The sequence below is a fragment of the Strongylocentrotus purpuratus genome, unplaced genomic scaffold (assembly GCF_000002235.5).
Source record: "Strongylocentrotus purpuratus isolate Spur 01 unplaced genomic scaffold, Spur_5.0 spur5_scaffold_2, whole genome shotgun sequence".
NCBI lineage: Eukaryota > Metazoa > Echinodermata > Echinoidea > Camarodonta > Strongylocentrotidae > Strongylocentrotus > Strongylocentrotus purpuratus.
Genome location: NW_022145605.1, coordinates 31,450,192 through 31,552,773, shown reverse-complemented (window position 1 = coordinate 31,552,773; position 102,582 = coordinate 31,450,192). Strand labels below are relative to the sequence as shown.

The 102,582-nt window shown below is 37.4% G+C and overlaps 9 protein-coding genes and 1 long non-coding RNA gene across 11 annotated transcripts in view; 4 read left to right on the top strand and 6 right to left on the bottom strand.

Moving 5' to 3' along the window:
* LOC115926811 overlaps positions 1-3,576 on the top strand; it is a 4,532-nt gene extending 956 nt beyond the window's left edge. The window contains exons 2-5 of one of the 2 annotated variants that reach the window (XR_004065277.1): positions 626-716; positions 1,263-1,384; positions 2,032-2,146; positions 3,279-3,576. This is a non-coding gene — a long non-coding RNA (uncharacterized LOC115926811). Of the gene's footprint in view, positions 1-622; positions 717-1,262; positions 1,385-2,031; positions 2,147-3,278 lie in introns of both variants that reach the window. The other variant, XR_004065276.1, reaches the window with a different exon arrangement.
* A 12,840-nt stretch (positions 3,577-16,416) lies between these two features.
* Positions 16,417-17,856, top strand: LOC115926478 (muscarinic acetylcholine receptor M4-like). The gene has a single exon (XM_030991226.1). The coding sequence runs from the start codon at positions 16,417-16,419 to the stop codon at positions 17,854-17,856; it is 1,440 nt and encodes a 479-aa protein (XP_030847086.1).
* A 2,375-nt stretch (positions 17,857-20,231) lies between these two features.
* LOC105441531 (solute carrier family 43 member 3-like) lies at positions 20,232-29,177 on the bottom strand. Its single transcript, XM_030992204.1, has 9 exons — positions 28,702-29,177; positions 27,591-27,714; positions 26,562-26,654; positions 24,896-25,403; positions 24,119-24,421; positions 22,711-22,827; positions 22,002-22,191; positions 21,353-21,476; positions 20,232-20,559 (listed from the first exon to the last, which is right to left on the bottom strand). Exons 1-9 carry the CDS (start codon positions 29,076-29,078, stop codon positions 20,416-20,418), a joined length of 1,980 nt encoding a protein of 659 aa, XP_030848064.1. The 5' UTR covers positions 29,079-29,177; the 3' UTR covers positions 20,232-20,415.
* A 13,543-nt stretch (positions 29,178-42,720) lies between these two features.
* On the top strand, positions 42,721-57,168 carry LOC754307 (solute carrier family 43 member 3). Its single transcript, XM_030992203.1, has 10 exons — positions 42,721-42,911; positions 43,968-44,157; positions 47,641-47,764; positions 48,924-49,016; positions 49,454-49,766; positions 50,286-50,606; positions 51,253-51,372; positions 52,738-52,927; positions 53,372-53,495; positions 55,252-57,168. Exons 1-10 carry the CDS (start codon positions 42,731-42,733, stop codon positions 55,348-55,350), a joined length of 1,755 nt encoding a protein of 584 aa, XP_030848063.1. The 5' UTR covers positions 42,721-42,730; the 3' UTR covers positions 55,351-57,168.
* Positions 57,169-64,932: 7,764 nt separating this feature from the next.
* On the bottom strand, positions 64,933-67,304 carry LOC105441533. The gene is made up of 4 exons (XM_011672686.1): positions 67,246-67,304; positions 66,658-66,751; positions 65,421-65,708; positions 64,933-65,021 (listed from the first exon to the last, which is right to left on the bottom strand). The coding sequence occupies exons 1-4, from the start codon at positions 67,255-67,257 to the stop codon at positions 64,933-64,935; spliced, it is 483 nt and encodes a 160-aa protein (XP_011670988.1). The 5' UTR covers positions 67,258-67,304.
* A 1,429-nt stretch (positions 67,305-68,733) lies between these two features.
* On the top strand, positions 68,734-71,896 carry LOC105441530. The gene is made up of 4 exons (XM_011672681.1): positions 68,734-68,797; positions 69,727-69,826; positions 70,431-70,712; positions 71,246-71,896. Exons 1-4 carry the CDS (start codon positions 68,786-68,788, stop codon positions 71,317-71,319), a joined length of 468 nt encoding a protein of 155 aa, XP_011670983.1. The 5' UTR covers positions 68,734-68,785; the 3' UTR covers positions 71,320-71,896.
* A 2,134-nt stretch (positions 71,897-74,030) lies between these two features.
* Positions 74,031-76,505, bottom strand: LOC105441532. The gene is made up of 4 exons (XM_011672684.1): positions 76,494-76,505; positions 75,464-75,569; positions 74,636-74,929; positions 74,031-74,128 (listed from the first exon to the last, which is right to left on the bottom strand). Exons 1-4 carry the CDS (start codon positions 76,503-76,505, stop codon positions 74,031-74,033), a joined length of 510 nt encoding a protein of 169 aa, XP_011670986.1.
* Positions 76,506-78,892: 2,387 nt separating this feature from the next.
* On the bottom strand, positions 78,893-81,280 carry LOC115926553. Its single transcript, XM_030991345.1, has 4 exons — positions 81,232-81,280; positions 80,525-80,591; positions 79,412-79,705; positions 78,893-79,008 (listed from the first exon to the last, which is right to left on the bottom strand). Exons 1-4 carry the CDS (start codon positions 81,241-81,243, stop codon positions 78,920-78,922), a joined length of 462 nt encoding a protein of 153 aa, XP_030847205.1. The 5' UTR covers positions 81,244-81,280; the 3' UTR covers positions 78,893-78,919.
* A 10,377-nt stretch (positions 81,281-91,657) lies between these two features.
* On the bottom strand, positions 91,658-93,544 carry LOC115926477. The gene is made up of 4 exons (XM_030991225.1): positions 93,533-93,544; positions 93,138-93,201; positions 92,404-92,694; positions 91,658-91,889 (listed from the first exon to the last, which is right to left on the bottom strand). Exons 1-4 carry the CDS (start codon positions 93,542-93,544, stop codon positions 91,762-91,764), a joined length of 495 nt encoding a protein of 164 aa, XP_030847085.1. The 3' UTR covers positions 91,658-91,761.
* A 4,960-nt stretch (positions 93,545-98,504) lies between these two features.
* Positions 98,505-101,308, bottom strand: LOC115918162. Its single transcript, XM_030991344.1, has 4 exons — positions 101,241-101,308; positions 100,788-100,851; positions 99,806-100,105; positions 98,505-98,797 (listed from the first exon to the last, which is right to left on the bottom strand). Exons 1-4 carry the CDS (start codon positions 101,250-101,252, stop codon positions 98,700-98,702), a joined length of 474 nt encoding a protein of 157 aa, XP_030847204.1. The 5' UTR covers positions 101,253-101,308; the 3' UTR covers positions 98,505-98,699.
* Positions 101,309-102,582: the final 1,274 nt, after the last annotated feature.

The following is a 102,582-nucleotide window of genomic DNA, read 5'->3' as shown; positions in this document are numbered from 1 at the left end:
ACCGAACGTTCAGCTAGAGAGCAATCAAGTTAAACTGTGGTAGGCCTAGTGCATGCCTATATGTAGGCTTTACCTCCAGCGCACTTTTACTAGTATTACGGCGAAACTGGCCAGACTAGCGTGTAAAAAAAATATTCGCGGCCAGGGCAGGGGAGATATCATTAATAATAATTTTACATTAACTATGTTAACTGATTAAGCAGTACCAGCCCAAGCCTCCAAGGCAAGGCCCAATTAGCCAAGGGCACATTTTGGTTAAAATTCAATGTCAATGTTGATATGACAATGCCAAATCCTAAAATGGCAATTGCGACGTAGGAGTTGAGTCTAGGCTCGAGCGCGAGCCTAGAGTCTAGATCTACTACGTTAGTACTTACGTACTCCTAGTACTAGATTTAAATGTTACATGACCCCCTCGTAAGCTCTTTCCATGTTCATGTTATAAATACGAGACTGAGACTTGAATAGTAAAGCCAGGTATGCTTGAATGAATAAACAATTTTGTGCTTGCTAATAATTTAAAGGGAAATCCAACCATGAGAATTGAGATGAAGTGGCTTAATTTCAGCAAATGCAGAAAAATGAAGCAAATACATTTCATGTTTGTTCCCGGTTTTACCAGTAGAATAGCCGGCTGAGAGGACCATCACTAGCACTCCCAGTGGCTGATGTCTAAGTAGGAGTTTGACGTGGAGAGCTTTAAGCATGTTGTTGAGGTACTAATGGATGGGGGGGGGGGGGGTCAACCTAGCATAGGCTGGAGCGGCTTCTTATACACTCGGCTTTATGCTCATAAACGCATGCCTGCTCTTAATTAATTTGCTTTAAAGACAAAGATAAAGCTGATGGTATGGGAAGCGTCCACTACAAATTCCTCCCTCTTTATTGTGCATGATAATTTCATTTTGCCACCAAAGTTGTGGTTGAGCTACTTAAGGTGTACCTTTTGCCTTGGACTTAGAGGATGACAGGCTTTTTGTTTTGTTGGGGGGGGGGGGGTTGCTTATAATGATAGTACTACCGTAGTTGCTTCTGGTATAGCGCACATGTCCGTCACGTTGTGAGGGGGGGGGGGAGTTAGCACTAATTTGGGTTGTTTCATCCCATGTTTGCAAGACTGAGACTTAATTATGCAAGGTCTTCTTAATTGCTTTAGATAATGATGTGCTAATAAGTTAAAGGGATATTCAACCGTGAGATGAAGTGGCTTGTTTGAACAAATGCAGAAAAATTAAACAAATGCTTTTCATATTTTTTCATAGTTTACCAGTAGAATAGACAGCTGGGATACGCAAGAGATGAGGGACCACTAGCACCCCCAGTGGTTGATGTCCATGTAGGAGTTTGTGCAGCTGATGTGGAGAGCTTTTAGCAAATTGACAAGGTATGTGTGGTAAGGAAATTAGCTCCAAAAGAAAAGTTATAGATTGGGAGTTGGGCTGGCGAGGGGGAGGGGTCAATCTTTAGCAAACAAATGAACTATTTTCATTTACATAACAATGATCCATGGACAAAACTATGCTGGGAAGTAATTTTCTAATGTGCGCAAAGTGGTGGGGGTGCTAGGAGGGCCCTCCAAAGATGACGGGTTCCCAAACACTCAATTTTTTTTCATAAACGCATGACTGATCTTGCTTTGAAAGGTTTTAGGCAGTTGATGGTATTGTAAGGCATCAAACACAAGTTCCTCGCTCTTTAATGTGCGTGACAGACATTCATTTTGCCAACATGTCATGTTTGAGCTACTTATGGTGTATCAACTTACAAGATGACAGGCTTCATCTTATATTTTGTATTTTTCTTATTGTCTTTTTTTCATAGGGGGAAGGGGGTGAAGAAGGAGAGTTACACTAATTTGTGTTGTTTCATCACAGAACAAATAAAATAATATGCATTAACCTGATGCCTGTAATTTTTTGAAGAGATGCGATTTTAAAATCATATCATCCCAGTATAGCTTCCTGTACGAGCTGTGTTGGGGGTTTTCTGCATCCATCATGAGTTATCACATATATTCTCCTTTTAACCCAGCATCTTCACCCTCTGCCCTTGAACTGATTGCTTTTCCAATACCACGGTTTGGAGGTCAGACCAAACGACTGACAGACCGACCGACTGAATAGCTAAGTCCCCTCAGTCATCAAAGGTAAGTTTTAACCTAATTTGTTACATTTTATATTGTTTATATATGAAATATTTTTATAATTTTGACTGGCTTTAATGGGAATATGAAATTATATTGCCCAAATATAATCATATTGGCCGGGTCAAAGACGAGGGCAATATGGTTATGTTGAGGGCAATATTGTCTCATATCAACCAAAATGTGAGCCAGTCAATGTTATTATCAATTATCCTCTTCTTATATTTCAAGTATCACATGTATCATGTACAAGTACCCAGATGTGAAACGTATGGTAATATGCTCTTATATAACCCGCTGCTACATCACGCGTGTCTTTATGCGATAATTGCACCATAAATAATAATGAATGATATTATACGCTTGACTAACTTTGAATATTGATCCTTATTGAGTGGTCTTTCTGAAAGTTGATATAATAAAGTTTCTTTCAATCTAGCAGACAAGTACATGCAAGTGCATTCATTGTTACTTACTGGGTTTATAACATTCATCACAAATTTGCTGATAACCTGCAGATTTTATATCTTCTTTAGATATGAACATATCAATTCAATGATTGACAACAAACCCAGTAATACATATGGAACCCTATCATATCATCTTCAGTGGTTGATAAATACTGTATAGATGTCCGCTACATTTTTTATTGAAATGGAATACAATAGTACCATACAGACCATGGAGTATGCTGTCACAATTTTTTTAACAATATACCAATCCTCCCAACCTAAAAGTGTTGAACACAGGAAAGCCATTCATATTTTTAAATAGGAGTTATACCACTCTGATTTCCTACAGGAATTTAGTGCCACAATGTCACGAATTGCATTCTAAGTGAATAAATGGTGCAACAGTATTTATAAAACAATTGCAAATCTGCTTTTCTACTCGGTGCATGCTTCGCTTTTTTTCTGTTAAAAGTAGACCTTAAATTCATATTCTGATTTTCATGTATAGTTACTGTATATTTCAAAATATCAATTTAGGACAGAGTAAAACCACTTTTATTTAATACCCGTTTCTAGGTTTCATTCCTGTTTTATGAAATAAAATTACTATGTCCTCTCTACTTATTATTGAACAGAGTTATTGATAACTTGATTGTAACAATCTTTTGTCAATTACCTCTTAGGATGGACAAAAATACAGAAGTTATTGTAAGGTGGGATCGTGATGGAGAGATCAATTGTGGCAAGAAACGAGATCTTCGATATAACGGAAGGCTTAGGGTGGGTTCAAGAGTCACTATGAGCTAGATGGATGTGGACTGGACGGGGACTGCAACGCTGACAGGAGACTCTGACTCCGAATGTGCCTCCATTTAGAGGTTTTGTGGTCTAGTGGATAAGTCGTTGGACTGTGGATCACAGGATCCATGGTTCAAGTCCCGCCACAGCAGTAATGTCTTTTGGCAAGATATTAATCTACATTTGCCACTCTGCTGTGAGCACCGAAAGCGGCTGCCTAGCAGAGCCAGGGTAATAGTTGGAGCGCCTTGAGCATATTGTTATTATTATTTTGACAGTGACAACCTCCCTCCTTCCTCACTAAGAACAGCACAGACTAAGGTTATCCATCATATGAAAGTTGCATGTAAGAAGTTTTAATCCCATAAACTTACAGTGTTGTATGTTTTTAGAAGGATTTGGCATGTAGGACTAATATTAATTGCTAATAGTTTATATTTCAAAGGGCAATTCAACCTTTGTAACAAGTTGATTTATGTTAAAGCAGAACAAAATGAGTGTAATAGACTGGTGAAAGTTTGAAAGAAATCAGACATAGAATAAGAAATAATGTTTGAAAAGTTAGATTACAACATCTATGTAAATCTCAGATCTGCAATTTTATGAGGCAACAGGAACGTATGCAGCTGACAAATTTGTATGTCATACACAAAAAATATAAATAATTAATGATTTTCTTTTAAGCTCCTCTTCCATTGTGGCAGTAATCAAACGATATTGTAACCCTCCCTCCCCTAATCAGTGGCCTTGTGAATTTGCATTTCAGAATTTTCCAAGATCACCGGTACCCCCTTCTTTATAGAGCTACCATGTTGTATTTTTTGCCATGAGTGTGGGCTACAGTTAAATAAGTTGCAATTTTGATATTCAAACATGATTCATTACACCGGAGTGTTGGCTCAGTCAGTAGAGCGTCCGCCTCACAACTGGGAGGTCGTGGGTTCGAATCCCGGCCGCGTCATACCAAAAGACGTTAAAAGATGGGAGTTGTTGCTACCTTGTTTGGCGTTCAACAATACGGGATAAAGCAATGTCGATCTGGCGCTGCTCAGTGGCTGCCGGGCTCACGATCAATTGGGCAAAAAGAATTTCCGTTTCGGTTTAATAAAATTTTGAGTGAACTATTAGGCTATTATTATTATTATTATTATTATTATTATTATGATTTATCAATTTTTAAGGATTGTACATGTAATTGTGAAATGAACTGTACAAAAACGATTCCAGTTACTGTATATTGCAAAGAAATAAATGTAGTCATAATCAAGACGAAAGTATTAATCTTAAGATTTGATTGCTTTGTGCTATTCAACGTTTATTCTTATTTAGTTAGATTTGTTTATAGGAGAAATGTGTCTGAGAGATTAATGTACTAAAATGATAATGACTTATGTGACAACAAAGAGGGGTAATAAACGACAAAAAGAGAGATAAAGAGAGAGAAAGAAAGAGAAGGAGGGGATGTTCTTGTTTGCATGAGAGAGCTAGAGAGGAGAGAGAGAGAGAGAGAGAGAGAGAAAGAAAGAATTGAGAAGAAGTTGTACATAGTGCTTGGTGTGCCCCCCCCCCCAAACAAAAAGTATACAAATATGCTATTGATCATTGACAAAATATTCAATTAAACTTAAATCACACATGAAGCAGGACAGTATATACAATTTCCATAACAGGCATTCAGAGTCACTAACAAATTATTGCATTTCCTGCATTATGTGAAGGATTCAAGATGAATTTCTGGATAGGGCAGAGTGATGCGAGTCTAACATTGAATATAGTGCTGTGATTTCGAGGAAACAGAATCAGCTAGGTATGACAAATATATTTTTATGGGTGGGGGGGGGGGGGGGGGGGGGGGGGGGGGGGGTACGCAAATGGGCATTGCTTTGCACAGCGCGCACGTCAACTGGGACGGTTCGTAAAAACGAAATTTCACATAACCAACAGGGGAAACGGGGCCGCGTAAGCTGCGGGGCCACTACGTGAAGACGAGCCTAAGCGTGGATGTCAAGTTTTTCGTTTTCACGAACCGTCCTCTGACTGTCCTCTGTGATTGAGGTCTAATTATTGTTTAAATAAACATTATTTCCACGTAAAACTTATATCATTTCATTCTGTAGATAGTGTACTATCAAGATATCCAAAAAAATGAATACCATCACATACTTTTTCCCCGTGAAAACAGCGATTGTAAAAAAGTGAAACTTTAAACGCGTTTATCTCAAAATTTGTTTCTGTACGCTAAAACGCTCTTGGGACACTTCGTGAAAACGGTGACGATATATGCTATGTATTAAAAGAGCTCGCGAGCACGGACATTTATCTTGAACGAACGCTCATTCCGTTATTTATGTTCATAAAGAGATGAACATGGTTTCATATTGTTCGGGAAAAAAATGGGAAATATCATGAAAGGAAAAAATGGCGATTCTATGTTCGCGAAATGCTTAAAAATGAATTTGAGACGATTTGGAGCATTTTTAAATTTTGTGCGCGTTTATCGACCTGAAATTGACCGGACGGATATTGACATTGATAAATATGAATGAGAAATGACTTTCCGCTATGAACATACGATCATGAGTTGATTTTAAGAAAAATGGCGCCTGTATGACGTCATGAAACCTGACGACTCTGAAAATGTTGCGGACACATCTAATGACATGTATCCGGACACCTACCCACTGGACATTCATCCCCGGATAACCACCCCCTGTCAACTACCCCCTAGGATAACTACCCCCAAGACAACTACCCCTAGGACATCTACCCCAGGACAGATATCCCCGGAAAACTACCCCCGGACAACTTCCCCCCTAAGATAGTTGTCCGGGGGTAGTTGTCCTAGAGGATGGTTTTCGTAGGGGGTAGTTGTCTGGAGGGGGGGGGGGGGGGGTAGTTGTCCGGGTGGTAGTTTGTTAAAAAGTTGTTGCAATTATCACAAAATGCACAATCGAGTCATCATGCCGCCTCTCTCTCTCTCTCTCTTCCTTCCACATTCCTCTCTTGTGGAGATAAGTTCGATTACCAAAAAAATTCGTATAACTTTTATGATTAATAGATAAAATGGGTATATACGCAGCAAAAGTGCATTAAAAGTAATTTTAAGAGCATAACAATTAAAAATACTGCGATATATTATTTTGCACTTATGAAATACATAATGATTATGTAATAATCAAGATGATTCTTGGTAACCAACCTGAATATGAGGCGGGTGATGAGGGTCCCTCCTCTCGTGAAGAGGATCCCCGATAAGAGCATACCCGATAAGAACATACTCGATGAAATGGTGTAAATAAGCAACAGTCTCGCATCCTGAGCATCGCATTCGACCGCGGCTTCCTCCACCGAATCATCACCTTCAGTCGTGATCGATGCGGGGGACGCTGTCACCAAGGGCGATGTCGAAACGGTGGTCGTGGCGTTGTCGTTGGGTGGCGGGCATAAATCGCTGTAATAACCGAGGTCCTTGAGCACGTAGACGAGAGACGGCCATCCGAAGATGATCGCGGAGTGGAAGAAGTTTTCGATGGCGGCGAAAACGAGCGCCACCGCCTCTGCCTTACAACACCCCATGATTCGTAGACGATCAAGGGGGAAAGAAGTAATTGAAATGTGCAGTCACAGAATTCGATGAGGCCTGCCAAATAAAAACAAGGGATTTCCATAATTATAATGGGGGACGTAATTAAGGCAGTATATAGGGCCAGTTTGGTGCAGATTGTTCTAAATTTAAAAAAAGGTTACAAAAAAGGCACCTCCCGATTAAGATTTATGGAAATAAACATTCTTTGGATAAAATTCAATATTTCGAAGAAAAAAAATCACAAAAATCAAGTTTAATACTTAAATTTTTGATGTTGATTAATCCCAATTCTGTTCAAATTGGTATCGAAATGTAGATAATTTAAATTTCTTTCATATGACACCAAATTCATGGTGGTTCAAGGTTTCCTTTAATATTATTCACAAAATACTATTTTTCGTCAAAAGGGTCTCTTTTTGGACGCCCCCTCCGATGTAGGGTGTTCGCTACAAATACAAAAAAACATCTCTGAAATATTGTGTATTATAATAAAGTCTTCCGAATGAAAAAGTTGTGCTTTGTGTGGTAGTGGCAGGCAAACCCCTCTTTGTTTATTTTGGCCCTCCGCCTGAATGAAGCGTTTTTACACAGATTCTGGCGCTAAAAGTGTGTAGTTTTCTTTAACGGAACTGATTTTTACGAATCCGCAAATTGCCGAGCTCGGAAGCTTTGCCAACATGCTTAATGATGCTTCCGTGTTTTTACTTCTCGCATTTGCTATTTTTTGCACTTTTTTTTTTACTGAATTAGTTCGCTAAATCGCGCGTTTATGTAGTTAAATGTCTTGCCTTTTGCAATTGACCTTGTCCTTAGTTGGTTTCTCTCTATTTCTCTTTAACACACTTTTTCAAAAAAGAAGGGGGCTCGAGCTGAAGCTGAATGAGTCCTGACATACTTTTGAACGTTGTAACTTGTACCCCCTATATAGTGTAGAGTGATCATCGGCATTTTGTTTTAATCATATAGGCCTAAAACACGAATTAGGGCTAGTTCTGAAATGAAAACGACCCAAATATCAGAGCGTGGGCCTATATGCGGATAAGTGAGTGCCCTGGGTCCACTTCTAACTCGCGTTTTTAACCCTTCTTTTTCCCCTTTTATTTCCTTTCCTTTCCCTTTTTTTTGTTAGAGGGGGGGGGGGGGGGCGCGGGCCCATCGGACCCCCCGTGTATCCGCCCCTGTTTTTACAGAAATGGTAACAATAAAATGGTGAGGTACAGTGCATAACAATTTATGAATCCCTGTGTAATCTACTCGCAAACATGAATTATTTGTATATGACTTTATGACAAGCGCTTTATATTTGCACTCAATATTTGTGTAGATCGTTATTTATATACGTATCCGCTCAATTTAGCGATTTGTTCATGCAAATACAAGTTAAAGGAAACCTCATCCAAAGAATTAATTTTAATTTTTCTAAGTGATTTATTGTATTCTTACCCTTTAGTCTACAAGATTCCCCACCGAATTGTATGAGAGAGGTAAAAAGCAAGAATAATGTACTGTTTCTCAGCAATACATGTTCATCGCCATTTTCAAGATAGCGTGACGTACTATGCGAAGCCGTTTATCAACTAAAATGTATTCAAATTTATGGATGCTTCCTTCCCAGGTGTGAGTGGGGAAGATTTATTTAATTCTCCTGCTATTATCATTTGTACTTCAATAGGCCATTTTTGGTAATGTAATCAAATTTAATGCAAATATCTTTGTAAAGCCATTGAATGTTTGTCCTACCTAGCAACAATTAATATACGTAATTCGCATTCTTACTATTGAAATACAATTATTCGTAACAGAAATTTGTAAAACTCGTAAAAAAAAAACAATAACAAATCACACAAACAAGCATACACGACTAATACAAACAGAAAAGAACGAATTAATTAATTGATTTCCCTCAAATGAAATTGAACGCCCCGAAAGGCTCCTCAGGCCTACCGTCGGTGTTAATTTGAATGCACGAACATCGAAATTTAATGCACACAATTTGAAATCGTACGTACGTTCACGACTTTGTATACACGTAAAAGAGTTGTGTGGCCTCGAAAATAAGTCGAACGTGGATAACAACATTTGGAATTCCCTTAACTGAAATGATTTTGGCGCTCAGTTAATTTGAATGGTCATCTATTGGTTGATCCAAAAGAATTTTAATGCCCAGATTTTAAATCTGAGAGATCGTTATCGATCGAAAGACGACATGCGTGAAATTTAGTTAGTTAGTTTTTTTTTTTTACCTGACTGCTAAGAAAGCATAAATGCTTGTAAGTAAGCAACCAGACGGCCGACGGCTTTAAGTCCTTTCCGAAGGACCTGGTAATGAGGATTATGCCTTACCAAAGGGCACTAGCGCATCAACTTGGTTTCGAACCCGGGTCACCAGATTACGAGACCACTGCTCTACCGACTGAGCTATCGGGTCTCCTTTGAATGCACCGTTACAATACAATTATTCGTAACAGAAATTTGTAAAACTCGTAAAAAACAAACAACAACAAATCACACAAACAAGCATACACGACTAATACAAACAGAAAAGAACGAATTAATTAATTGATTTCCCTCAAATGAAATTGAACGCCCCGAAAGGCTCCTCAGGCCTACCGTCGGTGTTAATTTGAATGCACGAACATCGAAATTTAATGCACACAATTTGAAATCGTACGTACGTTCACGACTTTGTATACACGTAAAAGAGTTGTGTGGCCTCGAAAATAAATCGAACGTGGATAACAACATTTGGAATTCCCTTAACTGAAATGATTTTGGCGCTCAGTTAATTTGAATGGTCATCTATTGGTTGATCCAAAAGAATTTTAATGCCCAGATTTTAAATCTGAGAGATCGTTATCGATCGAAAGACGACATGCGTGAAATTTAGTTAGTTAGTTTTTTTTTTTTACCTGACTGCTAAGAAAGCATAAATGCTTGTAAGTAAGCAACCAGACGGCCGACGGCTTTAGGTCCTTTCCGAAGGACCTGGTAATGAGGATTATGCCTTACCAAAGGGCACTAGCGCATCAACTTGGTTTCGAACCCGGGTCACCAGATTACGAGACCACTGCTCTACCGACTGAGCTATCGGGTCTCCTTTGAATGCACCTTCATCAATTTGAGTGACAACAGTATGAAATCCTATATATCCGTGGTATATTCACCTCTACAACATTGCCCCAGTTCCTCTGTCTCTGCTTGCCTTCTTCAATTTGGTGCTAAAGATCACTTAAGAACTCCTTGTTAATGTACCAGGAGATGAACAATTTGAAATAATTTAATTTCTGTCATCATCTACGCTATAATTCAGGGTTGAAAATGCCCCCTTCCTCTAATCTCCCTTTCTTTCAGGCGCTGAAATAATTACCATACCGACGTAACACATGGGCGAACAGTAGACTGGATATTTTTTTTTGTCTACGATGAGGTCACCCTTTGCTTAAGATGATGATGTTTGCAGTTCTTAAAACGCTTAAAAAAGCGCTCGCCATAACATTGAGATGGGGAGACTTAATGAACAATCAAAGTCCGTATGCTGTACAAACATGGACTATACAGTGCGTCCCAGAAAAAACGAATCCGAGAAGTATCGATGTTTTATCATAACTTAAACACAACCATAATTAATGAATGATACATATTTGGAAAGCTTAGAGTCTCCTCTTTCATGTGATGCTATTCAGATGATGCATTTTTTACGCATGAGGGATTAAAAGCAATTTGAAGGAAGGAAACCAAAAAGACATTTGGCGGGCGGTATCTGAATTTCGAAGAAAAGTTCACATTTCTAGAAAGTTGAGTTTCTGCCCTTTCATATGACACCTCAATCAGGAAAAATGAGCGAGGAATAACAAAGTTCTGTTTGTCTAAAGTAGCCCTTACATTTTCATAATTTTAACAAACGAATTCGTTTTCACTGGGTGCCTGCCGTAGCAAAAAGCAGATTTGACAAAAGACTTAAAGATAAACTCCAGTACTGGTAAAAAAAAAAAAAAAATTCTCACAGAATCAAACGAAACTTACACTGAATGTTCAAGATTACAAATAAATGACATGTGGCAAACAATTTTGGAAGAAAATGTATACTGGCTGAGTAATGAGCATAGAAAGACAAGGAAATCAATGTAGTACTAGCCCCGACACCATGTGTGTTGTCCCATATATAGCTTTCTATGTGAGTGCTTGTTACTTTACCAAGACTCGGTCAAATTTATTATGATTTTGATGACTCCAGAACCTTGCAGTGCACACCAATACTTACATGCTACGTGATCAACTGTTTCTTATCCTTTCCACACCTTTTCTTTCACAATGCAATCGCATTACCAGTACTAAAGTTTATCTTTAACTCCGTTTCGCTGACAATCAGCCATGCATGAAGACTCTCGTCTAAAATAAATAAATAAATAATATGGTTATTTATATAGCGCCGGTATCCGTCAGGTTCTGACGCTCATGGCGCTACGGCTGATTGTCAACGAAACGGAGTTAAGTCTTTTGTTAATTTCGTTTATTGATACGGCAGGCAGCCAGTGAAAACGAATTCGTTTAATAAAATTATGGAAATGCAAGCACTACTTTAAACAAACAGAACTTTGTCATTCCTCGCTCATTTTTTCTGATTGAGGTGCCATATGAAAGGTCAGAAACTCAACTTTCTAGAAATGTGAACTTTTCTTCGAAATTCAGATACCGCCCGCCAAATGTCTTTTTGGTTTCCTTCCTTCAAATTGATTTTAATCACTCATGCGTAAAGTATGCATCATCTGAGTAGCATCACATGAAAGAGGAGACTCTAAGCTTTCCAAATATGTATCATTCATTAATTATAGTTGTGATTAAGTTATGATAGAACATCGATACTTCTCGGTTTCGTTTTTTCTGGGACGCACTGTACAGTCCAACAAATGTAAATAGTCGCTCGAACATTAAATTGAAGGTGGTGGGGGAGGGGAGGTACTCATCGATTAAATCCGCCTACAGTAGTAAATGGGGTATTGGAATTGCTTCATATCTTGGACATCTTTGTAATCGTGTTTAGATAACAATTAAAACACAGTCATGTGATGAAAATAAATATCAACGGAACATTTTATTGGCACGTGTATCATAAAAGATCAATTCAGTCTGTTTTCAGCTGCTGATTTTTTTATTGAACTCCTCCGTTATCAATATGACCGCAGTTAAAACGAAGACATTTCCGCTGTCAATAAAGGAAACAGCAAAGTTATTTAGAACGAGAGGCATTTCGACCCTGTTTACACAAAACTGACGCTCGATAACGGTTCTAGGACAATTACCCCCTGGGCAATCACCCCCCCCGGAAAATGACCCCCCGGAAAACTACCCCCAAAGGACAATTACCCCCTGGAATATTACCCCCCGGAGAATCACCCCCGAGGACAACTACCCCCCAAGGACAATTACCCCCGGAAAATTACCCCCCGGAGAATTACCCCCGGAGGACAATTACCCCCCGAGGACAACTACCCCCCGAGGACAATCACCCCCTAGGACAATTACCCCCCGAGGACAATTACCCCCTAGGACAATTACCCCCGGAAAATTACCCCCGGAGAATTACCCCCCGAGGACAATTACCCCCCGAGGACAACTACCCCCCGAGGACAATCACCCCCTAGGACAATTACCCCCCGAGGACATTTACCCTCTAGGACAATTACCCCCGAGGACAATAACCCCCGAGGACAATTACCCCCCGAGGACAACTACCCCCCGATGAGAATTACCCCCGAGGACAATTCCTCCAATGATAATTATCCCCCGAGGACAACTATCCCCGTGGACAATCAGGATTCAATAGCAAAAGACGATCTGAGACATTGAGAGATGGCTACGAGCCCATAAGATCCCCTGCATGAACCCATATTCTTTCAAACACTATATCACGTTGTCTTCCTCATTACCACACATTTCCCTTTTATTATAATTTATGCAACGCCAGTGCGGTTGCTAATTTCCACGAAGGATGTAAGTTTTAGGTCCAGCGCTTTTCAAAATGCATAGAAATACATTTCTCTGGAGCAGCGTTATTTTAACTTTTTGTTAGTCACGGTACCCTCTTAAGAAATGAAAAGTTTCTCACATATCCCAAAGTCTTTACAGATTATTGATTTGGCATGACTCTGGCTCTCGTCAAGTGCTATGCACATTTAAGAATAAAAAGGAGAAGACATTTTCAAACTGGTAAAAAATTAGTTTGTAATCCACACACTAGAAACTATTTAAAGTACTGTATGCGGGCACCTAGCCGCCAAATGTACATAAGTAAAAAGTGATATATTCGGTCATGATTTTGATACACGAATTTGAGGATATTCGGGCCTCTAGTTGCCCTTATTTACCTTGCTGTCAAAATATTGTCAGCGAGCGAGGAAGGAAGACACTTTAGTATCTTCAACAATTTTATATTCTCATGTAATTACATATTTTAACCGGTTCTGGTATTTGATGTTTTTTACAAAATCAATGTTTTCCAAATCATTCTCTTGCGGCACCCCTGTTGAAAAACGCTATGCTGGCGTTACAAAATCAAACGAGATGAATTACCAGAGAGCGGATATTTATTTTCTTTTGACATGGCACCGTACATATAACTTGAAGGCAATTTCTATTTCAAAATAATTTAACGTACACGAAAACATATTACACTTCAGCATGACAACATAAATAATAGATAACGTGAAGAAAACCTCAATTATGGATCATGGCATGGATGAGGGCCCATTATACATACAAAGACAAATACACGATTAGCTGATTAAAAAAGTTACAGAGGATGCATAAAGAAAATCTTACATCCTAATTTCTTTGTTGTGCCATTGATGGTGAGAGAAGCTGTAACACGTACTCATCTGCGCGCAATGTATTTTTCAATTTCTAAGAAATGTAATTTCTGTTCTTTACTCGGTAGCAAAACTACAAGGGGAATTGGGCAACCTCCACCCCTCCATATCGAATTGAATAATTTGAAAAGACTGAAATGAACTTCATAAATAACAAAGAAAATGAAGGTTTATGCAATTTTCTGTAAATAGCAATTTGGAGAGTTATAAACCGTTATACGTCACAGTGTTATAAATTCCTCGGGGGTGTTTGTCATTGGGGGTAGTTGTCCTCCGGGGGTTGTTGTCCTCGGAGGGGGGGGGGGGGGGGGGGGAGTTGTCCTCGAAGGGGGGAGGGGTAGTTGTCCTCGGGGGTAATTGTCCTCGGGGGTAGTTTTCCTGGGGGGTAGTTGTCCTCGAGGGTAATAATAATAATAATAATAATAACGTTTTATTTACCCAAGGTAGCCACTTCAGTTATGAAACTGCTCTTCCAGCGGGCCCTGCATTACAAAATATGTTATTACTACCCTTCTCGAATCTAATATGCTGAGCGCCTAGCTATATAGAAGGCAGAAGGTCCCGTTTTTATAAGTCTTTTGTATGACTCGGCAGGGGTTAGAACTCACGACCTCCCGGTCATGAGGCGGGCGCTCTAACCACTGAGCCATCATGCCCAGAAGTGTCCATGGGGGGTAATTGTCCTCGGGGGTAGTTGTCCTCGGGGGGTAATTGTCCGCGGGGGGTAGTTGTCCTCGGGGGGTAATTTTCCGGGGGGTAATTGTCCTTGGGGGGTAATTGTCCTCGGGGGGGGGGGGGTAATTGTCCTCGGGGGGTAGTTGTCCTCGGGGGTAATTCTCCGGGGGGTAATTTTCCTTGGGGTTATTCCTTGGGGGGTAATTGTCCTCGGGGGGTAATTCTCCGGGGGGTAATTTTCCGGGGGGTAATCGTCCTGCGGGGGTAGTTTTCTGGGGGGTAATTGCCCGGGGGGTGATTGCCCAGGGGGTAATTGTCCTGATACGACCTTAAACATAGATTGTCATTCACTGATTGGTCAAGACTATATCACATGACAAGGAGCATTTCGATCTATCATTGCGTCGTTCTATCAAACCCTGTGATAGTAGTCCAAAACCCTGTGATAGAACTCCTAAACCCTGCGCGACTTTTGCACACAGCGTACAAGATTCCCCCCATCGCGCAACTCACGCGTTGTCACGGCGCTCTAGCTCAAAATGGTTTCAACGCAGCTAAAAACCAAAGTTGCTGTATTTTCTCGTGGTAAAGTTCGACAAATTCATATAGACGGTATAGAACTATTTAAATTTGATGATGATATTGTAGAGGTTGTTGATGAATACGTCTATCTTAGAACGGATGAGGTATGTAAAACAAATATGGACTGCTCTGTAATCGGATGGTGGTGGGAATTATCACTTCCTCGGTGGTGTTCATACCGGCCATTCTATCACCCCCTCGGCTTCGCCTCGAGGGTGATAGAAGGGCCGGTATGAACACCACCTTGGGAGTGATAGTTCCCACCATCATCCTCATGAGCAGTCAATATTTGTATACTAATTACAACACAACGTGCTTAATTAGCAAAAGGGGAAGTAAACAACTCTGCCATGTTGCCTATGTTATCATAGTTATATTAGAATAGATATTTCCAGTCAGCGGCGAACACCAACAGTCGAGTTTTATAAGTTAAAGCGATACCTTACTGTGTTGGCTATTTGGATAATCGTGACTTTAGAAATTAAAGGGATAGTTGATTTTTGTTGCAGAGGGCGCTACACAAAATAGTTTTTCGGTGAGATAATGAAAAGCTGAGTGTCAAATTTGAAACAACAAAATTTAAATGACAACGTCATCTTTGTTTGATCAAAATCGGCTCAGAGACGGCTGAAATATCCATTAATATAACGATTTCTAATATTTGTGGGGCCCCACAAATATTTGATAATTTGAACCAGCCGTTGAAAAAACGAAATAGCGTCTTTATACGTTTCATTTCAGCCAATTTTATGCCGGTGTTTGGCTTTTTGTTTGCTTTTGCGTGTTGGGTATATGATACACTCAACTAGCCGGCCCGTGTATTGTTATTATTTTTGGAAATGGAGCTGAATTAATATGATCGTAGTGGCTAAATTTCACACATTTTGGGGTCTAAAATTACCTTCATAGCAATTTTAGGTCCTACAAGGGGGAATAATATAGAAATGTCATGAATACGAATATGAGCAATAACCATGCACTTTGAAGGCATTTGTGGACTGAAACAAAACTCAACTATCCCTTTAACCTTTAATCGTTTTTTTTTTTTTTTTTTTGCTAGGGGTCGATTATTCGTGCGTTGTATCGGACTTCCGCTTTCAGTACAAGAGCAACTCAACGTTCATATCTTTGCAGACTGGAGATTATTGATAAATCGTTTCTCTTTGGAAGCAGGTTCATTAATTTCTGCTTCACTGACACTCATAATGAGTTACATCAATAGCGGGTATCTCAAGTAGCAATTAAGAGGCTAAGCTTTCGTCAAGTATTTTCATGTGTTACTAGTACGTAGTACTGAATATTTAACTTGAAAATATGGACGACTTTTCATCCTTCACCACTAGTAGTACCAATGATGACTTCGTGTTTGAAAGCTACCCCCAGCGAATCGTCATCGCCTCCATCCTCTGTCTCGTCACCGTCGTCGGCATCGTTGGGAATAGCCACGTCGTGCTCGCCGTGCTCCTCTGCCAAAAGTTGAGATCTTCCACCAACTGGCTGGTGGTCAACCTCGGTATGGCCGACCTCATCACCTGTCTCTTTCTTCCCTTCAACGTCGTGGCGATGCTGAGCAAGAATGGATGGCCCATCGCCGAATGGATCTGCGCAATGACCGGAGGCGTCACGCTAACCTGCCTGGGAACCAGCATCATCAGCCTTGCTCTAATCGCTCACAATAGGTGGGTCCTCCTCACCAGGCCTCGATACACATTCTACAGTATCTATTCCAGGCGCAACATTGTTGCCATGGTGATATTATCATGGATGTACCCATTATTGCTTGTCATAGTCCCACCGATGGCAGGACTCGGGAAGTTGGGATATTCAGAAAACTACAAGACGTGTCAGCAGGACACCTCCTTGTCGAACTCGGACTACTACAGCCTCATAGCAGCGGTAGGCGTCATCGTCCCGGCATCTATCATCATCGTTGTCATGTACGTGCTCATCTACCGATCCGTTTCGCGTCATAACAAAGCTATGGGGAAAAGATTGGCCGAGTCGAGGGAAGCCGGGACTTCTAGTTTTGACCGAACCAGTCTTGATATGAGCACGAGCTGGACAGAATCCCGGGATCGGCAGAGGAGTGTAGTCACGGATGGTTCGAGAGCAACTTCTGGAGTTGGTATGCGACCTACACTTCCAAACAGCCGGAACATGGATGGTGCACCTACCTTGACAGGTCCAGTCAACCTTGCACCATCGAATGACGAGGGTGATGAAAGTCAACATAACGTTTCGCATGTTCCAGAAACAACTAGGCCATGCAGTGAAGTCTTTGAACCTGGAGTACTTGCCCTGGGTGAAATAGAGCTGTCTAATGTGAATTCCCAAGCTGAGAATACAGTATCAATAAACGACCATCGCATTAGCCAGGAGAACCTAGAAAACTCGTCGACATCATCCAATCACAGAAGGGCTCCCCAGGCATCCACTCATGGCGCCAAGGGCTCGACTAAAAGCGCGCCAAAGATTTCGCGCCACCATATCAACGTCACCAAACGTCTGTCCTTGGTGGTGCTTTCTTTCTTCATCTGTTTCCTCCCATTCGGGATCTGCGTGATGGTGCCTACCAGTGACCCAGCTGTTCCTTGGGCAAACCTTCTGATCATGTTCAACACTTGTATCAACCCCATCCTCTATGCGGGAACTATGCCGATGTTCCGGGAGGTGATGGGATGTATAGCACGGTGCAGGTTCCAGAGCATCCCGGAGCCCGTCGATCTTGTACGGTTCTGCCGTGGACCTACATAGCGAGCCTGGATGCTAATATCTTTGAAGATTACGTGAAAATTGTAGGCTTTAGAAATTATGTTAATGTAATTTTTGACAAACAAATCGAAAATTAACCAAACCTAGAGATTTCAATAATTTTCGTTTTCTACTAATAACATTATGATTAAATATTTTTTAAAAAAATTATTACTTAAAGAATAATTCAATCGAACATGACATCAGTTTGAAGTTATTTCATTATATGTGTGCCTTTTCCTGTTCTTTGATTATAGAATGTGGGTAAAATATTTTCGTTTTATTATTTTGAATGAGACTTGAATATAAGACAGGTTCAGTTTTTCATACTATGTAGTCAATGAATTCCATCCGTCCATTGTAATTCCAAGTTATTACGTTTCGGGCATAATTTGTTTTCATAATGGACTGTTCCTGTAAAGTTAGTTTAACGAAAGCGATTTATATTTGTTTGTATTCATATTTACTCTCTTTTGATTGATTTACCCCTCCGATCTTAGTTATATATCTCACATTCTACTCCGTCTTTCTGTAAACCTTCCCATCTCCCTCTCTCTTGCCCTCTCTTGCTCTACATCCCTCTCTCTCTCTCTCTCTCTCTCTCTCTCCCTTCACATTCTCGTTATTTGTTACCTCAATTTCTATCTCTACTCACCTTTCCCTCTTTCTTCGTTCTTTCAGATCATTTAAGTCATAAATGTCAAAAATAGGAGTAAATTCAAAGTAGGCCTAATAAAATTCATTATTTTATTCATAGAAAATATAGTGAATTAATTTGGTAAAGCTATTTAGAAAAGGTAATGATGTCATGCACATTTTCCACGTATATTTCAATTGGATCAGGTCGGAATAAGGGAACTATTGCTTACATTTGAAAATACGAATATTAAATCTGAAAAGTTTGAATGACTATATTATTCAAATTCTCCTAAAAAAAGTTTATACCATCTGATGATTCTATGAAGAAAAAAAAAATCACATTTTATTTCTGCACGTAACAGATAGCCTGTATGCACGACCTTATGGCATAGTATACTTAATTCATCTACGAAAAACAACCTTTAGTCCTAGAATGAATTTTACGACAATCATTTTTCTTTGTGATTTGATCACGCACCTAAATCAAGTGAAATGTACTTAATTTCTGGAACATTATTGTGTAACATTAACATCAACATAGTATGTAAACATATAGAACATAATTTAGCAGCATTGCGTCTACATTCTCTTTTTAACACAAAGTTAATCAACCTCTTCAAAACACCATATCTGAATATCGAAAATATTTATATAAATAAGGCAAACTTTTGAGCTCATCACAAAAAAGGTTATTCATTAAATGGCATTTGAAATGTCAATGATGCACACATTAAGAAGAAGAATCAATTTGTTTACTACAGTCAACTTTGATAAACAACACACTCAAAATAAATATTTAATAATTTGGCATGATGTTAGAACCGGCATTGTTGTAAGCCCTTAGCTAAACAATAACGACAGTCTCTTTTTTAATATCAGGTTTAGTTTCCATATTCCTCTTTCCCTTTATTCGCACTTATCCGTTTTGTTTAACCATTAATGGCACAATCTTCTCTTTCAATCTTATCATTCTTCTGCGAGGGGTTTACTTCCCCTTCCATTTTCAGCCTCGTGATACCTTTTCTATTTTTTCTTTCCGATTTCCTTTTCCCTGTTTCCATTTTTAAATTTTTGCTTTACATATCACATCTCTACAAACTTTTCACCTCCTCTTATATAGCTTTCATGAACTAACTTATAAATAAATGCAGACACCGCCAGTCGGTGACGCAGACCTGTGTCGGGCAAATAGGGGGACTTTTTGATTTGCACTTTTAGTGGACTGCTACGTCTGACGTCCTTTTAAAGACCGATCGTTCCGTAGGGGGGGGGGGGGGGTAAGGTCACCTTTTTTTGGTCACCCATTACCACAATTTTTTTTTTTGAGGGTTGAGGGTGGGTTTACCTCCAAAACACACCAAACAATTTTTTTTTTTGGGGGGGGGGGGTGGGGGGTCGACCCATAACCCCCCTGGCAGCAAATTACACTTTAGCAGCAGATTATAATCTAGCAGCAGTTTACACTCCAACAGCAGTTTACACTTCAGCAGCAGATCACACTTTAGCAGCAGTTTACAATTTAACCAGTAGCGGATCTAACAAGTAGTATCTCTTATAAAATGACATCCTCTTTCACATAATTACACAATTTAAGGAACAAATATTGAATGATACCTATTGAGAAGCTGTCTTAATTAGAGAGGAGTCAGTTTCGTTACCAGACGTTCAGACTATACATAATCGTAATTACTGATCGTATAGCCGTACGATGAATTTAGGTAGTCTGAACGGGAGGATAGACAAGGGCGATCAAGTAAACCTTGCCACAGGGTGTTCGTTCCTTGCGGGGAGTCGAACCCTAGACCCTCGAATTGAGGGTCAAGTAAATAAACCACTAGTCTACGAGACCTTTCGTAGGTTGTCAGTGTGGTGACGGTCTCGTTGGTGCAACCGGGGTCTTAGTCGAATAAAACGGGGAGAGGGTTAAGCAGCAGTGCCGTTTGTAGTTGGGTCTTCTTCTGGTCTTCTCGATTCCAAGTATCGCTTCTCGCGGTTATTTCCGTAGACATAGATGTATATAGGGTACACCAGACCAACCACGTTGAGAAGCATCATCCCAAAGATCACCTGGAAGGAAAGTAATATTTTGATAACAAAATGACAGATGATATCAAATCTATAGAGCGCATTGATTGTGCAAATAATATTCTACTACACTGCAAGATCCTCTGATGTGCATTACTTACTTTATGGACAACGGACAACGGACAGTGAAAAGAGAAAAGATTTACCTTCATATAGAGATCTAGAAGTTTAATAAGTCGTTTAAAATGTTGCAAGCGGATATGTCGGTTGCAAAACAATATATACGGATAAATAAATTGTGTCAATAATACAAGTAAATGTAGTAGGACGTACATAGAACAAGTAAAAGAAGAATGTAAGCTGTTGAAATGCAGAGCTTGAACCATATTGACCTTCTATAATGAGTAATCTGATTACAACTAATTTTTTTCAAATAAAAAACATTATATTATCTATTTTTTATCAAATTAAGAAACAATAAAGAAAATCTAAGTGAATGGATGATTGGAAATTTCTTCGAAGGATTTTTTTTTTCAGTACAGGGAAAATGGGAGGAGACCTCGCAAGATACGTCACAGAGTTGCCAATTTGTGTTTGATTGATCGTATCTTCAAACAAAATTGCTCTAACGTTCACTTACCTGTTACTCTCATGTTTCTGCTTCTATTAAAAACAACTTAATATCAGCAGGCAACAATCTCCTTTTGACTATCCTCGGGCACTAGTCGGTGGTATTTCTTACTTCCCTTGTCTCTGTATTTTATTTTTTGTTTAACTGCCTGGAAATGAAATCACTAAATAAAATAATAAATATTATAGATATATTTCATCTTACCCATCGGGGATCACCGCCTAATGATTCCTGGATGACAATGAAGAGAGGATACTGTGTAAGGGAGACTAGACCAGCGATGAAGTTTGTAGCTCCGAACACAGTCGGATAAAATCGCATGGGAAAACTATTCAGAAACATAAAATAAATAAAAGACAATAGTAAAATTGATGTCGAAGTCCAAGGTCAAATTCATAGATTTTCAAATAAGTAGACATATAGATTTAATGATGCTTATGAAAACAACTTTAGGTGCACAAAAGCCAGGTTATATTATCCCAAAGTCCAATCGTTCCTTAAAATAATATTGATAAAATGATAATAAACAGGAATAATCGAGGCATCTAGTAATGAGGATAGGACTGGGGGGGGGGGGGGGGGTATTCTATCTTTCGAAAGCACCCCTTTGTCCCTCTCAATTTCTTTATTTCTTCCTTCTCTCTTTCTCTCTCTCTATCGCTCCTTCGATCCCCCTCTCTTTTTGTTCATTTTGCCATTCGATGGGCCGGAGAGGGGAGGGTGCGTCCGCCAGCCCCCCCCCCCCCACCACCACCACCACCTCCTTAGCACTTGTTACATCTCTCATAATTACCATCAAAGATCGATAACAAGTGGAAATCTATGGTATGATCTTCTACCTATAAAGACTTACCTTATTGGTACTATGGCTGCAGATGCAGAATAAAACATGGCTCTGACAGCCGTCAGTGCGACGAAGGTACCGAACTGTACGGGGAGGTTAGGGATCATCAGTAACAAAGACATAACTATGGCTGTACCCGAAGCCACGGCCAGTGGTAGCCAGCTATCTCGCAAGTCCGCATATGGTCCTTTTGTGTCATCTGCTTTTAAAAAAAAAGGAGAGATAAGCACGGTGTGACATGTTAAAGGAGTGAATTATTATGGAAAAAACACTTAAAGAGAAGGTTGACTTCTGGGAGTAGATGAAAAATAATTTGTGAGCGTTATCATTGTATTAGGCAAGGGCGGAAGAACATCAGATACAAAAAAAAATGTTCCCTGAAAAGCATGGCTCTTCAAATGTCTTAATATTCTAAATATAGCATGAACCATCATAAAACTTGGGAATACATTTTCATGTCAAATGTTCGTGTAGTCCCATATAAATTTTACAGTGCTTGCAAAGCTACCATGACTGGGCCAAATTTCTTATCATTTTAATGATTCCAGAACCTTGCAGTACACACCAATACTTATATGCTAGATGATCAACCTTTTCTGATCGATTCCACAACATGAATCCATTTGTCTAACCCAATGTTATATATCTTTGAGAAAAAATATGTCGGGTCACCCCTGAGATATATAAATTGCATGAACTAGTTTGTCAACAATTTTACCTTTCTTCGGAGACTTTTCAGAACGTTGTTTTCGTCGGTCGAAGACATAACCCATAATAGGCGACCCGAACAAACTTCCTATAGTTGCCACAGCTAAGATGTTGGTATAAAAACTTACTATGTAGAAACAAGTAAAAAGAAAGAAAGAACAGCATATTTTAACTTATTCATTACTCTCTCGAAAATACTGAAACTTATGATTAGATATTAATAGGATTTCCGAATGTTTAGAGTGAGCGGTTAATACTAAGTACACGGGCAGATTCAACACCGGTAAGGGGGGGGGGGGGGTCATTTTCTACATGTATAAAAGGGGGTCGGGGCACGTTGCAAGCAACCCATCTACCAGTCAGACACTTCCAGTGCCCTCATCAGGAAGAACAGATTTGATTTGATTTGATTTAGCTTTGAAGCTGATGAGGCCTCCCTGGGTAAACAATATTATTATCATTATTATTAATATTATTATTATTAAACCAGTTACAATCATTAATACACAACTTCGAAAAACCGAGTACATGCAAATGGCTGAAAAACGGGGAAATAACGCACAGTGAATATAGAGCACTTAACGTGCAATATATACAAGACTTTTTATTGATTATGGAGATCCCCTTGGCTATTTATCACCACACTTTCCCGTTTCAATTCAGTCTAAGAATTGGTGACCGGAAATTAGCTTCTGCGACAATTGTTCCAGGGGGGGGGGGGGGGTGGCTCACAAAGACAAAGATCCGAAGTCGAACTCAACTCTAAGTTGGACTTAAATATTATGGAGAGCCATTTGTAGCCTTGAAATAAAATATATTCAAAAGCGAAAATTCAAGTATGTAAGACTTTTTATAAATTCCACATCAAGAACATGAAACCTTCCTGATATAATAGAAAACACGAATGATATGAATCAACATCTTATGCCTTTTAAAAATAAATTTTACAACATATTTTCATAGATGCTAACGGCTTTCCATATTTTTAGAGTCCATCTTAAAGATAACTCTTTAACTTAGGATCTTTGTGAAATAGCCCCTGGCTTTATTTCGTCAGAGGTATAAAGTTGGGGTTGAATTGGGTTTTAGGTTATGTTAAGGGTTATGTTTAGGGTTAGGGCTAGGCATGGTGTCGGGTCTAGGGTTGAATGTATGAATTCGGTCGGTTAGGGTAAGAAAAATGGGCGCGGAACAATAATTGTCGCAAAAAGCAAGCGTCGTACAACCAAAGAACGGGAACCCGTTTCACAAAGTCTTTTTTCAATGACAAGTTACAAAAATCACTGAAAAAAAATCTGCTGATAACCAATCAGAAGCAAGGATTTCAGTTGCTTATAACATAAACTTTCATTTTGTCACTGATGACAAGTTTTGTGTAACGCCTCCCCCAGTACACATGTATATAGTACGTCACCGACCTGTTTCAGTATCGCCATCGGCTAGAAACGTCAACCACGGGTTCATGATCCCGATCACGAAGAAGATCTCCCCTTGAACCGCGATCGTCCAGAACGTCATCAGGAGAAACATGGGCGACCTCAGGACCGACCACGTGGTCGGGAAATCTTCGACTCGCTGGTCTTCGGTCAGCTTATCCCTGGTCGCCCGACGAGCCGCCTTGGAAAGCTCGACGTCGACGCGGACGTCGGCCTCGTTATCGAGCTTCTGACCAGCAATTTTGAGATCGGTTTCGAGAATAGCGTCAAAGTTCCCATCTTGTGCTTAACGCGAAATGAGAAATGGTTTGCGTGAAAATGAATATTCTAAAGTGAATCCTCTAGTAGTTTTGTCAGTGTTAATATTGCACATTACATCACTTTTTTTTGCTCGCATAAATCGTTCTGAATGTATAGTAATGACATGTATCTTCGTCTTCTATCTATTCCTTTATTTATTCATTTTTTATTTTTATTATCATTATTATTATCTTTATTAAAATCATTATTATTATCTTTATTAATATCATTACTATTGATATTGATATTATTACCATTATTGTCATTATCATTATTGTTATTTTCATTATAATTATTATTATTATTATCATCACCACCATCATTATCAAAATGTATATGAATTTCTGCACATAAGTTTATTAATGATCATTGGTTAGTTCAACAAAGTGAATTAACTTTATATGTTACTGCACGTAGCCTATTACTTTACTACCATATAAAGTAAAATCTTAAATGTACCTTGCTCATGATCGTGTTCATATCCTGCGTTATCATGGCACACAACCCTGCCATTCTCCTTCTCATTATCTTTAACATCCTTCGCTAAAATCGATCCCTCCTTCTCTCCAGTCTCCGGTTCTGCAACCGGGGATGCCGCCCTCTTTTCAATAGACACGTCATCCGAGCAAATGTGATTATTCATTATACCATTCTCATTTAAATTTGAATAAAATCCTGACGACATTACACCATCAAATGCGTCATTAACAGTCACGTATTTATTGTTGTTATCCTTCGTCTCTATTGTCGATCCATTTATCGGATTGTCTGGAATTTGGAGGGGCGGCTCCGGGGGTTCATCTTTGTTCTTTGAGCATATTCCATCATCTCGAAGTCGATAGCCTTCAGGTAGGGGCCATGGTATATGGTCGCGAGGAAGGAGGACGGTGTTTATTGTGAAGAAGAGGGTCGAGACGGCCAGGGCGTAGAAAGACGCGCTCATCGATATGCCAGCATCGTACAAGACCTGCAAAAGAGTATTTATAGTAGTAGCAGTAAAAGTAATAATGATACTAATAATGATTTGGTCTTATTTACTCAGCTAGATAACCACGTCAGTAGAAATACTCCTCTTCCTGTGGACCCTGCAATTACCATTACCCCCAGCAATTTCCAAGTAGCCATTTACACCTGGGTGGAGGGTGTCAAAAGCGGATTAATATCTTGCCAAAGGACGCTAAGTGCCGGGCTGGGATTCGAACCCTCAACCCTTAGATTGAGAGTTTAGTTTAGTGAATGAACCAGTACCCCACGACACATCCATACATTTGCTAACATTAACAACCCAACATTAAATGTACAAGTTAGCAGACCCTGAGTACTAATATCTCAATGGCAGAGCTGTGGTCTCATAACAGAAGGTCCCGGGTTCAAAACCAAGTCGATACGCTACTGCCTTTTCTGTAAATCCACATTACCAAGTCACTCGGAGAGGAATTAGGTCCTCTGGTTGCTTACCCACATAGCAGTCTGGTGAAATTAGTAATTATAATTGATCAATCATCAATCAATTAATGTAAAATTGTGTAATTGTAAATACAGAAAAAGAAAGAAATATAAAACTTTAATTCTGATATTAATTAAGTCACCTTAAATTAGTGGGTTGCAAAACTGGTCTACAAAGATGGTTTCAGCAAGTAATAAGTTTCTTGAAAAAGAACACCCAATTAAACTAGCGTAAAATAGCTAGGATTAAAAAAAAAAAAAAAAACAGTCGTAGTTTTGTCGACCTAGAAGAGTTAAAATGCATATTTCAATTTGTATATCTGTATGAGATTGTCTCAACGATAAATGTATCATGAAAATCTGGGGGTGTTTCACAAGGATCCTAAGTTGAACTTATCTCTAAGTTGGATTTAATATTTATGGAAAGCCGTTATCATCTTTAAATATCTTTTGTTAAAGTTATTTTAAAGGCATAAAATGTTGATTCAAATCATTCATATTTTCTACTATCAAGAAGATTTCATGTTCTCGATGTGGAATTTATGAAAAGTTTAAAATATTTTTCGCTTTTGAACATATTTTATTTTAAGGCTACAAATAGTTCTCCATAACTTTTAAGTCCAACTTAGAGTTAAGTTCGACTTAGGATCTTTGTGAAACACCCCTGGTCATATTTTACCTTGATTAACAGTAAAACGCATGCGCTGGAATCGCAGGCCCCGACGATGAGTCCTAGCGATGTTGACTTATACTTCGGAAATAAATTGGATACCTTAAAAGTGAAACAAAAGAAAACAGAAACGTATAATGATAGTGGTATATATGCTTAATACATAATATTTATATGGTGATTCCAATTTTAAAAGAAAATAAGAGATGAGAGAAAGACAATGTTGTATCATATTTCGATATTTGCACCTGTTTTCATGCTTGTATCTGATAATTTCTTCTTCTAAATTTATGCAATGAAGCTTGTGGTAGATTAGCCTTCTGACAATAAAACGAGTAATAAAATGAACTTTTTCTACTACTTCTACTACCACTACTACTAATATTACTGGCAATACCACAAGTACTATACTACTACTACTACTACTACTACTACTACTACTACTACTACTACTACTACTGCCACTACTACTACTACCAATACTTCTAGTACTACCACTACTACTACTACTACTACTACTACTACTACTACTTCTACTACTAATACTGGTAATACCACATCAAATTACTAAAACAGTAACACCTACAACCACTACCATTAATACTTCTTCTGCTTCACTACTACTTTTTCGTCTTCTACTTGTATACAACTAGTACTGCCACTAACACTTCTACTACTAATACTACTACTTCTACTGGCAATACCATATTAATTACTAATAAAACTACTACTACTACTACTACTACTACTACTACTACTACAACTACTACTACTACTACTACTACTACTACTACAACTACTACTACTACTATACTGCTACCCGTGGCGGGTCTAGGATTCACTGGCAGGGGGGGGGGGGGGGGGGTAAAACTTCGAATATTTTGTGACAAGGGAAAACAAATCAGCCTGTGAAAAAAATATTTTCTTCCTCCTCCCCCCTGATTTTTTTCGCCGGGGGAATGGGGGGGGGGGGGGGGGGCTGGACGTGCCCAAGATGTCCCTATAGATCCACCACTGCCTACTTCTAAATCAACATACCTCAAATCCACAAATGCAGATGAAGATCCCTGTAACCGCCATAATAATTGTTCCCGGGAAGAGGAGATCGGGAACAGACGGGGAGCTGAGCGCCATACACAGGTAAGCTATGAATAGGGATACACTACAAAGAAAACGAGAAATTTAATTCGTCACTAAGGACGAATTAGGTGATCTGTCGTGAATTTGATGGAGGTGAATGACCTTTTGACATTAAACAAAAGTGGACACTCTAGGAATCGAACCTACAACCTTTAGCACTGCAGACAAGTGGGTTATCCAATAGATTTTAATATCCCATTGACTACATGCAAATCTGAGAACGGCATAACACGCAAATGAAGAAAAATTCTGACATGTATTGTCGCCTTTAATCGCAATTTTAAACTATAATGACGTCATAAAAATGAAAAATTGTGATCCTAAACTTGTAGAGAATTTTCTCAGCTACAACATATCAACATCTGGAAGGAAATCGATCAATATATACAGAGATACAATAAATTTTCCATAAATTTTTTTTGACGTCGTAATATGCTAATTTCGTATTTTTTTTATATAATTATATTTAATGGCCAAATGAGACATGAAATCATTATCTCCGACTCATACTCTATCTCAAATATGAAAACAAATTGGGGATCCCCAAGCATCCCAAAGAGCTATTATGGAATTTTTATAGGCATGTTTTACCCATATATGCTATTTATTAAAAGACCTCGCGCGCACGGACATTTATCTTGAACGAACACTCATTCGTAATGTTCATAAAGAGATGAACATGGTATCATATTGTTCGGAACAAAAGGGAAATATCAGGATAGAAAACAATGGTGATTTTATGTTGCGTACGGCCATGACAAACGAAAACGCGCGCGAGCACGCGAAATTGCGAAATGCTTAAATATATATATATATATATAATATCTATATATATATTTTTTTTTTTTGGGGGGGGGGGAGATAAAATGGAAATCTATGAAAAATTCATTTAAAGAGCAGAACCATTAAAGATACTGCGATACATTATTTTGCACGTATGAAATGCAATTATGATAATTATATGATCATAATGATGATGTAATAATCAAGATGATTCTGGGTAACCAACCTGAATATGAGACGGGTGATGAGGGTACCTCCTCTTGTAAAGAGAATCCCCGATAAGAGCATACTGCATGGTAACATACTCGATGAAATGGTGTAAATAAGCAACAGTCTGGCATCCTGAGCATCGCATTCGACCACGGCTTCCTCCAACGAATCATCACCTTCAGTCGTCATCGATGCGGGAGACGCTGTCACCAAGGGCGATGTCGACGCGGTGGTCGTGGCGTTGTCGTCGGGTGGTGGGCATAAATCGCTGTAATAACCGAGGTCCTTGAGCACGTAGACGAGAGACGGCCATCCGAAGATGATCGCGGAGTGGAAGAAGTTTTCGACGGCGGCGAAAACGAGCGCCACCGTCTCTGCCTTACAACACCCCATGATCCTTAGACGATCAAGCGAGTAGAAGTAATTGAAACGTGCAGTCACGGAATTCGATGAAGCCTGCCAAATAAAAACAAGTGTTTTCCATAATTATAATGGGGGTGTTATTGGGCAGAATAGGGCCAGTTTGGTGCAGATTGTTCTCCCCCTTTTCCTTTCCTTTCCTTTCCCTTTTTTGAGGGGGGGGGGGGGGGCGCGGCTCCTGTCGCCCCATGTACCCGCGCCTGACTTTTACGGAAATGGTAACAATAAAATGGTGAGGTACAGTATATAACAATTCATGAATCACTGTGTAATCTATTCGCAAACGTGAATTATTTGTATAAGAGTTGCTTTCTTTGTGGGTGACAAGCGCCTCATATTTGCACTCAATATTTTGTAGATCGTTATTTATATATTTATCTTTATATTAGCTCAATTTGGCGATTTGGTCATGCAACTAAATGTTAAAGGAAACCTCACCCCAAGAAATAATGTTTATTCTGAGAGATTTATTGTATTCTTACCCTTTAATCTACAAGAATCCCCACCAAATTGTATAAGAGAGAGAAACAAGCAAGATTAATGTACAGTTTCTCAGCAATAAAAATGGGCATCGCCATTTCCTAAATAGCGTGACTTACTATGCGGGGTCGTTTATTAACTTAACTGTATTTAAATATATGGATGCCTTCTTCTCAGGTGTGTATGGGAAAGATGCATTTAATATACCCTTTGTACTAACAATAGGCCATTGTTGTGATGTAATCAAATTTAATGCACGAATCTTTGTAAGCCATTACATGTTTGTCATACCTAGCAACAATTAATGTAACCAATTCGCATTCTTACTCTTGAAATACAAATATTCGTAACAGAAATTCGTAAAAGTCGTAAAAAACCAACAATATAAAATCACACAAACAAGCACACGCGACTAATACAAACAGGAAAGAACGAATCAATTCATTGATTTCCCTCAAATGAAATTGAACGCCCCGAAAGGCTCCTCAGGCCTACCGTCGGTGTTAATTTGAATGCACGAACATCGAAATTCAATGCACAAAATTTGGAATCGTACGTAAGTTCACGACTTTGTATGCACGTTACATAGTTGTGTGGCCCTGAAAATAAATCGATTGCGGATAACAAAATTTAGAATGCCCTTAACTGAAATCATTTTGACGCTCAGTCAATTTGAATGGTCATCAATTGATTAATCCAAAATAATTTTAATGCCCAGATTTTAGATCTAAAAGACCGATATCGATCGAAAGACGACAGTGCGTGACATTTGAAAGCACCTTCATCGATTTGAGTGATAAAAATATGAAATCCTATATATCCATGGTATATATACCTTTACACCATTGCCTCAGTTCCTCTGTCTCTGCTTGCCTTCTACAACTTGGTGCTAAAGATCACGTAAGCACTCCTTGTAAATGTACCAGGAGATGAACAATTTGAAATAATTTAATTTCTGTCATCATCTACGCTATAATTCAGAGTTCAAAATGCCCCCTTCCTCTAATCTCCCTTTCTTCAGGCGTTGAAATAATTACCATACCGACGTAACACATGGGCGAACAGTAGACTGGATATGTTTGTTTTTTCTACGATGAGGTCACCCCCCTTTGCTTTAAGATAATGATGTTTGCAGTTCTTAAAACGCTTAAAAAAGCGCTCGCCATATCATTGAAAATGGGGAGACTTAATGAACGATCAAAGTCCGTATGCTGTACAAATAGGGACTAAACAGTCTTGACAAATATGAACAGTCGCTTTAACATTGAATTGAAGGGGGCCGGGAGGTTCTCATCGATTAAATCCGCCTACAGTAATAATTGGGGTGTTGGAATTGCTTCATACCCTGAACATCTTTGTAATCGTGTTTAGATAACAATTAAAAGAGAGTCATGTGATGAAAATAAATATCAACGCCCCAAAGGAACATTTTATTGGCACGTGTATCATTAAAGATTAATTCAGTCTGTTTTCAGCCGCTGATTTTTTTTATTGAACTCCCGCTCCGTTATCAATATGACCGCAGTTAAAACGAAGACAGTTCCGCTGTTAAAGGAAACAGCAATTTGGATTGTCATTCAGAACAAGAAGAATTGCGACCCTGTTTACACAAAACTGACGCTTGATAACATGTCCTAAACTTGATCCCAATCACAATGACACTGTTACGACGACTGATCATGGTCACTCGTTGGAGGTTTGAGAAGGTTCAGATTTGGTTATTGGTACGGGGGAAATATATTTTGTGATGTTTTTGTTATTGTTATTGTTATTTTTTTAAATAACAATTTGGAAAAACACATCTGGATCCTGAAAAGGATCGCTATTTAAATCCCCCATATTCGACGAGAAGTAACTGAAAAATTTGGACTAAATCTCTATTCCATTTTATTGTGCGTGGTCCCACATAGCTGTTTCTGTGTTCATCTAGACGAGCATCCAACAGTTTTATCGTTTTGTGAAAACGGCTCCTAACAAGGAAATACTGGGGCGAGAGAAGAGTAGGGCAAGAAACGGTGATTGACATATTTAATTCTTATCGGATCAATTATTGGTTGGTTATTGTTTCCTGCCCATTACCTCTCTCAAACTGGACAATGGTAAAAGATAATTTTCCACAGATGAGTTTACGTTGATAACCAATGTTATATTCTATCGATTTTTAATGAGATGTTCACTGTAAATGCTGAAATTCATTCTTACGAAACAAGAAGTTCAAACAAGTTTCGATTGCCCTCTTTTAAAATAACCTTTCTCTAAAGGAACATTTATTTTAATGGACCATCACTATGGAATCTCCTTCCTAAAGACAGTGCCAGTTGTTTTATTTGATAGATGACATACTTCGAATTAGATGTGTGAGGGGTCGTACGACTTTTTTCACGTTCCTTTTCCCCTATCCATTTTGTTCTCTAGTCTCTTTCTTATTTTTTATATTTGCCCTTTTTTCGCAAAATGAGGAAGAGAGAGAGAGATAGAGAGAGAAGGGGGGCACATGTCCCATGTATTCGGATACTACGTTATCGATCACATGAAAGAGAGAGAGAGAGAGAGAGAGGGAGAGGGAGGGAGAGAGAGAGAGATAGAGAGAGAAGGGGGGGGGCACATGTCCCATGTATTCGTATACTACGTTATCGATCACATGAAAGAGAGAGAGAGAGAGAGAGAGAGAGAGGGAGGGAGGGAGGGAGAGAGAGAGAGAGAAGGGGAGGAGGGGGGGGGGGGGGGCACGTGTCCCATGCATTCGGATGCTACGTTATTAATCATTCGTGATTCCAAATTTGTGACAGCAAGACGATCGCAAAGATTCAAGAAGTAGTACTTCATGGCGATTTCAAGTCTCGGTCGGATGATGCAATATCACGCTCGCATATATTTCAATGTGTGAAATGACCTCAGGTTGATTGTACTTCGGAAGTTTAGAAAATACTCGCAGACAGTGGGGGGGGGGGGGAGGGGGCCTTGCTTGTGGTACGGGAGGGGGGCGAAGATGAGTCATACATTGATGTTTTTTATAAATGGATGAAGACGGGAGATGCCCCTTCTCTCTCCTTTTCCTTCTCTCTCTCTCTCTCTCTCTCTCTCTCTCTTTCTTCTACAACCCACGGTAACAACTCAATACCAATCCTTACACACAAACTGATTATGAATACAACATTTCTTTAAACAAAAAATATAATGGGCAGATATCTGTATATATAATCAGTTACCTGATATTCTTCCATAAATACACGAACGAGTTTCTAAGGCAACAGATAAAAACAATCTCACAAAATCATTCGATTGTTTGGAGCCCTAATGGTGTTGACTCATGATCATGCTAAACAAAGAATAAAGCCCTCGTGGCTCCAAACATACCTCAGTAGTGTAGGATTTCAGATTTCAGGGTCCAGTTTAATACCAACAAAAATTGTGATTAATCGCAATTGATTTCCGATTTATATAAATCGCAATTTAATATATCCATAAGAGATAGGAGACTGCTAATTCATACTCGCGGTTGATATTGAGGACTTGGGATTGTTTTAATAGCAACTATTCATAAGACGGGGCCCTAAACATCTGACGTAGGTTTTAAAGCTACAGTTCTTTATTCCAGTTCCAAATTATTTTGATGGTAGTTGCATAGATTGAAAACCTAGACTATGTTGCAAGTTGCCTTAATTTATTCAAGTTCCAAATTGTTAATGAATTACTTGCGGACTGATTATGGTCTAGGTTGGCAAGCTTTATTACTTTTTTCAATTTCGATTATATTTTTAATTCAGTTTCATGGAATGTTTAAAATGTTGATGGTACATAAGAAATGAACATAATTAATATGCTCGAATATAATTATGTTCAGTCTGTACCTTAATTTATTCAAGTTCCAAATCATGGTGATGTTACTTGCGTACTGATTATGGTCTAGGTTCACAAGCTACATTTTTTTAAAAATTTTAAATATTTTTTTTCAACTACATTTTAAATTCAGTTTTATAAAATTCTTATTATTTCGATGGTACTAAGGACCGAACATAAATAATATGCTCGAATATAATTATGTTCAGTCCGTATGTATCATCAACATTGTAGGAATTTCGTGAAACTGATTTCAAAATACAATTGAAATTTTAACGAAAAAAATTATGGTGTAGGTTTACAAATTATATTATTTTTTTTCGACTCAACACTTTAAATAGGTATATCAAGCTATTACATTTCTTTATTCAAGTAATAAATCATTTCATATTCAATGTCTGCTTTTATAATCTGTCATCGCAACCTAATCAAGGACCGAATAATAGGTCGATGGTCTGATGTATTACTTTGATGATATTACAAACACTACCACAGAAACATGAATGTCATTTAAAGCCCGTCTACACTAGTCTATCCAGGAGGGATTAGACCTCTCTGTAATTTCACTGACATGTGTTTATCTCATCAAATCAGCTATTAACATAAGAAAAAAGGGGATCATGTGAGCAAACGGTCACCGATTATACATGTTTGCTTTATAGAGGGCGCAAGTACACTGTAGCTATTAGTAGTGCAGTGGGGTTTTAACTATTTAGTCCTATGTGCCACACACAAAATAATTTCCCTGTGCCACATTGCGTTTCTCATTACATATTTGTACCCTGAGTATCGAAATTATTCCATTGTTTCCAGTAAATAATGAATTTTACATATTTGTTAAAAGGGCTGACTAGTAGCTAATCGAGATTGGAAGAGGATAATTAAAATCTTTCGTGTTGCTTAAAGTAATCATACTGTTAATTGATGCCAGTTGTTTGGTGGCGATTGGCAACTCCCCCTGCTACTGTATAAATATTTATTCGAAGAAATATAGTTGACCCTATTAGGAGATTCACGATCTGATGTAATGCCTTGAAAATATTTCATTTATTACCACGAAAATATGAATTCTATTTCATTCATGTGACGCTGCTACTATTTAAATATTTGTACATTCTGATCACAATGTCGTTAAACCTGTTTGCACGCAGGTTCGTAAATTGTAATTATGCATACTAAAAAAAAGTTTTTCTTGACGACTCTTTTCCTCCTCACTTTTCATCTTTTTCTTCTTCTTCTTCTTCCTCTTCTTCTTCTTCTCCTTGATCTTCTTCTCCTTCTTCTTCTTCTTCTTCTTCTTCTTCTTCTTCTTCTTCTTCTTCTTCTTCTTCTCCTTCTTCTTCTTCTTCTTCTTATTTCTTTTCTTTACGTGTCCCAAAACGGGAAATTTAAGAGTCACTTTCATTATAATATGTAACAAATTTACAAGAAGAAGAGAAGAGAAGAAGAAGAAGAAGAAGAAGAAGAAGAAGAAGAAGAAGAAGAAGAGGAAGTAGTAGTAGTAGTATTAGTATTAGTAGTAGTAGTCATAAAAGAAGAAGAAGAAGAAGAAGAAGAGGGGGAGAAATTGGAGGTAAAACAAGAGAACCTATAATAAGGACATGTACAACATGGAAAGTGTAGAGTTTGACGACCTTATGATCCAGCGTGACATGACCTAGGTCAAAACACTGGAATTGGGACTTCTGCCTCTATCTCTCTCTCATGTATTCAAACGCTTCAGATAGGTGTCAGTTCTGAACCCGAGCCAGGTATAAACCCTCCCTAGAGTGAATATGTCAATAAATATCTTTTTAATAATTGACAGCCATTTATTTAGATAAATATTAATCTACATCAACCTCAGCACGGGAGGAATGCCCCTTTGGGCTCGTCTGTCCTTCCGTGAAGAAAAGAAAGAAAGAGAAATTTAATACATATAGAACAAATTTTTGTGATGATTTTATGATCATCACATATATACAGACTAGGGGCATTCGGTAGAAGAGAGAGAGAGAGAGAGAAAGAGAGAGAGAGAAAATAAAATATACATGCCAGCATAAAAAATGCGCTCATAAAAAAATGGAATGTAAACTTGATCGTAGGTGTGACACCTCGAATCACCTTCTATTGTTACAAAAGGTCAGTTTGTTGGCTTTATTCCGGTTATCGTTCTTATAGGGCAATGTCGGGCGATGATAAGGTTTAATTGCTTCTCGAGAGAGCTTTGTAATACTCTGAATATATGTCATCAACTAGACTGTGAAGGTCAAAACATATCAGTGAGAATGACAACGCTTGTTTAGGAAAGTCACAGACCCAGTTTTGAGCGTGTGCGGATCTTAGTTCAGGTAAGGATATGTTTTTATGTTTATCTGTTGCAAAACAAAAACAAAATAATTGTAGGAATTTACATCGTGACGGGCACGGTTCTCCCTCGCGGCTAATAAACGTACGGATATCTATCGGGATGACCCGTGTCTGTGTCCATCTCGCTGTCCGTCTGGCCAAAGTGTCCAATTATAATTGCTGATGGTTAGAACTATACTTGGCTTTGATCTCTAGCTCTATAAGCACCTACCGTCAGCTTCTGCTCACTACCAGGACTGTACTGCAAACTTCAGCCGCCGACGGCAACTGAGTGCCCTCCTTCTCGATCCCGTCACAGCAGCAGACATTTGTCATCTGTCCAACAATCAACTACCTCGGTATGTTATCAGTCACCAGTTATCACAATATCTCATTAGCCGTAATAATCATTTTCACTATTGTACATTTCATTTATTTCCCCAATAACAGCAAATAAATTTTACAAAACCTTTCATTCGATAAATTCATTCCAATTAAAATATTAACAAACGAGAAATATACATAATTGTGATATGGTAATCAGAAGATTGTCTCGTTGGGTAATTGTGGAATCTCTCATAAAAAAAATATAAAAAATGATTGCATGAGGCAACTCGTCCAGATTCAGTTGATACATAATGCAACTCAAGACGAAGATTTATAAATCATATATTTTTACAATATTATTGGAATAGAACAAATTGATCAGAATGCGCTTATCTGTTTGTATGACAAATGATTCTCATTGCCCTTTTTTGTAGCAACAATAATTTATCCAGTTGACTTTTGGAGGAGTTGCCCCTTGCTAATTAATCCGAAGTGCTTAGTTAGGTCATTGACCCCTAATGCTGCACACAGTACAGTAATATTGTACATGTCTTATGAATCATCGGCATAGATAATTCAAAGCACAGTTTGCAGAGTTCTTTTCTGATATACAGTGCGTCCCGAAAAAAAACCCCGAGAATTATCGATGTTTTATCAAAATTTAATCACAATTATAATTAAAAGAACTCCATGATGTGATGCTTTAATTGTCTCTGATTGAACCATGGTTTTCGTAGTAGTCGGATCCAACAGGCCAAGCCGGACGGGCGACTTTAATAGTGTGGAAGATATAAGACATCCTGAAGAGCACTGGTGATTTATGAACTATGCTGACTGAACTTGATCCTTAAACCTCCAAAGAACAGTGCAGTATTAAACATCTGTACTGTTTTTTTTCCCCTTCACTTTCTATCTTAAAGAACAAACTTGTAGGTTTATGCTTTTAGATCCAGTTGTTTGTGTCATGTTCTGTCCTATTTCTTCATTCTTACGTCTTGTTGGTTAGATGTAGGCCTTGGTTGGCTTATTTCCCTTATAAGAAATGTATCATTCACATTATGCATACATATGCAAATATACAAATTAGTTATCAAACATACGTCGGTTGGATTTCTTTATTCGAACATAATGGTTCTGTTTGCTCAACACATTTATTTTGTTACAAATCTTAGAAATGCTTTGTTACATTTTGTAGTTTTAGAGATTTTGAGCAGCAGTGAATCTACTTGATCATTGTCCTAGCCTGTTTGGGACTTTCCTTTACAAGGATTGCAGGAAAACCTCGATGTGGCCATACTTGTTCGCAATAGTCCGATATAAGTATGCAAATAAATCCCATATTATTTTGGGTGTATTTTGTGCTTTTATAGGGTGTATCAATAGTATGTAATCAATTTCTTCTAGGACCCGACCCTTAACGTCACGATCCGAAATATATAAATTTGTTAGTAGGTAGTACAAAAGCCATAATGTCTGTCCGACCTACACGTCATGTTAATATGTAATTTTACTCTAATTATTGAAATACATTAACACCCGAATAAAGTCATTCGTAAGGAGGCACTTAACAAAGACGTGTTCATTAAATTTGATGAAATTACGACACTGACACACTGACACCTCCAACAATTCTCTTTTTTGCGACTGGCCCTTTGAACATTTTATCGTCTAGAAACAGCTCGGTTAGCGATTTTCTTCGAAAATACGTGGTTTATTGTCCATATATGAAATGACATGAAAATGAAACCCAACAATTTAAGAGTTGGCGAAATCTTTCAGCGGGAACCATCCTTATCGACAGGGGCAAGTCCACGTATTTATTTGTAATCGATAATTGTGTTAAGAAATTTGCCCTACTAACCGAGTATGAAGTTAAATTGCATTGCTGATGTCACTGCATGTTCATAACTCCATAATAGAACACTAAATTACGAAATACCTCAGGCATTTTCCCTTTTTGTAATGGGTACAATTATACTTTCATATAGTTTATGCCAAATAAAATTGATTCCTCGTTTCACGTCCAACAACAAATGACCACAGTCGCTTTAATAACCTAATCTGTACAGGTACTTGTGGTGGGTACTTTAAAAACACCAACACAATAAAAAGCCCGTCAAACATTTATACCGTTATTTAGTTGTTGTCATCTTTTCACGGCAAATGGCTAATGTGTTTTTATATCCAGGTGTTTCCCTTCATATTCGGTTCGGAAGCGATTTAATCGGGTCATGTAGATAAATTTAAACCATTAGAAATTCTCATTGTTTTATTTGCAAGAAATAAAAATCTGACTCATTCATTCACTCTCCATAACGTCATTTTGAATGGACCTGGTAACATTGTTCAGATGAGAGAAAATGGTGCTAAGGAAACTACTTCAATGCTAGATGTACAATTAAAGATAATCTGAAAGTTTGCCGTGAAAACAGACAAAAAACTGATCTAATCGATTTTGATTCCTCCCAACGATATTATCATAATTTAATTAAATTTTAGGTGAATGTTAATCGTCACAAAGCAATAATTGGCTCTATTTACCATTTCAAACATTTAAGTGTTGACACATTTTTAAAGGTTGGTTTATGTCTTATTTTTCGTGAAAAAACGGTTGGAAATTTTTTTTTAAAAATTGGTCGGGGGAATTTACTGTAGGAGGGTGTCGCACAGTGACGCCTTCAAAGAAAATTATAAATATCTTTGTGGTTTGAAAACATTTTCAGGATTTTTTGCATTGTTAGAGGGTTAGTATAAAGGTAAAACGAATATAATTAATAACATTTCAAACACAAATTACGCAGTTTTCTTTTTAATCAACCGTCAACAATGTTACTGGTCCACTTTCAGTTGCATGTCGCAATACGTTTTCAAAGCATGGATGAACGAATCTTCTCAGCTAGCCACATTAATTTAATGATTAACCCTGCACGCTATATTCTTATCATTGTTGTTTTGCCTGTTTGCGCAGCCAATTCCTGTACACCTGCGAACAACCATAGAATGGTTTTATTTCTTGAGAATTAACCTTGTGATGTAGGACGAAGGTCAAGGTACAAGAAGAATGCAAATCAAATCCTCAGCCAGTAGGCTTATATTTATTTCAAAGTTCCTCTCCTTTATTTAAAGTCAATGGTACGGTGGTAATAAAGTCCCACATTGTCCGTTAATAATAAGGGAGTTTACAGATACAATCTGCGCATGGGCAGATAAAGGTCATTTGTACCAAAAAGGTAAAACCCACAGAGATGAATACTGGATATGCGCTCATGAAAGTTATGTAACATTATTCATTCATGCATCAACGGTACATTCTATGATAGGCAGGTGGAAGTATTCTTTTCAAGAGGGCAAACAAAAGGTATTCATGAAGCACATCTAGGACTTTGGCAGTTATTATTCTAATATGCTCAAAGTGGAACTTCTCCATGTGTAAAAGATCTGTGGATATTTGGGGTCATTTGTACCATGTGCTATCTGTAAACTCCCTTATTGACCACTGTCGCTCTAATAACCTAATCTGTACAGGTACTTGTGGTGGGTACTTTAAAAACACCAACACAATAAAAAGCCCGCCAAACATTTATACCGTTATTTAGTTGTTGTCATCTTTTCACGGCAAATGGCTAATGTGTTTTTATATCCAGGTGTTTCCCTTCATATTCGGTTCGGAAGCGATTTAATCGGGTCATGTAGATAAATTTAAACCATTAGAAATTCTCATTGTTTTATTTGCAAGAAATAAAAATCTGACTCATTCATTCACTCTCCATAACGTCATTTTAAATGGACCCGGTAACATTGTTCAGATGAGAGAAAATGGTGCTAAGGAAATTACTTCAATGCTAAATGTACAATTAAAGATAATCTGAAAGTTTGCCGTGAAAACAGACAAAAAACTGATCTAAATGATTTTTGATTCCTCCCAACGATGTTATCATAATTTAATTAAATTTTAGGTGAATGTTAATCGTCACAAAGCAATAATTGGCTCTATTTACCATTTCAAACATTTAAGTGTTGACACATTTTTAAAGGTTGGTTTATGTCTTATTTTTCGTGGAAAAACGGTTGGAAATTTTTTTTTAAAAATTGGTCGGGGGAATTTACTGTAGGAGGGTGTCGCACAGTGACGCCTTCAAAGAAAATTATAAATATCTTTGTGGTTTGAAAACATTTTCAGGATTTTTTGCATTGTTAGAGGGTTAGTATAAAGGTAGAACGAATATAATTAGTAACATTTCAAACACAAATTACGGAGTTTTTTTTTAATCAACCGTCAACAATGTTACTGGTCCACTTTCAGTTGCATGTCGCAATACGTTTTCAAAGCGTGGATGCATAGATCTTCTCAGCTAGCCACATTAATTTGATGATTAACCCTGCACGCAGCCAATTCCTGTACACCTGCCAACAACCATAGAATATTTTTATTTCTTGAGAATTAACCTTGTGATGTAGGATGAAGGTCAAGGTACAAGAAGGATGCAAATCAAATCCTCAGCCAGTAGGCTTATTTCAAAGTTCATCTCCCTTTAATATTTAAAGTCCAAGGTACGGTGGTAATAGAGTCCCACATTGACCGTTAATTGATACACACATTTCTCACTCAAGTGTGGCGATTAGATTCTCCTCAATACGGAGAAACCCAAATCAAAGCCTGCATGTTATTTCATTGTTAAAGATTATGTTTCTGACTTTTCTGAGCAATATCAATAGACAGAAGCTTAAAACAGTGGTGGATCCAAACTTCCTTTGTGGGGTCAAGTCAAGGCCCCAAGGGAGGGGTTAAAAGCCTGTAAGGTCGTCCAAGCAAAAACAAGTCGGACAATAATAATACAAATAGTCATATGATATTAATAATAGTTATAATAATTATAATGATACTGATGATGACGATGATGTCGATGATAATAATAATAGGGAAAAAATATAAGTAATAATAATAATAATAATAATAATATTTAAGTAGAAGAAGAAGACGATAAGGAAGAAGAAAGAAAGAAAGAAAGAAAAAGAGAAAGAAAGAAAGGGAGGAGAAGAAGAAGATAACCGATTTTTAGTTAACAATTTTTAAAAGTTGCGTACAACTTGAAATTGCAAAAGGATTTTTTCTTAAATCAAGTACAACAACTAGAAACGACAGAATTTGGGGCTTTTTAATCTGGGAATTTGGATCCCAAAATATATTGTCATCCCGTCAAGCCTGTAATAGTTGAATCACCGGGGAATAGTGTGACTGTTTAAATCATTGGCAAGGGTTATCAATTCAACTGTTTAACCCCCAGTGCCCTCAAACGAACGACCCCTCCAGGTTACACCCATTTACCCCATCTCACCCATGAATAAATAATAATAATTAACAACATTTGTATAGCGCTTATCACAAAATATGTCTCTAAGCGCTCAAGAAAAATAGAAAGAGAAGGAATTACAGCCAAATATTAAGTTATACATAATAGATAGTGGACAATCGAGGAGGCTGCATATGCAAATGAAAAAGGCTATTTAACAAAAAAGTAGGTTTTTAACATGGATTTGAATTTGTCTGTTGAATCTGCTTGTTTTATACATTGAGGTAAATTGTTCCAGAGTTGAGGGGATGCTGCATAAAAAGTTCGGGAACCATAAGACTGGGTATTGGTGGCAGGAACTATTAAGAGTGATTTCTTGTTTGCGGGAGGGTAAGTATTCTGATATCAGCCTTTGAAGGTAGACTGGAGCTGTTTTTGTCAAACATTGGAAAGTCAGCAAGAGGATCTTAAAATCAATTCGTTCCCGGACTCTTAGCATGTGAAGCTCCCTAAACAGTGGAGTGATGGACTCACGTGAACGACGCTTTGCAATAAGTCTAGCAGCTGAATTTTGTACTCTCTGCAATTTGTTAATTTGTGTAAACTTGTCCAATAGGAAGTAAGCCTACTGTATAGGAAGTAGTGTATATATCAAAAACATTGACTAATAACACAAATTGCAGTTCTCGTGTGAAACATTTCATTTTATGACAATATGTGAATCACACGATTACCTTTTAAAATATTTTTAATGAGAGTTAGGCAGCATTAAATCATTTTTCTTTTGGTCTTTTTGGTGACCATTCCTAAATTTGGGGCCAATGAAGAGGTCCCTCCCTCTCCCCTAGTTGTGCCCTTTGAATCACCGACCCTGCATTTAAAAGTACATATATAAGCTCTCTATAAATATCGCTCTTTAAATACAAAACTGAATATCTGCTAATGTATAGCTACGGTTTACATACCTACAAAAAGTTGTAGTAAATACGAGGGGCGTAATGATCGACCTAAAAGTGTTTTTTTTTTAATTGTAAAACTTTGAATTCAAGAGCATTTCAGGCTTAAACATCATGAACAGTTAATATTGTGTAGCTTTGACTCATGTGATATTCCCCGTTTCATCTGCCCCTTTCTCATACTTTTTTGGGGAAGGGGGGGGGGGGTTGTCGATCTCCCTTGAGCCCCGACCACGGGATCACCGCCTTGCCAGGCATATAAGCACGTGACTGTGATCACTGTGGCGGTGGGTTTTTTTCAATACGGTATTGGTTGGGCTTGGTTGCCAATAAATAAGACACTCATAATCAATCATTTCAATTGATTTTAGAACCATTGGGACTGTCATCACTGTGATCGACAATGGGATCCCTGAGCATCGTCGTGGTCATCTTCGGGGCCTTAGAAAACCTCATCCATGCCGGCGTCATCTTCGGCTGGCCCTCGCTCGTCTTCGTCCTCAAGGACATTGGTTACTATAGCGACAAGTGCCCCGAAGACCCGACCCCAACAGGTGCAAGCAGGAAGAACGCTACTACCGATGGTAATGATTGTTTGTTTCTCTTTCGATTATTTCAAACAATTTTTGTTTATATGACGTATTCTTTCCTCACGTAGAGCTTGATAAACCATGAATCATAATATTAAAGGAAACTGGGCGAGGTGCGTTGGCTCAGTGGTAGATCAGTGGTCTCCGATAACCTTGAAGTCTCGGGTTCGAAACCAATTCGATGCGATAGTGACCTTTTAATTGGTAAGGCATTATTCCCCGTTACCAATCCCCTCGGAGAGGACTTAAAGCCGTCGGTACCCTGGTTGCTCACTTACAAACATACCCATGCTTTCTTAGCAGTCTTTGTCTAATTTCCTTTTTTCATACATGAGCTGAACGTTCTTATTGCATTACTAGTGGTATGATATAAATATATCACGTTATATCATCTTTAGTTTTACTGTGCTATTGTATACAATGATATGAATTAAAAGAGCTGAATCCATCCAAATAAGAGACTCATTGGGACAAAGGAAAATTCCTCTACTATGATATGATAATTTAATTTCTAACCTTACCACTCGCTACTAGTGCACCTTGGATGATAACCACATCCTACCATTTTCACGACTTCCCCGGAAAGTGAGAAAGCTCACTATAATTTGTCAAACTTTATCAGAACTCAACATTAATGGCATCTTTTAACAATGTTAAATATGAGATGCATGGCCCCACGTGTTATGATTTTTATCAGTGTCTATGATATGGTGTAATATTGAAGCCCTAAAATAATTGCGCTTCAAAATGATCAAGAAGTGCCTCAAAAAAGTAAAAAATCTGTGAGTGACCGGTTTTACCATACTCATTTTCCCCTATAGACTGTAGTGTTATGAAAACCGTTAGGAAAAAGCAAAAATTTGATTTCGATTTCCAATCTTAAGTATATTGATAATCAGACAGGCGATCGGCTTGTAAAAGTCATGGGGTTCCTGACTGACCTAAAGGTTTATAATTACCATTGCAGCGTGAGCTAAATCCAGGATTATTTCAGAATCTGAGACAAAGATACCGAATCCCTAATAACGGTTAAGCCCTTTGATCCTTCAGGTGTTTACAATACTTCGGTGACGATGACCATCTCGACGACGACGACGTCGGACGAAGTATTTTGCGAGGAGCAGGATGCCGCTCTGGTCTTGGTATACACGGTAGCTACGGTCATCCTCCCCCTCAGCTTGCTACCAGCTGGATACCTCCTTCTCATCACTGGTGGCAGAAACTCAAGAATTGTTTTCAGGTATTCCCTTCTTTTTTTTTTAATTGATCTTCATTTCATACATCATAAAAACATCATTAAAAAACATATAAAATGCAAAACATAGCGTACAAGTTAAAGAGAAACATTTACAATACAATACAACAACAACAATAAAAATGTCATATGAATGTGGAGACAGCTAGGAAAGCCAGGCTGTATTGTTGCTGCTACCGAGAGACCACTTGTTATGGTTGATGACAGGCAGGGGTGATATGTTTCACCCTTCCCCGAACTTTGTACACAGATACCCCCTTTTGATAATTTATACATCATAATGTTGACCAGGGGTTCTCGAACATTTTCCTTGACGGTCCGGCTGTGATTTTTAATGAAAGATGAAAGGACCGAAACAATTGGCATGTTTAGTTGACTGAATCAGTTATTTCCATACATATAAGTTTGCTATATTATACATATACGTGTCTTTACAGTTTACATGTATCTTAATTTCAAGAGTTAAGACAGTCAAACTTTTTTTTTCCGGCAACATGGCGTGGAAACACGCAAGTCTTTTTAGATTATGACTATGTTCTATCCTTGTTTTATGTATTCCCCGGACCTGTGAAGTAAGTGGGAAGAACACCTCTCTCGGTTGATAATACACATCATTAACGTTCTTATTTTCTTACATTTTGTTGCTTTTCTGAATATTTTAATGAGTTATATTTGGCATGGATATTCATACATTTGCACGTACACTTCAACCGAACACCATGACGAAACTACAACGGGGGAGAAAAGTCTCATAACTCCAGCACAATATATATAGTAAACAGAGATAATTGAAGATATATAGCTCATCGTTTGACTATGACATTTATTGTTCATTGTCAGTACCGCTTCGCACGAAACAAGGATTCAGGGCGTTAACTTCGTTATTTCGGAGACATTTTGCTTGGAATGTACAGAAATTGCAGTAGAAAACAACGAAAACATGAAGTTCTTATACATTATAGTCGATCAGTTCTTGAATCGGAACACATACCCCCCCCCCACACACACACAAGCACACACCCTAAGGTGGAATAGGGGGGGGGGGGGGTAGCGCACAACTGGTCCGTTCCCCCTGCTGAAACCAAACTGACATACCTCCATTACACCGAAATATAATTTTGTAATTTACTTCTGCTCACTAAAAAGAGCCTGAAAAACCCTAATGAATGTTGTGCCCCCTCTTTAAAGAAGAACCGCGCACCCACCCTACAGTGCGTCCCAGAAAAAACGAAACCGAGAGTTATCAATGTTTTATCATAACTTAATCACAATTATAATTAATAAATGACACATATTTGGAAAGCTTAGACCCTCCTCTTTTATTTGATGCAACTCATATAATGCATATTTCACGCCTGAGTGATTTAAATGAATTTGGAGAGAGGAAACAAAAAAAAATCATTTGGCGGACGGTATTTGAATTTCAAAGAGAAAATCACATTTCTAGAAAGTTGAGTTTCTGCCCTTTCATATGACACCTCAATCAGGAAAAATGAGCTAGGAATAACAAAGTTCTGTTTGTTTAAAGTAGTGCTTGCATTTCCATAATTTTATTAAACGAATTCGTTTTCACTGGCTTCCTGCCGTAGCAACAACGAAATTAACAAAAGACTTAACTCCGTTTCGTTAACAATCAGCTGTAGACGAAAGACTTCATGCATGGAAGATTGTCTACGAAACGGAGTTAAGTCCTTTGTCAATTCTGCTTTTTTCACTCATGCGCGAAATATGCATCATGTGAGTTACATCAAATGAAAGAGGAAGATCTAAGCTTTCCAAATAAGTGTCATTTATTAATTATAAATGTGACTAAGGTATGATAAAACATCGATAGTTCTCGGTTTCGTTTTTTTCTGGGATGCACTGTATACACATTGGCAACGCCCTATGTAGGATAAGAATCTCATGAGAATTGAATTCAAAAGTATGTTTGTTTTTATCATTTTTATTTTCAAACCAAGCACGTCATTCATTTTCCGCAGCGTTGTAGATTTACTTTGTTTCCCGTATTGTCATGATGCATGAGTCTTCCAAACAAGTAAAATAAAAAAAGAAATCTGTTTGTATAGTATGTGCAGACGTAATTTGCTTTTTACTTTTACAAAACCTTATCATGCATGTTTTCCTCAATGCATACGATTCTGGTCTTTGAATCACACTTAATTAAAATTGTTAGACTGCCTGGTACCTCCTCACCGATAACGGTCATTCATATATTCATAATAACAAATAATGAAAAGAGGAAAGCGATTGAATCATCCATATTGGAAAGATTTTGCCCAAGATATCTCTTCTGCTTTATAGAGAAAAGAAGAATGTCGCGGTTTTCGTACTAATCACTGAAAACTGAATTGACAAGAATTGTTATGGCTGCCATCAGGAAGCCTTTAAGGTTGGCGTTTCATTTTGAAAATGTCTATTTCTTCATGTTTTAACTCAGTTGTGGTTTTCATTGATTGATTGATTAACTTATTGATTGAAAGATGAGAAGGGGAAGGATTAAGGATTAGATATAAAAGATGGTAGAGAACAAGAATAAGAAGATGGAGGGGGAGAAGAAGAAGGGGGAAAATAGTATCAAACCATTCTACTACTACTACTCCTAATAGGAGAAGAAGGAAAGGAGGTGAAGAAATGGAAGAAGTTAAAAAAAGGAGGAAGTAGCCGGGGAATGATAACATTTGATCACATCATGTGCTCATTCAGTTGTTTATATTTAAAATATGAATATTCCTCACTTAACAATGATTACAGAAAAAAAATAACGCCGAATCTATTTTATTTGTTTCATCAATTTGTTTGCAAGTAGGGAATATGTAATTAGTTATGATCTACCCGACTGTGTATTATGTGTACTTGTCCATATCTAAGTTTGTTGAAATGATTTTTAATACATGTAAAACTTGCAATGTAATTTAGCTTTCGGGCTACCATTTTGAAGTTGTCTAATAAAAAACCATTCTACTACTACCACTACTAATAGGAGAAGAAGGAAAGGAGGTGAAGAAATGGAAGAAGTTAAAAAAAGGAGGAAGTAGGGAATGATAACATTTGATCACATCATGTGCTCATTCAGTTGTTTTATTGACCTTTAAAGTATACAAATATTGTCTGGATTAATCTTCTTCTTCTTCCATTTGATTACATCCCTCTTTGCAGAGTATTGTCGTACTATACTGGGGTGCGCATATTGACCACTACACTGGGGTTTCCCCCTACTCTTATTATAATAATAATAATAATAATAATAATAATATTTAATTTTTATATAGCGCTTAATACAAATGTCTCTAAGCGCTTTACAAATATACTATTACCCCGGTCATTGGAATAGTGCGGTGCAGTGGGTTCTCGACGTGCAAAGGTAGTGACTCTTCTTTACACGGGGCCTCTATTTTATGTCCTATCCGAGGGACAGACTTATCTAAGAGGTAATTTATCTTTGGTAATTCCCCCCTTTTTTAACAGTGTGATGATGATATGTGGCTACGCGTGTTTAGCTCTGAGTTCGCCTGATATACCAAGTCTACTCTACCCTGCATCAATCTTACTAGGGGCAGCAGGACTCATCATTATACTCGCAAGCTTCGAGGTGAGTAACACCCGCACACGACGGGCGTCAATTAAATGCCTGACGTAGGACTGCGCCAATTAATTGCCTGACCTAGCATTGCGTCAGCGATTAGCGCGGACCTTGACGCGGTCCTATATGCGTGATATCGTACACCAAATGAATGTAGAAATAAATAATACGATCATCGGTTTGCATTAACATGATTAAAGGTATTACAAAGTTTTGGGAAATTTCGAAAAATGGGTGGATAGTGATTCTTTACAATTTTAATATATTTGGATGCCCCTGTGGATTTATTAAAAACACCAGAAATTTTAGCCCCTAAAACACTTCTGCTTTTGAGAAAAATTGAATATAAAGATTTACCGGTGCTCCCGGTAAATTTTGATAAATTTCAAATAGCTCTTACGGCCGTACAATGGTAGCTGCGACCATGAAAATCTCAGAGTATGTAGTTGTGGTATATAATTTCCGAACGAGAATAGCTAATCAGTCAATTTTAGTCAATAAACATTGTTTTATAGCTTAATTAATATCTTGACCTTGAGAGGGAGCTATTCAACATAAAGTGTTTATTATTTACAATTTCATAACTTTAGAGTCGATTTCGACCGCGACAACGATCACTGAATATTGTAGGATCGTATATGCTTCCAATATGTTCATTTGAACCAAATTCATGAACTCATACCAAAACTTTGTATTACCTTTAATGGCGCATGCTCCAGTTGTCTTTACAGGCTTGGTAAGCGCAGATGATAAAATTCTACGCAGCGAATAGACGCATCGTGCAAAGGTTATGAGCAAAACTATATCGAATACATTTTCATGTGTGCATGGCAAATTGGGTTTAGCCGGGGGCGGGGAGTCGTCGGTCTCGTTGACTGCCGTTAAAGGTTTGATTACGACACTTGCTCCTGCGACCATTGCTCCGCTTCAATTGCATAGACTTATCAAATTTTCTTTATTTCACCCATGGATCCAACACTACATGTAAAACATGTATACCTAACAATTGCCATTTGCGAAGTTGCAATTAAACTCATACTTAAATAAACCGTGGCAGTTTCTTTTTTGCATCGGTCACCGCGTAATATCCGAACTAGCCTTTAGATATGAAAAACATTAAGTAGACTTTGTACATAACCGCATTATATAATTATATCTCTCTCTGCAGATTGCCAATCTATTTCCAACTCAAAAGTCAACCGTCATTGGGGTGATGAACGGCTGCTATGATACTTCAACGCTGATCTTCCTTCTAATAAAGGTAAGGTATTTTTCATACCACCGTTTACGACCATCCTTTAAAAAAGGGGGACTTATACATCAGTCCCCCCTCAAAACAGACTCCATACCGACTTTGGGGAGTGTTTCACAAAGACTAAGATCGACTTTAAGTTGGACGTAACTATGACAGGCCATTCTTGATACTGGTTGCTCTCACCATTGGTCTCTTAATTATGATATTTAGTCAATAGTTTTTTCTTCAATAATGAACTAATCAACACATGTAAATTATGTAGATTTGTCACGGTGACCATGATTTGTACGTCCCTTGAGAGACCAATGCCAGTAAATGGTTTACAATAATTTATTGTCATCATTACTGATTTTGTTATTATGATTTTTTATTTTTTTTATTATTGTCATTATTATTACCGAATTATTATTATTACTATTAATATAATTACTATCATATTTTAGATTGCGTATGAGAACGGGATTTCGTTAGAAGTTTCCTCCCTGGTGCTCGCATGTTCCACAGTCTTCTTCGGTGTCAACATATGCCTTCTTCCCCGCTATCATATTCCATGGCCCCTCCCCGACGACTACAGCCTGCATTGCGCCTGCTCTCCAGATCCCGATGTCGAACGAGAAACAACGAGAAACAACGAGAAAGAGATGGTCCTGAGGTCAAGTGAAGGAAATTTTCAGTCGAACTATAAATCGTGCGACGTAGGCACGCAGACAATCGAGTGCGATAATCTGGGGTTCGAAGACGAGGAGGTGTACAAAGGTACGGTGATGAACAATAGAATTGAATACATGTAAAGATGAAGTCATGCTTACTTATATTAATGAACGCTCTAGGAATTTTATTTCAATTGTTTTGATTATTATTTGTATATTGCAGTGACGGAGGATTATCCAAATTGAACAATTTGTTATGAATATATCGACAACTATATACAGATAATTGATGAAGAAGAGAGGTTTCGTCCTTTAAATCGACGAGTTTTAATTTGGTCACGTCACCTTAAGCCAACACGTGGACTTTATATCGGAAATATATATGTATATTGAGGGATGTTATGCTACATGGATATATTAGCATCGGCTTTTATAGTGATATTCTTTTTTCCCCATTTTCTAATGACTTTAATTTTCGAATTTAAATATGGCCTTGTTTTGAAGCCGTGTCTTGAGTTTTAAAGCCATGTCAACAAATCATCAATGACATTCCAACTCCATTAAAAAAAAACATTATTAAATAAACGATTTAACAAACACAAGAGACCATTCCTTTTATTCGCAGTAAAAAAGAGGGTGTCGTTGTCTTTGGCGGAAGGCAGCAGCAAGGATACATCCAAACAAAAGTGGACCAAGGAAAGCACCTTGGGAAACCCCCTGGAGAGTATCAATGAGAAGACCCTGGCTAAACGCCGCGAGAGCGTCCACGAGCACAGTGCTGAGCAGAGGAGGGACGAGTTATACCCGACATTCTTCTCGTGTTTGAAGAGTCCGATGTTTTTCTTCATGTCGTTTTGGGCCATCGTCATCCAACTCCAGCTCCTCTTCGTGTTGGGGATCATGAACCCGTGGCTGACGTGGCTTGCCGATGGCGATCTCGACGAAGGTAGGTTAATCTACGATTTGTCTTACATGGTCTTATACAATGAAGACAATAAAGATGGTGTTGTCGATAATAATAATGATAACGATGTTGATGATGATGATAATGATGATGATGATGATGATGATGATGGCTATTATCATAATCACTAAGTCATAAGATGTTTAGACAGAGAAGGAGAGGTGAACTTTTGATAGCGTTCATTATTTTATTTCAAGACCGACAGTGACCGAATCTGGTTATGCTACATCGCTAATGATCATCACGATGTTGATAATTATTATTTGATGAAGACGAGGAGTAGGCGGAGGGTGTAGCTATAGTGACGAATGTGGAGATGGTAATTATGATGATTGCAATAAATCGTGGCAGTGATGATGATGATGACAATTACACCGAAGATAAAAGCATCGAAAAGATATGCAATCATACTGTAACTTATTCTGCATCAATTTCATTTTATTTCTAAAACTGCTCTAATGGTTCAAGTATTTTTAAACTGTCTATATCGGACGGCCAATGAGCTATGCCTTGACATATCCTACATTTAGAAGATGGATTAAGTTTATCGAGGTAAAAGGCTCTTACAATTATGAATATGGAAATTTATAAATCGATGAAAACCATCTTTTTCCTGATTCTTCTTCAGTGAGTCATTACACCAATGTTCTAGCTCTCATGAGCTTCGTGAGTATGATTGGAGGCCCACTTGGCGGTCTGCTTTTAGACCGAAGAAAACTCACCTTGTGTTCGTCAGAAACAGTCTCAGGTAAACTCTCTTCTCAACTAATTCAGTTTATATTTTGTTGGAGACAATTAATGCAAGTCGTTGTCCTGCGGAAATAGGGACTTTTAGATTTGAGTGGACTGACACGTGTGACGTCCATTCACGGCAGTGCATTAACAGGACGTCAATCGTAGCATAGACCTATTGTCTTCGTGCGAATCTAAAAGTCCCTAATGTCGTGGTTAAGTGGTTCATTCGCCTGACCTTCAATCCAAGGGTCGAGGGTTTGAATCCCAGCCCGATAATTCCATGTTTGCCACTCCACACCCAGGAATTATGGGTATCTGGTCACTGCTGGGGTGGTTTACAAAGATCCTTAAGTCGAACTTAACCTTAAGTTGGATTTTAACATTATGGAGAGCCATTTGTAGCCTTGAAATGATATATATTCAAAAGCAAAAATGCAAGTATTTTAGACTTTTCATAAATTCCTCATTAAGCACATGAAATCTCCTTGATAATAGAAAATATGATTGATTTTAAACAAAATTTTATGCTTTTTATAATGTCTTTTACAAAATATTTCCAAAGATGCTAGCGGCTTTCCATAATGGTTAAGTCCAAATTAGAGATAAGTTCAACTTAGGATCTTTGTGAAGCGCCCCCTGGGGTAAAAGTAATCGCACGACCAGAGCAGTATTAATACTGATGTAGCTACCCAATTATTACTTTTTTAAATGTTTTTAAAGCTAATGAATAAGACAATATTTAACTGTTTTATACCATGCTTGCATTTGAAAAGAAAGTAGATGGAGATATAACACAAGTCCTGTTCGAAAAATATCCCTTATCAGTACAGTGGAACGGGAATGATGATGAAAAGTAGAAAGGGTTAACAAAACAAAAAAAGTACACATTTCTGAAATACATGAAGAAAATTAAGGAACGAAATAATGATGTTTCGGAGGAGCTAATTTACAAAATCTTTTCATTTTCATTTCATTTTTGTAAAACCTTCTCTATTAGCTAATAGCATGTATATATTCATGTACAAATGTGACGCCTCGGCAGCTGTAAAACTTAATTCATGAGCAAGCAATTATTTAAAAAAATTAAATAAACAAAATAAATAAATAAATATATACACAAATATCAAAATAAACAACTTCTATACTAGCATGTAATAGTTTTTTGTTTATAAAGTGAAAGAATAAGCATTGATCCTTTGCCATGTGACCTCAATTTAACCAATCGTGTCGGGCTCGTCATTTTGTTTTGTATGTGAGCTACAATAGGCTATTATCCATTAATAATTGACACGATTTATTACTATCATCAATATTCCCTCACTAGTTCTCGCCATCCTTACAAATTGTTGTATCTATACTCTTTTTCATCTGGTTCTAGAACCTGAGTATGGGCCATACACCGACCTACGAAACAGCTGGTTGGCAGTGACTTGCACTACTCTGATGTCACTAGCCTACACGGCGTGCATGCTGGTTCCGATCCTCCCTCTCCAGTATTTGACCTTTGCACTCTTGACATTGTGCAGGTCAATGTTGTACAGTGTGTCGGCAGGGGTTATTCCACTCACGTGCGTATCTCAGTAAAATGTCATTCCATTTAAGATATAATTCGTACGGTATCGTTGTAATCTATTTCTCGATTTTTAAAATGAAAAAATGCTTGGAATCATAAGAAAATTTGCCTCTATAACAAAGAATTACATAGGATGTTAATGTTTCAATTTAATTATTTTATTTTGAAGTCAGAATTTTGAAGTTAAAAATCAATTGATGATCAAAATAATCAAAAGTTCACTGTCATAATTTTATTTTCCTGCTAGATAGATGTTTTATTGGAGGGCGTCCAATATATTGCAATCGCTTGCTATCACAGAAAGTATTGAAAGGGCTGAGACGATTTGTATGAAATTAAACTCTTCATAATTATTCGCTTTCAGATTGGTAACGAACACTATGATACACATTTTTTAAAGTATGAAATTCTTATATCATGTTTTTCATGTCGATTGCAGGTTTCCGATGAGATATTATGGTATCGTTTATGGTATGACATACTTATTGATCGGTGTCTGTGGCTTTCTTCAGTATCCGCTCTTCATCCTCATCCAAAATGTGCTCTTTGGTGATCCTGCATATGTGAGTATATATATATACCTCTGACAAAGACCAATCACGTACCTATACCTAGACATCACACCCTCGTTTGTACCACTTTAATGTCGACGCGACCGATGCTATAGACCGCCAACGGTCCGAACAAAAATTTGCATTCCCGCAAATGGCCATGAGTGTGTTGGTTGTTGGTCGGTTTCGAGTCGGCCAAGAAAGACAACAGACCGACAACGGTCAGAACAAAATGTTTCATTACTGCGAAAGGCCATGAGTTTGTTGATATTGGTCAGTTTGGAGTCGGTCAAGATCGACACCAGACTTGACAATAGACCGAACAACAACAAAAATCATCAAATTATCAAATGAGGTATAAAGCCGGCAACACCAAGAACAGACTGATATCCATGACAGGTATCCAAAATTGGCCAAGATTTTGTCAAGTATCAGTCAGTTTGATGGTGTGACAGACCCGGCCCCCCCCCCACTCAGTGTTATTTAGGGTACGCATATGCTCGTACCCTCTTTTTGAAAGCACCCCCTATCTGAGGACTGCCAACATTTCCAAACCACCCTTTCGCGGGCTTTTCACAGGCTTTTCCTGCCTTGCAGACCCCCCTAAATCAGGAAAAATGCTCAATGTACCCCCCTAAATTCGGAATATTTTCTCAGGAGTCCAAAGAGATGAGAGAAAAAAAGAAAAACACCCCCTTTTTAAAGAAATCTCAGGGTGGAAAGTCAAATACACCCCTTTTTTTACAATTCTCGGGCCGGACTTTGTCGCACGAAAAAGCCCTTTACCGGACATTTTGGCAACACGCATGCGGTCATTCCGACCTCTGAGTGGGGGGGGGGGGGGGGGGGGCGGGGTGACAGAGGAATCATTTTCTTGATGTGTATTACTCTTGAAAACGTACGTCCTGGATGCATCGTTATACTTAGCGATGTTATGATGAATTGATGATAGTCTCACACATTTATCCAGATACAAAAAGTGTGGTAGCCGAGTCGTACTTATTCTGAATCCAGTCCGACCAGGCCAGCCCTTTTAATATAATTAAGATTAATAACTTATCAATAACTAGCTACCGTTATACCTTCTAAATTACCATCAATTATTTTCCTAACATTTATTTCCTATTTCTTCGTTTTGAATCTTCGGGTTAAAGTTGGAAAATCGTGTAGTGCAGGATGTAGTCGGCGGATATACTTCGAAAATAGAATACAGGCAATTACTCGAAAACAACCCACAATGAATATAGTGCCCTCATTGTTCATTGCGTGGCAGTGTGACAAGAGGAAAATATCCCGAATTCAACCTACTGTACATGTTTGGAAAAAAATAATGCGTAGGATATATTCATTTCACATGTATGTCATTTGGAAGGATATTTGCATGACATATCCTTCATGTATTTTTTTAGAAACTTGAACCAAATTTTAATTTACAATACAAAAAAAATTGTATTGACAGTAGGTTGATTTTGAAAGATTTGTTTTGTTGTTGATTGGGCTAAATGGCATTTCAGTCATAATTAACTATTTATCCATTTTGTACAATCTGCCTTGCTTGAGGGCGGTATATACACTGAGCGTTATTCGCTGTTTTTCAAGAATTTGCATGTACCCTGTTTTTCTACTTTTTTGTCTGACTGATCTAGGCCTACTGACTCCTTAACATGTGTGGTATAACCAGAATAGCTATGTATCAATGTACATTCATCATATCGACAGGCTCCTGGATAACCGGTATTATTTAAGTTTGATTGATTCTTCTTTGCAGGTTTTGATCGGATTCATAGTGGCCAATCTCCTCACCTTCTCCTATCCTGCTTACATCATCTACCACGTCAAGAACAAGGTGGCAACGAATCATGGATGAAACATAGAACCTTATAGAACACGAGAATAGCTTCACGTTCTTATAGAAGTCATAAACGTAACATAACCTTTTTTAAAAGAGTGTAGCAGCTGGGCAAAGAACATTGCAGTCACAGAACTTTACCACGTTGCCTTACACCACCTTATGCTACTCACAAACGTAACAGGGCATGTTTAAAAAGTTTGATCAGAGGTCTGCATCGCCTGAAATATCATTATACAAGATTGCAAAGACTAAGGGCAGTTTCAATTCCTCATTTTTATTCTCTGTAGAAATCATGTAGTACATCAGTCATTCATAAAATTACGTTCGCATGTTCCAACATTATATGTCGCAAAAAGAATGGGGTGGGGGAAATGTTAGGGTCTTTGAGACCGCTTTCATTGACATCACTATCTTTGGGAACAGTTTGTTCTCCGCCTTTAGAGCTATATAGACGTAACATAAAAAGTGCCTTTTTAAAGAGCTCTGCAGAGGTTCGGTAACAGTCGGGTGATACGGCGTTTGTTCCGGCGACAATTGATCCGGTCTTTATCAAGTCAAAGGTATAGAGGCAGGCTTGGGGTAACAGTTAGGTTTCAGGTTAAGTTTAGGTTAGAGGTCATGGTTGGGTTTAGTGTTGGGTCAAAGGTTGAATTCGGTCAGTGTATGAATTACCGTTGAGAAATAGTCACAGGAGCAAGTGGCGTAAAACCGGAACTGTCTTCGATATAAATATGATTATCTACAGAACCTCTTAAATAGTTAGGTCAACTCGGTTCCGATGGGTAATATCATGGACCTAGGTCCGTGGTAATACCCCCCGATTCATGGCTATATATATGGTGACTCACCGTAACCTTTCAACCAAAATGGCCACACTCTGAGCTAAGATGCTTCCGCTTTATACTCTGACAACTCGACTGAAATATATATGATTATCTAGCTAGGTTCATATTTTTCTTAGTTTTATTTCATGAGTTTTATATAATGACATTTATGTTTCTTTTTATTGTGGTTGATATAGAGATTTAAAAAGATGAAGCCAATTTTGTAATACCGGCTATGAAGCTTTATTTCGAGTAAAATGTCACAAAAGTCACTCTCACAAAGTCAAAGTCACAAAGCTGAGTGGGTTATTCAGCCATTCACTATATTCTCTATTATATTGTATTGCTTTATATATCGTGAATCGGAAAATAAATACCATGCCATACTGGTAATTGATATTTCCATAAAGTTAAAGCGTAGTTTATGCTTGCCAAATTTATAACAAAAATATCGAAAACGTGTTGAAAACGCCTTGAAAACTAGTTACCCTTGAAAGAGCCAACAATATACAATTAACACCTAGGTTGTTCATAACCCTTGTAAATTTGATGCTTGTTGTGTTTTGTGTTACTCAAGAATGAAAGGTGAATTAGTTCAATAAGCTATTAATAAATCAGATCCTCGTAAAATATAAAATGGGACAAACACATTTTAACTTACTTAAAAGATTACAAAACTAGGTATAAAAGGGTATGAGTGATTTAGTGTTAACTGTATACACACAGGGCAACGTTGCAGGTATAAAACAAAACTGACTTGATACGGACATTGTCCCAACCTCTCATGAAAAAACCCGGTGAATATTACTCAGCAAATATATATCTTCTGTCATATAATATGGCACATATTATGTGTATCTATTTTTATATATTTATCAATAAATTTGTAAAATGATGACACTGTTATGTATTGGGTTTCTGGTAGCCTTCATTTTATATTGTCTGCAGAACATAAAATTATATTTGAACTATGCTTTTTTATGAGATATTAAAGTTACTGGTTATTGTATATCATTTTGTATTTGTCGTAGCTTTCGGGAGTGTCAAAATTGGGAAAGCTCGAAGATAAGATCGCTAATCACGATCGCATTCCATCATTGGTTATTAGAACTTCCTCTTTTTAACTAAATGATGACAATATTTTATACCTAATGGGTGGAAAAATAGTTCGTCAGCAAATCAAGTGGATAAGTTTACAATGAAGTTGATACGATGCTGAAATTCACTTTGCCGTTTGCCGTTTTACATTGATTTTTCCCACTGATAAGAAGTTCTCATGTTTTAGATGCTGACTGATAGTGATGACATTAATCCATATTCGAAATAGGATCAGGGCTACGTTCATGGCTTTTTCTATACACTAAACATCAGATATGGGAGGGTTCGGGGAGAGAGGTAGGGTGAACAGAAGACCTAAAAATAATATGTAGCAATTGCCAATGTCATATGACGTGATTGTATAGAGAATGATATAATATATACAATTTTGAATCCTCGTGGTCATTATCATGGAAAAGTGTTGAGAATTGATTCAGAGAAGAAGAGGGGAAAGAAGAAGAGGACGGAGAAGACGAATGAGAAGAAGAAGAAGGAGAAGAAAAGGAAGAAGAAGAAGACGAAAAAAAAAACGAGGAAAAAGAGAGAAAGAGAGAGAGAGAGAGAGAGAGAGAGAGGGAGAGAAGAGACAGAAGGAGAAATATATAAATAAGAATAGAGAGAATGTCATTGCATTGAGAAGGTTGATGATATGAGCAAGAAATATCATTTTCATTATACGTTCTGGCCGTTCTCTCTTCCTAATCGGTCTTTCACTAATAGTCTCTCGATCTCCCTATTCTTTCTTATATTCTAAAATCTCTATCTCACGCTAGCGACATTTCTTTTCTTTGCCCCTTATTTCTTATCTATATTTTACCAATTCTCTATCGACCTCTCTATTCTTTTGTATTTCTAAGATCGCTTTCTCACGCTAGCTACATTTCTTAATATCTTTGCCCCTTATTTTTTGTTTTCTTATCCTTACTCTCTTTATTATATGACTCTAAATTATTTCTGACTCCATCAGTGCCATCACCCTTCTTTTCATGTACTAACATTCTAACATTATCAATTACCGATATTCGGATAAAAGAAAAAAAATCTATCAATTCAGTGACATATTTATTTTTCGATCTTTATATCATACATAAGATAAATTATATTTACACTGCATTGTAAATTGATTTATATGATATGTTAACAAACAGAATAGTGATTAGTTACATTGCATTATAAATTGATTGATATGTTTATAAGCAGACTATTGATGAACATCAATGAAGTTTAATAAATACAATACAATCGAATACGTGGAGAACAAGGCAGATATACATTTTGTTAGTATTTACAAACAAGGCATTTTCTTCTTACTACTGCACGCGTTCATGCTACAGCCTACATGGTTAACATTAGTTCAATATAATACGCCTAAACAATGATAAGTGATTTGGAATGACCTACAATCATTTCACATTATGATGAAACATGTAATTATATTCCTTTTTAATCTAGCAGGTAGTTAGGGGAGGGCCAAGTAACTGGATTAGTACATGGAAATAGAATTAAAACATAAGCGTTCGAATGTACAAGGGCTGTGACATTAAGTTTGACAATTCATGACTTATAAAACATTATAACTTGTACTAACAGAATATTGCAATATTACTAACGCTTATGCAGGTTACGGAGGGAAAAAGTGTAAAGATGAAAAATTAACTGTGCAAAAAGTGAATGCAAAATAAACAATACAATCTTTGAATGGAATTACCGCCCCCCCCCCACCCCCCTCCTCCAACAGAAACAAAAACCCAAGTAACTCACTGCAATGTGTCACTGTCCATTTTGCAATTGCTAATTTGTATCACTTCGCTCTCACATTGCGTGTCAAAAACGGCATCAGTCACTGGCCATCTAACTATACTCGTTGCACACGAGGCGTTATTTGCCTGACGTAGGATTGCGTCAGTGACTGGTCAGGCAAACAATGGCTCGTGTGCGCACACTTTAGAGTGTCAATGTCCGCGGTATGTTTCTAATAATTCATGCAAAATTGAACAGAGCAAACGATGCTTTGAATTATAGACGCATGTGTTTATCATTTGCTTGACGTATAATTGCGCTAAAGACTGGTGTGATCATCGACGCTACATGACAAATTTATTTCGTTCAACAAATAAATGCAAAATTTAAACATTGCAACCAACGCTGTTAGGTATTGGCGTATGTGCTTATTCCCGTCTTTGGTATGTTTGACGCAGGTAATAACTCAATCGAAATAACGCAATGGCCGTTAGTAAAAAAAAAAGTGCGAGAGATATTAATCGAGTAGCACCGTCACGGGTTTAGATTCCCCCGCCTCGTGGGCCAGTAGGCGGATTCGGTCGGGGATTCTTGGGTGGACCAGCAGGGGGCTGCGCTTGAGATAAACCTAAATGAACAAACAAAATAACACCACATAAACAAAGATTTAAAGGGTACTCTCCTGCAGTGAAGATAAGGTAGTTCATTATTGAGGTCACATTTGATGGTTTACTTGCTTTGGTCTAATTTTTTTCTCCAAATTTTGGACATTCCTTTTTCCTCATATTTCTGCTTCAATTCAAAGAATCATATCACCAAATTTGATTTTTCCTTTAAGTGCATGTAAATCATCTCCATTATCATTTCTTTTCCTTTCATTGTAACGCCCACAAAAAAGAACGACAATGTTATACTTACGCCAGCATTGATCAATGACTTTTGGTCCACGGGGGCTGCACGCAAGTTCCATAGCATCACAAGGCCCTCGAATAGGGACGACGCTGGCGCCCTGGGCGTAGCACAGCATTCCGTTTCGTGCCATCCTGAAGAGTTTTAGCATGTATCTATCACGGCTTATATCCTTATCCTTGTCATAAACTTCTTCTAGGACGTTCCAGTTGCATACACCATATCCCTCATCCATCTTCTCCCAAGTAAATAACCCACAATACCGCGTGAGACGAGCAGTGGGATTATGCATCGGTCCTGTAAATTAAAGAGGATTGCAAACGCTAACCGAACAAGGGATGACAATACACACGCTCATGAAATAAATGACGTCCTATATGAAAAGCCGCCAAGAGCAGCCAAGCGCCAATTCGGATTTCGCGAAACATACATATCAAACATAAGCCATGTTATTTCATTTCAAATTTGACCTCTCCGAGGCTTTCAACAACACAAGTCCTAGCTAGGCAACATCATCAATGCACATTGCACATGGACTGGGAATTACTTTATCATACAGAACACGATTCGTATCCGCAAAGAACTTTGATTCAGGTGTTCCCCAAGGATCTATCCTCTACCCTATACTATTTGTTAAACCGTCGAGTATTTTAGCATTAATTCGCATTATTCCTTCACAGCTTGAAAATCATAAATAAACGAAATTCTTGAATGATTTAAAGGCTGTCCAGGCCCTGGACAGACAGCCTTTAAATCATTCAAGAATTTCGTTTATACTCCAGGGATCATTGACCGGGGCGAAGCCGTGTGAGAATTAAAAGGTTTTAAAACATTTTTAGTTTTAATATATCTGATTCTTTTATACGAGTCATCCACCGTAGGGAAATATTTGTATGCCCGGTCAAGCAATTAACTATTTTCATCTCTAATTTGTCTAACTGGCGATTCCGTGCGATCTTTTATACTAAGAACTATTAGCCATTGTCATATCAAGATAAATATATATATATGAAGTGCAAACACATACAAAAACAAATACATTGTATGAACAAATATATATAAACGTCATACAAACTTAATATCGCTCAACCATAGTCAAGCATCATGAACAAAGCAAAATTAGTACGAGAAATACTTTGGGAATAAACTTAGAAAAGATTATGCAATTTCAAAGTGTTTTACCTTGCTTGTGTGTTGGGCTGTCAGTGTGTTTATTCAGTTGATGTGATATATGTGAACGTGTAATACGTGTATATATATATATATATATATATATATATATATATATATATATACACACTGTAGTTGCACGGAATCTACAACTTACGTGAAAAGGGGAATAAAGAAAGAAAACACCTACCCGGGCCATATCTGCCGTATTTGACGTACATGCCAAACAATCCGTTTCCTTGTGTAACACTGATCCCAACAGATAGACAGAATGCCACGATCATCATCTTCTGAAATTAAGTTATGTGATTGACAGCACAAAATTATTACCATTATTAATTGTTTTTGCAGCCTTAAATCTTGCTTTAATAACTTTTAATATGTAAGACAGACAAAATCCAAAAATCCAAAAGCAATAATCACATTTCTTACTTCAACGACAATCATTATCAGTTTGATTTAAAATCGTATTCGATTCGTTTAGTGAAAATATAAAGTTTAGATAGTATTTAACAGAATTCGTTCTTAGATCAATATTTGGGTTTCGGGCATTTTCTTTCTTGTATACACCTTGAAAAAGTTGTAATACGTAATCTTAATATGATTTGAAACTGCTCGATTCTGTGTACTAACGTACGTACAGCCTTAGTTGTTCGACTTTCAATTCTTACGAAAATACATGAAGTGATTAATTTCAAATGTAAAAAAAATTGTTAAATTTCGCAACTGAATCAGACAGAGCAATTTTTGTCAATTAATGTACTCTCCTCCTCTTACTTAGCCATCGTAACTCAATAAATATCTTGTACTTCTCAATATGGTTCAACATAAATTAAATTGCTTTAATATTATTGTTTAAATCATGAATTTACAACTATATCAGTAGGCTGGAAATATATGTCCGATGTTATGATAAGACACTTTGAAATTTGCAGCGTAGAGTACCTCCCCCTCCCCAAAATTAACAAATAATTGACATGTCCATAATCAACTTTAACGCTACTTAGCGTGACAGGAAGTTATCAATTTTTAAATTGCTTGAAGGGTTGAGAGACCAAATTAGTGCAGGAAAATGTGAACAAAATTAAATCGTTTCCAGTTTATATACGACACTTTTTACTGCGACGATTGCTCCGCGATTATTTTCTACACTAATCGAATTCCTAACTTCAATACAAGGACCAACACTAAACCTAACCTAAAACTCATTTGCAATCCTAACCCAAACCCTGTACTTTTCGACGACATAAATTCCGGAGCAATCGTTGCAGGAGAAAATTTCGGAGCATCGAAAGAAAATGTTTGCTTTAAAATTATCGCACTTACCGTTGCAGCCATTTTGTAGTTGTAGGTGTGCAAAGTATTTCGAATCGGAAGTTTTTTTAAAAGTTTTTTGATGTTAATACAGTTGTTACCAAAACTCGACTGGTGCTCCCCGCCCAGTGTCGGTATTTATACCATGTATATACCATTGCACTAGGGGCGAAATTTTATCCATGGGGTATGTATTTGAGAAACCATCTCCGCTTACCCCCAGGGGTGCAGAAGCTTGCCCCTGGGTGCATGAGTTGGGTGTAAAGTTAGCACCCCAGCAACATTGGCTCCAAATACATCTTGAGCCCTTGCCAAACTTTACGCAATTTTGATCATTTAGAAGTCATCAAAGTTCACGTAAAATTCATTACAGGAAGAGGCAGTGGCATAACTACTGGGAGGCACTGAACACGTGCCCCCTTCCCCCCAAAAGAAAACGAGTCATGAAAAAAGGGATAGAAAAGAGAAAAAGAGCAAGGAAGAAGGGGAAAAGGATAAAAACTGCATCACTCGTCCTCTTGAAACTACTCACGCTAATTGATAAGTGATGTTAGAGGAAAAATCCTTCTGGATGGGTTAGATAATAACATTAAATTTAGTGGAGTCCCACTAATTGGCTAATTTCTTGGGTAGTCATCAAAATGTACAAAATGATGTCGGAATCTAATACATCATATGTGGAGTTCCACAGGGATCACTTTGCTCTTTTGTTCTTTAACTACCTTTTGTTCCTAAACTCGTCGTCGTTTTATTTTAATATCCAAATGGTAAAAAACACACAATTATTCTTCATGTTCTTACCAATGTTACCCCTGTATGCCATGTAGCCAATGGAAATATAATGATATTCTACAAATAAAAATATCTGCAAGTCATTCGACTATCTGTAAAATATCAGAAGTGTGATATTATATGTCATATTCATCAATAAAAATGGACACATTTCTCAGTTTACATGAAACAAGAATAAAAGTAAGCAATGCAGAAATTGTCAGTTTAAAAGAAGGAATATCTGGGTTTTAACAAACGAAATTGATAACCGATTATCTAGGAAAATGTACATTCATGAAGTATAAAATTGCAGAAAAGAGAGTATTATTACAATCATGGAATCAATTTCCTGTTTCCTAAAAAAATTATCCAAATTTAATAGTACTTTCTGGTTCTCCCTTATGTATCGTATTGCAGTCGTGCGTCTCGAACTCGTGGTGTAATTCCTTTCTCATTTTAATCCCGTCTTTATTCGTCAGATCTTCTCCTATCTCTGCTCCGCGCTCTCTCCTTCTTTCTGTCTCTGTCTCTACACGCACGTTAGTCTCCCCTTCTCTATTATTTTCTCCCTCTTATCTCACCACTCTCTCCCTCTCTCTCTCTCTCCCACTCTCTCCCTGCCCCTCTCTCTTATATCTCCTATCTCTCTCCCTGTTTCTCTCTCTTCCTCTTGTCTGTCTCTCGGCTCTCGGCTATCTGTCTTTTTCTTTCTTTCTCTCTCTCTCTCTCTCTCCCTTTCCCTCTCTCTCAATTATTTATCTACATTTCGGGTATTATATGTCTTTCTCGAATTATTAAAGCCATTTCTCTCTTTATTATCTATTTCCAACGTCTTCTTTCTTTCGACATAGTCAAATTCAAGGAAATACACATCGTGTAGGAAGATTGACGCATTAACTTATTACATAAGAAAAGACGAAAAACGGTTTCAATTAGATTTAGTACACATATGTTCATTTTCGATTTATTCATTCATGAAAGAAAAAAACAAGCATATTGGAATTTTTAAAACTTAGAACTACAACAAATAATAATTTCATTCATCATTGCAACGTGCTATATTAAAATAAATTTCAAATATCACGATTGTCATATTCTAAACCGAATTGTTAAATGTGGAAATTGAACTTACTTATCATCACGATAACGTAACATACAGATACAAATTATTACTACATTTTTTTTTTTTTTAATGGTTTACATGTTTAAAAGAACGTGTCAGTGTCTGACGCACTCCTACGTCAAAAAGAGACGGGCATAATGTATTTCAAAAAGTCATTGCAAAAGTAGTACCTTACAACAACAAATATTAACGCATGGTATTATTTGCACATGCTATAATTTTCCCCACAGGTTTGATTAGCGTAGGTAATAGTGAAACCGGATTATGCAACATGCATTACTCCTGATGCCCACGATGCGACATGTTTTCTGATATAGGGCTACGTCAGGAACCATATGAGAGTTTAATGCCTGTTATACACGAAGAAACATTTCGATTACCGCGCTAAACAAAATCGTGAAAGTGCTTAACCCATACGCCTGTACTTCAGCGTTTTATTTTTATGGTTACATTTTCATTCACGTTATGTAGATCTCTATCTCATTTGGCGCATCCAGGATCGCATTGGTCGTTGACGCAGTCATACGTCAGTAAAATGACGCAGTCATCCGTCAGTAAAATTACGCATCATGTTTTAACGGGCATATTAGTTTAATAGTTTAAGAGAAGGTGGGTGAGAGACTTTCGTTGAGTAGCTTCGTCAAGGTTTTAAATGCCGCGGCCACGGGGCGTTGCAGGAGGCTCCGGTCGAGGAGTTGGTGCGGCAGGGGCGGCTGGTGGCTTGGTTTGGGACAACCCTAAAAGTATTCAGAAACAGAAAGAAGAACAACGATTGAATGTTCATTCTAAAGCAATCAGAAGAACACATGCATCACAGTTTACAACATGAAGCTGGAGTAGAAGGATTGCAAGTTGTGACATGAATATGCGATTTTCTTTAACAAGTCAATTAATTTTTTGTTAAAGCCTTGAGATTTTTTTGATTTTTTTTATTAATGGAAGCAATGAATGACTGTATCATACTTACCCCAGCATTGAATTGAAATTGAACGCTAATTCTAAGGTCATCAGAAGAACACATGCATCACAGGTTACACAAGGAAGTAGGAGCAAATGATTGTAAGTTTTGGCATGAATATGCGATTTTCTTGTTTTTTGTTGTTAATGGAAGCAATGAATGACTATATTATACTCACTCCAGCATTGATCAATGATTTTGGGGGCGTGGGGACGGCACGCGAGTTCCAACGCTTCACAGGGTCCATGGACGTTGACTACTCGGGCACCTTCGGCGTAGCACAACATCCCGTTCCGTGCCATCCTGAAGAGTTCTAGCATGTATCTATCACGGTTGATGTCCTTACTCTTGTCCCATATTTGTTCCAGGACCTTCCAGGTGCACATACCATATCCCTCATCCATCTTCTCATAGGCGAATAACCCACAGTACTGCGTGAGCCGGGTGCTCGGATTATGCCTTGGTCCTGTATACGGAAGTGGATTATAAACATCAATCGAGCAAAGGATTTTAGTGTAACCCACACGCTCATGTAGACAAAGAATCGTACGAAATGCCCGTTAAACACAGGGCTTTATTTCTTTGACGTAAGAATGCGCTAGCGACTGTCAAGGTTTTAAGTGCCTTATGCACCAGAGATGTTATTTCGAATGCGTTATTGCCTACGTTACTCCATTTTTATGAAAAAAATACATGCATGTACGCGAAGGTTATTCTACGTAATGGTCAGTTTGTTCATTTTCTTGTCTCTTTGTGTAAGTATCCCACTTACACTACATCGCGCGTTAAAGTTGCTGACGGAAACGTACATCAGTAAAGAAACGCCTCAAGCGCAGCCGTCATGACGCGCTAAGTGAGAATGACGTAGCACAAAAATGTAATGCAAAGTAAACAGTGAAAGTATTGCGATTAATTACTGGCGCTCGGACTATTAAATTGCCTTCTAATGCTCGAATAGCGAAGATAATGACGCAATCAAAATGACGGAAGTGTGCAGCTATTGCCATTAATGACATTCAATGAATTTGTTCAACAAGGCATCATTTGCCTCACGTACATTCATATGATTTTCATCCACTCCTGCGGACTTTATTGGGTCCGCTGCCCCAAGATTTTTGTATTTTGTATCTATTAACATTTATTTCTTTCTCAACAGTACAATATGAAACACAATGTAAATATACATGATATATGTAACAATTATTTCAACATAGAGTATACAGTAATTAATTCAGATACGGAAGGAGGCGAAAACCCGGATCACTGGAGAACAGGAAAACCTCTGGATAATACTGAAATAACGAAAAAGAGCCGAGAAATTGCACGGGCATGGACGAAAGCTGGCCGCCTAAATTGTAATTTTATTAGAAGCTTAAACCAAGATTTTCATAAATAAGGACAATATAATTACTCACCTCCATGACCCCCGTAGCCTCCGTATCCGCCGTATCTTTGTGACGCACAGGCACATATCAAAGCAGATACACAGACTGCCAGGAGCATCATCTTCTGAAATTACAAGACAAACGAAAATTCATGTCATCGTTCAACATACTACATTTTTTGTTAGTATTTTCCAGCCTTTTTTTAAAAAGAGATGCGATCAAACTTGCGGCAATTTTGGTTCATCTTCCCACCTCGTGTTTCTGCAGGAAAAGCTAAACTGGGAATCGTTTTATTTCACATTTTGTAATAACAATATTATTTGTTTGAATATGTGTTTAATTATTTGATCGTCTGGCATAGGATAATATGATAGCATGATAACACGATAAAAACACTGTACACTGAACGTAAGCTGTTGTCCTAGATTGAATTCCAGATAACAAGCGCAACTTTTCTTGAGGCGGCCGGAAATCAATCATCAATTGTTGCTCATTGCTCTCTTCTAATGAGAAGAAAATGTTAATACATTAAAAATGAATCCCTCTCAGCAAAAACAGTATATATACAAACAGAAGCTACTTCCAAGAAATCATAATGGGTATAATGATCACACTTACCGTCATAGTCATTTTTGTAGTTTTAGATTGACTCGAAATTAGAAAGAAACAATCTTGAAAACTGCTGGATGATGCCAAACTTTTACCAACTGGCAATCGCCCACCCCGTATCAGTATTTATACTCTCTTGCTCTCTTGGTTCAAAATATGATCCATTCATGTGTCATTTAACAATGAGCTCCTCTTACAACTCCTCACAAATATGCCAAAAATACATCTTGGAATATAACACCCAGCCATGATCAAATTATGATATTGAAGAATATCATATTTGAGATAGAAGTCTTAAAGGCACGATACGATTCTTCCTATTTTTGGAGAAAACTCAGAATACATTTGGAAGAATATTCTAAAATGAGAAAATGGAAGATTTCTTTAAAAAGAAGAAGCTTGCTATCAAACCAAACACTTATCACCCTATTGCGTTTCTGTGCGAATAAAATACACGGTGAAAAGAAAAAAAAATGAATTATAAAAAAGAGATTTACTGAGTTCAAACGGATGTGTCATCATTGTCGAACCGGACTACCTGTTCTAACCGGTCATCCAACATTGTTTGGGAGAATTGCTCCGGGCGGTACTTCGTCGACGGTAAAGGGTTTATAAAGTTAGGATTTCAATTGGGTTTTATGTTAGGTGTAGTGTTAGGATTAGATATAGTGTTGGTTCCAGATTTTTTGTATAGCTTAGTTAAAGATAATCTATTGTAGTCGAGACAAATAAGATACATGTTTAGTACCCATGCACGTCGGCCCAAGCCTTCAAGTAGTGTCTTCATCTCCGGTTACCCCCTGTAAAAGTCAAGAGTAGAAATGTAGTATATTGTCTTGGCAAACGGATGTTGGTACCGTGGTAGGGATTTGAACCACTTACCTTAGGACCCACACTTTGCTGATTGTTCAGCAAAACCACGTCAGCATTCAGAAATCACACACAATGCACCGCTTGACCATTACAAACTATATGGGGGAAATGAGGGTTGTACAGTCCATGTCCTTAAGAGCGAACTAAAAAAAATGACATGAATATTTTTCCTCAGGAGTTCTGATAAGAACCATAAACAAAAGGAAACAAAACAAGCATATCAATTGAAATAATTAATACGGTACTGTTACATGTGCAACTTGAAAAATACAACACCAAAAGGCGTATATACACACACATACATGTATATAATACATGAATATTATACTTGTGCGGAATGAAATAAGAGAATGATGGTGAGTGGCTTCACCAATGTTCCCCTTTGCTGACCTCTGTTTTCTTTTAATATTTTCAATATACATATTAATAAATGAAATTATATATGTTAAGGGCTGGCATTTATCCAACATGTATTTTTGGCAATCAGGGGTTGTAATTAGAGATCTTCTCTCAATTACAAATGTCAGTGGATTGTACTTCGTCCGATGACCAAAAGGTATAAGTATAGTGATATTGGACGAAAGATCATCATTTCAATTCGAGTAACAAGTGTATCGTCAACCAGGAACTTTAAAAATAATTTTGTCCAGACTCTCAGCTGACCAAAAGCTACAGGATGGCGGCAACGGTAAGTTCGTTTTTTTTTCCAGCAGATTTGTTTTCTTCTAGTAGTTTCAATTTTGTACGCAGGGATTCATCTATTTTTTGCACATTTACATCTGATTTAGATTTCAACACCCGAAGCAATCCAGGAAATACAATTGATTAACTGTAAGTCATTTCGAGTCAAGGACAAATCAAGATGCTTCTTTTCAATAATCTGGATTTCCGGGGCTCCGTTGTGAAGATAAAAGGTTCCTGTTGGCTAATATGTTCTTACGTTTTCTTAAAGTACACAGCGGATAGACTTTTGAAGAGTATTCAAGTCTAGGAATGATTGGATTTAAACTAACAATCTGTTCGAATTATATAGAGTATTCTTTTAAATAAGAAACATTCGTTGCAATCTGAAGAGGAGGCTGGAATAATTTTATTTTTTTGTTGAAGAAAATTGTAGTATCTGATTTCTTTGTATTGGAATAATTATTGCATCCGTTGGAAACTTATACAACTTTTTTGGGAGTTGATACCCGTGATGTACAAAATGTCTATCATAAATTTAACAATTCTGACCATAGAGTATATCAGTCATTATTCATAAGTAATTAAAAGTGCGCAATTCATTATTCAAAATGTCTAAATCAACATCTATGAATAATGAATACTGTTAAATAGCTGTTTGTAAATAATTACAGCGTGCAAATCTTTATTCATTAATTGTTATTTATTTTCTGTTGGTATAACATAAATATAATTTTATATATGAGCGTATATAACGTTTTTGTTAATGTTACAGTGAATAATAAATATTACTGTCCATAGATGTCTTTTCTTTTTTAAATACACTTTATTAAGTTTACAATCGGCGCCTCATACTAAACAATGTAAAACATGATATAAATTGTTACCTTAAAAATGACATGAGTGTACGTGTATCTTTATATCATATGATTTCAGAAGCTGCTGCTCTTGGGACTCTGTCTTTCTGTTATGATCTCTGTCTCTGTTTCACAAAGATTCCCGATGTATGGTGGCGGAGGCGGAGGAAGATTTGGGGGTGAGTATTTCTGCCTTTTACTGTCAGTAAATTAAACTGAAGCCTCTTTTACACATGACGCGGTTAACCACAAAACAAACGTTGCCGCGGAAAAATGACTTGTTACAGATTAATGTGATTCACATTAAATTAACACGTAATGACTAAGTAAGCACGCTTAATGTCTCTTTCTTTGCCTCGTCGTCTTTATTCATCTATTTCTCAGAATTAATTTATGTATTTATTCAATTGTTTACATATTCATGTATTTGTTCTTCTATATATTCTATTCAACCCTCTATCTGTCTATTGATCCATTCATTTATTGAATAACTTATGTTATTTTAAGTTAAGCAGCTTTATTGCAGCATGTCTCTACAATGGTAGTTAATCTAAGGTTACAGGTAATCTCTTTTAAGTGGTTTTTTTTTTCCTCCTCGGGAGTTGTAGTCAGGAGGAATTTACGTAAGGCTAACTATCTACTTGTCATAGAGTAAGTGACCTAGAGGATATTTCTCCGGTGTTTTTTTTTGTCGGGAATCTGTCATCATTATTTTTATCATTATTATTATTATGATAATAAATAGAGGCTCAAATTAATGCATTGCTCTTCTTCAATTTATAGGTATAACACCCGGGGCCCGTCTTGCTAACTATTGCGGGATGTATAATAAGGAGAAGGTGGATGAGGGATATACGTGCAACTGGAATGTTCTGAAAAAAATATTTGAGAAGGATAAGGAAATCAACCATGACGAATCTATGAGACAGCTCTTCCGAATGGCGAGGAACGGAATGTTGTGCTACACCGAAGGTGCTCGAATCGTGAACGTTAGAGGGCCTTGTCATGCCATGGAAGTTTCATGCCATCACTTCGCCCATAGTAGCGCAATTGATAACTGCTGGAGTAAGTATAGTACTTTATAATTTGATTTTATTTCGTGAAAATGAAACACTAAAGTCCGGATTTTACTAAAACTAAAGTCCGTCGGAGGGTTAAGGGTTCTGTCAATTTCGGTCCGTATTCTACTAATTCACTAAAATCGACGCTAGGTATAAAATCATGGTTAACTAAAGGAGAATTAGACCTTGGACAAATTTCCATTTCGTACCCAATTTTTTTACATAAGTTTAAACCAAGCGCCGGGTCTAAATTTAAGAAGATTATGAGCCAATGGGTTTTAACAAAGAAAAGTAGTTTCTAAGTCTAGGCTTTTAATTTTAGACCCTGGGTTGGTCTTAACTAAATTAGCAGAAGACGGATCTATCATCTAGGATTTTTTTAAACATCTTGATTAATTGTGAAATAACATTTAGCAACTGTGGCAGGGATAACGATCATTTCTCCAATTTCGTATTGTAAATTGCCATGCAGTAGCTTTTCTCAAGGCTTTACATTTTTGCCTAACCCGTTTTCCTTTCTTCTTCTGAATCTTCTAGGAGTGTCACAAGCAAATCCACCTGCGACTGCTCGACCAAACCCACCTCAAGCTCCAGGTGGCCGCGGTATCTAAACACATGACGGTGCTATTCTAGTCCGCCGAACTTAAATTGTAATGCCCGGTACGCCGCACGAGTCCTCATTTTGCTGACGCATCATTGCGTCAGCGACAATTTGCGTTCTTGACGTGCCATGTTAGATTGAGATACTACAAATTGTGAACGCAAAATGAACATTGCAAACAAAACGTTGAAGTGCTGGCGTATGGCTTAATTCTTTTATTGGCTTGACTTGCTCAGGTAATAACGCATCATAAATGACGCCTGTTCTATGACAGGCATTAAACTCTCAAATAAAGCACGTATAATGGACTGCGTCAGTCACTGACGCAGTTCTTTATCAGCAGAATAACGCCTAACGTGCAACGGGGAGTCATATACATTGTATATTACCTTCACTAATCAAGCCTTTGAAAGCAATAAGCGCATTCGCCATTAACTCAAAGTTTGCGCTGTTGAGCTTGCGTTAATTTTTTGTCACTGACAACGTCGAAATGATGCGTCAAAGGGCATATTGCACATTGGCCAAGAATCACCACTTACTGACGGAGGACTACTTCAACCACTGGCACTTGCAAACCATGTAAACCTCAAGAATTTCATTTTTTTTTTTTTTTTTAATGTTCACATAATCATGATTAAAAAGTAATTTTCATTTCTAAATTCAAAATAGTCAGGATCTTTATGTTAACAAAAATCCTCATCTTTTTGTAGAAAAGATATAGATATCAATAATAAATGTTTGTGTACTGAATCAAAAGAGTCTGATTTTTGTCTGTTCTTGAATTCATTAAATTATACAGGAATTCAATATCTATTGCCTTGGACATACCAAGCAACCAGCAATAGACGTTATGATGCAAAGGTAGAGAGCTAATAAAGAGAGAAAGGAGGAAAGGTGGAGAGAGAGAAAGAGAGAGAGAGAGAGAGAGAAACAAAACGTGATAAAAATGGAAAAGAGAAGATAGAGAGAGAGAGAGAGAGAGAGAGGGGGGGCAGAGATAAATAGATGGGGAGAAAAACAGAGTTTGACGAAGAGCTTATTTACATGTGAAAAGAGACATGAATAGTGAGCGGAAATAGTGAGAGGAGTAAAAGTAAATCCCCCAAAAAGGGGGGAAAAGAGGTGAGAAAGAAAGAGAAAAAGCTTAGAGAGATAGAGCGAGGGAAGAGAGAGAGAGAGAGAGAGAGAGAGAGAGAGAAGAGAGAGAGAGAGAGAGAGAGAGAGAGAGAGAGAGAAGATAAATAGAGGGACATGATTTGATATCATATATAATATGTAATGTATAAATAAATACATACATACATGTATTACCTAAGCAAACCAAACAAACAACATACACACACCACGCACACACGCACATGCACATGCGTTTCTGGTGTAAATCGGGGACCCATATTCAATATGCGCACATAGTTATCTTTAAATCGAGGACACATTTGTACGTAGGAATATAACAACCTGAGTATGATTTAAATATGTCTTGCATAAACTTGGAACTATATTTGTAATGCGAATGGAGCACAATTATGAAAGGAAATCAACTTTTGGACAATTTACAGGGTTCTCGAACCGAGGGCATCATCTTGTTGCGAGTGGTCCTCTTAGCTCGTATAGTTTTATTTCAACAAGGAGATAGAGCTACTTGCTTCCGTGAACAAATTGAGTGTATTTCTCGATTTGTACAGTAGACGAGGGCAACCAAGCCCATCCCCTGGCACACACCCTTATGAATATGTTGCATGTTTAAAAGCTTGTTTAATAGTAGGCAACCAAAAGATATGTATAATGTATGTTTGTATGTACATTTCCCCTGATCAATTTGCGTTTTTTCTCTCGTTAGGTGCCCCTCTCTTTATCTCTCTCTCTCTCTCTCTCTCTGTCCCCCCTCTCTCTCTCTTCCTTTCTCTCTCTCTCCCTCTCTCCCTCTTTCTCTGTCTCTCTCTCTCTTCATATGCCTATTAACACATTTCCTCTGTTTGATTATACATATTCTCATTCTCTTACTCGCTCTCATATTGTGCTCATCCCTCCACCCATCCCCCTTTCTCTCTTTTTCTCTCTTTTGATTATTTTCATTTTCGCCTTCATTTTATTCTATTTTAACACGAGGCCCTTACATTTTTGTAGAATTTCATGTATTTCCTATTGGTAATTTTAGAAACAAAAGGAAAAAAGTTCGCATTTACTAATAGTTTATATATTAGTTTATTTTGTATTACTATATTATACAAATGTAACTTAAATTGCGATCATTATTACGTAACACACATAAATGTATATACAAAAAAAACATCTCATAGTATAAATACATTTTTAAGAGATTTCATGGGACACGTCAAAGACCTTACCACATGGCTGACGCAAAAGATGCCTGTTGTGCTATAATATGCCCTATATGAACAGTGCAAACATTATGATAAATTATTGGCGCATGCTTTAATTAACTATGCAGGCTTCTTTAGCGCAGAAAATGATGCAATCGTGTGTAAGCTTCATTATGCCGTTTTGCATAGGTGGTGTGAGTTTCTTCTTAATTGGGACTGCGTCAATGACTAGCACAGCCTTTGACACGCTATGTGAGGGTTGAAGGTCGGCTGCACCCGGTGCGTCATTTTACTGACGGAGCTCTACGTCAGTGAAATGAACTCTCGTGTTGCAATTGGCATGATAGCTCGGGAAGGGTGGCTGGTGAGACTTCCGTTGAGTAGCGCCGTCACGGGTTTAGATTCCCCAGCCTCCTGGGCCAGCGGCAGGCGGGTTCGGTTGGGGAGTCGCTGCGGGACCGGCGGGTGGCGGGTTGGGTGGAGGTGGAGCTACCCCTAGAGAGATTCAGAAACAATTAAACAATAATTAGAGTATTAATCGTAATGTCTTCAGGAAATGTTATAGCCCATGGAGTTATACAAAATGAAATTGAATTTGTCATGTGCGTGTGTGTGTATGTGTCAGTGGCTTTTACAGACGTGCGTCAATTAGATACTTTTTGTTACGTCTTGGGGTTGACTTTTAACGTCATCATCCGAAAGACGTGACTCAATTTCAAACCGGGGTCCTTGACAGGGAAGATGAGGAAGCTGACGATTAAAACACCTCGCATTTCCATAAAAATAATAGTACAATATGACGTTACATAACGATACAATATTCTTTTACAAACAAAATATATCGGCAAGACGTGCATTTAAGTCTTTTTTTTGTGTGCTCGTTTTGCTTTGATTACTTTCTCTGGCAGCTTAGCAGAGTATGCCACACACAATAAAGCATTTGAGCACTCAAGTGAAAAGACTATTAAAAAAGAAAAATATAGATAAACGACAATTTCTTACTTATACTCCAGCAGTTGTCAACGGTTCTGGGGGCGTAGGGGCGACAGGCAAGTTCCATAGCATCACAAGCTCCTCTCACGTTCACGACGCGGGGACCTTCGGCATAGCACAACATCCCATGTCGTGCACGTCTGAAGAGTTGCCTCATGTACCCGTCGTGGTAAAGATCCTTATCCTTGTCATATACTTCTTTGAGGACCTTCATGTTACATGCTCCATATCCCTCATCTATCTTCTCCCAGGTAAACAAGCCACAGTACTGTGTGAGACGGCCGTTGGGATTAAAGCCTGGTCCTGAAAATTAAAAATAGACTCTTCACTCATCCATTCACTCATCAATTCGTTAATTCATTAGCACATGTTGAAATAAGCACGCCCCCCCCCCCTCCACGAGGTGCTGTTCCACTACTCCAAAAGGCGGTATTTATTACCGAACATAATTGTTTCCATTTTTGTTTAAATATGGCTTGGCAAAAGCTACGCTTGTATCTTGCATGTCCAACTATCTTTTCGGGGTCAAGATTGTTTTATCTTAAATATGCATAACACTACTAGTACTACTAGGAATACTACTAAGACAACTACCAAAGGCAAAGGAAAACTAACCCTATTGCAACTGGTTCCAGTCAACTACCGCGGACAATTCCCCCGGAACCTTACCCCTCACACTTACCGTGTAAGCTAACCACTTATAGAAACCTCCAGACAACTTCAACCAGGCAATTCAACCTTGAAAGAATATTTGCCTCGACTGCTGTTGCACAAATAAAAATTAAATAAAACTATTTATGAAGCAATGTCCATTTCGTATGAAGAGAAAGCACTCACCTCCATATCTGCCGTATCTGCCGTATCTGCCGTACATTCCATATCCATGTGAAACAGAGGCACAAATCAGAACACACAGACAGAATGCCACGAGAATCTTCTGTAACTAGGTGATATAAAGATAATATATAACAGACAAACATGGTCGCCGTTTATGTTATTTTTAAGTTTTAAAAGCATTAGCAATATTCAGTTTTGCTCAAATGATTTCATTGCGCTAGAAAAAAAAAAGACGAGCGAAAGAACATAAATAAAGATCCTAATACTAGGATCATTGTCATTTATTTCTTCAAAGAGCTTACAATCAAATTTATGCTCATTGATGTTAATCTTGAGAAATACAAATGATTTGTGTGGGTTAGTTTGATAAACTGTTGAACAAAGTGCTAATAACTTACATGAACGCAGAGTAAAAATGGCGAAAGTTTTGGGTCATGCTTTTTCTTAAAAAATATATAATTGTTTCACTGAATTTTTGCTTTCGTAATCTTTTTCTCCTACTTGATTACTTTAATATTCAGTATGTTTGAAGATGTAATTTAAGCATATGAGAGTTCTTTTGATAAAACCGGGCAGTATCGCATTGTTAAATGCCAGCTGTCCGTGATTACACAAAATTCAGAAAGTTCATGAACACCCACCATTAGAAAGAATCGTAAAAGTTTGCGTGAGGCGAATTATCCCATTATAACAAAACAATTAGACATTGCAATCTGTCTTGGGGTTATAGCAAATAATTTCCAGCTGATCTTCAGATATACCTGAACGCTATTTCGAAACGTTTCTTTGTTTAATATTAAACAATTGACCACTCTTTATATGTATGCAGTATAGCAACAAGACAACATGGAAATAACAGTTATCATGAACTTTTTTTCACTACTAATTCTAGGTAGTTAAAGAATAAAGATTCAAACGCGTCTACCAGGAATAATCAATTTCTTTCCAAGATAAAGGGAATAAATAAATCTATTTCCAGCTCATATCCAGCTTCCTGAAAGAAAAGAATGCTACGAAATTATCAACTTACGGTTACAGCCATCCTGTCGCTTCGTACCAGCTGAGAATTTAAGAAAGGAGATTTTCTGAAAAGTTGGAAGTCGAAACAGTTGCTACCAGCAGTCGAGTGACGATCCCCGTCCGAATGGAGGCTCTTATACAATGCACCAAGCGCGTAATATAACCCATGTACCTGTAATTGAGAAACGTTCTCCACCTAGAACCCTGGATGCAGAGTCCCAACGATACATTTTGCCAACTTCGCTCACATTAATGTGATCATTATTTTGAAGGCCATCAAAGATTACTCATGCCAGGAAATTGCAGATCTTGTTGCTTTGAAAAAGGTCTACCTAAAACATTGAAATAATCTAAATGAGAAAAACACGAAAAGGTTGGTGACAGGTCAAATTCTCGAGAAATCAACACTTCTTTTATTTCATTCATAGTTTCCCTCAATAAGAACTTAATAGGAGACTTATGACATCCTCGATGAATCTTTGAATAATAATAATAATAATAATGATCATAGTAATAAAATTTACGATACTAATAATAATAATAATAATGATAATAATAATAACAATAATAATAATAATAATAATAACAATAACGAAGCTACATTTCTATTAAGGCTTTCTCAAGACATCTAAAAAAGTATAACCATTCCGAGTCCAGATGCTTTTTATATAATGCGCTAACAACATTAAGTTCCTACATGTACATGCTACCCATTTGCTAAACCAGGGGGTGTTTCACAAAGATACTAAGTCCAACTTCTCTAAGTTGGACTTAAAATTATGGAAAGACATTAGCATCTTTGAAAACATTTTGTAAAAGTTATTTTAATAGGCATAAAATGTTGATTCAAATCATTCATATTTTCTATTAATTATCAAGGAGATTTCATGTTCTTGATGTGTAATTTATGAAAAGTCTAAAATACTTGAATTTTGTATTTGAATATATTTTATTTTAAGGCTACAAATGGCTCTCCATAATATTTAAGTCCAACTTAGAGTTAAGTTCTAATTAGGATCTTTGTGAAACACCCATGGGTGGATAGTGGCAAATGTAAAATAGTGTCTTGCCTAAGGGTGTAAATACTGCAACAGGTCTCGAACCCCGAACCTTGTGATCTAGAGATCAGTGACGCATCCAATAGACTACGATTTTGAAAACCATTAGCGTGATAACGCTTTCGCTTTTAATAGAGCCCCCCCCCCCCCCCTCGTCCTCCTATCCCCATGCCTGTCCGAATAATGCGTTTCTGAACGTCTCTTCATATCGAGGAATGAATAGAACTAAAACTTGATAAAAGAGAGAACACTGAGTTTAAACGTAAAGCATTAAGTAAAGTATTGTCGGTCTTTGCGTTCGGACCATTATCATACATGTACTTTTAAACACTTGACGAATTCATGTTTATTCTGTGTTTTTGAAAACCAGTATTGATTAAACAAACAAAAAATAACATAGAGGTGTAATATAGCCTATATAGGGTGAAGCCGCCGTCCGCCGTATATCTCTTTTTTTTAATTCAAACATTCATATCCTTCCTCTCTCTCTCTCTCTCTCTCTCTCTCTCTCTCTATCTCTCTGTTTCTCAGACACTCTTGAACATATATTTCCCTATTTATATCTCTTTCTCTTTCTCTCTCTCTCTCTTTAATGATGCAATGGTTCTTTTCCTCCCCCACCCCCATTCACTCAATCCTTTTCCCCCTCTCAAGTTCTCAAATGTATAATACTTTAATATCCTCCCTTCCTGTTCACATTTCCCTTCCTTTCTCTCTCTTTCTGTATACATCCCTCTCCCTATCTAAAAAAAACTAAGCCGTCTCATCCTCTATTAATAATACACATAATCAAAATCTGAAAATTTTCAGAGGAACAAGGACAAACGATCTCTCTCTCTCTCTCTCTCTCTCTATCTATCTCCCTCTCTCTCTCTTTCTTTCCCTCTGTCTTGACTCTTGATTATGTATCATCGTCTCCCCTCTCAATCTATCTATCTCTATACGACTCCCAATATGTATATATTAGTTTGCCTTTTCCCTTCTCTATTCATTTTCATCTCTTCTCTCCCCCCTCTCTCTCTCCCTCTCTATCTCGCTCTCTCTCTCTTTCTCTCGCTCTCACTCACTCTACACATCACTCTCTTCTTCTCACCCATCTCTCTGTTATATATTTACATTTCTCATCACCTAATAAGTTACGTTGAAGATACGTTTATTTCGGTAGACATATATTTCACACAAAGATAAAACTGTATTTAACATTTCACTATTTATTTACAAACATGATCTTTTCAATTCAACATCGCACAAAAGTGAGAAAAAACACGAAAATTATATACATTGCATTGAATTATTGGCGTCTACGCAATCGATGTGACATCTCGTGTTTCTAAGAATGGGATTGGGAGATGTTTGTCGAGTAGAAGGCGTCACAGATTTACAGATGACCCGGGGGGTTCGGTGGAGGAGCCTGAGGATTCTGAGGAGCCTGGGGGCGGCCAGGTGGTTTGGCTGCACCGGTCACCCCTACAAAGATTAATAAACAGAACAAAACAAATAGATGATAAAGATTTGTCTGACTAATTTGAATAACAGTTTTAATAGATATTTACAAAATAATCAGAGAATGGCTGTAAATTGCTTAACAATAATACAGTTACAATCAAAATTTGTCTCTTTTTACGTTAATTATTATTTACAAATATTTTTTGGGGGAGGGAGCAATTTTGCCTTGGAAAACATTTTTGGAATAAACCATAAGCAATGACAAACACTTCATTTGGTGAATATGTAGTTAAAAACTTCTGGGATAAATTCAGTTCAGTTTAGTTCATTTTGTTTTATTATCGTATCGCAGCCGCAGCTGAATTACATGACAATTTACGTTCAAATTAAAAATAACATCACATTTAATTGTTATTATACTCACTCCAGCAGTGGTCGACTGGTTTGGGGTCACGGCTACTGCACGAGAGTTCCATTGCCTCACAAGGTCCCGACACTTCGATTGCTTGACCAGTCTGGGCGTAGCACAGCATTCCGTTTCGGGCCCACCGGTAGAGCCGTCTCATGTATTGGTAAGGGAAAATATTGACCTTCTCGTCCAAATCGGCAACTTTATCCAGAACATTTTTGTTGCACCTGGGGGCTTTTTCGCGTATCTTCACGTTGTCGAAAATTGCACAAGCTTCTGTAAAGCGGGTGCTAGGCTTAGGTCTTGGTCCTGTTTATTGATATTAAAATGATTTACAGTAAAAATGAGGATAACGATTAATATGATAATTATAATAACAATAATTACAATAACAAGAAGGAGAAGAACCATAATATTAGAAATCATTATACTGATAATGACACTCATAATGATAATAGTTTTTATATAATGATAATTATACCATATTGATAATAATAATAACAATAATAATAATAGTAATAGCAATAATAATAATAAAACAGAAGAAGAAGAGGGAGGAGAAGAAGGAGAATACCCTGCACAATCATCGTCTAGACAATACACTCCCCCTCCCGACAATCGCTCCTTGCACCTCCCAATCAGATAACTACCTGTTACATCAACTAACCATCGGACCCCTCTTCCTCCTCCTCTTTTCTACAAATACCCCGACCAATATTATAGAAATATTTACCAAACGAATGATAATAATATTCTGGGTTTATATAGCGCTCATGACATCGATCATGTCTCTTAAGCGCTTTAGAGATATCATTTCCCCGGTCATCGGATTCACACTTGCCCGCACACACTGTATGCACATTCTCCACTCCCTGGGGAGCATTCAAGTCAGGCACCATTTTACAGACACTAACAATGCGCAAACAACAATGACTTTCGCATCCTATCCTGTAATTATTCAATGCATGATTTGAGGGTGGCAAATGAGGGCTAGTCTCTTGCCAATCGACGTTAGTGCCGGGTTGGGATTCGAACCATCAACCCTTGGATCGAGAAGGAAGTGAATAGAACCACTATACCACGACACCTCTAACATTGTCAGTCTATGGATTGAGATGAAATACCTACCGTTCCATCTTCGTGAAGCACAGGCACAGATCATTACAGATAGACAGAGCGCCGTGAGCAGCATCTTCTGAAATTACAAAGATAAACGCAAAATGATATTAATGGATGATGTTATAATTTTTGCATGAATCTATTCTAAGGCGATAGAAAGAAATAAATCAGCGAGTGAAGATCCAAAAGTAATTTTGTTTTCGAATTTATTTCCACAAACGATGATGTTGATTGTTGTCTAGAAAATTGACCTTCACATTTATTTATTCATTAACATAAGATCCTGATATGGATGGTTTTATCAGATGACTGCGACAATATGGTTTCTTCTTGATCGAAAGAATTTCCTCTCGGAACCTTCCGAGAAGGTCAATTGCTATGACTCTTTATAAAAGTCAATACAGTTCTGAGAATATACAAACTTTATCTATCAAGAGTAAATCATATCGAAACATTCATATTTTCTGTAAGAAGGAAGAAAAGTAATTCCAACTTTATCGGCAACAGCGTATATGTAAAAGACACCATCAGCATGAACATTATTCGACGTTGAACTTAGATAGTCAAACAAAATGAGCCACTCCAGTTGTGCATTAGGCGACAGGAAACTATTAATTTGTTGATCGCTCGAAGTGATGAGAAGTCACATTAAAATCCTTTCCAGCACATGAGTACAACTATAAAACAGCTCACTAAACGAAAACTTTAACACTTACTGTTGTACCCATTTTGTAGTGTGGAATCCGCAGAGACGGGAGAAAAGAAAAAAATATTGTAGATGTTGATGCGGTTATTACTCGAGCTCAAATGATGATTCTGCTGTCCAGCGTCGTGATTTATATCATGTGCTGGGCGAGAAATATAATCCATTGCAAAAATATGTAATTGAGAAATATGTAATTGATATACTGTATCTGCTTATCGCTCTGGACATGCATATAATGCAAAACAAATATTCTGAGCTCATCCACATTTTGGTCAAATTATGATTCATTGGAAAGTTGTGCGGCACAATAATGTAGGCTAAAGACTAATTAACTGGATGAGCACTGCCCAACACTCTATTGGAAGTATTGTTTAACAAAGTTAAATATGAGATGCATGGCCCTACGTGTTATCAGTGTCTGTGATATGGTGTGATATTGAAGCCCTAAAAAAATTGCGCTTAAAAATGATTATGAAGTGCCTCAAAAAAGTAAAAATCTTTGATTGACCGGTTTTACCATACTCATTTTTCCCAATAGTCTGTAGTGTTAGAAAAAACCGTTAGGAAAACGCAAACTTTGATTTCGATTTCCAATCATTAATATCTTGATAATCAGACGGGCGATCGGCTTGTAAAATTCATGGGATTCCTGACTGACCTAGAGGTTTATAATTATGATTGCAGCATGAGCTAATTCCAGGATTATATTTCACAATCTGAGGCAATGTTACCGAGTCACTTTAAGTCTAAACTTCACCTAAAATCTCTATCCAAACATAACCCTAACATTATACCTGTGATGAAATAAAACCCAGAAAGAGTGTACTCTTTAAACAAAATATTTAAACAAATATTAAACAAAAAGGTATAATATCAGGAGAATTATTTAGAATTCCATGAGAAAAAACAATATTACCTATATTACCACTTCTAACCACTCAGTCAAAACTCTTCGAATTTGTGTATTACAAGTATTTTTATGATTGGCATATTTACAATGAATTATAACAGCACCTCAAATCAAGTGCACAGTTTTTTTTCTTCAAACTATGGGGCTAAGGGAATATTAATGGCATATCCTATAGAATGGAAAAAGCAACGTAATTTAAAATCAAATAGCATTAAAACAAATATTAAACAAATATTTTGCTTATCCAGGATTTGGTGAAGCTAATGTACACCTCCCCGATTGCAGGAATATAAAAAGATCAAAGTAATTTATAATTGGTCTACAATAACCGTTGCTAGTCAGACAGAATTCATAATTCATAAATTATAATTGAGGGGGCAGTGACGTCATTTGTTTTGTGACATTGGTAATAGAAGGTGAATGGCGTGCGCCGAGAGAACAAGGGCATAGGGTAAGAGAAGGATGTGGGAGGGGTCTGTCATCTTTTTGTTTTCTTTTTGTTTTTTGTCTGTCTGCATTTTTGACTGCGTCTGGGAATAATTTCACTCGCTCGTGTTTAAAGATAAACTTGAGTTGTGGTAAAAAAAAAAAAAAATGAATTCTCACAGAATCTAACGAAGCTTACACTGAATGTTCAAGATTACAAACAAATGTCATGTGCCAAATAATTTTGGAAGAAAATGTATACTGGCTGAGTAATGAGCATAGAAAGATAAGGAAATCAGGGTAGTACTAGCCCCGACACCATGTGTGTTGTCCCATATACATCTTTCTGTGTAAGTGATTGTTACTTTACCAAGACTCTGCCAAATTTATGATGATTTTGATGACTCCAGAACCTTGCATTACACACCATTACTTACATGCTATATGATCAACTTTTCTGATTCATTCCACACCTTTTCTTTCACAATGCAATCGCATTACCAGAACTCAAGTTTATCTTTAACAAAGTCACTCTGATTGATTTAGCACCATTTCTTTCGTTGAGTGTAAGTCAATTCGTACGCATTGTCTACTCTGTTCACATTGATGTTTATTTAAAATGTATTGTAATTTACGGTTTTTTTTATTTGCTATTTTTTTGTTTAATATGTTAATGTTTGTCATTGTTTTTTTGTAGACTTCGGTGGAAAGCGCTTTATAAGCACCGTTTATTATAATCATTATTATTAATATGACGAGGATTAAATATGCCCGAATTGCGTTTTGTTTGATTTTGTTTTGATCATTCATTTGCCCCCCCCCCCCTCCCCTCAATCCACCAGGCTCATGGATCTGACCACTGGATGATAATGTCTGGGCATGTACAAATCATTAGAGTACGACCAATATTATACTTCTATATAGGCAATGCTGACTTGAAATATTCATCGTGATTGCCAGTATTTCGTGATCCTCCTTGCATATTCATTTTAAATTTGAAAAAAATGTCAATTGTCCTTCATACTTTTATGAATATTTTATCAAGATTACTTTAACGTTTCAATAGCGCTACTTCATACACATTTTGGCCTTTAAAACAAATGTTGCTGTAAATCTAAGAGTTTCTATCAATGTTTCATTTTTTTATCATGGTTTCTAGAGGGGAGACAATGAAACAGAATTCCTGTATTTGAAGTGACACTTTAATATGATATAATTTTGCTTCTCAGACGGTTTTAATGAATACCAACGTCGTCATGCAGATCGCATATCAAATTCATTTTGGGGATAATTATTCATATATAACGTTTCTCAATTTAATCATGGCATCATCTGTTTCCAACCTTCTTATCCCATTTTGAAATCATATCTCATCTTATCATCTTAAATCTAACAAACCGAGTCGAAGACAAGTATCTGTACGATTGATTTCTGAGCATGTGTTTGTTCATTATTCCTAATGAAATAACTCTTGGCTGGCTGTTAGAACAGAATTGGAAAAAAGGAATAAATCTCATAACGCAACATATTCTATATATTACATCGATGGTGAAATGCGAGCATACGAATATGCAATATCAACCAAATCGTCAGCTCACTTACATCTCTCCCCGTATTGAGTTCTTTATTTGGGTAAAGCTCACAGTGTTAGTGCGGTGGATTCGATGACGTTTGAGATAACGATCATGACAATTGTTTTAGATATAGAATTTCTTTTAATTCGATCAATGACAGTCGAATCATATCCTTTATTGAATTAAACAATGAGTATGAATGTTGAAAGTGTAATTAAATATTTTAAGGTTTTAAGCCAACCGCAGACGAAACGACCTTTCGGCGATCCGAATTTCAAAGAAATGGCAATTACATTAGATACAATATATATATCTAGAAAAACATCATCTTCCTGATGTACGTTATAAATATTGAAATGAGCGCTAAAAACGTTAGTCAGAATAAAAACCGAATCAGCTTTATATTGTAGACAACGTATTACTGGTATGACGTCACTATGATTCTAAAGCAATTTAGATATTCCTTCTCTGAGAAAGTTTGAAATCCTTTGAAACTATAATTTTATCAATCATAATGTCTATTAAAATCAACGATCATTAAGATTTTATAGGTATGAATTTTGATATCAAATAATATTGCAAATTCTTCCAAAATCAAATTATGATTGCCAGCAAACAAGTGTGTCATAGAGTATTGACTTCAGCCATGATACACATGTAACTGTTTTTCTTGTCTATCTTGGGGGTCTGCGTCAGGTAACCTTTACCTTAGTATGAATAAAGTAGTTTTTGCGACGTTATATACATATAGCAACCTCTGGTTATACCTTATTTTAAACTGGGTTTCCGACATAGGCCTAACTCTCGAAATTTGTCTCCTTGTTTTCTTTCGTAAAACACGCAGGGTAAGGATAAGGGTTGCAATTGGGTTTTAATTCATAGATTTAAGGTTTAAAGGGTTAAGGTAAGTATAGTTTTTGGTTCAAGGTTGAAGTTATACGAATTTCACAATTGACCGCGGAACATCAATCGCCGGGACGCGTCTGTCATCGAACCTCTAGACAAGTTTCTGACGCATCGGTCTACGGTACCATATTGTATCCTCTGACAAACGTTCAAACAAGAATAATGTTTGAAACCAACGTCATATGATTGAAAACAATACATCCCTGCAATCGTCATGTAACCTAAATCCTGAACAAAGTATCATGTACAGGCCGTGTTAAGCTAGACAACCATCGCCCTTCCCAATCACTTGAGACTAGAAGATTAACATTCGAGACAGGGCCTACCTTGCGTTTCGTGTCGAAAGGATTTGATATCAATTATGTCAGAAAGAATTAGCGTTCGGAATCAAAAGCAACGTTTCTGATATCAAATAAGATTAGGCTGGCTTTCCCTTAATGATTTAAATGGTTTAGTTAACAAGTTGTGTTGTTTATTCAAACTTGACACCGACATATATTATCTAGAGAAGGGGAGAGGTGGGTTGGGGTGGGGGGGGGGGGGCAGAATCTTTGGAAACCATAGCATAATTTTCTTTCAAAAGTCACATAATCACGTCCTCAAAGATTTATTCAGGTAAAGAATGGTAGAAGCATTTTTGGTGTGATCCCCCTCTCTCTCTCTCTCTGCCTTTCGGTCTTTTGTTTACGTCTCTTCTAATTTATTCTTATCTTCATCCACTCTCCCTCTCTCTTCCTCCCCCTCCCTCCCTCTTGCCCTCCCCCTCCTCTCTCTTTCTCTCTCTCTCTCTGTCCATTTCTCGCCCTCTCTCTTCCTTCCCCCATTGTTTTTCCCCCTCTTTTCCTCTATCCCCATATAAATTAACCCTTCCTTCAACGCAAATGATGTAAAATGTTCATTATCATTTAGGTAATTAATTTATTCAATCGATTGTTCATTTTACAAAGTATGACATTACTCCGAGCACTTTGAAAAACGTGAAAATGATTTGATGCGAATTACTTGGTAAACATTTTTATAAATGTTAAAGGAGAACCGATGCAGTGAAAACAATAGTATTAAAAAATACATAGATATAAATAAAAACAAAGACGAAACCGATAATGCCACAATATGCAGTAAAAATAAGCAGACAAGAACTTAAAGCAATTTAACAAAATATACAAACGAACCTAAATTTCCTAAACAAAGACGAAACAGAACATTTATAATGCCCCCTTTTTACACAGTTCAAATATTAACAAAAAACAAATAATATAACTAACTCCAAAATATACAAACATACCAATGTTCATCAAAAAGATACTTAACTTTTTCCAAATAATCAAAAATTAAATAAAACACGTATATTAGTTTTGGCAATTACTGAAAATATATGCGACACCATTGCACACTATAGTTCGTTAAATTTGGAAATGCCGGTTTGTGTTACAAACGATTAACGTAGATAAGCTCTGGATTATGAAGATTTCCGTCTCCATGGTGATTATTATGATGAGTGACAGGTTGAACACCGTCTCCCATTGGTTGGATCTAAGGGACGAGGGCGTGTCAGTCTAGATGTTTACTGTAGCTGGCTGGGTCATTGGGGCCTCTGTGACCGGTGAGGGGGTGATTGCGCTAGCCTGCTTCCTTAGCGCTGCAAGCAAAATTGGGAATGGATGAGAATATATTTTTAGTTTTAAAACAAAATTGTTATGTTCAATTGGTACTTTTGCAGTATTCTAGATGGACAGCGGGATTTCATAAATATTTATGCAGTTATTATTTGTTTTCTTCTCTCGGTCCCTCAGTCCCTCATCTTACCCTTTCGCTTTCCCATTCTCTACCTCTACTTAACCTCTCTCCCCGCTTTCTCTCTTTCATTTTCTCATTATCTATTCAAACCCTTTTCTAAATCTTTCTTTCCCCACCCCCCTCCACTCGCCTTTTCATTTTGAACTTGTGTGCACACGAGTCTTGGTTTGTATGCGTCACTCCCTTACCCCCCCCCTCTCTCTCTCTCTCTCTCTCTCTCCCCCCCCCCCCCTCCCTCTCTCTCTCTCTCTCTCTCTCTCTCTCTCTCTCTCTTTCTCTATCTATCTCTCTATATATATTCCGGTGCATTTCAACAGCCCAAAGACAAAACAAAGGGGAAAAATCATCTTAAAGTATGCAAGTACTCACGTCCGCAACGGTCGACGACTTTGGGTTCGAAGGCTTGGCAGACAAGCCCCATGGCAGCGCAGTCACCCTTCACTACATTAATCGTTGAACCTTCGAGGTAGCAGAGCCCGCCATCATTGGCCAAATCGAGAAAGTCCTCCACCAGGTCGCCGTCGTATCCGGGAAAGTTGAGCTCTTCCGCGTGGTCGTGGACCTGGTCAATGATCTCCGAGTCACACACGGTGGTCCCTTCTTCGCGCATCTCGGCAAAATAGCCCAGGCAATTCTTGAGGAGGTGGTCGTTAATGCTCATTACTGCAACAACAAAAAACAGAATGAAAATAATGATGATAATAACAAGAATCCCCCTATGAAGCCTCATCAGCATTCCCTTTCAATACTTGTATCTAAACTTCTTGTAATAATAATAATAATAATAGTAATAGTAATTAATCATCATTGTAAAAGAATAGGTCTACCACCGTTTTTTCTGTTTATTTACTCTTTTGTATTATTTTTCTTCGATGACAGGGGTCGAAATAGGAAAAATTGGAATAAATAAATATTTAATCTCTCCTTAATTGTTGTGATATTGATTAATATCTGACAAATAAGCCTCCTCATTCGACGAAACTAAATATGTCTTATACATAGAAATAAACAACATGAGGCGGTAGTATTAATAATGATATTCACAACTACATTATTTTGGCGAGGGCGGGGGAATGTCGTGTGAATTAATCACGATATTAACCATACTGCATAATTACTCATTGTTATCCATTTTTCCCCCTTCAACTTACGAGGAGCAGCTTCTGAAACACTGACCATACTGACGTAGGTGACAGCAAACAGGCATAATGCGATGGTGAGGTTCAACTAACAGGGAGATATAGAAATAGGAATTGTTTCATACATATCTCGTAACATTAAAAGAACAATACACCCTTCTCATCAGACATGTATCGATATCTACATGTTCATTTATCTTCAATAAGCAAATAATGACGGCTGCTATTTCTGTACAATTTGTTATAAATATGTTTGATAAGATTTTCGAAAAATATTTGGCATGCATATTTTTTGCAGTCAAAAACAGACTTTTAATTGAAACTCGGACTCAAAGGTAAATACGTTAGTGCCAAACTAATTCAAGATTAGCTTTAAAATACATGTATGTATTCAAGTAGAAAACTTCTCCGTTTAAAAAACAGGAACGGCCTTCCGAAAGATACACACAATAAATGAGCCGTGTCATTGAGATATTAAAGTAGCCATCAGTTTGTTTTTTGATCCTCTATTTCTTCATTCAAAAATGTTTTTATTAATATATATTTGTACACAAGACCGGTGATGTAAATGTTACAATGTATTGTATTCTTGGTAAAAAAAATATAAACATAAGAAGAGGTAAATATTAGTCCCAGTCGACGCAATAACAAGAAAATTGCAAAGCAATTAATCAAGACAATCAAACACGACATCAATAATGCAACATATGGTGAACATAAAGAATTGAGAACATAATCAAACTAAGAGAGCGAACATTTTTACCTAAACAAAGGTATAGGTTGAATAATGAAATAATTGAGTAATACATACCGATTTGGCCATGACGAATATTTTACCAGAGTTTTGTATTAATATACAGATGAATTTCAAGTACAGGTTGTTCGCGTCTGGATGCTTACTGTCAACTGTGGTAAGAAATCCCATATTTATAGTCTTTCCCAGAATTAAAAAATGTGAATAAATTCTGAACATAATATATGTTAAAATGGCAAACAATGAAACAAAATTTGAATGATGGATTAGTAAGAATGAAAAATGCCTAAACCAATGCCAACATGTATTGTTTCATTTAGATGCAGTGCGGATCATTCCAAGGCCAAATATTTCTTGAGCGATTCATAAATATTTGAAAAGCACCATTGTTCCTTCAAGTGGGCTGACGGGTCAATATATTCAACAATGTTCAATGGATTTTCTTTAAAGATTATCACTACAAATAAAAACTTTAACTAAAAACTAAAGCCATACAAGTACGTCATTATAGAGGCCCCTATATCATATATTGTATAGGCATATTACGCCTTTCATATTGTAATCTCATTTTGAATACCTCCGTTTTTTCTCCCTCTCTATGTGTGTGTGTGTCTCTCTCTCTTCCTCACTCTGTGTCTCTATTTCTCTGTCTGTCTGTCTGTCTATCTCCCTCCCTTCCTCTCCCTGTCTCTCTACCCCCTCTATCTCTCTCTATCTCTCGCTCTCTATGTGTGTGTGTGTGTGTGTCTCTCTCTCTCTTCCTCACTCTGTGTCTCTCTTTCTCTGTCTGTCTGTCTGTCTATCTCCCTCCCTCTCCCCCTCTCTCTCTATCTCCCCCTCTCTCTCTATCTCTCGCTCTCTGTGTGTATACAATACATTTCCCCTCTCTTTCTCTCTCTCTCTCTCTGTCTGTGTCTTCACAATCATTCTTTTCATCCTTTCTCTATCTCTTTCCACTAAGTCTATTAAACTTGTTCTTATTTTAAGTTTTCCCGTTTGTATTGTTGCCAACAAGCCTCTTCCTCCCTACCCTCATCTTCCTTGACTTTGTTCCGTTCTCTATCAGATATTCATCTATATGATAATACAAAACTCTTGTTTTTTCGTATTTTATTCACCTAGTGCCCCCCCCCCCCCACCCCCGATACCGGAACCCCTTCTATGGCGAACCCATGCTATGCCATTGCACATTATTCTACTATTAACTTTTAAATGGGATATTGTGCACCTGTTTCGTTCCTCTTTCGTTGAAACCATTTGCTAACATATGAAAATAATATTTTAGTCACAAACAACGGGGGTAAAAATAGTTTATTGTCAAGAATTCATTCATTGATCGATTAAAAAAACCTTGCATTAAACCGTAAACGCCTAAAAATCCCACGTCCTCCAGTGCCCACGTCGCTGCAGCCCCCTCAATTCGTACGGGCTTAAAAATCAAGTGATCGCTATTGAAGGGATCTGTGTGGGAACGAGCCATCCTTTGTCGGGGCCCCTTTTCTATAATACTCTTCCACACTAACATAAAAATAATCTTAAAAGGTTACATGTTATCTGTCTACTTTTTTAGAAAATCAACCTCCTCTTTCAGGCTGTATGCCAGACTGACGGCGATGAGTGATTAGATTGACGTAAACTTATGAGGTTTACAATGGTTCAAACTTGTTTCTAGAATTTGGCTCAACGTCAACGGCTTACATCTTGTTTTAATATATTTTTTTTTACTGCGCTTAGTATATTAATATTGTACATACATTCAGTCTGAAATATCGCAAACAAATTTCATTCGACTAAATTTCAAGCAAAATCATTTCGTACTTGTATATGTTTTTTTTTGGTATCCATAACACATTCTGTTCCTCTGTTATTTACTAATAATTAAAGATAATCGGAGAAAATATATGATGTTATTTTATTTCAAGAAAATCATTATGCTTTTTAAAATGACTCTTACTCTTAGACTTTTAAATTGGCTGTGCCGTACTCAGTGATCAAACCACACGGAAATATTTTCAGATGGAACAAATTGCGATTAACAATAACTAAGTTTGTTTGTCACTAAGAGAGAGAGAGGGAGAAAGAGAGAGAGATAGATAGAGAGAGAGAGAGAGAGAGAGAGAGAGAGAGAGAGAGAGAGAGGGGAGGGAGGGGAGAACGAGAGTGAGAGCGATAGAGGATACAGACCAATGTTTCCGTAATCTCCTCCGAATCCTTTTGTTTTAAGTTTTTGTTTTCATGATCGGTTTTTAATCTAATTTATTAGTTATTCACTCTTGCTTGATTTTATTATTGTCTCATTTATTTGTTCCTAATACAATCTTATGATTTTCACTCACCTTTCTCCTTAATTTCCTATATCCCATTGTTACACAAATCATTTTGCCCATCTTTTTCTTGTTTGAACGTCTCCTCTCCTGTTCCCCTTTCCCCCGTCCCCCTCTCGCTCTCTCTCTCTCTCTCTCTCTCTCCTCGCTCTCTCTCTCTCTCTCTCTCTCTCTCTGTCTCTCTCTTTCTCTTGTGCTCTTTCTTTATCCCTCTCTCTCACGTTATCCCCCCTCTCTCCCCAACCCTCTCTGTTTCATTTTCATAACGGAAACCGGTGCAGCTATATTCAAACTATAATGAATTACCCGATTAGATAACTATATTAAATCATACATCAATTTGAATCATCTGTTTTCATAGTGATATTATCATCATTTTAATGCCAATTACAGTGAAGAACATAACAAAATATACAAACAAAAATCTTTTTAAACAACCAACTGCATATTGCAGATGATAGTATCAAGGGTAAGGAATAAAATCTTGTTATCCGATTTTAAACTGCTTACAAAATTCAAAATCAAAGATCTATATCATTTAGAGGACATTGCTGTAAACGAAATGATTGAAATAAAATTGGACCCCAACTATTAAAAGTGCAGCTTCCTTGCATGGTAACGTTATTAATCTCTTTCTATCGTCGCCATGGTGATATGATACAGTATGACTCGACGAAGGCATGAATGAATTCGTCGTCGAAAGCGTTAATTTACTGGAAGGCGTGAGCGCGTCCGCCGACGGTGGGGACCTCGACCTCTGGCTTCTCTGGTGCCTCGGTGGGGGTATCGGTGGTGGTTGGGGTAGCGGTGGTGGCGGCTGCTTGGGCCTTCTTGAGCTCTGTTTAATGCGAGAAGGGAGAAGAAAATAGCGGCGATTACAAAATGAATTAAGGTTATGGGCAAGTCCAAGATATGTGGTAATTTGGTGTCCCGTGCGTTATTGTAGAGTTCTGAACATTAACACCAAACGTGTCTTTTCTTTTTATATTTGGTCTGATAAGAACTCTAGTAGGCTTACTAAACTAATTCAATCATGAGATATATACGTGTACTTAATTCTTAAATGCCGTTTGTGACGTACGGGAACATTAGCTGCACTTGCATATGGTAGTGTATGGATAGAGGTAGTAAAATTAAGTCAAGTATTCTTTCATGGGAGGAGTCCTGAAAAGGATTGGTGAACCAGATTATGAATGCAAAGAGAGATCGATGCTTGACGTTCCAAACAGGTTGACTGTTCGTCATCATGATAAAACAGTCATCAGCGGACGACTAGTCAACCTGCTTGGTTCTGCGGGCCTCCTCAATTTTTATTTTTAGCGTGATAAAGTATGAAAATAAAAATCACTCACTGGAACAGAAATCGATGACCTTGGGTTCAACGTCATTGCAGGCAAGCTCCATGGCTGCGCATTCACCCTTCACGACGCGGAGAGCAGCACCTTCCATGTAGCACATACCGCCACCATTGGCCATGTCGAGGTAGTTCTCGACCAGGTCACCGTCGTAGCCGGCGATGTCGAACTGCTCGGCGTAGTCGTGGACGTGGTCAATGACCTCGGAGTTGCAACGGTAGCCCTCGCCGCGCTTCTTCTCCGCGAAACCGGAGCAGGATTTAATCAGGTGATCGTTGACGCTCATCACTGAAAAATAGATAGATATATAGATTATGATGTTTATAATATTATAATTAACAATGTTAATAATGATACTACTATTACTACTAATAGTAGTAATAATAGTAGTGATACTGATATAATAATAATAATTATAACATAATAATAGCAAGAGTAACAATAATATATACTAATCATAATAATACAAATAATTTTTTTTCTTCTTCATATTTAGTGCTCTTACAGCATACTGATCAGAGCGCTGCTACAACAACTAAACGCAAGCTGTGCAAATAGTTATTTACATAGTTTTAATAAATGTCCACAGCGAAATTACAAGATATTTACACACTCATTACACCGTCATTTGTACACATTTTTATCCTGCCTTAGCGTATGGAATACGTTGACCTATTTTTTCTTGTTCTTATGACTGACGTTTAGCATAAGCTATTATTCTTAGTACTTACGGAAAGCATCTGAGACGGCAAGGCACGATATGGCGACCACGCACAGTGAGATGACCAGCTTCATCTACACAAAGTACAATAGGAAGCAACAATTATTCTATAAATTAGATTTAATTTATCCATGGAATAAATAAAAAGAATGACCGCTTTCTCATCTACAAGACAGCTTCCAACGTAATTTTGTTAACCAAACATCAATTTATTCACTTTGAAAAACAAAAATCAAAATTGCAGATTACACATTAGATTGTTTATAAAAAACTAAACACAAAAAAAGGTATTGAAGGTATTAATCTAAATCAATTTGTTGATATCAGTAAAGGTTTCGATACCAATTTTTTGATCGTTCGTGGCTGTCATAGTAGTAGAATTGTTAAAACTCAGTTTTTACTTACCGTTGTTGCCATTTTGAAGATTTGATGATCGAGTCTTGGTACAGCTAATTACTTCTTTGCAGGTTCCTTGTCTGTTTGTCTTCTAGACTTGAATGATCAGTAGTGGTCACGGACCTCATATTTATACACTTTCCCCAAATCTAGAAAAATAGGGCTTGAATTCTGGACTCAAGAGGATTTATTAGAACACATAAGTTGGGCAAAAACGACTGGATGTTTGCGATTAAGTTAAAGCTCTTTGCAAGGATGCATGCAATGTTTTAACCAAGCACGAAGCTAGAGAAATGAAACATTGTCCACTCCATTCGCGGACTAATGTTTCCGAGGCTTTGCAAATAATCCACTTACCTTGATTTAATTTTCCCAGACGGTTGGTTCTTTGTTCGGAATATTAATCGCCTTGTGCGTCAATATCGAGGCCAAAATGGGTGGAATAGCCCCTTAAACTTTCATTTTTGGATATTGTGTGGGGGTAATGAGAGACCACACCCAATATCAGTCAGTACAGTCAGGTGGTATGGGGCGAATTATTATGGAGGCGAAAATCCGCTAATTAAAAAAAAAGAAGGGATTTAGGGTTGTAAATCAAAGGAAAATCTTGTCATAATTAGGTACGGTTTGTAGAGTAGCATTGTATGGCTCCAAATTAAACTTGGACAATATTATTAGGTGAGCAGAGGAAAGGTTGATTGGCAGTTTGGAAATGTTACCTAAGAGAGAAATGAAAGGAATTACTGTAGGTGCATGGACAGGGTCACCAATGTAGAAGTTCTGGAGAGAGAGAGAGAGAGAGAGAGAGAGAGAGAGAAAGAGAGATGAAAGAGAGAGAAAGATGGGGGAGGGGGGGGGGGGGTCGTTGAACAGTAAATGAGACAATTGCTTCAAGTCAACTTTATATAAAGCTAACTGCATTCCTAATTTTAGCCCCGACCCTCAACCCTAAAACCTAATTGCATCATTTACCTTTAACTGCGTATCTTCTCTTTTCTTTTACTAAATAAATCCCCAAGCAATTCTGCCAGTCCAAATGTTGGGTCGAAATTTCACAATTAAAAAAAAATATTTTTTATAGTAGAACGTCAATACACAAATATATAATAATCAAAACAATTTCCTTCAAATACCTTAATAACTTTTGTTATTATTCGCTTGAAGAGAAGTTTGATTTCAGGGAAAAATGACAAATGTCATATTATGTGAGGTTTCTCATTCTTTGAATGTCAGTTTTTAAGAATTGATAAGAGAAACGTCCCTCTTTATAATCCAGATATGTTAAAGAATATAGTAGCTGAAAAGTTTGGACCAAACTCTCATGCCACGTGTATCATCATCGTCATCACCATCATCGCCATCATCATCATCATCTTCATCCTCATCATCATCATCATCATCATCATCATCATCAGCAGCAGCAGCAGCATCCTCCTCATCTGCATTGTCAAAATCATCATCCTTTAATTTGTATTTTCAATTACTTATCCATCCTGCTTAATAAATAAATGTCTTTATCTATTTCATGAGTTTTTTTGCTGGGGCTGTCTTATTTTCAAGCAATCTGCTAACATTGACAGTCCTTTTTTACGCAAATAATTGTATAATGTTTGACGAAATTTAGTATTAATTAACTAATTAATTAATTTATTTATTTGACATATTTATACAGGATAAAAAAGAAACAATCGAATCAGCAAAGCTGTTTTTCATCGATGTCCTGTTAACATGATTAAACATTTCCTATTCTAACCAATAAGATTTTTTTCTTTATTACATCAGTAAAAAAATACACAAAATGCTTAAAAACACAATATTAGAAATTCGTTTGAAAGAAGTTAATGAATGACCAATTAATGACACTTTATCATTTCGTTTTTCAAAATAACAATTGTTATATATATTTGCTTATTCATGATTCACTGTCAGGAAATACTTAGTCTATTTTAAATTAATATTGTTATCGATTTTGTTAATGCAGAAAAAAATCGAATCAAATCAAATCCCATAAACCCATTTCTGTATACAATGCATGTGATATGATACGCTTCGTATGAACATGTTCTCTTTCTTTATTTTTGTGAAGGTATTCCTTGTTTTATTCCTTGTTTTATGCACTTTGTTTTTAATGAATGGCGCTTTATAAATGTATTGTTTACGACATGAAACCGATTTTTGTTTTTCCCTCCATGCACTGACTGTTACCTCGCATGTGCGAGGCGGGTCAGAAATACTTTAACAAAAGGGAGGAAAACAAAGTTATTACATTTTCGGAGTGTGTTGTCACTGCAGAATTCTCTAGTGATAGTTTCCTGTCTCACAGGTTCATGGGTTAAATTATACACTTTGCCAATAGTCAACCCAACCATCTATTGAGCAATATTTTCGTATTTTGCCCAACAGTTGGTCAAGATTTTCCCAACAAGTGGGCTACCCTAGTTGGGCGATTGAAGGGTCATATCTTTTGCCGAAATTTTGGTCAGAATACGAATCAATTATGCACGTGTGAAGTAGGGTACTTACGTTTACCAATACCACTGGGCAAAATATTGCCCAATAAATGGTTGGGTTGACTATAAGCACAACGTTGGGCAAAGTGTTGAAAAAATATTGCCCAATCTTTTCACAGTGTACAGGATTGACTTGTGAACTTTTCTATCAGAAGTGATTTGATAAGTGATATTTCGGATAATTTAATCGGGCCTCATTGTCAAAGGATAACTCGAATGAAAACGAAACCAAAGCAATGAATCATTCATCATAATACTCAAAAGAAAAATGGCCAATTCATTTGTTCATATGTTTTTAGTTTGGTTCTTTGTTTGTTTTTAGTTAGCCTATGTTTATTTCGGTTATAGACGGTTTTGATGAGACAATATTCATCTAAATAAATGACATTAACCAGAATGACCATGTAGTAATATCATGTTCATCGCAAATTGTATTATAAATACATCATTTATAATGGGATTTTCCGTCAAATTTGCTTTGTTAATGTTTCCGTTGAAGTCTTTTGAAGCATTGTATATTTCCGCCTCATTAATATTGGCAATATTTTAACAGATTATTTTTAAGAATCGTATGAATAGTTATGAAAAAATAGAAAGGAAACATTCATGTTTGAAATATGTAAAATCAATATATCCCATAGAAACGTAATGTGTAGACGAATAAGGCATTACAATGAGAGTTACTTTTTATACTTTAATAATTCCAAGAGTTTAATTCAATAATTGACTTTGTCACTCCGACTTATATCCCAACAAATATCTAGAATGCAAAAACCTGTAGAAATTTTAGGGCCTCCCGATTTGCAACCCTGCGAGATAGGCCTATGCTTATAGGATACATACAAGTTCATATAATATCAGTCATTTTAATATATGGAACATAATGTTTAAGGTTTATACCTAGATACTACTTAGGAATGGTATTCATTATATTTAGTTAAATTTTAGTAAAAGATAATTTTGATAACTTAATTGTCCAAATGTTTATGTCAGGATTATTGGACTGTGGATAAATGTTATGTTTTAATTCAATCATTTCGCGGCATGGCACTTTTGTCTGTTCCGCTCGCGAAACTTCGCATAAATGTCTTGCTAGCGAAGTTATATGTTTCACTGTTCGCAACAAAAATGACTCTTTGTAATAAATGAATTATTATCCTTCTTTCCCTTTTCTTTTCATGTCTCTTCTCCTTTCTCTATCTTTATCAGTTTGTTTCGTTTCTGTCTGTCTGTTTCCCTATATTTCTTTCTTTCTTTCTCTCCCTATCTTTCTTTTTCTCTTTCTCTTTCTCCTTCTCTCTCTTCCGCCCTCTCTTTTTATCTCATCACATATCCTCGCTCTCTCTCTTTTCTCTCTCTCTCTCTCTCTCTCTCTCTCTCTCTCGCTCTCTCTCAATCGGATGTTCTTTTTTTCTTACGTTATCAATCTCTCTACATATTTGTAACTTACATTTATCAATGACTTTATTTTATAGTTCTTCGTCGCAAAATTAAACATCAATGTCTGCATCCTAACAATTCAAACACAGTCAAATAAAAATGATCAAAACACGTTTGAATATTTTTTTAAATTTTAATGAACGTTTTTACTCATCTTTGAATAATCATAAATTAGCGAAAGAAAACAAAATATACATACAAATCACAATCATTTTCTCAATGGTAAGAAACAAACCGTACGTGAGGAAATAATTAGTAACTTCAGATCACTATAGTAAGAGAGATATAGATCGATAAGTTCTATTCTTCTGAATGTGAATCCTAATCGACCGCTGTTATCATAATGATGTTACCATGACGTTAGAGTTTGAGACGGTGAAGTGAGTGTTGGTCTAGACAGTGGTAGGTGGTAAAGCTGTTGTAGCTGTTCCGGTTTTTGGACCTTGTGTTGTTACTGGTGTGGTGCCCACAGGGCATTTTCATCAATTCCCGTTTAATACCATGGTGATGAGATGACTGGTTGGATGTTGGAGTTTGAGAATTGAAGAGGATGTTGGTCTATACAGTAGTAGCTGCATGGTTAAACTGCTGAAGTTGTTTCGGCTGATGTACCGTGTGTAGTTGCTTGTGTGGTGCCAACTGCGTATTTTCATCAATAACCGTTACCTTGGTGATAAGATGACTGGTTGGATGTTGGAGTTTGAGAATTGAAGAGGATGTTGGTCTAGATAGTAGTAGCTGCATGGTCAAGCTGCTGAAGTTGTTTCGGCTGATGTACCGTGTGTTGTTGCTCGTGTGGTGCCCACTGCGCCTTTTCATCAATTACCGTTTAATAACATGGTGATAAGATGACTGGTTGGATGTTGGAGTTTGAGTATTGAAGAGGATGTTGGTCTAGACAGTAGTAGCTGCATGGTCAAGCTGCTGAAGTTGTTTCGGCTGATGTACCGTGTGTTGTTGCTCGTATGGTGCCAACTGCACATCTTAATCAATCATCGTTGCCACGGTGATAAGATGAGTGACTGGATGTCGGAGTTTGAGAATTGAAGAGGATGTTGGTCTAGACAGTAGTAGCTGCATGGTCAAGCTGCTGAAGTTGTTTCGGCTGATGTACCGTGTGTTGTTGCTCGTGTGGTGCCAACTGCGCATTTTCATCAATAACCGTTACCTTGGTGATAAGATGACTGGTTGGATGTCGGAGTTTGAGAATTGATAATGATGTTGATCTAGACAGTGGGAGCTGGCATACCTGTCGTGGGTGCAGCGGTTTGGGGGCGCTGTGTTGTCGCCGGCAGAGTTGGGGGAGGAATTGCATTCTGTAGGGCTGTAAAATGAACAGGGAAAGGTACGTGGACTGTTATGATATTTCCAAAATGGGCGGGAATGAGTTCCAACGAAATTCTGTTGCAAGTTAGATATACATAATACGGGTCATCGGTTAGTGCAAAACAGTCATCGATTGGTTCAAATTTTCCAATGCTGGAACGTGCAACTGTCATTATAATTATGAAAAAGTCAACAATTCTTGATCATGGAATTGCTTGAAAATAAGCAAAACATTTGTAAAAGTATTGCATTAGAGATTTTCTTTTTGCACATTTTGTCTCTAAAATCTCAAACCTCGAACGACTAGGCACACATAACTCGGCAATGTGTTCATAATCACACCAAAAAAGGTACACTGGCGAAAGAAGATGATGAGGAGAAGAAAGAAGGGGGAGGAGAAGGAGAAATAAGCAGAAAAAGAAAGAAAAGGGCGAAGAAGGAGAAAATTGGTGATAAAAAGAAGAATGAGTGAAAGAGAAGAAGACTCCTTTCATCTCTTTCTTTCCCTTCTTTTCTTTTCCCCCTTTCCCCTCCCCGTACCAGTAGTTAGCTAAGCCCCCGAAATGTTCATCTTTCAAAAGGACAAAAACAAACAATTATTAAAGAGAAGGTTGAGTTCTGGGAAGAGGTGAAAAATAATTTGTGAGCATTACTCATTTTTATTATGCAAGTGTGAAAGAACATCAGTTAAGACATGTTCCCTGAAAAGCATGGCTCTTCAAATGCCTTCATATTCTAAATATGCATGTAACATCGTAAAAATCGGGGGGCCGGCTTTTTACGCCATGTGTTCGTGTAGTCCCATATACATCTTTCTGTGCAAGTGTTTGTAACTTTACCAAGACTTGGCCAAATTTCTTATCATTTTGATGATTCCAGAACCTTGCGATATACACAAATTCTTATATGCTAGATGATCAACCTTTTCTGGTCGTTTCCACACCGTTTCTTTCACAATGCAATCGCATGACCAGAACTCAACTTCATCTTTAAGTGAATTACTCACTTGTGCACATATCGACGACCCTTGGAGTAAAGGCATCGCACACGAGCTCCATGGCGGCACAGCCCCCGACGACTTTGCGTAGCTCGGATCCTTCCAGGTAACAGAGTTGGTTGTTGTCGGCCTGTTTGAGGAACGTCTCCACCAGGTCGCCGTCGTACCCAGGCCCCGCCCCCTGCACCCCCTCGGCGAAGTCGTGCACGTGATCGAGGACTTCAGAGTTACAACGATGGCCCTCTCCGCTCTTCTTCTCTTGGTATCCGAGGCAAGATTTGATCAGGTGATCATTGATACTTTGTCGTGCTATAAACAAGAAAAGGATGATAATAATGGTAATAATGATATTAAGGATGATAGCAATGATGATGATAACAATAATGATAACAATTTTAATAATAATAATAATGATGATAATAATAATGATAATACTTATAGTAATAATAATGAATTTGTGTCCTAAAGAAAACATCAACAGCTTCAATGCGGTTCTTTCTGAGGTACACATTTACACGTGGGTAAAGAGTAGCAAATTTGGATTAATGTCTTGCAAAGGCGAACCCTCAACCCTTAGTTTAAAAGTCAAGTGAATGAACTGCTACAACACAACAGTCCCCTCCCACATCCCCAACAGACCTAATAATATTTTACTTTTGTTTTTACAATGTGAACCTTTTACAATCCCAGTAGCCAATTGACACAATCTCTGGTTTGGCACGGGCGCTGATAGACACAAATAATCGGTAAACTCAGTGTACCATAATTACGAATTTGTAAAGCATTAGAATGAACCACATTGGTCAATTAAATGAAGAGCTGGAATTTGGTCAATAAATTAAATTTACTTGTCCTCCCGTCTCTACGTTGTCTACGGAAGGCAAGAAAGCTCAAAGAATAGTCTTTTTTTCTTACAGGAGCTCCACATAATCAAATAAATGTAAAAAATAATGGATAATTGTCCATTCGTTGATGAATCTAGAAAACTTACGGAATGCTTCTGAGAAGGTGATGTATGATACAGCAATCAGGCATAGTACAATGGTTAGTTTCATCTGAAGAAAATAAAACATGAAAAGAGGAAAATATTCATTATACTTGTTACACTTGATAAGGAAGAGTTTGGCGAGAGCGACTTCCCAACAAACTACTGCAAATTACTGACCACTCGATGGTATCATTTTATTAAATTCTTTGGTTCTCAGAATTTAAGATCTATATTTTATTTTTTTCTGTAAGAATAATATGCAGGATATGGGCAACATCAATAAATATTTAATGGAACATTAAAACCAGAATTTGCAACAGTTGGACAAGAACATTTTCCGGAATAAAATGTAGGAATAAAATATCACTAGACTTCAGATTAACTTCGTTTAAAAAAGAATTCAAAGAACTGATACTTAATGACAAATCATTAATGAATAGATTATATTTTACTTACAGTTGTAGCCATTTTAGATAAGCTAGTTTCCTACAGTTTCTCTGATGACTTCTCAGGTTGTTTCGACTGATGCTGGCGTCTAGACTTGAATGATCCCAAATTAGCAACCTGCTCTTATTTATACTCTTCTCAAGATATTTTTCTTTGAAATATACAATGCTTCAATTTTTCATTTCTAGAAGATGAAAGAAAGAGAAATGCATGTCCAATGCCAGCGACTGTTTATTAAGATTAAGACATTGTTCGCTGTGAGGACAGAGGGTGAAGTCAGAGGATTTGGCAGTTGTCCATTTATAGCAAGGGATTTTATTCTGTACTTGTCAGAGGCACCGCAAATGCTATATTAAAGCGTTTCTCATTTTCTCCTTCAGAGTGTGATCTTGCTCTTTGTTTCTTTGTATTCGCAAAAGCTTTGATTTTTTTTCCAGCTAAAATATGGAATTTTGATGAGCTTTCTTGCTGCTTTTATAAATTCAAGAAATATGGCCATATTAAAGGGTTAGTTGAGTTTTGTTGCAGAAGGCGCTACACAAAATATTTGTTTTGGTGAGATAATGAAAAGCTGAGTGTCAAATTTGAAAGATCATACAATTCAAAATGACCTAATAATCTTTGATTGAACAAAATCAGTTCAGAGGCAGCTGAACTATCCATAAATATAACGATTTCTAATATTTGTGGTGCCCCACACATATTCGATAATTTGAACTAGCCGTTGAAAAAACGAGAATAGCGCCTTATACGTTTTATTCCAGCCAATGCCGATGTTGGCTTTTTGTTGGCTTTTTCGTGTTGGTTATATATAATACGCACAACCAACCGGCCAGTGTATTGTTTTTATTAATTAACGGTCACCGTATTTTTGTTAAAGTTGAGCTGAATTGGATTGATCGTATTGGCTAAATTTCACACATTTTGAGGTCTAAAATTACTTTCATAGCAATGTTAGGTCCTTATAAAGAACACTAGCAATGTCATAAATAAGTATAAGAGCAATAACCATGCACTTTGAAGGCATTTGCGGTCTGAAACAAGAACTCAACTATCCCTTTAAAAGTCAGGTAGTTAAGAACTAGCCCGAAATAAGAGAGTTTTACTTTTCTTTTCATATCAGAACTCAGAGGCACCACCAGTGTTCAGCGTTTGATTCTCTTTTTATATTCAGAATGCTTTAGATTTTTAACTTAAGTATTGGCATTTGAAGTACAGGATTTGCACACATTTTCTCTCTGTTTTTATTAGTTCCCTTACTTGTATATTGAGATTAAGCCTATGGCCGCAGTATGAGGACATTGGGTTTGGATATATTACAAAGTCTGAAATATTGCCTCATTGTCAAAGG

Coding starts and splice junctions, on each gene's coding strand:
- LOC115926478 (XM_030991226.1), top strand. CDS start 16,417: ATGGACGACTTTTCATCCTTCACCACTAGTAGTACCAATGATGACTTC.
- LOC105441531 (XM_030992204.1), bottom strand. CDS start 29,078: ATGGGGTGTTGTAAGGCAGAGACGGTGGCGCTCGTTTTCGCCGCCGTC. Junction 22,828..24,118: donor CGATGGCGATACTGAAACAG/GTCGGTGACGTA, acceptor GTTTCTACATAG/TAAGTTTTTATACCAACATC. Junction 22,192..22,710: donor TGAAAAGTCTCCGAAGAAAG/GTAAAATTGTTG, acceptor TTTTAAAAGCAG/ATGACACAAAAGGACCATAT.
- LOC754307 (XM_030992203.1), top strand. CDS start 42,731: ATGGGATCCCTGAGCATCGTCGTGGTCATCTTCGGGGCCTTAGAAAAC. Junction 42,912..43,967: donor GAAGAACGCTACTACCGATG/GTAATGATTGTT, acceptor TTGATCCTTCAG/GTGTTTACAATACTTCGGTG. Junction 50,607..51,252: donor CGATGGCGATCTCGACGAAG/GTAGGTTAATCT, acceptor ATTCTTCTTCAG/TGAGTCATTACACCAATGTT.
- LOC105441533 (XM_011672686.1), bottom strand. Junction 65,709..66,657: donor AGGCTACGGGGGTCATGGAG/GTGAGTAATTAT, acceptor TTCCGTATACAG/GACCAAGGCATAATCCGAGC. Junction 65,022..65,420: donor AATCATTGATCAATGCTGGA/GTGAGTATAATA, acceptor GAATACTTTTAG/GGTTGTCCCAAACCAAGCCA.
- LOC105441530 (XM_011672681.1), top strand. Junction 69,827..70,430: donor AGGCGGAGGAAGATTTGGGG/GTGAGTATTTCT, acceptor TTCAATTTATAG/GTATAACACCCGGGGCCCGT. Junction 70,713..71,245: donor CGCAATTGATAACTGCTGGA/GTAAGTATAGTA, acceptor TGAATCTTCTAG/GAGTGTCACAAGCAAATCCA.
- LOC105441532 (XM_011672684.1), bottom strand. Junction 74,930..75,463: donor CAGATACGGCAGATATGGAG/GTGAGTGCTTTC, acceptor TTTAATTTTCAG/GACCAGGCTTTAATCCCAAC. Junction 74,129..74,635: donor TGACAACTGCTGGAGTATAA/GTAAGAAATTGT, acceptor GAATCTCTCTAG/GGGTAGCTCCACCTCCACCC.
- LOC115926553 (XM_030991345.1), bottom strand. Junction 79,706..80,524: donor TGCTTCACGAAGATGGAACG/GTAGGTATTTCA, acceptor ATCAATAAACAG/GACCAAGACCTAAGCCTAGC. Junction 79,009..79,411: donor ACCAGTCGACCACTGCTGGA/GTGAGTATAATA, acceptor TAATCTTTGTAG/GGGTGACCGGTGCAGCCAAA.
- LOC115926477 (XM_030991225.1), bottom strand. Junction 92,695..93,137: donor TGCCGTCTCAGATGCTTTCC/GTAAGTACTAAG, acceptor TCTATTTTTCAG/TGATGAGCGTCAACGATCAC. Junction 91,890..92,403: donor GGTCATCGATTTCTGTTCCA/GTGAGTGATTTT, acceptor CGCATTAAACAG/AGCTCAAGAAGGCCCAAGCA.
- LOC115918162 (XM_030991344.1), bottom strand. Junction 100,106..100,787: donor CACCTTCTCAGAAGCATTCC/GTAAGTTTTCTA, acceptor TCTTGTTTATAG/CACGACAAAGTATCAATGAT. Junction 98,798..99,805: donor GGTCGTCGATATGTGCACAA/GTGAGTAATTCA, acceptor TTCATTTTACAG/CCCTACAGAATGCAATTCCT.